Below are 138,395 nucleotides of genomic sequence, written 5' to 3' on the forward strand. Positions count from 1 at the left end.
ACTTGAGTCAAAACAGTATGTTCCTTATTTTTGAATCCATGTACCAGGAGACTGGATCATAGACCTATTAATGTACCCCACCATCATAAATAGAAGCAGTGTGACTTAATAAACTTTGGTCCCATGGCAAGGGACCAACATTTCTCCTCCAGTTCCCACGCTGGGACATTTTAGAGGACACTGATACAAACCAGGCTGACACTGACTGCTGTTTGTGTCAATTAAACTTAACTGATAATATGCACAATACAGCAACAAAAAAAAACCAACAAGCCTAAAACAAAACCCCCAAAAATGGCAGACACAAATCATGGAAAAGATATAGGTAATATTTTGGCTGGTATTTCTGTTATTTTTGAGACTAGTTGTTAAATCAGCTTTGTGTGCTGATACTGTGGTTCCCAAACTCAACCAGAAACACCCAGGGGTCCTCAAGGAGCGCTCAGGTTCACATGGTTCAGAATGATTTACATATCTTCCTCAGAATTTAGTTGTTTAAGTATGTGAGCGACTTGGGATTTAATAAATGTAACCAATCAACATAAAACCAAAATATGTACCTGCATGGGAAAGTCCTTAAGTGAATAAGGAACAACTTTTCACTTTGTGAGTCCCTAACATTAAATAGAGAAAGGATTGCCAAAACACATCTAGTGTCATGATGTGCAAATTAAATTATTGCTTGAGCTAGTTATCATTGTTGTTAATGTATTATTTTTCATTGATTTTTTATGCACAACTGTTATGATAACATGCAGACAGCAGATAATAAGGGGCTGTAATTAGCATCAGTATTACCCTAATCCTTATAGCCTTATTACTATCAAGGGCTATACTTATTTAGAATATATATGGGGTTTTTTGTCTCATTTTTTCAGCTATTTGTCCCCTTTTCTTTGTCTTGAATGAAACTCATAAAGGAGATAGTGTAGGGCGTGTCCAGTGAGTTTAATCAGGATTGCTCAAAGGCCTCGAGATATGAGCAAATATCTAATAGGCCACGCCTACCTGCACTAATCAATATTGCAGCATTTGGTTGATATTTACCCCCAAATCATGCAAACTAAACTGGTGAAATTCTATTTACCGCGTTTTGGGTTGGGGTTTCTGCCATTTGTAACATCCACCATGGATCTGGCTCAAAATGCTTTGGTAAACCTATTACAACATACTATGCATTCTGGGGATTATTACCAAGATGTATGGTGATTGGGACGATTTTGCTTTTATAATAGAATGTGTATCTAATGGGTATCTCCAAGACTGTACGCCAAATTGGGTGTTGACAATCCAAAAAGTTGATGTCACATTTTACTGTTTTTCAGGTTAGAAAAAAATCCACCACGGCAGAATTTTATGGTAGCTACATATTATAAAGCTTTTTTTGTAAAGCACATTGAGCTAGACTTATGTGTCAAATTTCAATTCAATCTGACTTATGATTAAGGCCTTTTTGTGCCTTAATCAGCGTCACCGTCTGGCTCACTTGGCTCATATTTCTTAGGAAGATGTACATCACTTCCAGTTATTGTGACAACTTAGTTTAGGTTTCAGCTCATTCCAGTTCATTGCAATTTGAGCACAAAAAATAACTGAAACATGGTTAGAGAAAAAGAATGTGGACAAGGTTTATAGCCTACTGTTTTATTATTAGTCTGTTTTTAATGGGAAAAAAGAATGGCACGTTGTCGAGCTTTTATTTTGAAAAAGGCCCTTTCTGACGTCACTACAACCCGGAAAAGCCGGGTTCACAACAAGGACAGAAGCAGTTACGTGGTATCCTGATTTCTTAAACCTGTAAGTTAAAACGCTGCAGGAATTTTTACATCGATATTAATGTGTGTCTGTGTGTATGTGTGTGTAAAAGTTAAAGTCTTCACGTGCATACCGACGGGTGCTAAACGCTGTCTGTTCTCCACGTGAGCAGGCAGGAGGTTCACATATTGCATTCATTTGCTCTTTGCTTGAAGGGCATGGCTGGGGTGGCGGTGCTGAGGGCTCTCCGACCCCTCTCCAGGAGGTTCCCGGCCCCGTTGGAGTGCGTCCTGCCACCAGCGTCCTGCATGTGGTTCCCGGCGTGGAGGGCCTCAGCCGTCCGGACGCTGCACCTGAGCTGCGCCTTGTGTGCGGGTCACAACAAGTGGTCTAAGGTGAAAAACATAAAAGGACCTAAAGATGAGGCGCGAGGAAAGATATTTATGAAATTTGGCTTGATGATAAAGATAGCTGTGAAAGGTGAGATAAAACAACTGTATTGACTGACTCATACTTTTGAATCACAAGTGAACTGTAGCTTCATTTCAATGGTGCTGTCAAATTGCAGAAGGTGGACCCAACCCAGACATGAACATAAACTTGGCCCACGTTTTGGAGCAGTGCAGGAACAAGAATATGCCGAAAGCTTCTATCGAGGCTGCCATCAAGAGTGCGGTGAGTTGACAATATACAGACACAAGACCTCAGAACAGCATTAACACTCCTTCACAAGTTGTGGATCTATCACTTGGGTTAACATCTGGTGACTGTGGTCTGAGTGATTTTCATCCTCGCCTATTTGTTATGTCCCTCTGTTCATTCAATGTTTCTATAATTTCACCACCCATCTGAACATGAATCAGGTTTATAGGTAATCATATGGAATCACTTACAGTATCCACTCATTACGTTTTATCTACCCCTTTAAAATAAATGAGTGGGGCAAATTATTAGGAACACTTTTCAATATTATTCACTCCAGTACACCACCACCCATTACAATCTCAATGATAATGATACATTTAGAGATTGTGCAGGTGTTTGTGACACTGTTGGAAATGTATCCCCACAGGAAAAGGCTAAACCAGCGTCCCAGCACATGTTTGAAGCTCGTGGGCCCGGTGGGTGCATGATGCTCATCGAGGTCCTGACTGACAACAACTCCCGCACCCACCAGGAAATCAAACGCCTGCTCACCAAAAATGGGTCAGTACTGGCTCTCTATAATCTCATGCTGCTGTGATTGTGCAGCTGAAATACTCCACAGATATTTCACATGCTTTCAATCATCTTTGTTAACCTGCTGGATATTTAAGATTAACAGATGTGCATAACAAGTGCATAAAAAGGAAAATAGTTGCGGTATATAAGTATATTACCTATTATGGCAAGCCCCAAACATCTAGTACTCAAATCATGGTAAAACACAAATTATATTTAACTCGAACATCTAAAAAGTCTTTTAGCAATAATTCATCATAAACATTATGAGGTAAATAATTCTAAAGTGTGAATTTAAACAGGAGGACTGTAGTTTTTAAAGAAGTATTACGGTACAGATGTCAGTCATTTTGGGTGATTTTGATGAAGAATACACAAGTTATGTACAACATTAGATACATGGTGTATACAAGTAACAATGTATGATAGTAACCACTAGATGTCCCTATATGTACAATGGATAAAGACTGTGGATAAACTGTACACATTATTGTCCTTAGGTTAATGTATCTTGGACAGGATCACAGGTGTTTTAATGTACTTGCTATATACTTGCTATAACGATTTAACTTTACTACTTAAGCTTTCGTGTCCTATCCATATCCACCTCCAATGACTGAAATTCTGGGTGAAGTATGTGAAACAAGTCATCTGTGGTTATAAAGTAAAGGCTACCTTCAATACTGCTGGTTTGTTCTGTTTATTTGCCAAAACAGACTCCAGTGTCCAAAGGATCTGGTCCAGCAGCATCTGCAGGATCTTTGACCTTGGATAAAGGGGCATTTCGTCCTACTGAGCAATCGTTCTGTACTTTACTGAAATACAGCAAACAATGCAGTCGGATTCATAATGGAGGATGCCTTCCAGAAAACATTAGAATTGTTTGTCTCATATGAATTAATCAAATGAATTGGCTTATTTTATCATAATACACAGGTAAAAGGCCACATTAGAGCTGCTCACAAAGGGAAAGGACATTTTTACAATCATTTATATGTTGCTTAGTCTTTTAGAATAAAAAAACAAATCTATTTAGTTTGGCCTCATAGTAAAATTCCATGTATGATTTATGCCTAAACAATTTGTCCACAGAGGGATGCTGGCAGACGGAGTCCGTCATAACTTCAGCAGGAGGGGGGTGGTGTCAGTGTCAGGACAGAACGTAACAACAGAGAAAGCTCTGGAGCTGGCCATCGAAGCAGGAGCAGAAGATGTCCAAGAGATTGAAGATGAGGAGGAGCAGCCTCTCCTGCAGGTCAGGCAGCCACAGCGAGGCTCATGTGAACCCATATTTGAATACAAAAAAATATGGGTTCACAAACAAAAAATATTTCTCTCATACGGACCATTAAAAAGACTCTTACAGTATATCTCCTAATAGAATTAATCATTGTAATAAAACCTTCCCATAATTCAGAGCAAAAATGCTGAAGAATTGAAATGAATTGATTTATTGATATACAAATAGTTTATCTTAGTAGTTTTTTTAAATTGTTAAAGTAATTTATGAATTATAAATGCCAAAAATGTTACTTTTTAAAAATATTATTTTAAATGAAACATCTTTATCTTAAATATCTTTAATCTCTAGTTTTAGACAGTCAGTTGGACAAAAGCAGTGATGCATAGATGTCGCTTTGGGAAACTGTGATATGCATGTTTCACTATTTTATGACTTTTTCTAGATTAAACAATTACTCAAAAAAAAACAAACATACATTTCAGAAATGAAATAATGAAAATAATTCTCACCACTTTTCAACCTTTTCTTTCTCTTCAGTTTATTTGTGACATGTCTGACGTGAAGAAGGTGCGGACCTCACTAGAGGAGCTGGGAATGGAGATCACGTCCGCTGGGTTGGAGTTTATCGCCCGAAACATCTCAACTCTGGAACAGGAACAGCTGGACGCTGCTTCAACGCTAATAGAAGCCCTCAATGACTATACAGACGTAGTGCGAGTCTGGGACAACATCCAGGCCCACAGCTGAGAATGTCCCTGGACACTTTGTGGACACTGAAGATCTCACATGTGGAATATTTCATTTCAGAAAGGAGAAGGAATCTGCCAACAAATACCTTGATGTTTAAGTGGGTGATACTGCGGCCTGTCAGTGCTTGTCATGTCAACATAAACAACAGACAATAACAGAATGAAAATATGAGTTTGTAAGAGGAAAAATAGAAATTATGGTCCTTGTTGAGAAATAAAGTGATATTTTAACTGAAATCTTTTCAGACTGCACCAATCTACAGAAATTCATTAGCAGTCAGCCTTGAGCACACAGAAACCATCCCTGGGATGCACTGCCATCAGTGCTCTTCAGAATATTTCTTTACATTTTTGATTTTTAAAATGTCTTATTTGGTGAAGCACATGAAATAACACCTATCTGCTCATTTGGTGGTAGAAACCTAATTCGCTCAGTAGGTCTTTGAATGTTATAAGTTAGAATATATATGGGCAATATAGTTTAAATCTTTATCACAGCATTAATGAGGATATTTTCCGATCTAGATAAATATCACCCAGGAACATCACTTAAAGAATAATCCGACTGACTTTCATTGGAATTACCTGTTTCATTGTTGTGTGTGGAAAACAAAAACTTCAGTGACTAGTTTTGTTCATTTTAATTACAGTTTGTCTGGAATAATCATGAATAACAATAAGCTTGTGCTGAAAACGATGATATGGAATTGTGGCCCAACTTTAAGTAAGACCTGTTGGTACTCTCGGAGGTTCACTGGCTAATCATTTATGAAATCTAAAAGTAAGTATCAAGCATCAAAGTGAAATTGAACTTTTAGAGGAAGACAGTAATGTAGTAGTATTAAAGATCTACTCCAGGATTTAGTGCCGTACTTCAATAAAGTTTTGGGACTCACAAAAAAACAGAATGGTAAAAATTGAAGTGGCAGAGATCGATATAAACTGACTATTAGCCTCTCTAGCATAGGTCAAACTCCAAAAATGCTTAATGCTTTACATGCATATTCTCCCACTTCATAAGAAGTTTTTATGTGATGCTTTAAGATGACACATATATGTTATGTTAAAAAAAAGAAACTATATGGATGGCTGAAGGTTACATCTGAAGGACATTTTGAACCAGTGTCATCACAGGTCATTACCCCCTCATATTACTGTAGTGTCAACATTGCAGTCAATAAGATCCTGCATTAACAGTATGTATCCAACATATTGAGCGGATAGAATAGCTTTAGCCAGCTGATTTAGTTTTTTTTTTTGAACATCACCATGTCAAATGCAGTATGTGACAGCCCAAAATATATTCTGAACCTATACCACCAAACTCAGCCAAATTGAAGAACACTGAAATGGTAATTTTACATTAACAGGAAAGTCCAGTGTAATGGCTATGAGCCCATTTGCTCTGTTTATCAATGCTCGTCATTGATTTTCCTGTCAGGTATTTGATTTTTCCTCTCAGCTATAGCATAGCATTGATTAGTTTCCAGTGTTGACCAATGTTGAGCAGCAACATGCGAGCTGCAGGCCAGTCCTCTGCCCTGTGCCAGAGTGGTGGGTTCAACATCGATGTCTGCATCCACTCACTGAAAACTTAAAGTCCATTTGTTTTGCCTAAATATGAACATGATAGAGGAGAGTGAATATTTTTGAGTTCATTCATACAAAACATGTTTTGAAGACTGGATGTTTGAGTCATGGCTTCCTAGTGGTAAAGGATAAACGGATCTGATATTCTGATTTCAACTCAGGTATGTTGCATTTATTTTCTTTCCTTAAAACAATGTAAATGCCACCTTCTCTGTGCAGTAACACTCTGCACTCTGTCAGGTATTGGGACAGTATTCCAGTTTTGAGGGCAGAGTAATTTTGGGAGGGGCACAGCTGGATGAGCATTGTGGCAAATCAGAGTGGAGAGGAATTTGTTAAGGGGGGGCAGACTATTAAATGTCACTGACAAGGTCCATTTTTGCATTTTGAATGATATTTTGTAAGGTATATTTTGAATTTGGTATAAATTTAAGCTATGCATGTATTCAAATAATCTACATTATAACTCCAGCATAATAAGAAAAGCACATCATGATTACAATAATCTAGCCAAGAGAATTATTGAGAGGTGTTATAGTAATAGCATTAATAAGCTAGACTGCTTTCCATAAAAAAAATGAAAAAAGTACAAGTTAAGAACAACACAGTCGAAATAGAGAGTGCTTAGGATCTCTTTGGCCTACAAGTAGATATAAATGAGTTTTTCCATTCACCTGTAGGCCAGCAGAGCTCAATGTCTGACTCAGACCTCATGAAGTGTACGGGACCAGCCAGCAGGGGCCCCGAATGCCGTTCACCCCCAACTCCCAGGATGGAAATGCTCAGCCCCTCCAAGGTGAAGGACCGCTCTCAGAACGTCACAGAGAAGGTCACGCAGGTACGGGGCCAGAGAACCTCTGGGCTCACTGTCTGGCTGTGTGTGTTTCAGTTTATAGACCTGAGAGTCAGTCTGAACTTGGTCATTCACTCAATGCCCCATGTTGCATTCAGTACTTGTCCGGTTCAGACCATCATTAAAGTACTCACAGTAATCATGTTTTGCTTTCTAAGAAATGAAGAGCCTTTCAGAAGGTTACTGTGATGAAAGACTGCCATTAATTTGCCCGATAGTGGAAAAATCAGTAGGTGGTTTGGTGGCTACATGTTTTCCTTCTGGGTGTGAAGAGCAAAGTTACATTGAGCCACATTTCAATTTGGACCAACTGTTTTCCCAGTTGCAGCCCTGGGGCCCGGCATTCTACATCACTGCCTCTGTGTGTGTGTGCGGTGGATATGAAACATATATAAGGGAAGTGTTTTCAGCAATACATAACCTTACAGTGAAAGGTCACTTTTCATTCCTGTCTCTCTGTGTGTCTAGCTATATAAATATATATCCATTTAGGTAGATCTATCAGTAAGGTCAGTGAGAATCGTCAGGGCAGCAAATATTAATCTGATATTGAACTAAAGAGAACACAAGGACTGTGGCAGCGCATGAACTCAGCTGGGTGATTGTGACGCCCAGTTCATCATTACTGCCCCAAGCTCTCCAGCATCCCATACACAGTTAGCTATTGCGCAGTTGATAAAAGTGGACTATTGCTTTAGCTTCATCCTCAAGATTTTTTGAACTATCTGGAAATAATTGCGCTAGCTGGATGTAGTCTTTACTCTACTTTACTCAAGTCTCGCATCTGCTGAGAGTCACCAATGACAGGATGGTTAAGGATTTATTGGACCTACAAGGTTGCAAAACCAGAGGATGCAGTCTTCAACAAGAACTTGGCCACAACAGTACATCTTCTAGAAAGGTGTGTTGGTTAGTATGAGCTCTGAGAACTAGTTGAGAATGTTTTAGTGTTTTTCTTTAGAGTTGTGGTTTTAAGATATGTTAATTAAAAAATATATTATTTTGCCTTTTAAAAGTTAGAATCCAAAGTTGAGATTTTACTATGGAAAATATATGATTGAAAGAACATGAAGGATAAATGTTTATATGTGAGTATCATTTCATACTGGTGCATTCTTTATGCTTAGGTACTTTCTTTGGAGTCTGATGTACTGCCTGAATACAAACTTCAAATGCCAGAGACAACGTGGTGGATCTTGCTTCACTACAGCCCCTTCAAGGCGTTTTGGGACTGGATTATTCTCCTCCTGGTCCTCTACACTGCTGTGTTCACTCCTTACTCAGCTGCCTTCCTTTTGGATGAACACAGGGACATGCGTCAAAGGAGCTGTGGCTACACATGTAACCCTCTGAACGTGGCAGACCTTATGGTGGATGTGCTGTTTATTGTGGACATAGTCATCAACCTTCGCACCACCTATGTGGACCAAAATGACGAAGTGATCACACAGCCAAGCCGGATAGCCAAGCATTATATCAAAGGCTGGTTCCCGATTGACCTGTTTGCTGCAATACCTTTTGATCTTCTCATTTTCAGATCGGGCTCTGATGAGGTAAGAATTCTGCCTTTCTTAAAATAATATTGTATGATCATAAAGTTTGATTGACTTAACTGCAGAAGTTTATCTGCTTGATAACAACTATCTTCAGAACTGCAAGCTTCATGCTTGTATACATTCAAAATGTTTTTGTAGATATTTATGCTGTCCTCATGTCGATAAAATTCTCATTTTTTCTACTTCAATTCTCTGAACCTACTTTACTGCATTTAAATTTTTTTTGTCTGTAACATCCTCTTTTTTGTTGCTATTGGAAACTAAAGATGGCAACCTTAACAAGCTTGCTGAAAACAGCTCGTCTGCTGCGATTGGTCCGTGTGGCAAGAAAGCTGGACAGGTATTCTGAATATGGGGCTGCTGTCCTCTTCTTGCTTATGTGCACCTTTGTGCTCATCGCCCATTGGCTGGCCTGCATTTGGTATGCTATTGGGTTTGTCGAGAGGCCGTACACAGAGACCGGCTGGCTGGATAACCTGGCAGAACAACTAGGCAAGTCATACAACGACAGCGACTCCTACTCTGGTCCGTCAGTCAAAGACAAATATGTCACTGCTCTGTACTTCACTTTGAGCAGTTTGACAAGTGTCGGCTTTGGAAATGTCTCTCCAAACACCAACTCTGAGAAGATCTTCTCCATCTGTGTCATGGTCATTGGCTGTGAGTTGAAAAACACTGTTTTCATAACCCCTTTACAGCATTTTTAGCAAGTACTACAACTGAAATGAGAGAATCACCAGGATGTTATTGTTATCTCATTGTCCTCATTGATTCCTCTCTTTCAGCCCTCATGTATGCCAGCATATTTGGGAATGTGTCTGCCATCATTCAGCGGTTGTATTCTGGTACAACACGCTACCACACCCAAATGCTGCGAGTCAAAGAGTTTATCCGATTCCACCAAATCCCAGGGGGCCTGCGCCAAAGACTGGAGGAGTACTTTCAACATGCCTGGTCCTACACAAATGGCATTGACATGAATGCAGTAAGACAACAATAATATTACTTACTGCTGAAACTACAACCAAGTTTGTTCAATGTGCATGTTTTGCATCTACTCATTGACATGTTGATGGTTTTGTCTTCCCATACTTAGGTGTTGAAGGGATTCCCAGAGTCTTTCCAGGCAGACATCTGTTTGCACTTGAACCGATCTCTGCTAGACAACTGTAAAGCTTTCCGTGGAGGCAGTCAAGCCTGTCTGCGTGCCTTGGCTGTGAGGTTCAAGACAGTCCATGCCCCTCCAGGAGATACGCTGATCCACTATGGAGACATCCTGGACTCTCTCTACTTCATCTCTCGTGGTTCCATCCAGGTCATCAGGGATGATGTGGTGGTTGCCATATTAGGTGAGGCATTGAATCTTAGACACATTAAATGTGATATCTCAAAAATGCTGCATAGCTAATACTTGATCCGTTAAAACGTAATAATGCTCTTTCAGAAAAGAATGACATCTTTGGCGAGTCTATCCACTTGTATGATGAGCCAGGGAAGTCCAATTCAGATGTACTCACCATCACCTACTGTGACCTGCACCGCATCCTGAGGGACGATCTGCTGGAGGTCTTAGATGTTTACCCCAGCTTTGCGGACAATTTCTGGAGGAACCTAGAGATAACGCTTGACCTAAGAGATGTATGTTGCCTGTTATTTATAAAGTGTATTATAGAGAAACAACACCAAACATCTACAGTTGTGCTAGTAGTGCTAAAAGACTGTACTTACAACAGTGATTTTTGCTAAATGTTAATGTCAGCATGTTAACACAGTGACAACGCTTGTGTGCTTATGTTTAGCAGGTATGATGTTTACTATATTCAACTTCTAACTTGAGTGTGTTAGTATGCCAAGATTTGCTAATAAGCAATAAACACAAAGTACAGCTGAGGATGTTGTGAATGTTGTTACTTTTGCAGGTATTAGGTCATAAACCAAAGTATTGAACAAATTCAAATGTTAAGCTGATGATGGGAGTCAATGAAAAGTCAAGGGATCACCAAAGTCATTACAATTCATCCTGAGGCGGACATTATTGATCATACCAAATTTCACAGCAATCCATCCTGTAATGGTGCCAAAACATTTTGATTAAAAGATTCCAAATAACAACCTCATGGTGGCTCTGGAGGAAAGGATCACCAAAGTCATTAGAATAGGTTGTCTGGGATCAATTCAGTTCTGTACAAAATATCCTGGCAATCCATCCAGTAGATGCTGAGATATTACAATTTGGACCCAAGTGATGGACCGATCATCAGACAGACAGACATTGCCATCCTTAGAGCCATATTGCTAGCATGGCTAAAGATTGTACTTTTTTTTAGAAGTTAAAAATTTCTCATCTGCTGGTTGCCCATTAGAAGGGTTGAAAATATAGTTCATGCCAATACATGAACTTTCAAGTATGGTTTAGGTATTTTTGTTAAGTTTTGCTAAGTTTCTTGGCAAGTTTTTTTCATCATCTGTTGTAGTGGGCCAATTGTACCATTTTAATATGATTGACTTCTGTATGGGTTTACCATTTTTGTTCATCAGGCTGATCAAGCACCAGTAATAACAACTGATGACTCTGGTGATGACTGTGGATATCGCCACAAGCCTAGACACAGAGTCCAAAACCTGGACTGCCGAATCAGGCCAGGTATCTTGTGTTTTTTGTTTGTTTGTGCCAAGTTCAAATCAACCTGAATCTTGATTTTCCACTTACAACCATACCCTGCTAATCAGAAAGAAAACTGCACAAAATATAGAGACTGAACCATGATTGATCTAACTGGACCATGGTGAAAGTACAAAATCAACACGATATTAGTAGAAGCTATTAAGCAAAATACTGTACAGTGAGTAACAGTAACAGAAGTTGAGAAAATCAATGAATTGAACTGCTTTCCTGTGAACAGATGGAATGGATCATGAAGACTCATACCCGCTTCAGTCCTTCCGGCATCGTCACTCACCTACGCAGCCACACTGGGATGACCGCTGTAGCTGTGGTTCTCCATGCTCCCAGTCTAGTGAAGACCAGCCTCTTGCTCACGGTGCCAAAGTAGAGCTTTACTCCCCAGAAGATGCCAGACGGGAATACTCCCCCTCTGTAGTGCAGCTGCTACCCCCAAGTGGCACCTCAGTGGGGAGGGAAGCAGTGTTAGACATGGGCCACCAAGGTAGATAAATATAAGTGTTTTACCTCATTTGTGGGACAAATACAAAAGAAAAAGCATAGAGTATATTTCAAAGTTTTAAACATGCCATGATTGACTACAGCTGTTGATGTTGGACTGTAGACTGAGGCTTGGAAGTTAAACATATTTCCAACAGGGACGGCTGGCGGTTCAATTCCGGGCTCCTCCAGTTTGCATGTCGAAAGGCCCTTGGCCAAGATACTGAACCCCAAACTCCCAATGGCTGCGCCAACAGTGTGTGAATGTGCAAATGAATGTTAGTCCCCTTGATGAGCAGGTCAACACCCTGCATGGCAGCCCCTGCCATCAGTGTATGAATATGTGTGAATGGGTGAGTGCTTTGAGTAGTGGTGGTGGTGAGACTAGAATAGAATTATATAAGTACAGTCCATTTTCCATTCACCATTTGACATACTGTGTAGATAGAGAGTTTGTTGTCAAAAAAACAAAACAAAAACATTTTATAATGTTCCAAAACATTTGCAGATGTTTTATGCTTTATGCCAAATTTTTAAAGAAGTCTTGAGGTCATCAAACCATTGCTCTACAGTACCACTACTGGTCAAAAACTTCATATGGTGCCTTTAATGTATTGTATCTCTACTGTGTGCCTCTACATCTCTACATTTTCAATATTACCATAATCTGAACAAGAATGAATCAAAAAACATGTTCACCCTTTTCTTGTCTTTACATTTTCTTCAGCTTCTTCTTTGAATGTGCCGGGAATGTACCGCTACTGGCCAGACCGACAGTCACAACAGTTTTCCAGTCGAGCCTGGCGATCTTCCTCTGTCCGCAACTCATACCACCCCCCACCATTCACAGAAGACAGGCCCAGTGAGCTAGAGTCTCGACTTGAGATTTTACATTCACAACTCAACAGGTGAATTTAATGATGTCCTAAAAAAATACTGAAAATACAAATGACAGTATATAAATGCATGAGTATTCATTAAATATCAATTAGAACTACCAGAGGAAATGGTGGACTTTTAGATTAAACAGTTCATTACCACCATTGTGTTTGCCTTGTTGGAGTTCTGTTTCATTAAGGTAGTCATAAGCCTTCTGTTTCATTAAGGTAGTCATAAGCCTTCTAGCCATTCTTCCATCTGCCCTTATTACATCCTTGTGTCTGAACCCAAGACAGTGTGTAAAGTAGTTGGAAATAGTGATGTAATTGGACATATTCAAGTACTGAAAACCCTACTAACCCTACTAATCTTACAGGATAACTGTATCTCAAATAAAACAAAGAGATACAAATACATTGATGGAAAGGTCTGCAAAGACTGTCTGTTAGCAAAGCATGATCAGTTGGTAATTGTGTTGAGATGAAGAAACTTGTGTTGAGCCATATGCTTTTTGTTATGGTCGTTGTTACAGAACAACAGATGTTTTCTCTGGCTTCTCTTAAGTAATCCCCAAGCAGCTTTATACTTCCTTGGAGGTCTGTCCTGTGGTCTGCTTCTATGTGGCCATGCTCAGCACAAATCTAAAGGGGTCCAGCTAGTCTAACCACCCAACCTGACTCTTTCCAATGTAGAGGAGCAACTTGATATTAAGCCCATCCTGAATGCTCACTATCACATACAGTAGAATGGAGCCAATCAACCTGCTTAGAAATATGTTATAAATGTGATTACATTCCTCCATCTTTAATCAAAGCCTGGTGAAGGTTGGAATGAATATTATTGGACAATGATATGCCAAATCACTTCACTTAACAGCCTCATTCTCTTATCCTTTATTTCCCCAGACTGGAGACTCGCATGACAGCTGACATCAATGTTATTCTCCAGCTTCTACAGAGGCAGATCGCTCCTGTTCCTCCAGCTTACAGCACTGTATCGTCTAGTACCCTCCCTACAGATTCAACTGGCTTGTATGGAACTGGGACAGCAGTCCTGCATACTATGTACCCCATGTCCCCCATACCCCCCATACAGATGGACAGCCGTGCACCCACGCAGGTATAGAATAATACCAAATAGTAGTGAAATATAAGAGAATCTCTGAAGCAAGAAACATGAAACTCCGAAAAAACCCACTTCGGTTGAGTAAAGTATATGTGTTTGTTGTCCTACAGAGCTCTACCCAGACCGATATTCAATTCACCAAGAAGTCCCAGGAGTCACTATCCAGTGGTATCCATGTGACTGTGGCATCGGACGACACTATGTTCATGACTGTCACCCCTGAAACTGAAACCCATACAGGCTTGACCTCCCAGCTGCCCCAGCCATCAGTCAAATCCTCCCTCATGGAGAACCCTGGGCTCTGTGGCAGCCTCCGCTACCCCTCACTGCCGGGGAACCTGGACATCACCTCAGGACTGGCTGAGATCCAGAAGCACCTCTCAGATCCTGTGCTGCCTGTCGTCTGACTGTGACTTTCAAAGTAGTCATTTTCTGCTGCTTACAGACTTTTGGAGAGGGAAAAGTGACTAGTCCAGCTCTTTGTCTCCCAAAATTCAGCTATCAGTAAATATTTTGGAAGTAATCTCCTTTTAATGAATGATTCACACAACACAGTAACTCATTTAGGTGTTTGATAAAGAGTGCACAGGAGTCACATTTTCCATACATCTCATTGGCCTGTTCCATGCCTACCTGTTCCATCCTGAGTAATAACTTCCTTTACTGACTAGTTCAAAGTTTCTGCCTAAGTGTTATTTCAGAGTTTAAGGAACTGTTATAATTTTTAAAAATATGCATAATCCTTTTTTGCCACCAGTTAAATGAGTATCACTCTCACATCTGTATGTGAAATATGACATTACAGTCAGCCTAGCTTAGCTCAGCACAGAGACCGGAAACAAGGGGGCCATAGCTATCCTTGCCCTGTCGAACGATAACAAAATCCACCTACCAGCACTTTGTAATACTGACTAATTATATATTGTTTGTGTTATTTTGACAGAAACTAAAGTATAAAAACAAGAAGTTGTGGTTTCATGGAAGGTTATGTGCCAGTCGACTGCTCCAGGTGAAATAGTCTGGCGCATAACCTCTGTTTCCAGTATTTATGCTAAACTAAGCTAACCCGGTGCTGGCTGTAGCTTCATATTTATTGAGTGGAATTGATCTAATTTACCAATGATGAACCAATGATCTTGCTCCAATTTGTGAAAATAGATCTATGAACAAGTGGTTTACTAAATTTATGTTCAGCAAATATTCCCACATTACCTTGAACTGAAAGCTGCTGCAGGTATATGAAATACCCTTTGTCTGCTCCTACATCTTGTATTTCCCAACCAATTTCAATCCCATCACAAAAGAATTAATAGCATTCATGAACATCTGTTTCTTGACTGTTTGACAAAGTAAATTCTCTATATTATAATGATCTTGGATGTACTTCAGACAGTGTTCTCAATATTATACAGTAACTGTATAATTCACTTTTTTCAACCTATCATTTATAACTGTCAATCATTCTGTACTATAAATTCTTATCATGTCTTAATGAGTCACCTCACTGTGAGATCATTTTGTTGTCTAAATATAAAACTTCTGTATAGTGGTTTTAAGTGTGAGGGAGTGTTTATTTATGTATAAAATTCAAATGATGTTGCTATGAATTAAATTATTGATGCAGAAATTTAAAAAAATATGTATTATATTTAGTTAATACTGGTAAACCACAGTGTATTATGCACAAATAATATTTGAAATAAATATAGCCTAGTTTTAAGTTTTAAAAAATGAATTAGCTTATTCGTCTATTTTGTTTTGATGCTCCTTTTTTGGTTTTCTGATGCAGAACATACATCACAAAGTCTAGTAGTGAGATGTTATTTTTAAAATGCCATCTTTACACTCCAGCTCTCACTCAGTTGAACCCCATCATATGTGTTAACATGAAACCAATATTAGCATGAACTCAATATTGCTCTGTCCTTAGAAAACAAATAGATTTCCTTCAACTATGTCATGTCAGCTCGTAAATCTGACAGACAATGTGTTCAAGTTGTTTTGGGGCTCTTTTTTTTTCTTTTTAGTTCTAGGAATATCATGACTGCAGGTCAGACTGAGGATTTCCAGGCTGTTGTTGTAGCGGACAGTGATCTAATCGGGCTGGGCGGAGGTCCACTGGACGGTATTGATAATTCCCGCAGCTGTATGGGCCAATATAGGGTCCTTGATGGCCCACGGCATCTGCTGGATGTCCCAGATTAAAGCATGGTGATCGTCCACTCCACTAGACAGAAATGAGGGGAGGAAGTTTGATTTGAATCAATCTCATTTAAACAGGAAAAATGTTCAGTTTTTCACACGATTTTCTTATTCACCAAATATAAGAACATAAAAGGGCAATCAGGGCAAATACAAAGTAAGTAAGGGACAAAATACTCACTAAAAAGAACAAAACCTGTAATGTATGTAATGTTGCTGTTACTGCACCACAGGATTAGCAATGTGCATTTTCCAAGGTAACTGGCAAGCAAATGTGGTAAGCTCTGCTGCTCTACTTGTTTTTTTCCTAAACATTGCACATTCTGCTCTGACTGATGACCTTGAAGCCAACATCAAATGTGATCGATCAATTACAGCCATCGCAAGCTAAATCAGGTCCTGGCGCCTCTTATGATGAACTTATTTCCTAGAGGATTGTTTGAAGAGTTTAAATGCCCTTAAATGTATGGCCTTTGTTGTTTTAGAAAATGATTCTGCTCTCTCTCTCTCTGTATATTAATATCATAAGTGAGATCACTTTTTCTGCTGTTGGCAGGAGTGGTCTTCATTATAGGTGAGACTGTGTGCCTCTACTCCATGAGACATTGACCTTGACAATGAACTTAAAAAGTATTTAAGGCTCCTAGCTCATGGATTTTACATTTTTGACTTAAGTAACTCTTTGTTGTAGTGTCCCCCTGCCATTTGTTCCTCCATCTTTCACAATAACTGTGTTTTCCATCAAGCTGCTGAGTTCACGTTGCATAAGAACAGCTCCCTCTTGTGCTCATTGTCAGTGACTGCAATAATGTTGTACTGAGATAATGTTCTCCTCTCATTCTGTGACAAATACTAATTCATTTTAAACTTGTCCCCCAATAGTGCCAACATCCATCTGTGTGAATACAGATAACTGTGTTTTCCATAAAACCTGCTTACCTGCTGTGGAGATGTGAGGCCTACTGATACAGACCCTGTGGTTGTTGTGTCTGGGTGCAGGGGCACGTGGCACACCCCCATATGTAATACACACCTCAGGCTGCAAAACAAGAAATGTAGAGGTTTAAACTTGCAGCATAGAAATTTCATTTCATTTCTAAGTCCATCTAAAAACAGCCTTCATTTTGTAGGTTTCAAAATTGAGTTATATTTTTCATTTTAAATACAAAAGCACAAAATAACCTCCAGCTGTCCATCATTAAGGTCGCCAAGTGGTTGGGGTCCTGTTTGGTCCAGCAGAGTCTGAGCAGTGGGTGGTGTAGCACTATCATAGATGATAGAGGGAATACAGTATATCGAAAATATTCCCAATAGTCAGTGACTGACTGTTGCCTACTATTAACTATATTAACTATTACTATTAACAATTAATCAGTTATGATTAATTGTTTTGAGTCATTTTTTAAGAAAAGGAAAGTCACATTTCTCTGATTCCACCTTCCCAATGTGAATACTTTCTGATTTCCTTAGTCTTCCATGACAGTTAAATTAATATCTTTGGGTTGTGGACTAGCGTCACATTGGGCTTTGGGAAACAATGATTTTTCACCATTTTCAACATTCTGTGGACCAAACAGGTTAATAACATATCAATACAATAAATATCAATGCATTCATTTTGTTCTTTTCCTTCTCCTTTAATCCACCACAAACATGTTTTGTTATAATTTGTCTGTTTTTTTTTCATCACAGTTTGAATGCGTGGGCCTTTACTTGACCTCAGAAGGGGAAGTTTACAAGAAGCACAGTAAAGGCAGCACTTCAGATGATGTGCTTAATACCTGAAAGGCTGTACGGAAAGCTCAACCAAGAGCATACAGCATATCTTTTGCCTGACACTGGCCTTCTTTTCAGACCACCACTTTTGACTGTGATTGCTCTTTTAACCGTGTGGCCGCTGATGAATGTGAGCTCTGCTTAAAGTATTATCCATCAGTAATGACAGCACGTTATTAGTGACAAACCTGAGCTTTAACATGTAATTTGCCTTGACTTATGTTTGCACATGCTTTGTTTTTTCCACTGTCCACAATGTCAACAGCATTTGCTTGTCTAGTCATCCCACGGCTTGATTGCACGTTCAAAATATCATATTTCACATCATATTTGCATCACTTATTATAGTCATTAGTATTTGAGCATTTACTTAGTTTAAAGTTGGAGTTTGTAGTAGATGTATGCAGACCTGCAATTTAAATGTGTACTCTCCTGTGGAAACCATCATGGTATATTGTATTATCGGAAACTATCATGGTATACATTATTAAAACAGTTTTTTGTTATTATCATTATCTTTTCTGATAAAGATTATGGCATTATGTCTCACAATGAGGCAATTAATATAAAGTCCCATCTGGGCAGTTTAAACATCGAGTAGAAATATAACCAGTGAGTCTCCATTGGCGTACAGTAAAAATAAATGCTCAAGTAATTAGAAGGTGATAAGGAAATCACTTTAAAAATAAAAAACAAAACAAAATTTGAATTGACCACCTGAGATTATGGCGTTTCTCTTGTCATTAATGCAACAAAGATTTGACAGACAAAGGCAGAAAGATCCTTTAGTCATAGAGTGGAAAAACATTAATCCACATGTGACCATGTCAACTTTGGCTCTTTGTCTCATTGATTTAGTTGTTCTGTCTGTGCTACAGTTACTCCATTACGTCTGCACGATATTACAAAACTGAACTGAAATTGCACATTCAGTTGCTCCTGATATGCTTCTGAAAGCTCAGTATCAACACACCAAGGTTATGGTATGTTGATATTGAATATTTATCATCATCTCTTTGTGGAGCTCCTGTGCTGTGCGGCTCTGCTCTTTTCCATAAATATGTGATTTGCAAAACTGGTCTTGACATTGATTGATGCCTCAGCACTAACTATATGTGCAGCAGCTTGAACAGAAGTTTGCCACTTTCATCACAGCTGCGAAATTCAGCATAAGCACAAACATCCCTACGAGTGCCAATAAAAAGGTACAGTATGTGTCTGTATTTATTAATTTACCAATGTTTATGTGTATGTGTAATATATATATATGTACAAAACATATTCATTATTAATTAATATGTGCTGTTCTGATGATCTTTTGTGTTTATTGTTATCAGTTCAGCTCAGTAATGCTGCTTCATTACAAGCTCTTGACCAACCATTCTGGCTCCAATGGGTTTGGCTGGCATGGATTTGACTTTCACACCTGTGACAATTATAAAGAGGGCATTTATGTTTGGGCTGTTAGTTCAATTGTATGCTTTGTTTTTGGTTTCCCTGCATCCATTGCCATCCTGTGGGAGCTCTTGAAGGCACACAGGAGAGGAATTCCCTTAAAACCAAATGATTTCTTCATGCTGAACCTCTCTGTCATGGATATGACCTTCTTTGTCTTTATGGTACCTGGAGTATGCAATCATCTCATTTGGCACATTGGGGTATTTGAAGCAATTTGGAATGGTTTTTATGCCTTGAACGGATGCGGGAGACCCTTCATGATGGCTTGTATCTGTCTGGACTGCTATATGGCGGTGGTTCATCCAATCATCTACCACAAGAAGAAAAGTCTGACTCCCAGGATCATGATGGCTGGCATTGTTTGGACTTTGACTGTCGCCGCTGGAATTGCATACAGTCTTAATCGCGATTTATATTTCACCATTTTTCCCTCTGTGCCGTTTATTGTTGCTATTGCAATAATTGTAGTCTGTGACTCCTTCATACTCCACACATTGATTAGGTCTGACCCATGCGGAAAAAATATCCATGCACAGAAGCAAAGAGCCATTCAGACCCTTATCAACAGCTTAGTGATTGCGGCCATTTCCTACGTTCCTCCAGTAATTCTGTCTTTATTTAGGGAGTATCTGTTTGCTAATGTCACTATGTACATGTGCATTGCTGCTGTTCCAATAACCGTTACTTCCACTTTGGGATCTGCTGTCATGCCTTTACTCTACCTAAATAATGTAGGGAAATTGGATCGTTTTAAACTCTGCAAGTTTTAATCTATGTTCAAGGTACTCATTTCTCCTTCTCCTTTTGAAGAAATCAGGTGCTGTAGATGATTTAAATTCCCCCTCCACTCAAAAAATAAAAAATAAATTTGAGTTTCACTTTGCAGTTTGACACTAGAAACTGTTACATTTCATGATTCTTTAACTTTTCAGAAGTTTCATGACCCAAAAATTCTCAAATAAGCAATATCCCCAACTCAAGGTGTTATCATGCAATTATTTTTTGTAAATGTTTGATGTACTGTTGTTCTTCTCTTATGTTGATTATTTATTGCCATACAATATATGCGAGATGTATGTTTTACAGTAATGATTTGTGCCAAAAAGGAAGTTAAATTGAAGTAACTGTATGCAGTACTAGTAATTAGTAGCTATACAAAATCTATTTTTGGACCTTGTATACTTGATTGAATATTAATATTAAAATTAGGAATGAATCCCTGTAATCGGTTTTACAAACTGAAATTTACAATAAAGCTTTTGATATGGAGTGAACACTTGTTATATCAGATGTAGACTTAGGCTATACTATATACTCATATTTCTGTTGTTCTTCTCTCATTATGTTTATTTATTGTCATAAGGATATATGCTTGTTATATGTTTTACAGTAATGATTTGTTTTGTACGAAAAAAAGTTAAATTGAAATAACTAGTAATTAATAAGTTGCTCTATTGTATGCTAAAATCTGTTTTTAGGTGTTGTATTTGATTGAATATTAATATCTGAAACCTGAAATAAAACTGTTGAAACACTTCTGTGAATGCTTATTATTTTAGATGCATTTATACTATATACTCATACTTATACCCACTTACATATGTGCTACTACTTATGATGCTGAGGTTGACTTCATCTCCCAGCATGCCAGCTTCAGGCTCCAGGTATTATACATAACAGCTCATTCTCACACTGCTGTGGCTTATTGGGCAGAGTCACTGTTAATGTTTAGTAACACCTGTTCTTTTCTGGGTCAAAATTGTGTTGAGTGGTGTCAGTGGACAACATAAAAATAAAAATAAAAACATGATGAATAACTTGTTTTTATTGATTATAATACACACATTTTCTTGCTTACTTTGAAAATTATTTTCAGTGATAGATTCGGTAAATGAGGCTTTCTCACTCATAATGATCACATTTCAAATGTAAATGATGAAAACAGGCAGATCACCTTTCATGACAGTCCAGGTACAATGCAGGTGTGCAGGTATGAACAAATACCTTGGTAGGCCTACTGAACATATATATTTACAAAAATGTGTGTATTGAAAAAATATATTATTTTCCAACATATAACAAGTGACTGTGAGAAATCTCAATCACAGTAGAAAAAAACACTCATTTGTTTATCCTGTTTCAATGTTTTAATCTTGCCCATTCCAGTAGCTTAATTTTCTGTCCTAACTTGTTACTGCACTCCATTGATTTACATCTGTTTTTTATTGTCACTGCACACTGAGTAGTGCAAAGGTTAACTAAACTAACATATTCTTATGATCATTATTTTCAACCATGGATCATATATCATAAATATATGTGAAATTGAAGCTCACATCAAGTGAGACTCTTACCACTATATGCAATTGAGTTATTTGGTTTGCAAAGATTCAAACTTATGTTATATTATTTCCATTATCAACTAAGTATTTCCATTAAAGCACCAACAAGGAACATTTTGCTACAATACAATACAATCTACAGAAAACGTAACCACTATCGTTCCAGCTTCAGGACTGTTGTAAGTGACACAAACTGAACCACCACACCCTGCTTGTAAATCATCTGAACTGTTACATGGAACAGCACAGGCCCTTCAGACTCCCCAGATTGCCAAAATAAAGCAAAGGCATGATTAAAGATAGAGATGAGATAAATAACAGGATGGACCACAGTCAGGTAGCAGTCCAGACAGATACATGCTGTTAATAGTGGTTGTCCAGCCAGGTTTAATGCATACAGAAAATTGCTTACCATTGCAATGGACCTGAGGTTCCAGAGAAGGACATTACACAGCCCAAATGGGACAAAAGACAAGAACATCAGGTCCATGATGGTGAGGTTGAGCATGAAGACGTTGTTGGGGGTAAAGGGGGTTCCTGCTTTTCTCTGAAACAGCTCCCAGAGAACAGCGACACATGCAGGACATCCGACCACAGAGCAGAGAGCGCTGAGAGCAGCCCAGACCAAAATCCCAGTCATCACGTCACCACAGTGTTTAGTAGTGTCCCCAAGTTCACTGAAATTCACAATTTGATTCTGAGAGCGAGGATGTACATGTAGAAACATTTCTTAGCAGTTGTTACACCTTGATAAGACTGATCTGTGATGACCTAAACCTGAAATAAAAAAAGAAATACACCAAATACTAGTGAGGCAAATACAAAGTGTTTTCCTAGCTTCCAATTTCACAGATATTGTTGACCAGTTTGATTTTCAACTTACCTTGAGGATCTGACTGTATTTGGGGAATTTGGAGACTTTGTAATGAAGCAGTCAGTTTGTTTCTACTATGAAAGTATTGATGTGAATATGCAAATGACACTGAGGATCATCTTTCAATCTTGGCCTATACTAGTGTTTTTATAAAAAAAGAATCAAGTGGACTCTAACTGTTGTAGCTACATTAGTTAATGTGCTTTTAGAAATGCCGTTCTTGATGCTAGTAACAATCATCCAAACTTTTGATAAGTGAGTGCAACAGCTGTCTGCTGTAATGAATAAATGGAACTGTGGTGGACAGGGTACAGGTTTAAAGGAGGTGGCTGCAGCATGGGCATCTCCATAATCCAAGAGGGACAGTACATGTGACTGTATGATGTGTTTTTGTGCTTTGAAAAAACAAACAAGCTCTGATCCAGCTAAACAAAGTTGTAAGTCTTTAAAATGCTAAATGTGCCAATTAGCTCTTCATTTAGAGCATGGATAGTTGTGGGAACATTAAGGATTTGTGCTATTGTGAAATGAATAGATTTAGTCTTTTTTTTTTCTTTTAGCTCAGAACAAGTTTTAAAACAAACTGAGACTTCTATAGGTCAAAGGCAGACTGTAACCTGAAGGCTGGGTCTGCTGAAGGGTCAATGGGGCGTTGTATGTCCCTTTGGAGAATGTTGCAATTTTATTTACTACCGCTGGGTGGCAGTAGCAGTTTGTTGTGCACAGTAACCTGCAGTAACATAGTGCAAGCAGAACCCACTGACCTTTTTGACCAAACTCTAAGGATAGGCTCACAATTTTGCCAAGTCTAAAACAATGGCCAGGTGCTCAAATTACCATTGAAGCATTTTTGCTTGCTGTAATCATTCCTCCTGTCCATACTGACCATTAAGAAATCCCTTCATCATGGCTTTCAATGTAAGTAATGTGGGCCAATATCCACAGTCCTTCCATATGTATTTATTTGAAGCTGATATTATACATTCAACAATCCCAAGAAGTCAAATCAAGACAGAATCTTTCAAAGTTAATGTTTTTTTTTACTGCCAAATCCCCTCTTTTTGTTATGATCCTTACACTGCCCCAGCCAATTCTTTACGAAGGGCGCTTTCACACCAATTCTTTACTAAGAAGAATGTGGAAAACTATTCACTTTAGTAGACCAACAGTCTGCTCCATCACCACTTTACAATTAAAGTCTGTTTTCAATCATGTTGGTTAAGACAGGAACTGATCACCAAGTAATGGACTGAATTTTCATATCATAACTGATCAGTGGTTTTATTTAATCCAGTTTTGACAAACTCAAGAGAAAGAACTGATTTCTGTTTATGTTAAGGAATAATCAGAGCACAGGTTGGAGGTTTAATTGTTTTTTATGCTTTGAACAACACACAGCGTATGCACACAATTCCATATAAAAATGACCATTTCTTCATCAAATATTCTCTTTTGCATTTACTCGTACCCCCTCTCTTCTCTCTCTCTCTCTCTCTACAGTAGAGCAACCGGTCACAATGCATCCACATTAGCTACCAAAATGTGCTATATATATCTATATATAGATATATATCTATATCTATATCTATCTCTAGATATAGATATCTATCTATATCTATATCGAGAGAGAGAGAGAAAAAGAGAAAGAGAGAAAGAGAGAGAGAGAGAGAGTGAGTGAGTGAGAGAGAGAGAGAGAGAGAGAGAGAGAGAGAGAGAGACAGAGAGAGAGAGAGATTTATAGATAGATATATATATACATCCACACACACACACACACACACACAAACACACACACACAAGACATTTACATTATGGGACTTGACCAAAAAGGTAGGAAAGGATGCATTAAAAAACATTCACATGAAAAGTACAAAACATACATTTTCTTCAAATTGTAAATTACAGATATTTAAATTTATAAAACCTTCAGCACACTCCCATAAGTTAACTGTTCTTATCTTAATTCCTCTTGGTCACATCCGACTTTTAAATAACCACAGGCCCCATTTTTATTTAGGTTACGCCTCCTCTGCTCAATCTCATTGCAATACGGTTCAATTTACCAAATAACCGTGAACAGTTTTGACATGTAGCAGATTTCAATCATAAAGTCCTGTACTTAGTGCACTGCCATGGTTTTATATCTACATATTTGTAAAACAGCAAGGCTGATGAGAGTAAAAACACAGATGTTTCAGTCACTGCACAGATGAGGACGGCAAATAGATGTTTGCTTTCTCTTGTGTGTCAGATTCCAATAAGACGTCTAAAATAAACAATTTACACAAAAAAAGACACCACAGTGTAAACACCAGTACATTAATAGTGATTGTATTTACAGGTGTACGTCACATTCTTTAAAAAGGGAGAGGGAACATCTGTGAGCTGTGCTATAACATAGTACATTGTTATGATCTTGGAAAAACCTATCTCAGGCAGCGGTGACGTCCATGTTTGAAGTTACACACTGACTTGTCAAATCAAAAGTTTCCTGCACCTTATGTGATAGTTTAAAACTCAACTTTTGGAAATTTAGAGGGATGAATGGCATCTATAGGTGCTGTCGCAAAGTCAAAGGGCGGGGGGGGGGGGGGGGGGGGGGGGTCATTTAAAAATCATAATCAATGCAAAAAAAGCGTTTTGGTCAATCTTAAAAGCATAGATTCACATTTCAACTGTCTTAAAACACTAATCAGCTGTATATATGAACATTGATAAAATGAATATCTTTGCTGGCTGTTATCAGTCCTCCCGTTCAGACTGACCAGAATAGCTGTTCTTTCAATGTAAGTGATGACGAAAAAACCCATCACCCATCGGTTGTGCAAAAACATATTTAGAAGTTTATCAGAAGCTAATATGAAGCTTTTGCTGTTCAAATTAATAAAACCAAGAGGTTAAGTTACCAACAACTCCAAATTTCTCTGGATTTGTTAATATCCTCTCAATGCCACTCACAGAAAAGACACTGCCCAGGGATAAACAATTTTGTATTGAAAACATACTAACTTGGAACAATTCCATTTAATTTGAAAAATGTGGCCGACTATGGCTGCACGTTAGCTTCAGATGAACTTGAGGACTGTGGATTTTATCTCCCATGGCTTATAATTAAAACATTTCTGGAGAGGATCTTCTAATGGTCAGTATGAACAGGAGAAATGATTATAGCCCAAAAAAGCAGTTGCACTGTTCATATGAGCGCCTGACTGTAGTTTTAATACAGACTTGAAAAATGTGAACCTGTCCTTTAAAGCTGCTCGTCTCTTAAAAAGTTGACGTGGAGCTATGAGGTATTCACCTGACAGCAACAATACATATGAAGGGTTCATTCCAAAACACTTAAATCCACTTTATATATAAAAATATTACAAAACTGTTATGTTACTCTTATCACTCAAAAAATATATTTAATTCTGAACAATGTTAGTATATAATGGCAGAAGGTATTACAATATGTTTTGATTAAAAAAAACATATTACTAGTATGTAAGAAATTATTATATGAAATCAGGTATCATTTTTAAAGATGTAATTGTGGAACAAAACTCTTCAAACTTTTCTTTAAACCCGTATGAGAACATCAAGATGAAAAGATCATTTCCCACACACTTCAGTGTAAAACTGACAAAATGATGGGGGGGCTTGTACACATTTTCAAAATAACTCTCACCCTTGCCACTCTTCCCTGGGCACATTTAAGTTGTGGAGTGGAGAATCACTGAGAAATTATCTGTCTCAGAGAGGTTCATGTTTAAAACATTTTTAACGTTTATCTTACTCAGTAGTAGCTGCATGACAAGTTGCAGTTTTAGTATGCAACAGGAGAGAAGGGAAAAAATCACCAAATATCCTGTTTCAAGCCTTAAAAATGTTCCTCACTACGAGCCTCAAACACTGACCCACATTCTGCAGCAGAGTCCCAAAAATCTTTTTCCCTTTTCAATGCTGCGAAAACATCAGTTGCTGGTCGAGCGAGTTGGGAGAGTGCTGACTTTTCAACAAGAACATGGGGGTCAGACAATGGCTCCATTGACGCTGTTTGACCTCCCCCAGCCCAACACCAGTTAACATGAAAAAAAGAGAGAGAAAATCACTCTTCAAAAAAATGCTGTTGATCATTAACTGGGATGCCAGTGGGTTCTCAGTGAGTGGAATTTGAGCCATGCATTGATTATCCAAACCGAGCACAGCAGTGTTTGCATCATCATAAATCACATTCAGCTCCAGTGTCTAGTGCGTTGCTCACTTTTACACAAAAATACAAACAGCAAACCTGCTTTTTGTTCCATAAAGGGTTACAAGTACATGTATATACACATGCAAATTCTTCACTTTTCTTGGAATATATTCACGAATAGCTTGTAGTGCTTTCTTGCACAACGTCCACTGAAACCAAAAGGCTAATTGTGATAACACAAGCCTGATGGGAAATATGCAGTATCCTAACATGCAGTGCATTGTGCATAATTTAAATGCAAATACTCATCTTTGAAAAATAATACATTCCTGAAAACTTAACTTAATTACCAGTACAGAGTTTATGAGATTTGCATCCTAAAAAAAGTCTGCTGCTACCTCATACCTCATCTGTTGTACCACAAAGTAGCTGCAGCCACCAACGACACTAACAACCACATACATCAGTGCAGCACAATGCCTCTGTCTTCTACATACAGGATGCCTTTCTTTCAGGGAGCACGTCTACTGGCCAGATGGGCTGCAGGGCCTCCTCTGGCCAAAACAAAATGGCTTTTGAGTGTATTGAAGACCCCCATCAGGTCAGGAGAAAGTGACCAGAATACTAAACATCGTCTTCAATGCATATTATGGCTCACTTTGTCAAAGTACTTTATGTTTTTCTGTTTAGCTGGGCTGACTAGCATATCAGGATGCACCGGAGAAGTGAAGGAATTATAAAAAATGCTTCACATGTAGTAGAAACAACACCAACATTTTTTTTTTAAAAACCTTGAAAGAAAATGAACATTTAAAAAAAAAGAAAAATCAGCATTCATTGATCCAGTCAAATGTTGGATTCTGAGATTAAAAACTTCCCCAGTTCTCCTTCGAGTACCATGATGGGTTTTGACAGATTTGAACTCCTTTGCTTATCAAGTACTGAATTATTTACAGTGGCTGAGTCTTTTTTTTGGCACCGATACCAGTCACATAGAGAGCACAGATTGCTCAGAGAGGACAGGAATATAGATTATGCCGTGGACACCAGATTAATGCTACACTGTGCTGAGTCATGTTGTGTCACTGATTTGGTGATTTCTGCTGTGCACCCTCAACTGTTTTTTTTCTATTTGAGCACTTCTCTTCTCTCCAGAGAAGTATCAGTTCCTTATGTGCACAATTTTCCCAAATTCAAACAAGCCTAAGCTCATTTCTGCCATTCTCACTCTGAGAACACAACCTGCGACTCCACTTAAGTTCCTCACATCACTTCCATTCCCCATCTCAAGTATATCCACTCCAGGTGTCCGCTAGTCCCAGATACTCTGGATTCTCTGCCGTAGAGGTCACAAACCCGTTCACTTGCCTGGGCATTCCTTCGTCTTGCTCCAGTTGCCCAGGGCCATCAACCGCTGCAGCCCCCGCTACAGCATTGGCTTTAGCCACAAGATCCAGGTAGTATGGGTTGTCAAAGGCTGGCGAGGTGGATGCCCTGGAGTTCATGGGGACCAAGTAGCCTGGGTTCTCCACACTGTGACCAGAGCTCAGGCCATTGGGAAGACGTCGCTCCACTTTGGCGCCTTTACGAGGCAGCGTGCTGGGCCGCTCAGGGATCCCTGGCCTGAGATCTTGGACTTCCTGGTTGACGTACTCTGGAGGAAGGAAGAAACCAAATTTAATATTATAAACTTCTATCTGTTTTAGAGAGCCTACAAAAGAAGGAATCTCCTGCTCACCTGGCAAGGCATGATTATGATTATACCCGTGACTTCGTCTGGGCAGTGAGTGATGAAAGTGATGAGGATGAACCCCATTTGGCCCGTCTGTCTCCAGGTCGTCCTGGCTGTCGTTGGGGTAGGTGGGGTCTTTGCAGTAACGTCCGGGGCTAGACGGGGGCAGCCCGTGTTCCTCTGGAGGCCCATCCAGGAAGACAGAGTCAGACTGGCCACTGGCGGAGGGACTGCGAGCTAGTGTGGGGTACTGGGGAGTCCACATGCCATTGGAGGTGCTGCCTCCTAATGGTAAGGTGGGGTACTGGCTGCGGCCAAGAGTGCTCAGGGAGGAGTACATGCTGCGAGGTCCACCGACAATGGAGGGCTCAACATCTAAGCTCTGATCTCTACTCTGCTGGAGAGAAAGGAGACATAAATAATGAATGAAAAACAGACAAGAAGGTGAATCCAGACACTCAAAAGTTCCCAGGACTCCAGGGCTAATATACAATCAACAAGTTAAAGTAAGTGCACATTTTCTATCCTGGACAATCATAAATTGTTCTTGCAAATGAAACTACAGCTAGCAAATTTAATTTCTAGAATTGTGTCTCACTGAAATTTCACATAGCTTAATTACATCGTCCATGACAACTACCGGTATATTGCCTAAAATTTATACAGCATTAAAAGTGATGAAATTAGGATGCATCATCTGATGATGGTGAATGTCTAATTAATTCATTCATTTTTGACTTATTTTAGTCTGGAGCAAAGTGATGGCCTGCCATCCCTAAAAATATATGCTTGGAAAGTGTGTACAGATTATTTCACAGCACTTAATGCTGGTAGGTTAATGATGCCTAAACACAAAGTTCAATCTAATAACCAAGTTATGACATTACAGAACAATATCTATTGCTTGGACAATGGTAGGCTTTTCAGAAAAAATCAGTAGTAATAAAAAGGCAAGAACACATACCAATCACACATATTTCAGTTCCTAGGTATAGGACATGATAAGAAAAATGTTCAAAAACATATTGTCCTGACCCTGTATGATTGGTGTCTGGATGGCCCGTTAGCTTGAGCCCCGTCTCCCGGAGTCCTGGGGAAGAGGTTTGGTTGTGGCACCAGATACTCCTCAGCATCCAGCAGTTCTCTCATATTGTTCCCCTCCTCCTCCAGAAGCATCCGGAAGAACTGGCTGTCCACTGGACTGGACATGCTCATCTGCTCATCATTCTGCAAACCGTGAAGGAGAAACAAGGCTTCAGTGGAATATGATGACATAATGTTGACGTATAAGATTTTTTTTTCACATGAACGTTTTAGACAAACATATGTGCACTGTATGCTATAATGTATAAGAGAATTATATCAGAGTGGAGGCTTTACACATACCTGAATAACTACGTAGCGAGGTGGATCTCTAGCCATGGCAGTAAAATCATTCACAAGATCTTTGAACCTTGGTCTGCTATCTGGGTCAATCATCCAACCTGCCATTCAAACAGAAAGTCAAGAACTCTATAAATCATCTTGTACCACTTGGTAACTGTTTAATGAGGAATACACTACCGGTCAAAAGTTTTAGAACATCCCAATTTTTCCAGTTTTTTATTGAAAAATTGTTTTCAAGCTTACCATCTTGGTCTTTTTTCCTAAGGTAGTTCTGGCATAGCTTGGACTTATGTTTTGGGTCATTATCTTACTGTAGGATGAACCCCTGACCAACTACGTGTATATCAGAAAGTACTCCATAGCGGCAGAATGCTGTGGTAGCTGACCCTGGATCCAGAAAAACAGCCCTAAACCATCATGCTTCCTCCTTCATATGTGACACTAAATGTCACACACTGAGGAACCATCCTTTCGCCTACTTGGCGGCATACAAAACTCCTGCGTGATGAACAGAATATTTTAAATTTTGATTCATCAGTCCATAACACTTTCTTCCAGTCTTCAGTAGTCCATTGGTGGTGTTTCATGGCCCAGGCAAGCCTCTTCTTCTTATTCTGACGTCTTAGCAACAGCTTTCTTGCTGCGACTCAACCTGTCAAACCTGCAACTCCAAGTCTTCTCTTCACAGTTGAAACTGAGACTTGCTTACTACGACCACTATGAAGCTGTTGTCCTGTGAGCCGCAAGCTGTTGACTCTCAGAAACTTGTCTTCTGTTGTGGCTTTGAGTCTGCCAGACCTCTTCCTTTCAGAGTTTCCCCCAGTTTCTGAATGCTTTTTGATGGTGAAGGAAACTGTACTCACTGACACCTTGACTTTCTTCGCAATTTCTATGTAGGAAAGACCTACATTTTTAAGTGTTTTTGTATAATTTTCAGTTTTGGGTAACCTTATCTTTAGTTTTTTACCTCTGGTAGTTCACCACTTACCTTTGTACCATTTCAAGCTATTCATTGGACTTGAACTGCTTGAATTTCAATAAAACACTGGAAACATTGGGGTGTTGTAAAACTTTTGACCGGTAGTGTAGATAATAGTGAAATACATCCAAGCTATTTCAGAAATCCTGACTTTTTTGATTGAACTTCAGATATACAGTACACTACACTTTAAATAAAGTCCTTGTTCATATAAAGTTTGCGTTTTTACCATCCCATTGAATTAGCTAATTGTTTAAAATACATGCAGTATGTAAAATTCAAATGTGCAGTAATAACTATTACCACTGACATTTGACCATAATCATGTAGACATCGATGGTGCAGATGAGGGGCTGCGGCAGCCGTTCTCCTCCCTCCAAAACATCTGGGATTTCCCTCGCTGGGATCATGTCGTAGGGTTTAGCACCAAACGTCATCAGCTCCCACACCGTCACCCCTGAGAGGGAAATGCACCGTTACAACAGCACAACATTTAATCTAAAGTAAGAAATCTACTAAAATCTTCTTCTTCTTCAACAGATTTGCAGAAGTTTGGAACCACTTTCATGGCCGATGCATTTATTGATTACTTTTGAAACTGAAACTACTTTACTGAAGCATACAGATTTGTATTAGAAAGCAGAATTTAGATTTGCAAAAAACAAACAAGCAAAAAGAACAATGCACAAGTTACAAAATTAAATATTATTGGATATATTAAAATCCAGATATCTCTATCATAACAAATATGATTCTGAAAAAACACATAAATCTCTTATTAGCATCATGCTACATCATAAAAATGTATTTAACGATCTAGCTTCTAAACATGCCTCTTCATTTATTTAACATTATCTATATCTATCTATAAATGACAGGAACGTCTGTCTGTCTGTTATTTGCATATCTCTCAACCGTTCATCCGATTGATATCAAACGTGACAGGTGTTTTGCTACGGGAACGAGTAAGTGCAGTGCCAAGTTTGACGTTGTTTGGATAGGGAATGTAAAAGATATATACATATATCGGTAAAAGAAGCACACATTTGCTGTTGCCGCTCTAGCCGCTGGCCACTCCCCCTCTCACACAGCACACTGAGTACAGCGCAGGACCAGAGTTAGAGAGGGTATAAGGCAGCGGTGCTTTGGTGGCTAAAATGGGAAATACACTTCAGACCCTCAAAAAAATGGATGCTTGCACGCTCCAGATTCCGGGAGATTGAATCTCATTTGCAGGCATCAAGGAGCCGCTATTAATGTGTGGGAGAGTTTGAATGTCTGACTTTGTAGTAAAAACACACGCAAAAACAGATTTTGCACGGGCACTGCACTAGTATTGTTAATGTTAGTGACACTGACCGTAGCTCCAAACGTCACTCTGATGAGTGAACTTTCTGTGCAGAATTGACTCCAGAGCCATCCATTTAATAGGTACCTAGAAACACAGATTAATAAATTAATAATTAATAAAAACAATTAATTATTAAAAAAAAAAAAAAATCAGAAAAGCAGGTGCTCCTACAATCACAGCGCTACTGTACCTTCCCTCCATCTGCATGATATTCAGTCTCATCTATATCGAGCAAGCGGGCCAGACCAAAGTCAGTGATCTTTACGTGATTTGGGTTCTTCACCAAAACATTGCGGGCAGCCAAATCTCTGTGGACCAGCCGGACCTCCTCTAGATAGCTCATCCCCTACACCAACACACACGCACATATCCATCACACACAGATCCACCAATGTACAAACTGATACCACATCAAAGTTGAAAGGAAAAAATACAGTATCAGAGAGGGAAATCAACAGTAACATTCAGACAAATATGTTTCACATGATATTTGTGTCCTGTTTATGTACCTTTGCAATCTGGACACACCAGTTGAGGAGGAACTGGGAGCCGATGCGGTCCTTGTTCTCCCTGACATAGTCGAGGAGGCAGCCGTACGGCATCAGCTGAGTAACCAGCTGCACTGTGGAGGTCAGACAAATCCCCAGCAGACGACACACATAGGGGCTGGCCACCCCCGCCATCACATAGGCCTCCTAGGAAAGAAAGATGTTGCAGGTTAAAAATTGTATTTACCTGTATTGTTAAGATCCATGTGTGTGTATCATGCTTCTACTTACATCAAGGATTTCTTTATTGGCTTTTGGTGAGGTGTTCTCTCTTAAAACCTTAATGGCCACTGGTATCTTCACATTTTCCCCATCAGGAGCCCACACTCCCTGAAACAGTGATCAAAAGCATTCAAAAACTCACCAGAGATCTAAATATAAATATGAAATAACAACATATGCTTCAGTTTTGGTGTTTTCTTGTTTTTTTTAAAAGACTGGCTCACATACCTTGTAAACAGTACCAAAAGCCCCTGCACCCAGCACCCTGAGCTTTTTCAGTTCGGTCTCTTTGAGGATACGCATTTGGGCCTGATTGGGTGAGGCTCCACTGGGTGTTAGAGGCTCCACAAGCTGCACATATGAAGAAAGAAAAAGATTGTTTGATTGTTGCTCACAGGTGTTATGCTTACATCCATTTTTGCTCACATTTGTTCTTGTTTATGTCTGCTACTGTCAAGCTGTTCTGTAACTGTTTGTTTGTCGCTTTGTTGTTGTTTGCCTTGCTTTTACTGTGAGCTGCTTATGTCACTGTGTTTTATACTTATTTTAACTAACTTGTCTTATAATGTTTTAAAGCGGTTTCTTGATTTTTAGGCTGCCAACTCACACCTGGCCTTTGGGCTAATTCTGGCATAATTACAGATATGTTTATTAATATACTATCCCTGACAAATAAACACATTTAAAAAAAAATCCTTCATTACTTAACTTCTGACCCAAGTATAACTTAAGTAGCGCAACATCAATATTTGCTCGGTGCCCACCTCGTGCTCCTGCAGGATCCTCCTCATGGTCTCCTTCCTCTTCAGCTTCTTCTGTCTCCTCAGGTAGAAGACCAGCAGAGCCAGCAGGATGAAGAAGAGCACTACACCACCCACTGCAGCCGCGATAGTTGTAACCGGTCTAAACAGAGACACCATTGCTTTACCGTGATAGAAAAGACTGTTATGATGTGAGAAACCCAACTAGGCCGAATTTCAGTTCCAGTTTAATTGGGTCAAAATTGGACCAAAATTATTTGCAAACAAAACAAGTTGCACGTACAGACACCTTTATAGTGTCTGAACAGTAAGAGGATCTCACCCAGTCTTGGTATGAATGGGGCAGCCTCTCTCATCCATCTGAGTGCAGCTGAAACAGAAACAGAGACACTTTGGTGTGAAATAATTCTCACTGTGTGTACAGAGTGTGCTTAGATGTGTGCGTGCGTGTGTGTGTGTGTGTGTGTGTGTGTGTGTCCACTTACGACAGTGTGCAGTTGGTGTTGCAAGGCAGACAGTGCCCTGTAGCATTGCTGTACTTCCACACAGTATGCTGATCCTCCTTCACACCACTTGGACAATGATCCACACAAGACTCACCGTCCTGGAAGTTCTGACACTCTGTGCACTGGTTGGGTCCCTGGAGACAGACAGAAGGCAAGATTAGACATATTCACACAGGTACAACATGGTGAATGTAAAATCTTTTGATTACTTTGGGGCAATTTTGAATTTTGAATTTATTTATTATTTTACAGTTCAGAACAGGACATTAGTGTCACACACTGTGGCTACATGTGTGTACTTTTTTATTCAGATGATGACGTTTCAGTCCTCTGGCCTTCATCATGATTGCTGATCTTGAAGAAGGACCCTTGGTGTGCTATATCATTGTTACAGTTAAAACAGGAAGAAAACCTGATGAAAGAGTAAGTAAAATTTAAATGTAAATACCCCTGCTGCAATTGATCCTGGGATACTGTGCTAAGATATTTGTGTGATTTTTCTTTCTCAGATTGTTTCATTTGAGGCATTTTTATAAATGATATCCTTTTATGAGGGTAGTGAGCCCCAGGTTGGGAAACACTGCCCTAGACTTAGACTGATAAATATATACTGAATTTATGAATCATGTTTCAATCTATATTAAATAAATAAAATAAATCTACAGAGTAATTATTATTATCATTTAGGGCTCAAACTAATAGGTCTATACGTTTGTTGATTAATTGAGTTATTACTGCTTGTTTTGTCACACCAAAGGTTCAAACCCAAAAAGTAATCAAACTGCAAATACATAAAATTGCAGATAAATTGTTTAATTGTACTTTTTAAAATTTGATAAATCATTTTGTTATACTGTTTAAATTTAATGTATCAATTATTGTAGAGTTTTTGTTCTCAAGTCAAATAAATTACATAATTATTTAATTAATTAATTAAGATTTCTGCTTTCCAAGGACTCAAGTTGCATCCTGAAACTTTTTTGAATGAAACCCACTACGTAATCCCACTCAGCACTGTATGCTCAGAAACATCTTACCGCGCCATGACAGGAGGCAGAGCCATTGAGAGGCCGACACTCTCCGTGACAGGCGACACACAATGATCCATCTTTGTATTCACGCACAGACCTGTAACACAAGCACAGAGGGAATGTCACATAACATCCCATAACATAGTCTGGCATTTGTTGGGTGCTTTTATCTGAAGCACCTGACAGAGTCATAAGGACATACATTTTTAGAAAGGGGGGCCCGAGCTGCAAATAACCACCAACACTGATACTGTCAGGCTTTACCTGCTGAGTGGCAGGATCACATGTTCTCTGACTCAAGGAGGGCAAACCAATACATATACAGTACTATGTATTAAATATTCTGTAACTTTCAGTGTAATTGTACTTTGTTATGAGTTATGAGTGTTTTTCTAAAAATGTGTAGTCTAATGTATGATTCTAAGCAATGTGCACATTATAATGTACATGCATAATAACACCTATATAATGTTCAGTCACTGTTATGCTTTTTTGTGGTATGACTTCATCTGTAATTTCTTACTTCCTTGAACTGTAAATCAACTACAGATCAGCCGAAAGATAATAATAAAATAAACATGCACAGATAGCGATTAGTTCACCATTTCTGGAGATTACAAATTAATAACTTCAAAATGGATCTCTATGGAGTATTTGTTTCTATTACAATATCTTGTAATAATTACGTCACTGTTCAGTCCAGTTACTGTGCAAAGACCAGGTCGAGTCCTGTGTGTTATCAACTCTATTTGCTTTGTTCATGATCTTTATTTGCTTAAGGGCACAATTTAAGTTAAAAGCTTTCAGATTGATTTACTGTTACTGCTTTGGCATTTGGTATTGACTGTCGATCCAGTCAACCCCACATACATCCACCAGTTCACGTTTTACTTCAGGCAGATACAAGACTTTTGCTTATTTTGCTTTATTTACTTGTTTGGAGATTACCACTTCCAGTATACAGTATTATTTGGAATATTATCATTTGACTTTTTATTAGTTTTGTGCAGCCACTCCTAAACAAACATGCACACAAACGTTCTTACCCCTGATAGATGTCACACTGGTCTACACACTCAGTGCCTCGTTGGAAAGCCTTGCAGGACACACACTGGCTCGGCCCTGGGCCCCAACATCCCCCGTCACACAGCGGATGGCAAACACGGCCTTCTGTCTCTGAAAACACATGCAGAGACAGAAGCAGCAGAGCATGATGAGGCTTCTTCTCATTAGATATCAGGCCGCACTATCACTGTTTTATGAGCTTGTATTCCGCTGTATTACACATGTGGGAGGTAAAACTGCAACATTTCCTTCTGTTGCTCAATGAGAAATGTTTGAATATCACAAAAATGTACACAGAAACTCTTAAAAGGGACTGTGCAAACAAGCTGCCATTTTGTCATCAATTTAAAAATGATAACATGCAATAACAAGCATGAATTGTTTTAACTGCATTACAACATAGTTTCTGCACCGTCCTTGCAGTTGCATTTCTGTTGGAACAATAAGCTCAATCTTGTATCTGGGCGAGATATTTTATCCAGATAAAGATAGCTTCCTAGTGACAAGTCCTCGATCAAAGTGCAACCACAATAACATCAACACGCCTTGGCATCGCTCTGTGTAAAAGACATATGTTCACCTACCACAGACTTTGGCGTCTTGGTTGTGGTTGACGATGTAGTGAGGTCCCTGGGTGGGATGGAGGAGACTCCCCCAGGGCAGGGAATTGGTGTAGCACAACTGGGAATTATTGTGGAACAGAACTAAACCTCCACTGACACTGCGTAGTGAACGCAACCCAAGAGACTGGATGTGTAAGTTCTGAATGGCCAGTGAAAACACACCCCTAAACAAAGAGAAAGACTACATGTGAGCAAGTGTGATAATAAGGTATCAACATGTTTCAGTTTAAGAGCAGAAGAGAAAGAATAATGGGGGAAAAATGGAACAATGACAGGGATTGTTCAGTTGAAAGATTTTGAAAAAAAACCTGATGATCAACAATGATGAAAAAGAAACTGAAAAGAAAGTAAAACTGAGTCATGATTGAAGGAAAAACATTGTACATAAAAAGTAGCTGAAAACGATTCACAGGGAGACTTAAGTATTCATGAGAACAACAGCCCATAAAGTCAGACTGTATTGTAAAATAGTAAAACACTGCCAGACAAGCAGATCTCACACTTGTCACTATGACCTATTGACCTATTGAGCATGCTGCACTAGTTTACCGTCACTCTTATTGTTATCTTAGCTGGCATGTGCTGCAGGTTAATGTAGCTGTGCTGGCTAATAATTTGCATTTATAACCCTGAAAGTGAACAAACTGTCTCAACTGAACCAGAGACATACAGTCAAGTAAAAAAGCAGTGTACAAACAAGCACATAATGTAGGTGGACGGACATCAACACAGTGACATGTTGTGAGGCACCAGGCATAAAGAAACTAATACTGTACATTAACTTTAACTATGAGATAACATTTTGTAATATTTTTTTTTTGCATTTCATATAATACTGGACATGAAGGCAGCTAAAATCAGTACAATGATTGAGTGGTTTCAGTTTTGAAACCAGGACAAAATATTATAATGATTATGTGACAGTCTTACTTGTAGAGCATCCTGCCTCTGATCACCTTCAGGTTCTCAAACACACTTAAGTTAGCCCAGTTCTCTGGCCAGGCATCAATGTACAAATAACCTGCAAAAGCAAAACCAGACAAATATGCAACAACACTAACAAAAGAGCAATAACATGCTCTATATTCAAGACTTACTGAGAATTTAAAGCTTAAAAAGGGGTTCAACAAACTGTGTTCAGTACCTGTAATCTCTTCCAGGTTCTTGAAGGCACTCAGCTGCTCGAAAGTCAGGCCTGAAGTGTTTGTCACATGGTCCCTGAATGAACAGGACATTAGATTACACATTTTATATGCAAAAAAAAAAAAAACAATATAGAAATTAAACTATGTATATTTCATATCTTGTACGATCTATATTCACTGATGCATGTTATCTCAGGTGTGTGTTTACCTTTCCCTAAACAAAAAGAAAATATTCACTCTCATTGTGAATAGTTGGCACACACGGAAGATAATCTGTTCTTGACAACTCAGATATGAGATCTCAGATAGGTGTGACGTTGGTCGATCTAAAAACCTTTTACAACACCTCCACAGAGCAACTGGTGACTCTGCAGGCTATTTGATGTATTGTATATGTTATTGCTGAAATTATGTATTCACTTCAATTAGATTTCCTTAAAACATGAAAGCCTCATTTTGTGTCTCCCTCCCTGACATAGTTGTCACTGTAAAAATGAAAAATGCCTACGACAACAAATCCAAGTTTGGGTTTGAAGTACATTGGAGTACAGTAATCTGTTTGGCATGGGTGGTGACCTTCTGCTTAACTCGCACAAATAATCTTCAAACGCTGCTGCAAACTTAAATATTTGAAGGGATCCTGAAAAGATCCTGAAAACGCCACCAAGGCTTAAGTGTCCCACGGGTGGGACATTGTCACTTAATAGGTTCAACCTCAACTGAGTTAATTACTTAATTTATTTAGGGTTAGGTTTTTATAAAAATGCATGCATTTTTGTGCGCTAAGAATTTACATAATTTCTACAGTATATTTGGCATTTTTATATCTTACCTCTCAAAACTCTGGGGAAGGAAGGCCAGACTGCCAAAAATCTTTTTACAAGTGTTGAAATGTTCCACATTAGAGGAGGTTACCATGGTGACAGCATGGTTGTCCATGACACCAAGGTTGTCCATACCAAGACCATAACACACTGCAGAAAAATAATAGATTTTAACTAGTTTATCATAAATCCAGAGATGATTAAATTTATTATATTTATTTACTAAACATGTTCAATATAACAACAGGTAGGGGAGGATCAACAGCATCCCAAATAAACAAACATGTCATCAGCATAGAATGAAACACAGTATGGTGTATTGTGTATAACAGTAAATGTACGACGTGGTTGACAAATTGCTAATGTTTCGAGAGCTAGAGCGAAAAGGAATGCTGAGAGAGGGCAGCCCTGCCCAGTGCCTCCAGCAATATTGATATGTGGAGGATATAACTTACCTGTAAAAACTATTCTTGTTTATGTAATAGAGAAACAATAGCTGTATTTGTGTTTGTTGTGAATGCACTTTTTAAAATGTCTGTGTTGACTTAAATGAAAACTCTGGGGTTAGGCAATCATAATAGACAGTCTCAGTAGCATAATTTGTGTTTATGTGAATTTTTGGGGTCTGCGTCTAGTCTAGACCCTCTGAGATCTGAAGGGGGAAAAAATCAATGATACAGATTGGCAATTAATTAATTATCCTAGTTATCTAAATTTACCAATCTTGACTCATGAGACAAGCCCCAGAAGCTACAAGAAAAACAACGTACTGCAGAAACAGGTTGGTTTACTTTGCACTATTGTCAGTATGCAATACATCAGAACATCAGTACACGCAGTGCAAGTCACCTGTGGAGCAGCACCATGTCACACAAATACACGAAAACAAACCCCCACCTTTGGGACAGTCTCCTTCACACTTTTCACATTTCTGCATTTCATTCCCATCAGGATTGGTGGTGATAACTTCCTGGTTGGCTTTAGGACAAACCAAAGTGCAGGCCACATCCATAGCTAGGTAGTTATCTAAAGACAGGGAGACAAAGTGTTCAAAGGGCAACTTTGCAGCAGTAAAAAAAAAGAAAATGAAATGGTTATGAGGAAATGGGAAGCTGGTAGCCTAAAATCTTAGAGAAGCAGGTGTGTGTATGTAGCATTGCCAGGTTTTGAATCACTGCGGTTTATGTGGAAATCATTACAAGGAAACCAACAAAATAATCTTATCTCCTCCACCCTCTGCATCTACCATCATACCCTCTGCATCTACCATCATAAAGCAAGGCACAGCTGAGCACTGTGTTACTGCCTTCTTAGGTTTATTAAAATAAGTTCTCACAAGGACATGTTTTGACGCAGGTGGCTCCAAAGCTGAACTTCTTGTTTGGGTTGGGTTTGGTCTGAAAGGTGACGGGGTCGTAAATAGTGGGTGGGGGACAGTTGTCCTTACACACACCACTGTCGTTGAAGTGACGACATGCCTGGAGAGGAGGAAGGAGGAAAAGTATTACTGCATAAATGATAGAACTGCCAGGCACCATAACAAGATTGCACAGAAGGTACAGAGAGAAAACAAAAACAAAGTGAGCGTGTGTATGTCTTTCTATCTTTTCTATCTTTTGAGAGAGTCAGTTTAAAACCAGTGCTGTGAGGAGATTTCTATGCTGTGAAGACATTTTGACTGGTCCTCACAACTGCAAAGGGTAATTTGAGGATTAAGATTTGGTTTTAAGGTTATGGTTAGAATTGGGTTTTGGGTTGTGTGTGTGTGTGTGTGTGTGTGTGTGTGTGTGTGTGTGTGTGTGTGTGTGTGTGTGTGTGTGTGTGTGTGTGCATGTGTGTGTATGTGTGTGTCATTTACCAGACAGTCTGAGTCTTTGGGTCCTGTGCATCCTGCAGCACACTGCATATGACAGCAGTCATTGGGCAGGATGCCCTTACACCGCTGACAGCCAGACGCACAGTTAGTACGGGTCACTTTGAACAAAAATGAAAAAAGTTTTATTTTATGCTTCACTTCACAGCCTCTGGACTTTTCCCATAAAAAAACAAATATTGTCACTGTCATACTGTACACATGATGTCAACTCACAAATTTGGCAGTCTTGTGCAGTTTCACCCCAGCAGCCGTTCTTACATGTAGGGGAACAACTCGGACCTGTAGAAGAAAAAAATCTGACTGTTTCAACACATTATGTCAATTTGCATTTGTATCTATGAACACTAAACTATCCTTTTCATACACATGCTGATGTGCTTTTGCTTGCCGTTATGTTAGAAATATGCCTCTGAGATGTTGAATATTTAAAAGTCAATCAGGTGCTCACAGTTAGAGGCCCGAGCCTGCAGTTGGTACTTCCCAGCGTGGATGTTCTGCTCATCCAAGGTGTCCTTCCACATTATGTTATTGGGTTCTGGGAAGCACAGCTGGGGGTTCCCCCAGATATACACCCCACCCAACAGGATCTCTGCAGGGGAGACAATACATAAGAGGAGCATGAACTTACTGTAACAGTGGATATCAAATGAAAGGAGAGCATAATTCTTGTTCAGGCCATACTGGGTTTGGGTATTAACGCTCTGCTGTTTTCTGACCTGTGAGGCTACGAAGCCGAAGCGTACTGAGTCCCTGTCCATTCAGAGTATTATCCAGCACAGCCAGGGCATAGCTGGAGTTGTACAGCTGGCTGCCTCGGATGATCCGAAGGTTGTCCAAAGGCAGCAAACTCACTGAAACATGGGCTACAAGAACATAGCCCTGCACTTCCACAATCCCCTGTAAGCAGGAGCAAAACAGAAAACCACCCTGATGAACTCTTTTGTTTTTACTCATTTCCCTCTCGTTCATTTTTCATTTGTATACCTGTTTTCAGTGTATACCTGTAGGAAGGAGAGGTCAGGCTGTCCGTGAAGGTGTGTAATCTCCAGGTTGCCATGGACGACCTGGCAGCCGGTGTAGAGTAGCCGCAGGGTCTCAGAGTGGTTTTCGAGGCTAGAGGGCAGGGCTAGCTTCATGTCTGTACCCAGGCACACTGCAACATACAGAAAAACACATGAACATGACTTCATGCTGCACTTCATTCTTTATTTGATTACTTTAAAGAACTTGAAACCTTTCTTATCTTACTGAATAGTCACTGCTGTATTTCTGTGGCAGTATGGCAAAATGTTCTCAAAGTTACCTGGAGCATGAGGTATTTAGTATTATCGTGCAGCATCTGAACAATCTAGTTTAGATAATATTACAATTCATATAAAACAATTAACTGATATAAAATCTTTAAAAAACATTTTTTTACAGTTTATCTAACACCAGACATAACTTTAAACATCACATTCATGTAAAAGTGCTGTTAGTTGATCAACAGAAAAGTCATCACTAACAACTTTGATAATTGATTATTGAATTAATTTATTAAGCAAAAGTGTCAAACATTTACTGACTTTACTTTCTAAAATGTGATGATTTGGTGCTTTTACCAATGTTATATCATTAGAAATGGAACATCTTTGGGTTTGGGACTGATGGCCAGACACAAGAAGGAATTTACGATGGATCCTTTTTTTTTCTTACATTTTATGAATTGCTACATTTATTTACTTTAAGTTACAGGCCCACAATCTTTTGTAAGATATTCAAAGTCCAAATGACTGTAAGGATTTAGACTTATACATATTTTGACGGTGTCAGTGTTTATGAGCGGCCTTGAATGCATACTTTGAAATACAAACCGCATGCACCGCCTCCGTCTGTCTCTTAATGTGTATGATATATTTTCCACTGGTCACAGAGAGCAGAGATTCCCCACAGCGGGTCATACTGCATTACAATTCATGGCAGGGGGGACTCGCAGACACATAGCTCCCATGCTTTAGCAGGCAGTCACACAGTGGACAGTCCCTCCTTCTGAGGTTATAAATGACTTCCTCTGGCTTCCTTCCAACAGCCCTTCAATAGTCAACCCACTTTTCCTGATTGAGCCCCCCATGCTATCTCCGTCCCTCCTTTTGGAGACATGGCTGGATGGACTCCGATGCATCATCGGGGGGACAGGAGGAGGGTGATTTTCATGATAGACTGGGGCTCATCAAGGTTCAGGAGATACTGTATGTGCTAAAGTTGTGTTCTTATCAAGTATGTGCATCTGCCACGTGTAAAGTCCCTTGGTGATGGTTGGGTGCTCAGAACTTGACTCATATTACAGCTGCTGCAGCTCACCAAACACAGCAACAAAGTATTGGGTCATAAAGAGTAAATAAAGTCTCCATTAAAAATCTGACAGTAGGCTACTGTTGCTCTCAATGCAGCAAATGGGTCTATGATTAATAGTGTGGCTGCCGAAAATACACATCCAGTCGTTGCAGCTTGTGTCAGATATCAAATCAAATGCCTAATCACTGCCTCCTTCAATGATGTCATCATGGAAAATAGCTTTACACGTCGAGCCAAAAGGGGAGTCATGCTTTTTATTGTCCAGAATTTAAAATCCTTTTTTAATAAGACAGAATATCCAAACAGAAAGACAGTCTGTGACACACAAACAACACAGAGAGCTCCAGCTCTGGGGATTAGGTAAATGTGCCGTAACAGAAAGCACAACAGAGCAGATTTTCCATTTCTAAAAAGTGTGTGTAAAGCCAGTTCTCAGCTTCCTCTCCTTTTATTCCTTCATTGTTTGCTCTCCAAAAAGTCTCTCAGCAACGCCTGTGTGTGTATGTGGGGCCTTGTAAGGAGCTACCCACTTTTCCATCTCCATGGCTTGAAATATTCTCTCACAATTTTGTTCTTTTATCCCTTCCTTTGCTCTATCCGTGCACTGTCATGTTACTAGCCATGCCTTCCTTATCTAATTTTAGTGTCTTTAGTCATTTTCATTGTCTGAAAATTCCCCCTTTGTATCCCCATTCATTTCTTCCTGTCAGTTCCTCTCAGTGTCCACTGGCCGTTGCCGACCTCTTTTTGGACTCTGGAAAGTGTCATTTCAAAGGAATGTGTGTCTTTGCATATCTTGAAGATGACACACTTGCATGTATTTCATCAGCGGGTGGGGGAACCAAGAGAGACCAGGCTGCAGTTCAGTGCCATATTCCGAGACACGTCAGTGACCTGTGACCCTCCAAGTCACACAATGATGCCAGTGCCTGACAGGTCACCCCAACACACACACACACACACTAACACACACACACACACACACACACACACACACACTAATGCCACTGCCACAGACACACACACACGGGGTCGAACGTGTTCATGCTGGCTGGGAAATGGCTGCTGCACAGAGTTATCATGGCAACTAGTCTTTGGAAACTTCCACCTGTCAGGTGGTTTTGTGGTAAGATCCTTCTGAGTCCAGTGAGATGTTCGACTTTAGACGTGCATGCTTTTAACACACTTCTGTTCATTTCAGTCAGTGTCAGTGTGCACTTCCTTGCATGCTGAACAAGCAACCATTAATTGTGATCACAAAACACACGGCAGGTTTAATCCATCAAAGGAACTTGATACAACTTGATTCGATTTATTGCTGTGCGATATGGACAAAATTTTATATCCCGATAACGATATATGTCCCGATATATATTTCCACTGGGTTGTCCGCCAAGCTCTCCGCCTCTGCCATGTGGTTTACATCTATGCTCCCATAGACATATACAGATAGACGCCACATTGACTGTGGAGAGGCGTGCCTAAAACGCCGCCATCTTGGCACAGGGCTAGCAGAGGCAGTACTGCAAGTATATCTATGGAGGTAAGAGGTACTCCACAATCTCAAAGTAGAATTGTTCACTGAAATCCCGACCGATTTCCAAACGGTTTGACTTGTTAAAAACGAGTCTGTCTATCTGTCTGTCTGTCTGACATTTGTAACAAACAATCCGTGTGAATATATGTTGACAATTGAGCAATTTTATTTATCTATTCATTTATTTTTATTACAATTGAGCGATGTATGATCACTTTTTAATAGTGCAAACACGTCATTCCTCTACAGACGTAATGCGCTGCAGGAGCGATTGGCCCTGTACCAAGATGGCCGCCGTGTAGGCACGTCGCTCCAATTGGCAGCAGCAGTCAACGTGGCGTCTACGTATATATGTCTATGTATGCTCCCCTAGCAGTGCTGTAAACAAGTCTTTGCAGGTGACGTCAAAATGATACCGCAAAGTAGTAGTAGCGTTGCTGCAGTTACATTAGCCTTCATTCATTATTCATACAACATGATACATTTGGATTATCCAACGTTCATTTCTACGTTGAGTTGTACTTTACACTGCGTACCTAAACCACAACCATAGTAACGTTAACGGTGTTAGCCACAAACAGAGCTAACCCAGTAACCCACACGTTAAAATGATGATATAAACGATAGAGGATTATATCGTATGGATCTGATGCATCATGAAGGTATCAGTATGCTCCAACCAAAGTGTTTGTTGGAGGATTTGATTTATCTGACATCAGAATTGGTGGAGGCTGCGTGTGAGAACTTTGGCTGCTCGAAATAACCAACTTCATACAACATGTTGTGGCAAAGTGAAAAGTTGTCTGTCAGACATGCTTACATTACAATACAGGTAACACAGTGCATTTTTTTTTGACAATCTATACTGGAAGGCATTCTTAGTGACAGAAATACAAATGGAGAGAAGTACAAACCATGATTACTCACCTCCACATACCTGACCAACTGTTGCGTTAAATGGGTGTGTTTGTTGCATTGTTGCTTACAACCCACCCCCACCACCAATTCAGGTGTTGAAAAGGTGTGGGGACAGGATTTCAATTGCTGTTCAGTCTTCTGTAACTTTACAAAACGGACAATCTGGCAATCTTGCCTGCTTCATCTGGTGATTGGCCAGGTGTGTGAGGAAGTAAGCAGTGTTTAAACAGCTCATTCAAACATTAAATTCTTTACACAACTTTTTCTGTCACTTTTTGTAAACGACTGAGTTCAGCCCTATGAATGCTATATAATGGCTGGCTTTTCATTCTTTTGATAGGAGCGTGACCGTTTGGAACAGCTATCAACACTTTTCCTATATATTATTATATATTTCCCATCAGCCGAAGCCTCATATTAACTAACCTTAACCCTCGGATAACTGCCAAATATATAGATTGAGGATTTCTTACCCCCATCATTTACATTAAAAGCACATCTTTATTGATTGGTATGGACAGGAGGAATGATTACAGCAAAGAAAAAAAACTCCTGAACTCCTCGAAACACCTGACTGTAGTTTTAAGACAGACTTCAAAAATAAATTGTGAACCTATCCTTTAATCTGTTTCCTGCAAGGAAGGATTTGACAAATCTAATCTGACTGTGTCTTGAACCATTGTACCACTGCCTGAAAACTGAAAGCCAGCTTGAAGCCACACCTGTGTGTGGCAGCACGCCAGTTAACACAGGGAGTGTGCGTGTGTGTTTACTAGAGTGTGTACATTACGTGACATAAACACGATGGCATCAACGCTACCAGCAGGAGAGTGAGTCTGAATCGAGGTGGAAAAGCTTGCAGGGTGAAGTGCCAGAACAGTCAACATGATCATCTGGACTCGATTCTCCAGATGAGCTCAACACAAACAGAACGAGCTGAACCAGCAGGACTTTCTCTGACTGTCTATTAGCTCTAAGATTTAACATTCAAGATTCAAAACTATTTCATGTGTCCGAGGGGCAATTTGCTTTACAGGCAGAAGTCCAACACAAATACATACAAATAAACCAGATCCATGTCTTCTACATTGTTACCAAGAATCATGGGAAAAATAAAGAAACATGTCAGTCCTGCTTCCAGTGTCATGCTAATCCCAGCGACGTGTCTTGCATAAACTTCAAATTTCTCCCAACCTCCCTGAACACATTCTTTCTTCCCCTTCACCCTACAACCAAGGAAGAAAAAACAGGTATTGCTCAACAGACAAGCAGAACAGGATCTGTTATGTACTGGAGCTAGAGACATGTACTCCTCGCTCATGCCCTCTGTCATCCACACACTACAATCACAAACATACTACTGCGTCAGAAAACCGGCTACATACTTTCTTAGATGTTTACTACAGAAAAACCACCAACAGCTGTTTTCAAATGCAGATCTGACTTCAAAAAGGGAAGACTGTATATGCAAAGTGCAGACAAAGAACAGATTCATATTTTAAACATACTGAAACTAAAACTGGATTAAGGACTATGACATGATGGGAAATACTGGGAAAAGAATATAAATCTGTCTTCTGATACCAAGTATTAATGGGATTAACTGATTAATCATCAATCAGAACCCAAAGATGTTTCACTGACTATCACGTATGACAAAAAAGCTGCAAAAGATCACATTTGAGAAGCTACTAACAACCAATATCAAGCTTTTTTTTCTTGACAAATGACTGAAATGATAAACTGATTGTCAAAACAGTTGTCCCTTCATTTTCTTTTAACGAACCGCTGCAGCTCTGATATCATGGTGCAGAAATCATCGGGGGGGGGGGGGGGGGGGGGATCTGACTGTGTTATTGTTCTGTAGAGTTAACTTGGATGACCAAATTTGGTTTTGCAACCCATCAAATAGAGAATAATATCATTACAGTGATGGACCATAAACAATAAATACTGATATACTGCCCATAGCTTGGTTGGACAACATCACCTATCACAGAATTAATAAGAAAGTTTTTTTTTTTATCAGTTGACTTATTATCTGCTATATATATGCATATGTAGATTAACTGATGTTAACTGTACTGAAAGGTTATTTTCAAATAATTTGTCCAAATTTGTCTAAGATTTAACTTTATGTAGCTCTCATGTGTTTCATTAAACATGGGAAACTTTGAATGGCAAAATATTTCATCAAGATGTAATACTACTGGACAAATATAGAAAATAGTACTGAAGTTACATTTCTATCTCCTTTTTAGGGTACTTTTTAAACCATCAATGCCTTATTTTTGGAAAACTACAGCAGAGAGGTGACAGGAAAGGAGGGAAGAGACATGACATGCAACAAAAGTCTCCTGCCAAACTCAAACCAAAGATGCTGCCAACCAAAGACCAATAATAACCAACGAAAAAAATATAGATGTTGAGTAAAAGATTGGTAAATGCAGAAGGTGTGTGTTGAAAATCAATTGCAATCATCAAACATTTTTTATGACATAATAGTTCATTCCTAAGAAGGTTGCTGAAAGATTCATGTTTAAACTGTGGCTTCATTGTGTGGATTCATCTCACTATAAATGCAAGCTGAAGGTGTGTAACTCAAAACCAAGAAAAGCACACCAGAAGGTGTCGAAAGTTGCCTCCGAGGCTGGTAATGAAGCCCAGCGATGGCCGTCTTCCTCAGCTCAGGGTGAGTTAGATCACTAACACGCAGTCTAGACCAGTGAGTCACGGCTGGCTGAGTTAACCTGCCACTGAGGCCAATTCAGTAGAACTTAATCACTTCCCAGTGAGTTTCGCTCAATGGGTGCACTGGAGTGTGACAAGGACATGAACCCTGTGGATACTGAGGCTACTGAACAGGGGCAGGTTGCTGAAGAAGTTTGGTTTTGAAAGGATTTCTTCCCACCACTAAAAGGAAAAAACCCTAACACAGCTGCAATTGCAACCACTGACCTTTGGAGTCATGTTGGCCACAGGACGTGTGTGTGTGTGTGTGTGTGTGTGTGTGTGTGTGTGTGTGAGAGAGAGGACAGAAATACTGACGACTTCATAACTGAAAGTAAACAAAATTCAGATTTGGCCTATTGTGCATCATGGGTTGCTAACCCCAGGGGCTACGAGCCAATCACAGCGCTCACAGTGAGCAGATGCTACAGAGATCGACACTGTGCAGTAAAGTGCACCAACCTGTTCCCACCAACAATGTGGTTTTATGGAAGCCACCTCATCTGCGACCATCGGCTTTGTTAGGGAGCATGTGTAGTAGTGCTGCTGCTGGTTGTGCCAGCAACAGCTAATAAAACAGAGGAGCTTCACCACAGAGTTTAATACTACTTAATAAATCCTATAGTAAAGTTTAGCTATAATGATTATTAGTTCTTTATGTATTATTTCTATTCAGAGATTTAACCCACAAGTACAAAATATATTTCATGTTATTACTCTGTTTAAAAAGTCATGCACTGACCTACTTCCTCTGCAGGATTTTGTTTTTCAACAAGTGAATGTCAATAAAAACTGCCACATGCACGTCAATAAAGACTGTATTATAAAAGGAATTCTCAGAGTTACTAACATCAATATTTTTACCATTAAGCTCGAAGCTATTAAAAAGCTGACCGGGCTAAAGTTGAATATAAGGTTGCAACTAACTTATTTTCATGATAAATTATTAAACTAAAGCTCATGAAATGTCAGAAAAGAGTAAGAATTTATCTACAGCCGAAAGTAACTTAACTTGAATTTGCTTTTTTCCCCTTTTATATTCATATGGTCTGAGAGTCTTGAGTTATTTGAACAATTACTCAATCAATCATTTTTTCTTCTTTTTTTAAATAACATAAAGTGATTAAATGTGTGGTTAAAATGGTTTAATCGAATCAAATGATTAATCGACTAATGGCTGCAGGTCTAAATCATTTCAGCTCTGATAAATTGAAGAAAAGATTAAGTCATGAGACTCCAAATATGAGGGCATTATAAAATGCTCCTTTATAATAAAAAACAAACAAACAAACAAAAACAGGCAGAAATAGTATTTGTGAGACTATCTTGTAAATGTGGTGTTCTTGTTTGCTCTTTCAGTTTAGCTCTTGTTTTACTGGCATGCACTCAAGCACCAAGTGTGACAAGTGGCCCTCTATCAGACAATGTCCTCTTTGGAGCCAGAAGTGAATAATTGACATCGTCATGATCCTTGGCACACAATGTACGGCCTGTTATTGTTGTTGGTTTGTTTTTGTTTACGGCCAGAGCAAACCAGCCTTGCGCGCAAGTCACTAAGTCACCTCCTGTTTGTCCACCAACAGCAAAGCAGGTTTCTCACATTTCTTTACCTGCTACACTGCTATTGATGCCGGTGTTTATATGTGCAACAAAACCTGCCAAAAGTTGCAATGAGTGAGTTTCGTCCAAACAGTAAATCTCGTTTGAAGCTGAGCTACTTTGTGACAGGTGGGATTTTTTTTCCTCCTAATCAGCGCTTCATAAATCCCGCGAGCCACAACTGCGACTGGCTGCAGGGAGAGGGTTGCAGACTCACGGAGGAATGTGCTCTCCTCGGCAGAGATATAAACCTCTTTGTGCCGAGTTGAACCTCGAATATTTACTGGAATATATCCTAAACGCTATATGCTATCATTCTAAACAGGCCCAGTGTCTATTTTAGTGACAGCCAGGCCATTAAAAAACGGTAAAGGCTGCGAAAGTTACCCACCTTCTCTTCCCAAGGCGGCCGTCACTCCGAGCAGCACGGCCCCGACAAACAGCAAACTTCTCGCCGCCTCCATCTGCTGCGACCGAGCGTCTCTAGTCCATATTAAAGTTAGATGTTTTTACTGTTCCCACTGAGGGAAATGCTGCGTTCACACTTCCTCCCGTCCCTTGGTAAGGTTTTTCCCTTCTCTTCTTTTTTTTTTTTTATTTGGCACGTTTGGAGTCCCTGCTCGTTTCCCAATCTCTGTGACTTCCTCCCTGGAGTTAAGTGCCTGTTGGTAGTAAAGCGTGACTGCGCGCAAGAGTAGAGGCGCGCTCCCGTGGAGGCCTGAGCGGGGAGTGGCAGGTTGAGTCAGCCCGCCCTCACTTCAAAATCACTGTCAGGGGCAGCAGTGACTTAAGGCAAGGTAGCTAACTGCCTGGGACCCCCAACTAAAAGGGCCCCAAACAGCAATAGACTCATTATGATGTTTAGATAAGAAAAATATTGGATTATGTTACTATTCTACCTCATTATACCTCGAAATAACTCATAGAAGGCTGCCAAAACACTTACAAAACCTGCATAGCCAACATTTACTTAAGAGGAAAACATACTGCTACATTTTCATGACAGATAAATGTTACATTGCATATTCAGATTTTACACACAACACATAGACATAGAACCAGACTCAAGTAGTCCATGATAGTATGCCTAGTTTGTTCTGTTGGTGCGTAAACACAATTTTAAAAAGAGGTGAACATTATGTAAGCATGGGACAGACTTCAACACAACCTTTTGACATTTTTGACATTTTTCTACCATCACCTCGGGCATCTTGGTGCCTTTTTAAATGGGACATTTTTACCACATTTTACTGTTTTAACTCAAACCATGATCTTTCCCTAACCTGAACCAAGTGTTTTTTGTGCCCAAACCTAACAATTTTAACCCAAACCATGAGAAAGATTGGTATATCACCTGCAAGCAAAAACAGTGAAAAGTTTAACTGCTAGACACAAGATGTCTCCATTTGTTTCTTTAAAAATCAACTAATCATTGCAGCATGTCCACTGTTGAAACTCAGATTTTTATTGAACACAGAGAAACCTGTGCAGCAGATGAATGTGAAAACAGCTCTCCAATGTCAAACTCTGCACATACATCATTCTGCACAGTGAAGCTCAAACTTCCAACTGAGGAGGACTTATGTTATATCTAAATGTTATAAGATGATCACATGTATGTATATAAAATGTTAACTACAGGTGTCTATAGTAGTCTATAGTGATGTAAAAAGTACTACATTTCCCTCTGAAATCCTAGTGGAGTAGAATTATTAGAAGTATTATAAAATAGAAATATTTAAGTTAATCAGTAGTAGCCTACCTCAAATTTAAGTGTTTCAGTAAATGCACTTAGTTACATTCAAGGTACTCAGATCCTTTACTTCATTAAAAGTGCCAATACAACAATGTAAACAATAAATCCATTACAAGCATTACTCCTGCATTCAAAATCATACTCATAAGTAAAAGAATACAAGTATTATCAGAAAAATATTCTTAAATGATCAAAAATGAAAGAAAGTACTTGTTTTGCAGTTATTGTATATGACATTATTAATTTGTTACTGATGCAGGTGTACTGTCAGAGATAGCTGAGATTGTGTTAGTTTGACCTGCTTTATATAGCTTAGTTTAGTCCAGTGGTTCTCAACTGAGGGGTTAAACCCCTTTCAGTAGGTTACAAGATAAATCTCACAGATCATGAGATGATTAATGTGGTGGGGAAAAAGTCAAAAGTTCTAATACACACATTAGTATTCATGTTTTAGACTTTGAACTGAATCTTTTCTTTTTTGTTAAAAAAATATTGGCGAGTTTCACCTCTTTGGCCATCAAACAATTATAAAATGAAACCATCTGAGAAGTTTACAGCTGCTAACAACTCATAAACATATGAAATGTGACAGTGGGCCACATCCAGAGAAAATCCAAGAAAATACTTAAGTAAAGTATAAATCAATGAAAATGATATGACCCTGATACTTTCTGGGAAAATTCTTGAGTCTCCAGGCCAACTTGTTTTTTTACAGAAAGCCATCAAACTTTCACATACATTGCCTCACCCACAATTCATCTGACCTCCCTTCAGCCCTCACTTAAGAACCCCACTGTCTGTGTTACATTATTTGTGCTTCTAACCTCAAATATAATCACTCATACACCAAATCAACTTTTTATTCCCATTAATTTCTGTGAGCCACTGAATTTATAAAGAAAAGTTTTGCAATTCACCAACTGGGAGCATCCTCATATTTATTCCACTTTTCTCATGGCCTTCACTTTATGTTCACAAATCAGGAGATGAAGGAGGAAGAATAAACTCTATTCATCCCAATCTATCCAGTCTCCCCACCCACAGCAGCCAGGGTCAGAGTCCAACCTACTGCACAGAGCTATCAGGAAACAACAAAAAGCTACCCACTAAGCCAAAGAGAACTCATGTCCCGGACATTTCACAAGGTTTACTGGTCCTAGCCAAACTTAAATGTTTGGTTCCCACCAAAAAAGAGCCACTCTCCTGCCACAGGGTGCCATATAAATGTAATTTCTAGGAGCCAGAGCTCCACTGAGGCCTTCAAGGGATGGAGCCAATTCAGCGCTCTGGTTATACGATTTTCTCAGTTGTAAACTTCTGTGAAATGAATAAACCAAATTTTATTAGGGATTTCTCAAGCATCAAGTTTTGGATAGTTTGCTGGCCCTGTAGAGACATGCACAACCTCACAGTATCTATACAAGTATGCATTTGGAGGTCAGCATCAAAACCGACAATTAAACCGATGAAGTATAGAGGAAGGGGTTGCAACAAACGAGGCTCATAAAACATAAGTATTTGTTGGGGGTTGCATGGGCTGGGGATTCCCACAAATGGCAAAAGAAAAGAACCACAGACTCACTTATTTTTAATTCACCTTCTGTGTTATGGAGGCCCGAAGTTCTGTTTGCACCTTGGTCTAGTATACTGTTGAATAAATGGATAAGTACGAAGTTTGAGGATACATTTGAAATCATGAAATTAATTACAAGCAGCATGAGGTAGGATATTTCACACAGGCTGAAAGATGTCCAGAGTACAAATAACTATACAATGTAAAAAGCAAAAGGCAATAAAGAATAGACCAATGATCAAATGTATTTATCATAAACAGAAGCAGTACAATTTCGGTAGTTTGTTTAGATGATGTGAGCCAAAGATTGTGGTAGTTTGATGAGGAAGAAGTGCAGGTCTATGGAGGTTGTGGTTCTAATGAAGCTCAAACGAATTTATGGAGCTACTAAAATTGCATTTTAAACATAAACTCACAAAAATGGTTTAAGATATCTTAGATGTCTGCAGTGAACCAGAGGCCAGCACCTTCTGTTTTGAAGTGACTGTACAAAGCTACTTTAAAGCAATATGTATAATTAAGTATAATATTCATAATGAAATACTTTTTACTTTTGATAGTGTTTACCTGTTTTTCTTCCTTTTTTGCATTTATCAGTGATTCAACCATCAAAAATAGACCTCATACTGTTGTTGGCTAGTCGCTTACAGCACCACGCCACGCATCTTCTTCATCCGCACTCATAAATGTGGTACTTACTTCTAATCATATCATTTCTGATGTATGTCTTTCCTGCTTTTTTTGTTTTATTTTTGTTTATTTCAGCCAACATCCTATTGTAAGTCCCCATGTATTATAAACATCTTTATAAATTATATATATAAAGTGAACTAAAACTAAAATCACAAGTTTTTGAGAGTGAAATTCAAGATTTTCCTATTTAAGAAGTCAGATGTAGGGTAAATATATTATTCATCATGTAATCACTTGAGAGCTGCTCTTAAAGTAGGAGTGAGTCGCTTAATATATGTTTCTGTTATTCTTTTAAGTCCACAACAATTTTTTTTTTTTTTACTTGTTATTATATCATTCTTGGAAGTTTGAAAAAAACAGGTCAAGGTCCCAGAGTTGAGGGACTCTGTAATGAAAGAAAGTTGTCTATCCCCTTTTTTCCTAATCTTCTCTTCCTCTTGTCTTCCCACATATTTCCACAAAATGGCTTTTGGTCAAACGGTGACAAAGATCATATTACAACATCAGATCATTGAGAAAGGACCAAAAACCAAGTGTTATGTAGGAAAAACACAAAACCAAGTCCCCATCCCTTATCAACAAAGAACACTTTATTTATTCCACTTCTTTTTAAAGATTTTTTTTGGTCAAATATTAGATGTGAGGTGGAGGAAAGGGCACTCAGTGAGAGAGGTGATGGTGCACAGGGCAGCAGATGAGTAAGAGAAGAGGACGGACGCGGTTATTAATAAGGAAGGAGATAAAGTAGGCAGTGGAGTTTGTTTCATGAAAATTCCTCAAAAAATCCTCAATTTATCAAAATAGGTACCAATTAACTTTGGAATTGCTGTCAGTTTTGATATATCATATCATATATTGTGATAAATTGAAACTAACAGCTCTTTTTTTAAATTTTGCCCCAGAGACTTGATTTCATGATTACATCATCTAATATAAACAATTCTGGCCAATAACAGTTAGCATATGTGCTATATATTGTTTTCTTATCTCATACGGTCGGTATCTCTGCCACAATTTCAGGAATCTTTTTGCCACCCAAACCTCTCCGTGTCTTTCGTCCTCTGTCTTCCCCCACCCCCATCACAGGCTGGCTGTCAGCAAAGCTAAATTTACCCATCGTCTGCCACACATTCACGCAGCAATCCTCGAACATACATATATATTCACACACACACACACACACACAGTCACACATACGTCAGTAGTTTTACAAAAAGGAATGAGCTCAATCTAACTCTCCTGTACGTACACACACACACAAACACACACACTGATTTAGTTTGTGATGACAAAAACAACACAATGTTGAGTCAAGGCAGTGTAAACACACACGCACACGTGCTGGTCATTGTTCACATTCTCAGACAGAAATACAAAAGCACGGACAGAATTTCAAACAAAACAAAAAACGCACGTAAATGTACACACACCAGTAAAGTGCACATATGGAAGGGGAAACTCTGAGGGATGAACATATGCATGGTCTCAACTCTGAGAAGGGGGGGTTTGATACAAAATAAGAAATGGTATATATAAGAAGAAACTTATGGTTATGATACAGTATGTAAGGCAGGCATGGAGCAAGATGGAGTATCTTACATCAGGGTTTGGGGGGGGGGGGGGGTTCTGTAGAGCAGCTGGTTGAATGTGTGTGTGTCATTCTGGGGGATATTGCAGCAAGAAATCTAAACCAAATCCAAATAATGGGCGTCAATCAAACATCCAAACACTCGTTCACACACACACACACACACACACACACCACCATAACCCCAAAATTTATTAGAATCTCTTGATTTGCCCCTCATTTTTGTAAAAATAATAAAGGCTCTACTGATTGCAGTTTCCTGTTGCTTATTTCTTTCTAGCTTAATCACTTTCTCCCTTTACTCACACTACAAGGCAATCCAGGTGAATACAAATAATTTCATTTCCTGATCGTCCACCCAATTCAAAAATCAAGTCATTAAAAGTTAAAAAAAAAGGTAATTAACAGAATAAAGCACAAACTGGTCAAAAAAAACAAAAACAGAATCAAAACAACTAAGGCAGCTGATGAAAATGAAAAATAAAAACCTGAAATGATCCTGAAGAGTGTAAGAAACAAAAGCAGCAGTGGAAACAACAGAGGCACAAATATAAAAAAAGGTGCGATGGTGAGAAAAGAAGAAAAAAAAACACAGTCAGCTAGAATAGCCTCCAAACATAAACCCTCCCACTCTCTGGAACAATCTGCTGGCAGTCCCCCTTCACAAGGGGCACCTCTCTGTGTCTGCCAGTCCACTTTTGGCACAGATAGACCCTGATACACGCTGTAGGTTAAGATGGCCAGGCAAGGGATTTGGTGCCATCTAAAGTCAGCCATGGCAAACTGCATTTGAGTAAAGTAAAGCGAGGTTACTTCAGAGGGGCTTGAAGCTTGTGAGGATAAGCTTCTGTCAAATTGTGGGCTCAAGGAATGAAGGAGGGAGAAACAGGATATGTAGCCCAGTCACAGCTGGAAATGAAAAACTGGGTCTTGCTGGGGTAGAAAACAACACTTTTGCTTTCCTTCATCCTGTTTTGCAGTTTTGATAGACGGCGAAAAAAGAACAGTAGTTCACATTTTAACAAGGCAAAGTTAAGAGCAAGCATCAATTGTGATAATTATCATTTGGAAAAAAAGAGAAACAACACCAAATAAATACAAGATAATAAAAAATTAAAAAAAACAAGAGAAAATGTAAACAAAGTCTACTTTGATGGAACTCAAAGTCGCAAAAAGGTCATGCATGTCATCTGGGAGGCTGAGCTACTGCCGTGTTCGGGTGTGCGGCTGCCCTGATTGGAGTGGTGCGAGGGTGTAGGTGCCGTGAGGAGGCGATGAGTTCCTCCTACTCGACTTTGACACCCATCTTCTCTGTGTTTAGCAAGTAGAGACTGTCGTCTATCAGGAAACTGGAGGGAGAGCGAAGAAAGGAAAACGATTAAAATGTGCTTGAAAGAGCAAATTTCAAAATTGTGAATGTTCTTAAGTTTCATTTTGGAGATGGTAAAATGTTCCTTTTAATTCCATAGTAGCAGACATTTCCTCTAAGAAACTTTTCTTTTTCTCCCTCAGATGATGTCTGAAGTACTTCTCTTCAGGCAGGTGAGTGGACTAACCTATAGAAAAGAAAGTGCACAGGGATGGTGCTCAGGTGCCATACAGCGTGAGCGTCCAAGACCCAGAGCAGTGGAGGGAAGTCCAGCAGCTCCAGCAGGGCTAAACCGTGAAGCAGCAGCACCACCAGGCCACACTTCCACCAGTAGGGCAGGGTCCTCCGGTTCTGCCAGCACCAACACAGCCACCACAGAAGGTTCACCATGCCTACAAGAGTATTACAGAGCACAACAGTTGATATTAGATATTAATTATAAAGTACAACAATAGGAAAGTATTAAAAATAACACAACTGAAAATAACACAACTGAAAAATATGCTATTATGACCAAGCAAATATGAGCTTTCGGATGGCTTTTGAGCACTTTGTTGTACCAATGGTGACGTTAGCAGCCATGTTGTAGCCGTAGTCGAAACTGACAAACGTCAAGTAGGACACATGCGTGGTAAAGGCCAAGATGAGCAAAACTCCCACCATGCTTGACACCCCCGGACGCCTCAGACCCAAAGTTCTGTCAACAACAAAGAAAGAATCGGTGTGAACAGATGTAATCCAATAACAGTGTCATAACATTTTACTTTCTCAGTCAAAGCAGATTTTTCTCAAAGTCAGATGACTTTTTAGCATCTTTTTTCAGACATATCACATCTTCATTCAGGAAACATTGAGCAGGAATGTTAACCAAGGTCAATGATTACTCGAGATGAATATCATTTTAGTTTGCAGTGGTTGTGAAATAAATGTTTTAGAGCTTACCTGACACAGCATAGATAGATGGAGTAAAGAATCACGGCTGTTGCACAGAAATAGTCCATTTTCTGAAAGAGAAAAGCACATACAGACCAAACCATTCACCAACAACAGAAACTCATTTCAAGATCAAGAAAAAAAAAAGACCTGTGTTTTTTTACAAAAAGTATACTGCACACTGCTGAGAGGCTTGGAAAGACATTTTAGCAGTTCACCACATAATAAAGCTACATTTATATCTGTGTTTTACTCAACACTGAATCACAGACTAACTGTGAAGTGTAAGGGCGCACTCACATTAGGGCCAGTGGTTCCGTACCATGCCTTAATAATGATAAAATAATACACAAAAAATGGTCTGATTGGGATCCCATACATGCATAGTGTCTCCTCATTGCATTTGGTGTTGCTTGAAATGACCAGGGCTCCGCTAATGTTGCCTTTTAAAAAACGTTGATTTTCCGGGATTCCCGGGAAAATTGGCATCCTTTCCCGGGATTTAAAATGTCTTATTTTCGGGAAAAATATTAATCCCTAGTGCGCAAGCGTGACCAAGTGTACCGTGCTCAAGCACACCTCTTCCAACCGTACTGGGCCAGGGAAGTGTACCGTACTCAAGCACGGTACACTCACACTAGCCAAATAATCTGGACTTCAGGGGGCAAACGTGCTTGGGCACGGTACGATTACCTACTGTGAGTGCACCCTAAATGTTGTTTCTAGCTGCTCTCGGCTCGTTGACACATATTGATTCCCGACGGCTCTCGTCTTATAAGCAGCCATCAGCTGCTGCCAGTTCACAAAAGCTCCCTGAATAGATCTCAATACTAAGTGGATGAAACTGAGACTGAAATGTGAGAGATGACTCATTTCACATGAGTTAGGTGAAAGCAAACAAAACTCTATAAAAGGATGCTGATAATGCTCTGTTTCTGCTGAAGATAAAACTTGGAAACTCTTTAACAGGTTAGTCACACAAACTAAATCAAACACATATTTTCTTTTTTATTCCAGCTTTCCATTGACAAAGACTCTAGACACAATCATTACCTCAGTGAGATAGGTGTCCCTGGTGTGAAACACTGTGGACCAGAACCAGGCGTTAAGCGATACCTGGAGAAACACATGCAGGCTCTTGTCAGATATTCTGGCTCACTCAAGAACACATGAACATCAAAGAAAGCATTAAATATTGTTACTGGTTGAAGCAGTTGTAGAGGCTGTACAATCCATTATACAATCAGTAACAATTTTACATATGTCCAAAGACAAACATACATAATAAAAATACAATTATCTTATATTTCTAAAGAGAAAGCACATTGTTCAGCAGGCCCTTTCTCTGTAGATTCAAACACAAATCAGACTCTATAACTCTCTGGAAGCAAAGTTAAAAAAGAGGCAGATTGTGTTAGTCTTTCCTACAAGGTAGGTATGATCATACGGTGATCATAAGGTCAATGACAAGGACGTCCTTCAAGTTTAACTTATAATCCAAAGTTTCTAAAACGATAGGCTTAAAGCAAAGAGATCTCTAGTTAACCCCAGAGGTCAGCAAACAACCCTCAGATAGGAACAAGCTCAACAGTTCAATTAGCCTTTTAACAGAGTGTCACAGTGACAGTATCACATTGAATGGAGTACAAACACTGACCCCTTAGTTGGAAAACATTGGTAACATATACAGTAATACAAGAAGTACATCAAATGATAACTACTATTTAAATCTCTCTTACAATATGCACATTACATTCTGTCATGACACTAATGGAAAGGCCTACTTGTGTATTTTAGTGTTGTAAGTCATTTTACATCCTCTGTCTGACTCAACAACCACAGTATTGGACTGACCAGAGAGAAGGCGTTGATGGTGTGGTACATGGGGCTCTGGCGCGGCACCGTGCTCCGATATCGCATCAGCATGAGAAGGCAAGCCAGGCCATTAAGCAGAGAGGCCAGGGCCGACGCCGGCTCCTCAAAACACAGGAAGCGTGCAAATGGCCACTAGGAGAAGTCAAATATATCACTCATCATTTCACAACATTTGATTCAAATATGTTAAATGAAATCAACACTAGAGAACTTGGAAAATACACCAGAAGACAGAATCCAGCATCCTCTCCAATACTGAATAAATTGAGGTCAAATTTTGTGATGAAACCTGTATAACTTTGATGTGATATGCAAGTTGGCCTCTGTATGATTAAGAAGCACAAACCTTGCCGTGGAACTGTGGGACCCTGTACCCCTCGGCCTGGTAAAGGCCCACTGTGGTCCACATGCACTGATAGCGACAGTCGTCACGACATGTCCAGCCTTAACGACAGGAACAGAGAGAAGAGAGCATGTAAAGACAAACAAAGGCACTGAAACTAAAGCCAGATTGATACCAGATTTCTGATGTAGACAGATACCAGTATTGAGAGTTTGAATATAAACACATAAGTTGGACAAACATTTTTAATTACAATCCTTTAAATGTTATTACTAATGAATTGTGACCAAGGTGTGTACAGAATGTGATATTATACAGTTGAAAAATAAACTTAGCGGTGTTCAATGTATATTATGTAGAGCAACATTACCTAAAACAAACTGTTACTTATTGTAAGTATTAAGTCTATTAATTAAAATTAAATAATAACTAATTGTCAATCATCCTTTTTTAAGAAAAAATGCAAAAATCCTCTGCTTTCAGCTTCTCAAATATGAATATTTTCTGGTTTCGTAAGTTCACTTTTATAGTAAAATGAATGTCTTAGAGTTGTGGACTGTTAGTTGGGTCAGTATAAGACATTTAGGGTTACACGTTGGGCTTTAGTGACATTATCACTGTTTTCTGTTTTATGGCCCAAATAACTTATTGGTGAATCTTGAAAATAATCAACCGATTAATCAATAATGAAAATAATCATTAGTTGCAACCCTAGACATGATAAGTTATTAAGGACTGATGGCATCTTCAAATGTCTTGTTTTGTTCACAACACTTCACAACCAAAAGATATTCAGTTTACTGTCAGAAAAAAATAAAAACACCAGAAAATATTCATATTTGAGAAGCTGGAATCAAAGAATTTAGACTTTTTCTACTTAAATAATTACTCAAAACATTTATTAATTAAATAGTTGGCGACTCTGTAAATTAAACCATACCACCTTAACCTGCTTTATATGAAAAGTGGCCTGAAATTACTTCTGTTGTGATTTATATAAATAAAACTGTCTTGATTAATAGTTGGCAATTAATCTATTAATCAACTAATTGTTGCAGCTCTGAAGTTATTACTGGCCCAGCCTCTATTTGACAAAACCTCAGACTACTTTAACTACAGACTATCAATAATAAAATACATATATAAAAACCTTTTCATTGTTAAACCACTTCTAATTATTGCAGCAGGAGAGGAGAAAAGACAACTTTTCACTCTTTATTTATTGCTTACTCTCTTTAACATTTTATGCTAAATTTAGTTTTTCAATCTCGCACAGACACGCCATACAACTGTTAATGGTAAGGACATTGAATGGAGTTTCAATGGGCCTTTTGTAACACCTTGTTCAGCCAGAAAAACTGGCTTTCAGCTTTCAAGGCTGTTTTCAGGTTTATGAAAGAGAGTAAGATGAGAAAATGTGTGATATTAAAAGTCACACAGCAGCCAGCAGAGAGCAGCTAACTTACACAGAGACTGACTGATAATACTGCCAGATGTAATGCTAAGTGTATCAAGTATAATGTTTATATTACAGACTGCTAGTAGGCTAAGTTAGCTTCATTCACCTGCCACCAACAACAACAACAACTCACCTGTCAGCATCATGTACTGCGGCTGGGCGGACTGAAAGCCCCGTAGCCGGGCTCCGGTGCAGTTGGTACGAACACATTGCTTCACACAGTCTCGGTAGACCGGTTCCTTGTCGCCTTGAGAGGACTGTACAGTAGACACCGACACCAGCAGCAGGACGGCGACGGCCAAGGCGGGGAGTCTGACAGCTGTGCAGCGGGGTAACGGTGAGGCCATGGTGGGTCTCTCGGCCCGTCAGCACTCACAAAGGCACGACGGGGCGACAGCAGCGTCGATGGCTTTCGAGGCCGATGGTCCACATTACCACATTACCATTCTGAGTTATGGCGACAAAGCGAGCCTGGAATGATTTACAGTGTCAGTTCAGTCTGTGCAGGTCCTCTGCACTCTGATCAGTGGCCTTATTTTTCCCCCATCCGCATTCCGTGAAGCCCCGCCTCACTCTGCCGCTGATTGGCTAGTACTCGTTGCCTTCGTTGGTTGGATTGATTAGGTTCAGGTTTAAGGAGGGACTTCATTGGGTCAGAATCAGAATATCAGCTTCACAGTCAATCAGAGGCAGAGAAAGGCGGGTCTTCAAAAAATGCAAGTAGGAAAATAGAGCATAGAGTTCAGAGTTAAACGTCACACTAAACGTCATCTGCAGCCGATATCTCCAAAGTTAAACATTTATTAGGAAGATGCTTTCTGGACGCTTTTGTTTTGTGAGCTAAATCAAGTCCAACTAAAAGTCTGAAAATCCTGCTTCGAGAAATGGTTCTTGCTGTTCTGTAGTTCAAAATACTTATTAGAGTATTGTATCACACGTTTTGTATCGTTAGTTATTTTAACTTCCTATTTTGAATGTGTACGTCACGTAGTCACATGATTAATCGATATATTGATTTTTATAGAGCTGTACTTTGTGTAAATATAAGCTTATATGGATTTTAAAGGTAGCTACATGAAATAACATCGAGGAGAAACCGACAGATGCCAAACAAACACCTAGAGACATACATTATTTCCTATATTGTTTGCAGACTGCAGATTAATCCAGAAAACACCTGGTCAATGGGTGATTATATGCCTATATTATGATGTTCTCAAAACTGTATACATGGAAACAAAATGACTGAAGAAATAAATAAATAAAGAATTGAAAATTCTAACCAACCTTACACACCCTCTGGTGTTACGTTAGTAAACTAATTTAAGATGAAAGACTATTAAAAAGACAGGAGAGAGGAATATAACATGGATTTCCTTTATTTTTAACTCATTCAGTTACAATACTAGGAGCAAAGTCACAATTAACATATTTGTCATCTTATTAACCTCAGAGACGTAGCCTATATCTCTATGGCGCTATGCATATATGTAGCTAAATTAAATATGGTAGTTGTTTTTTTTAAAACATTATTTAGCAGTATAACATTCACTGAATCTATCAAATATATAAAGATAAAAGAGCAAATATTCACCTTTTTCACCCATTTGATCCTTTTCAGGATTATAGGTGGAAAAAAATCTTAATAAACTTGTTCATATTCATACCATGAGTAATTAGTTTCCAGCCAAATGGACTAGAACGTTATATAAAAGTAATGCCACACAAACGGAAATTTGGGACACACATCTGTTAATAGAAATTGAACTGACAAAAAACAGAAGTATTTCTGATTCTAACATTTTAGCCAGTCCAGTTACCCTAGATTCTTCAAATGCAGGATGGGAGAGGCTGAATTTCCTATTGCAATGATAACAACATTACTGTAATCACAAGGCAGCCGATGGTAATGTCATCCAAGCTCAGAAACTGGGACTCAAACACTGTATTTCTTGGAAGAAGATAGGACATAGAGGTAATGACAAGGCTGTTGATGATGATCTGTATAGCCTTCTTTTTCTGGGGGTGGACCTCTTCTCCTCTGGGGTTTGATCTCTTCAGAGTCCAGAGGATGGAAAAGTCATAAAATCCATTAGCAAGTTTGGTTTGAGGTCAACCGGAACATCAAAATTTCTGGTAGCAAAATAGCATTTATGAACAGTTATAGTCCAAACCACTACAGCCATGCAAGACCCTGAAAGTTAGACTCTTTCTCACTAATATGTAACTCAGTGAACCATAGCCATATAACAGTACAGACAGATAACACATTACAAAAAGACTGTCATCAGCCAGTATCTACCATATTTATGTTGAAACATACATATTAATGGTTCAGTGAAGGTCAGGGACTTTTATGACAATAATGTCCTCACTAATATGGTTAATCGTCTACATTTATATAGCGCCTTTAAAGGCTTCAACCACTCAAAGTGCTTTTATAATACATACACACATTCATCCATTCACATACACACATTCATACAGTGATTGCAAAAGCTGCCATGCAAGGCGCCAACCTGCTCATCAGGATCTTATCTGATACACATTCACACATACACTCACACAATGCTGGGTCAGCCCTCAGGAGCAATCTTGCCCAAAGACTTTGACATGTGGACTGGGGGAGCCCAGCATCGAACTACTGATCTTAGAGGATGGCTCAGTCGACGTCTTAAGCCACAGATGATATGATTTGTTTTTTGAAGATTTATTTTTATAGATTACCTTATTTGTACTGATGATTGACATAATTTAATTTATGGTAATTAGATATAATTGATACTTTAAAATGTGCTTATTTTTTGTAGATGGGGACTATATAATCTTGTGCTAATAATTGTTTTGGTTGGCGGAGTGACACACTGCAAGTAAGACAGTGAAATGATGTGTTGGTTATGTTGTTAAATTGCTTATAATGAACCCATGTTCAACCAGTGTTACACTAAATGTGTTATTCTTATGTTATTGGGTATTTCCATTATTTTGTCCAGTGGTATTTGACCAGATTTCCCTGTAATTTAAAGGAGTCGACCAATTCCTATGCACAATTTCAATCACAATTTCATCTAAATCTGGATAATGCTTCACCATATGCATATTACAGTCAGTGTGCAGTCAGTGCTCTACAGGGCTGTTCACTGTCAACCAGCAGCGCTGTCACCCATGCCCCCACTTAAACCAGCAGACACAGTGTCATACGAAAGATAGTGGATTTTATTTGTACTTCTTTATTCGTTACAGTGGAGACATAGACACAGTCACAACAACAGGAGAGAAACAGTAGCGAGCAGGAGGGGATAAGAGTCAAAACAAAGATGTTTTACTTTTGCTTGTCTCTTTCCTTCCTCCTGCTCACCATCTTTCGCCATCTCTTTCACTACTTACAAGATTCTAATAAAAATCAGGCTTTCCTCTTTTCACTGCAACTTTTCCTTTAATACCTGTGCATAATAGAGGAGGAGACATTAAAAAGAGAGGGGTAGGCAAACTATTATAGTACAGTACTCCCAGTCTTTTACTGTGCTCTCCTCTGCAATATAAAGCAAAAGCACAAATCCATTAAACACTCTGTGTCAGGTTGAGACTAATAGACCATTTGGGTCAGACTGCTTACTTGTTTCAAATAAGTCACTGTGCATACACCACAGCACCCAAGAGACATTTTGACTGAACTATACACACTGGATTGCATATGCATACAGAATGTTGACGTAAGTATGATGCATGCACTATTGGTCTTAACACAGGAGGACAGAATGAGTAATGGGGGGGAAAGGAGAAGGAACAAGAGGCAGGGACAGAGATAGAGAGAGTGTTTCAGTATCACAAGATTATTTTTATTGAAAATAATCCCATGTTCCCCCGTTGGTACTCACACACAAACACCCCCACGGCTTTCAGTCCTCTCACTGAGTGTCTCAATAAAGGAGACAAGTCTTTTCGTAGTGATTTGGCAAGTGGGAAGAGCAGGCCAGGGCGCGAGAGTGTGCAAGGAAGCACGGCTTTGGACAAGATGGAGTGGATAGGTGGCGGGGCGTGTATAGGTTAGAGAGTGGTGGTTTTTATTCCTCCTTGTCCTCTCCGTGTGTGATGACGTAGCAGATGTTCTTGTAGTCTACATTGCCAGCCACATCGGGGGGGAAAGCAGCCCACAGGTTGGTCATCTACAGAGGAAGAGTAAAGAAATGTCTCAAAACCAGTAACAACAGAATGTGGATTACAGAGTGGGGACAAAAACTGATCAGCTCACCTCCTCAGGGGTGAACCTGTCGCACTGGGTGGTCAGGAGCTCCTCAAGGCTGGAGGGAGAAAATGGGAGAAAAATATATATGAGCTATCTTAATTCAGGAAAAAGTGGTGTGATGGAAGGTAAGCTGAAGATAAAAAGCTCTTACAATTCCTTCTTGATTGAGCCAGTGGCTTCGGGGTCCAGGACCTTGAAAGCGCTCACGATGACGTCCTCGGGATCAGCACCTAAAGGGGAAAACCAGGACACTTAACTGAATTGCCCTCAAGACAAAACTTAAAAGGAAAGCTTTAATTAACCTCAGCAGGTAATGTGATCTGCTTAAGGTAAATGAGAAGATGAAGACGTTGTCAAATTATCTTTTGGAAGGGAGAAGTGAACTGTCAACGCACCCTTCAGCTTCTCGCCGAACATGGTCAGGAAGACAGTGAAGTTGATTGGGCCGCTGGCCTCCTTCACCATGGCCTCAAGCTCCTCATTCTTCACATTCAGTTGGCCCATAGTGGCCAGCACGTCCCTGAGGTCGTCCTTGCTGATGATGCCATCTCTGTTCTGGTCAATGATTGTGAAAGCCTGCCAGGGACAGTTAAGTAAGAGGGTGAGGGTTGCTAGAAATTATACAAACTCATTAATCCTTGTTTCGGTGGGTGCCGTATAGCAAAGATTCACCTCCACAGGTTACATTGAGAATAATAATCTAAAATACAGAGAAATCAAATTGTGAAAATTGAGATCCTCATATTTCTCACAAGTCCTTGTCACAAGATTTACTCATGATAATCATTTGCTCAAGCTGTGCCAATGGAAACGTGTAAATGCGGAGCTGTTCTCCACCTCTCTTTGCACATCGCTAGGAGTAGCATCTAGTGAAACCGAAGATGGCATTGCAAACCTTTTGGGGCTTGGCAGCTGGTCGGCCACTTGTCTTTCTAAGGTGTTAAAATGGTCTCGGAATGCAAGACAAGCCCCTTGCGACATTTAGGGAGAAGGTATATATTACAGCTGTCACCCCCCCCCCCCCCCACTCCTCCTCTTTCTTGCCTTGTGACTCATTTTTTTCTGTCATCAATGTTATTTCACCTCTGAGAACTTTAATGCATCAGCTGAGCTACTGTAGCTATTGTATTTTCTTTCCTTTGAGAAAAATCTGCACAATGATGCCTGATCTGATTTTTGCAATCTACATCAAAGAATGTATTTCCAACTTGAGAAAAGTGCTACATCCTCAAATATCACAAAAAACAACATTTTCTCCTCCTTTCTCTTCTCATGTACACTCAAGATCAGGTATACTGAACTCAAATAAGCTCTAGATCTTTTTACATTGAGTTGCTCTTTCCCACTTTGGTTAATATAAGTTTCCACCAGCTGTTGGGCAGCATTCCAGTGGGGTCACAGAAGGAGGATTACTGAGCTACTTCAGGGGAGAGGTAACTGCTATCACTGGAGAAGCTAAGATTTACTGTGCTGTCATGCTGAGGATGACATTTTTTGCTGTCATTCAGGCAAACCGAAAAGGTCTATCTTTCAGGGTCAAGTTACCTCTATGGTCAGATGATGCACAGTCATCAGTTATACGAGCACCATATGCATGACTTTTAAGAATCTCAGTTTTAAACTACTGGAAAAGCTTAAGAATACAAGATGAGATCAAGAAAATCTTACCTCCTTGTACTCCTGGATCTGGCTCTGCTCAAACATGGAGAACACATTGGAGGATCCACCCTCACCCTGCTGCTGCCTCCTCTTGGCCTTCTTGGGTGCCTGGGAAAAGGTGAAAGGTAACATACATGTCAAACACAACTCTGTTAATCAAACAGACAAAAAAAATACTGGCTAACAAAAAGGACACATCTCTGCATCTGTATTCTGTTTAAAATGAATGTTTAAATAAAAATGTGTAAATCAAATAACTAAATCTTGTTGCTTTTGCCAAATTGCCAACAGAGTCACACATTGTTGTGCAGAGATGATTTTTCTTTCTGTCCATTTTGAATGCATTGCTGAATTTAGTGTAAAGTTTTTTTGCAATGGCTCTGGGGACTAGAATCCCCAAACATAGTATATCTCAGTATTTTCTCTTGGTTATGATGTTGGCCAGACTTTAACTCAAGCCAGCAGACAAAGGTTAAGACTGGGTCCAAATCCAAAGTTTGTTTGGACAATTTTGTTTCACTTGTTGGTAATCCAGATAGCAAGTGTATCAGTGATGCTTTCAGCTCATCACTTTAGTGCAGAGAAGTTCCTACATCCTAGAGACTTTTCTTCCAAGGAACACGGCCACACTCACCATCTCTAAAGATTTGTGGGGTTGTTGTTGGTCAAGAAGAGAAGCCTACGCCAAGCCGATGTGACTGACATGTCTTCTTGGGACCCTTGGGGCCTTATATACTAGCCCCCAGGGGACTAACTTTAGCCACACGATCAGCTTTGGAAGGAAAACCGAGCTGAGGGAAAGTAAGAGAAAGAGGGAGGAGCGAGGAGGTGACAGGACGTATCGGCTTGCAGATGCTCCAAAATAGGCCCCAGGAGTCTTGGAATGAGGTGAATTCAATGCCAACACACAGGCCTGACTTTGGTGTCATCTGTGGACTAATATGGCCAAACTGACAGACAGATCGGGCTGACGGACAACTGAACAACCTCCGTAGCCTTCTTCTTCTTCTTGACATACCGAGAGTCTTTGTTGTGGCTATTTCTGTTTCTATTATATCCACTGTGAGAGAACAAACACCCGGTGTGTGACGGCAGGCTGTTGCCTCTTTATTCCCCTTGATATACACGAGTCTGGGACACTAAACTCATGCTTTCTATTAATTAACTGCCACGAGTTGCCCAGGGTGCCAATGTGTAATTGCAGTTAAAATATCTGGAAGTCATCACCTATCTTAATGACAGGTTTGGTCCGTCGTTTGTACCCAGATCCATGTTAGTGGCCAGCAGGGTTTATAAACAGTCATGAAACTTGAAAACGGTTGGCTGATGGACACTGGTTCAGATCCAGTAATGACACACGACTACCAGGCCTGGAAACGGTAACCTTGCATCAATTATAAATCTAAACAGTTTTATGAGTGACTTGTAAAATGTGTTTTAAGAAAGAGATGTTAAACGTAGATCAGATTTTACACAGAAACAAAAGCAGACGTTTAAAATTGGTTTGGGCTGCTGTTATTATCATTCAGTGCACTACTAGAGGAAAAAACACATAACCATTTGTATTTACCACATGTTATGTTTCATATTTTTATTACTGAGCAGTTGATTTCTGATGGTAGGATCTCTTAATATCTATGATAAGAAATCACATCTGTGATGGGAAACTGCAAATGATGATGGGACTAAATGAGCAGCTTTCCCACCTCGGATGCACTAATTTGGGTTGCTCCTGGACGTGCCCAGTATAGTTTCTGTAGAACAGCAGGACAGTGACCCACCCACCAAACTCCATATATGAGCTCCATTAGCTGCCATCAATCACACAAATGTACAGCTAAGGTATGTATTGGGAAGGAACCCCAGTGTGAACTGATACCGCGTCTTTGCGAAGGAGTTGTAGGCCTAATGTTTCACATAGCAAAATATGACCTAAATATAAATATAAATATTTCTAAAGTGGGGCGATGTTTCTATGGTTCTTCTCTGACTATTTTAATCTGTGAAAGTTATTTTTCTTTTAAAGTCAAACAGAAGTTAAATCCTATGCAAAGAAGGTTGCTGGCAGGAGAGCAGTCACTTCAAGTATGGGCTTGAAGGTGAAGAGAGAGGGACAGACAGAGAGAGAAAGAGACCAAGCTCTGTCTACGACCATAAAAACAAGACAGCTGGACAGACTGAAATAGCTCTGCCTCCCCCCGCCATTCTCTTTCTCAGCCATTTTGTCTCTCTTCTAAAATTCAACATACTTCACCCTTCTTGGCCTGCTTTGCCCCCCATACACCTGCCAGTCCTTTTTTACCCAAACACTCACCGACTAGCTTTTAAGAGAAGGTGATTTTTTACTTTAGGGCAGCTGTATATTGAATAATCGGGCAACTGAGTGATAAACAAGATTTGATTACTAATTAACAGGTATGAGTGTCAAACAAGACATTTCAGTAATGATAAAAATGTGTCTATTGTAAGTAGTACAGGTAGGTTTGCAGCCAACTTCACCATTGACACTTTTGATACATAAAATATCAGAAATTAATGAAAAATAGTCTTGCTTTGTACCAAGAGGCTAAAATGCAGATATTCAGTTTACTGTCACATAAGACAAAGAAAGGCAGTAAATACTCACAACTAAGGAGCTAGAAACCATGACTGTTCTGCAGTTTTACTAGAAGAAAATTACTAATATTATGATTTATCAATTATGAAAATGGTTGCTCCTTTATTTTCTCTCCATTGACTAATGGATTAGTTGTTGACAGAAAATGGTCAAGATTTGAAAGTCAGATTTGTGATCTTATTCAATTTATATTTAATCAGATTTACGTTAAGTTAGGGTTTAACTATTTTATGATAGATGTATCATTACTCTTTTACTTTGACATGTAGAAAAACATGTTATATATCTCAAATTATATAAGAATTGCTTTAGTAACAGCACTAGTATAATGCCAAATATCAAATGATACCAGGCAGTTCTGTTGATTAATCATGCCCGTCAACTGTGGTAATGATCAAAGTCTAATGAACCGTTTTCAAAGCTTCATATGGAAAATCACTGGTACTGTAATAAGGAACAAAGGTAAACAGAGCGGGAGATAATAGATCATTTATTAACTCTATGACATGATAAGTAAAAATGGAAACAACATGTTCTTGAAATTATTATCTTAAATATACACAAATATAGACCTTAACAAAAACTGGTACTGTACTGTGGTTCTAATTCTTATTTACATTACAGCTTTACATTACAACTGTGGATAATCAATAACAGGTTTAGACACTGAACTCAAATCATTCATAATCCAAAATCGATCAAGTCTTCCTGAACAGCTAAACCCTCCCATCCCTTTTTTGACCAATCAGCAATCAGTTCCTTTATTTCCTTTCCGAAGTCCTCATGCAATTTACTGAATTCCTCCTTGATACCCACACACACCCCTGACCACTCCCCCATGGGTGGAGCAGGAGTGTTAACCGGCACTACATTTGCATTCCTCTTGGACCACAGTTTGGGTGATCTCTTGCTGGCTGATTTGGATGAAATGGTTGGAGCTAGGAGAGTTGGACTGGATCCCGCTACCACAGCCGGTGCTGTGTATGGAGTTAATGCTTGTGTGGTCAGATTGGCTGCAGGATATCTTGATGCGGGTGTGTGGAAATTTGGCATGGTGAATGTGTTGGTTGGGTTACCAGAGAACTCGCCTAATGCATCTGAGGGAAAAAAGCAAAAAAAAGAGAAATTAGGAAATAACTGAACAGCTGAAGGTACATGAACAGAAACAGAACAGAAAGACTAGAAAATCCATTTGGCAGATTATTTTTACAAACACATCGCACACACATCAGGAGAAATTTGGGTTTAGAGTCTAGGTCTGGGGAACTTTTTCACATGGAAAGGAGTAACCAGTCAAACCACTAACTCTCTGATGAATCGCCAGCCCAATCGACATCTATCGTACCTTCTTTAATTTTGCATAGGATTCATAATGATGTACAGCCACCACATAACAGGTGTCTGGGGGTCAACAGTCTGGTATGATCCCATTCTTTTTATTTAAGTAACTAGTTACTATTCTACTGAAAGTTGGAGGAGAAAAATATTGTCTTTTTTATGTCACGTTTAACATTTAGTGAGCTGTGTCTAATTGCACCACTTGTTGACCTACAGCACTCCGATTTAACACGGCACAACTGACACCAATCTGTGTCTTTCTAAACCTAAAAGAAAGGTTTACAAAGGAAACAGACAGTTTTAAAAGAGGTGGACAACTGTTTTTTGGGGGGGAGGGGCTTAATATGACCGCTACATGACCTCCAGGTACTTTGAGTTTGAGCCACTGTTCTCGAGAAAATGGCTTCAATAGACAAAAGACAATATCCCCATTAAATGTTTGGCATGACACAAAAATAAAACATAACCTAAGACGACATTTAATTATTTTGATTACACATGAATTACTGATTAATATGTGTGGATATGAGGAGATGAATAAAAACAAATACATGTTTAATGTATAAATACTTAAATACTCTTGCTTTGTTGAGTCATTATTAGAGAGGTGCTGAATCAACTGTTTTATTCTATTTTGAGGCTGCACTGTAGTTTGTGTTTTTAAAGTGCATTTTGATACTTTCAAATGTTAAGAGGATAAAATACCTTAAAAGTCTTACACCTTACAATCTAACACAACAGAACCTCAAACCACACATTCAAACACAACAGTATGAATTGGATGAATTAACACCTCTTATATACAGTCTAAAAATGGACTGTCATCAATTTAAGTTATGTACATACTGACAGAGCGCTATGGTGAGATCATATGTGTCATACTATGTACCATGATGTACGTGGTGGATGGCGTGGAGACTGTAAACACTGATGCAATGCAGCTGCTCTCCAGAACAAAGGCAGCTCTCTTTCAGCGACAGATTTAAAAAGCCTCTCCACCTTTCAGCCTCTCACCTCTGTACTTCTTCTCCAGGTCCATCACCAGCAGAGCCAGGTAGTTGTGGTTGGCTGACAGCAGCGCTTTGATCCAGCTCTCCTGATTGGCCTGGTCCTCAGCAGCAAACTTGTACGTTCGCAGTCCTGGATCGCTCCACACCACCGAGAAGGCAAACTGCTCCTCGGACTCGCAGAGCTGGACGGTACAGCCCTCCAGAACAATCACTCCTATGACGTCCCGGTCAGCCGGCCGGTCCTTGTAGAAGAGGAGGTTGCCCTTCAGCACGCACCAGCGCTTCTGATAGGAAGTCTTTATCTCACCCTGTGTGACAATTGTGTCATCTGTGGTTTAGTGACTCGTTTACAAATGGCTCTTTCATTACATTTCTTACACATCTGGTTTGGTGAAATGAGCAGTTTACTGGAAGGCAAAACTGTTACTGAGTGTGGAACTGCCACGATTAGTCAGTAGGGTGAAACTTAATAGACAACTATTTTGATAATAAACTAATTATTTGGATAATTTTTTAAGAAACCATTTCCAAATTCTCTCTCAAATGCCAATATTTTAGTTTATTTCATTAAGTCTGTGATGGTAAACTGAATATATTTGGGTTGTGGACTATTGATAAGGACAATTTGAGGACATTACCTTGGGGTTTGTGAAATCACCATTTTCAAATATTTTAATGACCAAGCAACTAATCAACTGATCGATAATGAAGATAATCATTAGTTGCTGCCCTAGTGTTTCATCAAATTAAAATGCAAAACTTTCAATTACATACAAATATATACAGACCTGGTCATTTACATGTATTATGTTAATTGTTCAAAAGGCAAACACATATTTTCCAATTCCTCTAAAATGTGAATATTGCTTTAATTACAGTGTCTTACCTTTTTGTAGAGGTAACCTTCTTTGTCCACAGGTGAGTCACAGGATTCAAAGTAGGAGACAAGCTTTTCATGAATCTTCATTTCAACATCACAGGCTTCAGCACTAAACCTGCCCAAACCAACACACACACACACACACACACACACACACACACACACACACACACAATGGTGAGCACACAAACAGAAATGTGTCCTACTTCCCCTTTAGTGTCATTAATATGTATGAATGAGAGAGAAGTAACACAGTAACACCAACACTTTACAATAAGCTATGCAAAATTTTGAGTAGTTACCAGAGAACAAATGGGGGAGGAGGCACTAACAAATATCTGTGCATATATCTATGACCACTTCCTTCATGAGTCATTGTCGATTAACTCTGAACAAACTGAGTAGCACAAAATTACTGACTGACAACTCATTTGTTACTAATTACTTAAACATTGGTTACTGTTGTTGTGTACACCCAAATGGTACAAAATAATGAGCAATTGCTAAATAGTCCCTCATTACTTCATTGTTGTGTTATGATTACTTCTCCTTTTTGTGTCACTTTAAATACATAATACTGGGTAAACCATGTGGTCCCTCATTGGCCTACTTCATCTAATGAGAATGTGCCCAGTATGATCGATTAATGGATATACATCATAACCTAATGGATCATTAACGTAGGATCTCCCAATGTGACCCATATCACCATGTCAATAATGATAAGAGTGGGTACAAATACTGTGATAACGATATACCAGCCAGTTTTATTAAATATTTTACAGAAAATATATAGATTTTTTTTTTTTGCAATGACCCCTAAATGTGATTATCAAACACATAAATAAGTAATAGAGGCATAGTCATTAGTCATTTACAGATTATACTAGGTATATAATATACTAGAATCATGATGAAACCCGTCAGTATTAACTAGGCTATCACTCCATTAGGAATTATTACGGAAGTACTTGTTGGCCATTCATCAATTAGGTCGCTCCTGATTAGTTCGAGGTATCATTACCGTAGTTTTCATTTAGTTATGATGTTATTGAAGAACTAGTCCTTAACTAATGGTTTACAAGCAACTTTTAGTTCCTCATTTGTTTCCTGGTAACTACTGAACATACTGTGTCGCTAGTAGTGTCAGCAGTGATATTTAGCGGGCTGAATATTAAACCCACTTCATGTTGTGCCCGTGGGCTAAACCAGCGCGTTTCCGTGTTGCAACAAGGAAATACTCCATATGGCGCATTTAAAAATGTCAAACAGTCCTTTCTACAACTGAAGATAACTCATTTAGTGTCACTTTCTGTTTTTTAGCTGGACACCTTCCAAACTGACGGCCATTAATAACTCGACAGCTGGTTATAAATGCGGTGACAAACATATCTGTCTGTGATGACTGACTGACTCATTATTACATTTCGGTCTTCACGAATAACACGCTTTACTTTAGCACGACTACATCTGAAAGCAGACAATTTAAAAGGATCTCGCATCCACATGGTTATTGTTTACTTACCTTTCCGAAGTGTGCCAATGTGTTCGCGCTTCCTCCCTGTCTGTGTGCTTTAATCACTTCCTGGTAGTTAAGGTGAGGGCAGCTCCACGTCAACAGCACGCTGAACCAGCTTCAACCAACTTCAGCTGCACAATAATGCACCTGAAACCAAAACAGTATGCACACCTTTAACTAGAGTAAAGCAGCAATAACACTGGTGCGGGAAAGTAACTATTTACTAAAGTACTGTGCTTAAGTACAATTTTGAGGTATTTGCACTTTACATGAAAGGAAATATAACTTTCAGATAAATATAGTGGAGAAGAAAGTACAGTATTTTCCTCTGAAATGTAGTAGAGCAGAAATAGTCAAATGGAAATACTCAAATAAGTAACAGTACCTCAAAACTGTACTTAAATACAGTACTTGAGTAAATGTAGCCTACTTGGTTACATGCTTATCAATGTTAAGTTTTCTGTTTTTCATTGGCGGACTGAACAGTTTCAATTCACTAAATAATAACATCTAAAAATAATATATAAATTATGCTTCTCTTTCTTTTTAAAGTGACTTTGCTCAAAAGGACATTTTGGTCATGTGCATTAGAGGTTATGTCACACAGTTAAATAACTATGTAATTGTCATTAACAGCCTATAGATCTGATATATCCTTTCTTTATCTTATATTTTAAAATGAACCAATATAATCAAGGTAGGTTTGGTTTGAGAAGCCGCAAGACACTCTGAAGTTAGGATCTACAGCAGAAAACACAAAACAACCTATTTCCTATATTTATTTATTTCAATCTAGAAAAAAATACATTGTAATGAAAATAGGATATCATGCTTTTTTCCAACCCCATCTCAGTGAAAACAGAGCTCTAGCACAGCAGACATCTCAACATGTTATCGCAATAAAAACACAGGTGTCACTAATGCGGCTAACAGAGGCTCTGTTTGTATTCAAGTGTCCCAGCATGCACAGAGCCAGGACCCTGAAACTGAAGCAGTCGTCACTCATTCCAGTTTTTGCACCTGTGTTTTTCCCACTGTGACATGTCAAAATGTCTTCCATGTATTACTCCCTTGATGCTACCATGTGAACTACGGCTTTAGTTAAAATACTGTTGACAAGCAGTTTTTGGGCTGTAGATGTGTTAAAATCTTCTGCAGTCAGTGGTTGTGTGTTGGCCACTCTGTGAAAATCCATAGCATGTTGTGCGTTAAGTCAGGGGTCTCTTGAGTGCATGTGTTAATTACTTACACATTCTAGCTGTATAATATTACTAAACCCCAAGTAACTCAAGGAGGTAAAGATCACACACACAGCTATAGGAGATGTTTCACTGATTCTCACTTTTGATTCCTTTGTAATTAATTAAGGCATGAGATAAAACACCTGCGACAACTTTAACAAGTCTTTACGGGATGTTGACGAGACTGCTGGAGAACAGTTTGCTTGAATAGTTACTCAATCAAGTCATCTGTATTGATAATAAATTAATTTATTTCTCTTGAGCCACAAAATATCGTAAAATGTTGCAATAAATACATCTGGCAGAAAGCAAGTTTCAGTCATTCAGGAAAATCAGGCAATTTTAATCACAATCATGCTAGTGATATTTAAGAAATATTAATGAGTTTCAATCACTGTCTTTAGCATTCACTTATTAAACACGAGTCATTCTGTACATGGCAAAAGGAAGTGTTACAAGAGGTGAAACACAGTCACAGTACACCAGCTACTGTAAAGTAGAGATGCACCAATATGGCTTTTTATGGCATTTGTCTGTAACCAGTATTTTCCTATTCCATATTATTGATATATAACTGATAATGATCATTTTTTATAGAGTATTTCCATCATTTAGTACTGTACTGTTTCAGGTACTTAAAAAAACAATAATAAAAAAAGGCAATATCCGAAGCAGAGGCTGAGATATTCTAAATTTCAAAAATGCTTTTACTCAATTCAACTCAGCTGCTTATTCTCATAGATCCTCTGTGAGGGATGAAGCTCTATAAGCCTAAAGGTGTGCTAACATGACGTTTCCACACACTCCAAAAAAAGGATGTGATGTGAGTAATAATTAATGAGAGTGATGCAACAGTTTACAGTCTGGCAGTGATCATCTACTAAAACTGGTGATGGAAAAAAATAATACTTAACAATAGTGTTTCTATTGGCTGAAAGAGCACATCCGACAGGATCAAAGTTGAACAAAGGTGAACTCTGACCTGCAAATCCTCTACAGCCTGCTGGACACGGCACCAAATCATGGCAAGGGTGCTTGAATTTGTCCATCAGGTGACTTTCAATAGAAGTGAATGAAGAACGGAGCAAAAACTCATGGATGAAACGTCATGTGACTGCACCTGAAGCTGAGATATCTGACTCTTTGGCTCTTTTCTTAGTGAAATCACACATCTTTCCACAATAAGACACAATCGTGTCAGCAAAACTAATACTGACAGTATGCCTTTGTATTAGTGCATTTCTATCTGTACAGTGCTAGCCTATTTGGTAAGTGATAATCTACTACAGTTTTATTATGGTTGCAAGGACAAAAGGACAAGCATAATTAGCACACAACTGTATACAAACCCGAACCATAAAAAACTCCTCGTAACAATTCTTGATGAGTTACAAGAGACTAGCTTCTTAATATATTCAGTAGCTTATAACTTAAATACCCTGCAACTACTTCTTAAACTTCACAGCGTCATCACAACCTCAGTGAGTCCAGTATAGTGATCTCTACTGCTGCTCGCTCCAAACCTGCTGCAACTGTAACGTCTCTCCGATGTGGACCTTTTGGTGTCTTTTCAGATTCTCCCCCCGACTGAAGCTTTTTCCACACTGGCTGCAGTAGTACGGTTTCTCCCCTGTGTGGACCCTCTTATGTTTTTTCAGATCTCCAGCCTGACTGAAACGCCTCCCGCACTGTACGCAGCCGTACGGCTTCTCGCCTGTGTGACATCGTTGGTGGATTCTCAAGTTACCGACCCTGCTGAACGTCTTTCCACAAACAAGACACACGTGTGAGTCGTCTGTCCTGAAGTGATCCATCCTGATTTTTCTCCCTTCAAAAGCAGTCCTGTTACTTTTGGCATATGAATGCCTCCTCGATATGGTGTGATTTGAGCGGACAAAGACAAGTCCGTAAGGTTCAGCACTAACTTGTGAATTATGGGTTCCATCAGAGTTGTGACGAGAGGAGTTACAGCTTAAATCCACGCAGTCATTGTAACGTTCTTGTAAAGATGGTGGTTCTGATGTCATGCAGTCTGTTGGCTCCACTTCCTTTTTGACAACAGCCAGGTTTATCCCAAGCGTGGAAGTGGAGTGAGAGGTGCACACATTATTTGTGTTGTGAGATGTGTGGACAGTCATTGCTTCCTCAGTAATTTGTTCCTCCTCTTTTGGTTGCTCTTTGCAATGTTCTACTGATGTTTGTGCCAAGTTGCACTCAGCTTGTGATTCAGTGTTACTTTCCAGTTCAGATTTCTGCTTCACATCATGCTCAGGACTGTGGTTGCTTATATGTTTTTGCTCTGTGAGAGCGAGTTCGGAGTTCTGCTGCAGAGAGAGCCCATAATCCTGTTCTTGATTCTCTGGATTCTCTTCAGGAAATTGACCACTTGCAGGTAGAACAGCTGTGAAATTAAGACCAAAAGCAATGAGTGATTTAATCACTTCAACCAGTATGGGATAGTCACCTCATCTGTCATGATAAATACCCCAAGGTAATAACACTTGTACCCACGTGCACTCTCTTTTGATATCTTTTCTTGGAGCTCCTGCAGTCTCCTCTTCAGACTCTCGTTTTCTCTCTGTGTTCTGGCAGTTTTCTCTTGGTACTCTGACACCGTCTCCTTCACCATCTCCAGAACCTCCTGCACTGCCTCAGTTAGCAACTTGGCCACACGGGCATTCAGACGTTCAAGTTTAGACATCCTGAAATAAAACTCATGGTAAGAAATGACTGTGGAAAAGCAGCTGTAGTGATTACATGTGCTAATATGTATATACAAATGTCTGTGAAGACTCTCAGTCGATCAGGTCATGGTTATCCAAGGAGGGTTGAATTGAGGGCAAGTCCAGTTGCCCTCAAATCAACTGTCCAAGGATACACAGATCACAGTTAATCAATAACAGGAATTGCCTGGTACTGTTGTATGGTATTTCTGTGTGGTTACATTACTAGTAAACTAGTAAATCATTCACCCAAAGAATAAAGGCATATTTGAAAGCATGAAAAAAACTAAAAATGAGATAATCTGTAATATTAAGCAAGTGTTTGCTTGTTCTGTTCGTTATTAGACTGAATGGAAAACTGGTTCTGTATATTCATCTCATCTTAGCCTGAACTTTTATAAATGATCTTGGATAATTTATTGGTTTCATAGTTTAGCGTTACAAGTAATCCCAGTGAAATATCACCTAACCCTGCTCACCATTTCTACTGTAAAACAGTGTCATAGTCAACATTAGGCTATATGGTTATAATGAATTCCAAATAAACATATTTCAAAATCAACTTGTGTTAAACTTTCACTTAAGTTTCTTAACCCCAACAGTTAAACCAGTATCAGTAATAAGCATGTTTTGTACCTGCAGACAGCTCGTGAAGCTGTAGCGTGGAGAGCTAATGTTAGCTTACGTTAGCTAACAGCTACGTTAACTATCTGCGTACGTAATCGTTTCTCTTCCTTTAAACATCTCAGACACGCGGTCACCGAGTTAACAAAACGTTTGCCTTCTGTAAATTTTGAGCATCTTAACTTGTATATACAACCAAAAAAAGCTGAAAAAACGTTTCAAAGAGCAAGTGATAACGCAACAAAACAATTGAAAACCTCCGGAAGTGGAAGCTGATGTACGTCCGGTGTCAAATGTTTTTCACAATAAGACATTATATTTTAATAATGAATTAATAAATACTTTTCCAGTCTTTGTTTATAATACATTAGAATATCATATAAATCATCAAATAAACTAAACTAAAATAAGAAAAGCTAAAATAAAAAACCTACAGCTTATAAAACCAATATTTAAATTGTTTTCTTTCTCTACTAAATTGGATAGGTATTAAACATTTAAATGATTGTTTGTAACACCGCTTTTGTGTGCACCTGCTGAGCTCTACATGTTTTATTTTGACAAATGCCAGCTCTGAATTTTTATTGGCTAAAATATATAGCAATACCAATAAAATGTTATGAGAACAAAATGCTTTATTAATTTTGCCAAGTCACAACAATAGAGCACAAAAACATAGTGATGAGCAAACTAAAATGGCCTACTAAACATGTTAGTAAAAATATATCACAAATGCGACTGTAAAATGGTGAGGTCTGTTACATATTAATATAAAGTGGGATACTTCTGTGGCATTCACTTGTAAGTAACCTAAAGCACAAACATAGTCACTCACTTGTACACATGCACATGCAGAATCACAGATGTACAGAAATGCACATGCAAAGATTATGTTAATTCCCTTAAATCTAAACCTAAAAACATTAACTCACAACAGTGCACATGGTTTCTTGGTGGTGGTTGAATGACTGATAGAAGCACGCACTGCCTCATCAAACACCTCATCCAGTCTATCCTGGTTGATTGAAGCACACTCAAGGTATTTAACAGCCTTTATCTGTCTGGCCATGGTTGTTCCCTGCTGCTGGTCGACAGTGGTTAGATTCTGCTCTCTCAGTTTTTCCATGACCTCCTGATCATCACGTAGGTCACTCTTAGTTCCCACAAGGAGAATAGGCACATTAGGGCAATAGTGTTTAACCTCTGGGAGCCACTTGAGCTTGACATTCTCAAAGGATGATGGGCTAGCAATGGAGAAGCAGATGATGATGACAGTGACTTGGTTATAGCAGAGGGGGCGTATACGGTCATATTCCTCTCTGCCAGCGGTGTCCGAAAGGTCTAGGCTGACAGTCTGGCCATCTACATTGATCTGGGTACTGTATGTGTCATGGAAACCTGATATGTAGTCCTTAGGGAAGCTCTTCTTGATGTAGGTGTAGAGTAGATAGGTCTTTCCTACTGCACTGTCACCCACCACCACACACCTTACATGCCGCATTTCCATAATATCCTCTTTCCGGAAATTCCTGAAACAAGCAAAAAACTTAATGAATAACCATAACACTGATGTTTTGGATGCAGTGACTTTTGTTCTTGCTTTTGAATATATGAACCAATTCCAAAGTACAAACTTAAATTGTTCTGCGTATCCATTGCAAATGATGGTTTGACCCTTCCCAATTATTTCACACTCAATAATAATAATAAATAGAATGAAACTTACCTTTTAGATATGGTATATGTAGTGTTCGTGCTGGTATGTCATCAGTGGCATACTGTGTAAATGAGATACCTTCTAAAACCCTTCTATGTATGTAGGTGGTCCTTTGAAGTCTGCATCAAGTTTCAACATATCATATCCGGTCGGGGAGGAAAGGGAAGTTGGAAAATTTGGAATTGAGAAACACAGTACTGTCAAAGTGTTGCAAAAGATGTTTTGCGATCCTGACGGTAATGCTGCAATATTCTTCACCTTGTCTGACGAGGCTGGGAACAGTTATTGCTCAAAGATGGTGGAGTATTGATCTCACATCTCTGTTTTTTTTTCATTCAAATGTGATATCTATATTCTAGTGATGCAACCAAATATGGAGGGATGGTGGTAGTTTTTAAAACATACATTGACTGCCCACAGGGAGGCACTGTGATAGCAGGTCAAAAATAGAAAGCTGATAACTACTTGTGCACACTGCTGCTGAAATTTGGTGCTCCAAAGGCCAGTCTAATCTTGGGAGTGAGAGATCTTGTAAAGCTACATACTATACTTAGACCTGCATTTTTGTACAGGGTGTGTTTTTTTATATATCCACTGTAAAAACAAAAACATTAAAAAGTACAGTCTAGACCTGCTCTATGTGAAAAGTGCCTTGAGATAACTTTTGTTGTGATTTGGCACTGTATAAATTAAATTCAATTGAATTGTTTCTTCCTGACTTCAGCTGGCCTTGTCAACAAGATGCAGAATCTATCCTCTCCATTGACACTACATGTTTCATTAACATCTGTGAACCCATCACATCTAATATGGTGAGTTACATTAACACAATTCTGTATTAATTACTATTTGCACTATTTTATATTTATTATATTTATATTTAACCTCTACTAGCGCCTTTCAGTTCAGAATATTTTTTTATTTTATATTCATGATTACTTGATTTGTGGTTCTTGTACTTTCTCTTAACTTATATTAATATACTTATGTTTGTATACGCTGATTGTTAAGCACCACAACACCAAGGCAAATTTCTTCTGTGTAAACCTTTATGACAATAAAAGGCGTTTCTGATTTTTAAATTGTAAATTTTCTTTTATAATTTTTATACATTCTTTGCAGATCCCTGCTACTCTCAAGTCACTCAATCCACACTCACACCAAACACTACAGAGGCTTCTTAAAAGGACCAGAGACACATTTTGGGTCATTTCATCAGTCACAACAAATTGATGCACTTTTAATGATTCATGCCCTGAAGTTCTACCCAGCAACTTTTTGATGATACAATCATTGATTTTGGTTTGAGGAATCAGTTTATACATGATCGATGTATAGTAATCTTGCAGGCAAAGCAGAACAATTTACCATACAGAAGTACCAAACACATTTATTCAATCTGTAAATTTTCATGTGCATATCCACAGTAGATGCGCACCACAGCAAACACAATCTCTGAAAGACTGACAGGCAATAGTAAGAATGGGAAATTTCAAATTGTGCTCAAGACTTTGAAAGCTGACATGTGCTCTAAGTTTCCTGTTTTGATAAAAAAGGCACATTTAGTTTTCCATGTGACACTCTGCAGCTGCATCATTTTTTAAATAGGGTTGCAATATGGACTGTACTTATATAGCACCTTTCTAGTCTTTACAACCACTCAAAGCGTTATACATTACATGTCATTCACTCATTCACACACATTCATACACTGATGGCAGGAGCTACCACGCAGGGTGCCAACCTGCTCATCAGGAGGAAGTTAATCATTCACAGTTACAATCATACACAGTTAATCATTCATACACCATTGGCACAACAACGGGAGCAATTTGGGGTTAAGTGTCTTGCCCAAGGACACATCGACATGTGGACTGGAAGAGCCGGGAATCGAACCGCCAATCGTCCAATTGGAGGACAACCGCTCTACCTCCTGAGCCACAGCTGCCCTAAAACAATACGCCCCACTGACACTGAGGATAAAATTGACTTTACTTGAGACTCCAAATACTTCAATTTGTAGCTCATAGCCATTTTCAGTGTTCATTCCTAAATACAAATAACAACAATTGAAAAATGATGGATACATCAGCTACTGAAAACACAGCTGACTCACAGATGAGTCTGCTGGTGTTTTTTCATGTTACTTGAGTGACTGAAACTTTTGCCACAATGACTGCAGCCGAATGGCTTCTCTCCTGTATGGTAGCGCAGGTGCACCGTCAGGTAGCCCGACTGGCTGAAGCGCTTCCCGCACACGGAGCAGCAGTAAGGCTTCTCTCCCGTGTGGACCCGGTTATGTTTCTTGTAGTCGCCTGCGTGCCTGAAGGTGCGACCACACAGAGAGCAGCAGTAGTGTTTTCTTGCGTTCTTCTCAAATGTATTTGAGTCTGAACCACACGCTTTCATGTTTGTTGGAGTGGTGTGTTGTTTTACTGCTCCAGCACTGTTTGCTTTGTTGTATCTTTGAGACAGTGGCTCTGTGCCATTTTGGTCCAGACAGAAACCATCTGGCTCAATATGGAGCCCTGTATTGGCTTCAGGAGGTTCTGGGTTTATCCTGCTGAAGGATGTAATGCCTCTAGTAGCATCATCATGAAAGTAATTTGTGGTGTGCATGGCGACTTCATTTGATGTAGATTCTACTTTAATTTTATCATGTTCAGTTATTGTAACCGCAATTATGGGGTCTTCTTGGTTTGAAATGGGTGTTGACAGTCTATGATCAGCCTCAGTTTTAAGAGTCTTTGAGTTGTGTAAATAATCCTCATCCACTAGTAGTCCTGTTGTACACTTAGGAGAGAGACAAGGGGTAGCTAATGGTATGATGGATGTCTCACAGTCCAGGTCTTCATATGGATTTGAGGGACAAATTACTGGAATATCCTTATCAGAGGGGGCGAGTTCAATAACCTCTTCCAGCTCCTCGCTCTGTTTCTGCTTTGTGGGATGCAATTCCTCCTTGACTGGCTGGGATGAAGAGGGAATTTGTGGCACAATTCCTGAAAGACAACAAAGAGACAAATAGAATCAACTGTTGCATCAATCTGCTAGAAAACAAGACTTGTCTTGTCTTGGTAAGTACAAGTGGTATTATTATCTTACCATTGCTATCCAGTTGTATCTTCTCTTGGAGTTCAAGCAGTCTCCTCTTCAAACTCTGGTTCTCCCTCTGGGTTCGGGCAGTTTTCTCCTGGTACTCCGACACTGTCTCCTTCACCACCTCCAGAACCTCCTGCACTGCTTTAAACAGCAGTTTTTCCACTCGGACATTCAGACGATCAATTTTGGTCATTTTTATGGACTGAAAAGACTAAACAGAGCCTTGGTTTAGATCAGGTATGGCTACAACAGGCAATTATTTTCACTTTCGATTTTCTCAATTAATCATGTAGTCTATGAAATGTTAAAAATGTGAAAACATTGCGTTAAACAATTCTCAATGGTCATGATGTCTTCAATTTGCCTGAACTAACATTTCTAGACCTTCAGATATGGAATTTGGAATGGAAACAAATTGTCACATTTAAGAAAATGGAATCATTGTTTAAAGAAATTACTGAAACGATTGATCATTGTAGAAATAGCAGATTAATCAATTTTATAATTCATAGATTTTTGTGCAGAGGCATCATGCTTTCCAATAGCCTATTATTAACATCTACACCATTCGATCATTTGTATTATAGCATATAGTTACTATCAACATACTACTGCAATAATAAACCATTTAGAAAGTAAAGATCACCATCTCAGTTTTAACCAGACAAACAGGCTCGACCAGATTATTGTAAATACATTTCACTTCTCAATAAAAGGAAAAACAGCATACCTTAAACTTGTTAGGTGTCGCATTATTCGATGAATCCCAGATTATGTAATGGTGTTCCCAACAGAAACGCTCATTGTCACTTTGTTTCTGCAGATAATCGCAATTATGTAGCAGAATCGTTTCTCATGACACGGATACGATAAACCAGATGTTCATTTGGCAGTTGTGGTAAAGCGGTTTTCTGTGATCCACGGGTTCCGAGTTCAGAAACGGTTAAAAGGAGTAATTGACACCCTAATAGATGTGGTTACTATTGTGTGCAAGACATAGACTTTACCCCCATCGCACCATAATCCCCTTCCTGTGTCTTCAAGGCGGCTGCCATCCAGCGTTATATACGTTGTTGCCATCTAGTGGTGCATATGAAAACAGCACCTGAAATAAGACTAATCTCTTTACAAATAAGGATAGATTTACTCATCCACTGCTTATCAGGTGTACATCTTTCAGTTTTGTATTCCTTACAGTTGTATTTATATATCCTGAAGTGAAAACATTTCTAAATGATTCCTTTCTCTTTCGATGGGTTTCAATTGTCAAGTCAGTCACATGAGCCTTCACATTAGGCAACAGTATTTTTTTGATAATAAAAAATATTGGACAAATTTAAATTCTCTCTGGTTCCCTCCTCTGTTTATTTTTATTTTTGAAGCTGGTGGGATACATGACTCAAGCGTGCACCAAGCTATTTATAACTTACTGTAACAATACATCATGACTTGTCCTTTTCAGCAACTGATTGCATTTACACAAGCATAAAAAAAGTGCTTTAAGCTTTTGATTACATATTCAACCTTTCCCCAAATGCATTTTTTTTTTGTTCAAATACATGTTTAAAGAAGCTGTTACTGACTTTTACTGTACAAAATGGCAAAAACAGTTCATGCAAATTAAGTAATAAACATTCATATAAGTAGGTCCTCTTCACCTGAAAAAAAAACTCCCTGAATGTAGACTGGCAGCATTGTACTATGTACTATGGCTCTCCCTCTATATTGGTGTCCTCGAACAGACTGAGCAGGTTCTTTGGTTCAAAGTTGGGTCGGGGTACAGCCTCTTCTGTTCGGACCCAGGAACGATCACGCCGCTGTGAGGATTTGGCAGACAAAGGACGTCGGCTCTGCGTTAAGTTTTCATTCATGCTGTCAGTGTGGAGCTCTGCATGTATGGGGCTTGCACTGGGTGTCAGCATGCGGCAGGAACCATTTGAGTGGATGCTGGAGGGAGTTGGCGCTAAGTTACAGGAGGACCAATCACACAGATTTGAATGAGAGGGCGTGTGGGCAGGACTGCGATAATTGTTCACCGGTGAGCCTGGGAGAGGAGTGGACGTGCTTTCCAAAGATAGTCTGGATTTGACCCTGTTGAATGGAGAAAATATAGAGGTTTAAGTGGGGAAATGAAAGGAAAACAATTATTAATTATAACTGAAAGCAGAAATAAAGAAGTGGTTCAGTAGCCATTTCTTTTCTTCACTGTTTTGCTGTACATTTTTCTTAATATATTTTTTTAATGCTAAAGTAATCCAGCGGGGGACATCATCTTTTTTGCTGTTAAGGAGCAAGCTTGTCAGAACCATTTCCACACAACACCTCTCATCATCATACACATAGGGATTTTCTACCTGTGTGAGAAGGTAGGGGAAAGCTCTGGGTCCAAGGGATCCAGCAGAAACACTGTGTCATCCTCTGGGCTGCCCGAATCAGCCTGCATGGCACTAAGAGGCAGAGTTAACTCCTTGTCCCAGCTGTCTTTAGGAGGAGTGCAGGGCACCGGCTTGGTCCACCGAGGGAGAAACGACAAGTGAAGAGGAGCCAGGAGTCTACATCCAAAGCACACTATCAACTATGAGAAAGAAAAACAGAATTAAGATATTTAATGTTGAGAAAAAAATACAAACTTTTATGTTTAAGTTCTTCTGACAAAAGGTTTATTAGACAAATTACCTGGCAGAGGGAGGCAAATGTCAGCATGGTTTCAGCGAGCATAAGGCAGATGCGCCTTTTCCACCTGTGTTTCCTAACAGAAGGGAGGGCGAGAAGTTCAGAAACCGTCGGTCTGTCTGACGGTTCCGGGGCCAACATCATCCGCAGTACTGACTGAAGCTCAGCTGACAGGCCTGAAAATACAGAAATATTATTAAGTCACCTTGAATACGGACTGTGGGACAATTTCACAAGATTTAGATCTTACCACTGGTAAACTGTGAGGGGAGGCAGCCTTGTCTGAGCTGTTGCCAGCCCTCACCACCATTGGGAACCTCAATATTACAAGCAAGCTCCAGAATGGAAACCCCCAAACTAAATGAAAATGATTCAGCATTAATTAATCAGATCAATTAGTTACAAGTTCAGAATATAACTGATTTTTCATGTATGGTATTTGTACCTGAAAACATCTGCAGCAGGTCCATATTCCCCATACAGCAGCTCGGGGGCCATGTATCTAGGATCTCCTTCCTGGGCATCCTCTTTCACTTTCCCCTCTACAGGATCTGTGCTCTTCTGTTTGAGCTCGAGCAGCAGCCCAAAGTCCCCCAGCTTGAGACGTCCAGAGTCAGTGATGAGGACGTTGGCAGGCTTGAGGTCCAGATGCACAAAACCGTGAGAGTGTAAGTGTTGCAGTGCTGAAAGAAGGTCGCACAGGTACGCCCAAGCTGCACGCTCATCTGGATTGGAAAGTGTCAAAAAGACATGATGTCTGGTGATTTGAGATTACAATAGGGCAAGAGGCACAGTATCACAATATCACAGCGGAAGCAATATCAGGATATATTATTGTCCCTTTAAGACAGACCTGGGCCAGGAGGCTTGTTTTCAGCATGTAGCAGCAAGCTGGTGCTACACAGCTCTGTCTGAATGTACAGTCGACCACACTCTTCCCAAGCCGCCACAAAGTCCAAGATGTGAGGATGGGGACAGAGACGCTCATGGTTTCTGGCCTCCCTCACACACCGGTTCCTCTCACTGTTGCCCCTGAAGCGATGAGTGGAGCGCTTCACTGCATACTGGCAGCCATCCTTGCTGCTTTGGACCTAGAAAAACATAGAACATGCTGAGGTCTGGTCTAGGGTTTGGGGATCTCCCAGTTATGAGTTTGGTTAGGGTGAGAAAATAGACTTACGAAGAGATCTAAATTCATGTTGTGAGTTTCCCCATCATAAAACCACAGCACAGATGTTCAAACAGGTTTTTATCTAAATATGGTTAGGTAAACGTTTTTAACATCAACATGTAAAAGCAGAAATACAGTAGAAAAGGAAACATACAAAGAGATACATTCATATACTCCAGGTTTCGTCCCTTCGGATACTTTGTTCTAAAATCTCAACTTCCTCTTAATATCACAAATTGGCTTTAAGACCATTAGTGTCTCACTCTAGAAAACTGAGAGTTTGTTTTATATGTCTTAATATTCAGAAATTTCTGATTAATCAAGGTAACATTGCACGCTTTGCCTTGACCAAACCCATTATCATAATGAACTCTGAACTGAAAGCAAACCCCTGAAACACATCACAACTTAATGTGCAATAATTTATTATTATGTGCAATAATATCTATGAGCACTTTTTATCCCATTTTAACTGCATATTTAACTGAAACATTATATTGCTTTCATACATATATTTTTGTCTCACTCACCTTGTAGACCTCTCCAAATGAGCCTCTTCCAAGCAGGCCCAAATTCGTGAAGCACTGACTGAAATAGGTCTGCTGCTTGCTGGGATCATATACCGAATTGGGAGGAGACTTAGTAAGAGAACGAGATAGGGGTGTCCAGGGGGATGGATGCTGGGGGAACATCCGGCTCAAAGGGAGACATCCTTTGGACGGTGGCAGGGGGGGCAGAGAGTATGAGAGCCGAGCTGGGGAAGAGCAGGACGAGTTGGACGTAGAAGACGAGGAGAAAGGGAGACGACGCTTTTTGAGGGAGAAGGACTGCTCTGCATGGGAGAAGTGAGTTGGAAGAGGGAGGGGCACCCTGGACACTGTAGTTTCCACTGCCACAGACATCGTTGTAGGAACTTTTTCAGTTCCTTTCAGTGAAGACACCAAGCTGTTAAAGTGAAGAGAAACCTGTTAAATACAAACAGTCTTGGCTGACAGTTAATATGAATACACTAATGCCATTGTTTTACTGTTTGTGTCCATTCAATGCACTGACCAGAAAGCACAGTCTTCATATTTAAATATTCCCATAAAACATATTAATTTAAACTCAGGTAGAGGTGCTACAAAACATGATCTGCACATATGGACTAAAATCTGTTCAGCCACATTACCAAAAACTGGTCGAGCTTCTCCTTTACCTGTTTCTGTGCAGACAAAGATACAGTATGTTCCCTCATTTGACTCAAAAACATAGATCTGGCATCCTAAACATCCTGCTTAGCCCGGTTGTCAGCTCATTCCCTGATCTCAGTATCACTCTGATCCTTTGATATTCAAATCATTTGTAGACCAGCAGGTCTCTGTGGCCTGAATATGGGTGCTGGCGTTAAGAGGCAGGAAAGACCTGCTTAACCGAGCAAACACTTCACAAGTTTGACAGCCTCAGTTTTCAACTATAAAATGAATTTATGTCTGTTGTGTTAGAATTTCAATTATACTTCAGTTGCTGAATTAGCTTTGACTAAGCTGTGCCTCGTTGTTTACACGGGCTGACTCACCTAAAAACAAATGTTCGCTAACATTAATTTAAGACGTAACCTGTTAACAGCAAAAAATAACACAACCTAACGTTAGCTAAAGCTGACTAACTAACCGTCAACCACCGTAGTGTAAGTGACATTTCAGCGTTAAGTAGGTAGAAGTAACTATCACACTCACCATAACCCAGTATCAACAGCAGACAGTCTCGACCAAACTGCGACTACAGCCTTCAAGCATGAAACTAGCTGGCGCCAAATTCTGAAAACGTTACGCTTTCCTGCGCAGCTGTCCTTCGTGAATACAACATGCTTATCTGAATCTGCGCAAGAGCCGCAAGCGGTGCAGTGTGGACAACACAGGGCTGGCGCTACTGACGAGCTAGCTGACTACTTGAAATGGTAACTTTATTTTATTTCTATTACTGTTATTTTTATTACTAGTGATGTTGTGGGTTTTGTGTCTAGATACAGACGCTGGTTTACCGTTCAACGCCTTGTATTAACGCGATAATAACACACGGTGCTGTCGTTAATAGGACTGTTAGTGTCAGTTTCTGTTTGCTATGTTAGCTTCGCCTCAGCAGCTATAACGACACACTGCAGCGAGCTAACTTATCTTAGCTCGGCTAACCTTGGAGTTAGCTTAGTCAGGTCGGCTTGAACGTACTCAGCCATTGTCTGTTTATTTAACTGTCTAATTTATACTCTCAGAAATCTTCAGGCTGTCTTTTATTGGCTAATGTAGCGTTAGCTGGCAGAGCTAACAACGTTCAATGAATTGCCAGTAATGTTAATTTTGCTGTGTCCGGACTCATTAATCGGACTCACTAAGTAGCTAAACAGCCATTTAAAATCCTAAGATCCCATGAAATGTCTTTGCGTAGAAGACACATTAAGTGTAGTGGGGGAGGAGTTGTAAACAGTTGTAAAAGGGACACTTATCATAAACTTGGCCTTCTGAGTGTTTGGGCTGATAAACAGGAGTGACTGCCCCAACCTGGTTGTGAGTTATTGCTCTTAGATGTACAGTCAGCCATCCTGTTTAACCCCATTTTGAATTTGCTAGTAACACTTTTTAAGTTATGGCCTTCAGGATCAAATTCAGTTGCCTTTTTGACATGTAAATCTATGAATCTTCATTTCTTTCAGGACGTGTTCTTAATGATCCGGCGTCACAAGACCACAATCTTCACAGATGCCAAGGAGTCCACCACCGTCTATGAGCTAAAGCGTATTGTCGAAGGTATCCTGAAGAGACCACCTGAAGACCAGCGGCTTTACAAAGTGAGTATTGGGGCCAGTGATGCCAGTGACACCTATTTAAGTCCTGTCACACACTGGACAGCATGACAATACTTACTAAAATATTTGCTTGAAATGTCTGACGCCATGTGTCCATGTTCACTGAAGCAATTTCATACCTTTTTTAGAGCATATGGGGATTTTGTGACATTTTCACCTATTGTTCCACAGGATGACCAGCTGCTAGAGGACAGCAAAACTCTCGGTGACAGCGGATTCACCAACCAGACTGCCAGACCTCAGGCCCCAGCTACAGTTGGTCTGGCTTTCCGCATCAATGGTATGTTAAGTCCATGTTGCGTTGTATGTCTGTTAGGATCAGGGCTGTTGTTGCTTATTTCCTCCTCTATTATCAAATTTTACTCATATTAGGAAGCTCACTATATGTTATGTCTTTTCAAGTATTTGCATGTTTTCTAGATTGGTAATTTTGCCTTTTAGTCTAGTGACTGAACTTACTTGTTTGATTAAGTCTTTGTATGTCATAATTGATGGCAACATGTGTATATTTTGGCCTGCAAATCAAATCCAGATTGATCTTATTTAGGCCCTTATGGGTTGCCAGGTGATTCAGTGATAATATACTGCTATCATGTATTGGTAGACAAAATCTTATTTAACTAACTCGGGTCTGAAGAGGATGCCTCTCCTTGTCAGTCTGCCCTTTTCTACTCTAGGCAGTGAGTTTCAAATGTCTTCCAACTGTGCAACATCTCAGTAGAATGCTATAGTGATAGATCCCAAGATAGTAGTTGTAAAGGCAGCTGAATTAATTTTTCCACCTTACAGAAATTGGCATTGTGCCTCTTGCTCTCACTTGCTGCCTCTTCCACAGCAAAATCATCCCTGTACATATTTTGAATATTGGTGTCGAATGTTGAATTTGGCCTGAAGTTCTGGCTTTATGATAGCAAAACTATTTCAGCTGCTATGCTCAATGTGCACAAATGTACAAAACTGACACAGAAGTTGAATGTGTCCTGCCAACCTTTACCTCTGTACGTTTGTAAAGGTTGGTTAACCATGAATGAGTTGTATTGTGAGAGATAAAAAGGTTCATTTTAAATGTGATCGCATGGAGGAGATTGCAAAATAATTGTGATGATAGTTTAAATATGATTCACTCTAAATGGATCACATGTAGATTTTCTTTTTGTTCTCCTGACCTTTTTTAAAAATAAAATAAATCTCATACATCCTGATACATCATATTTGAGATGCCACTCTGAACATGCCCAGAAGGTCCCAGCTGGTTCCAGTAAAGATATAAACTAATAGTTAATTTCCCTGTGAGTCATTGCTGTAGCTTATATTGGTCAACTCTAAAGATTTATTTCCCTTTTTTACTTTTTTAAGAATACCAGAACAACAGTAGATTTTTTTTTTTTCATATTTGAGTCGATGCGTGTGTCCACCCAGAAAGACACACCCCTATCAATGTTCACAGCAGCGACTTTGAGACTGATTTAGCCACGTGCAACCTCGCTGTCATGATTCAGCTAACGTTTCCGCTCTCCTCTGCCCTCCAGATGAGATGTTTGAGCAGCTGCACGTCGAGGCCTTCTCCAGCCCCCCAGAACTCCCTGATGTGATGAAGCCTCAGGACTCCGGTAGCACCGCCAACGAACAGGCAGTGCAGTGATAGCAGGGAGAGAGGAAATGGAGCAGTGGAGGGAAGGATGGAAGTGGGTGTGTGTGGATTAACTGCAGTGAAGAAGTAGCGGGGTGGAGGATATGTAATATAATTTCAGTTGATGGATGGGGACATTATAGGTAACCAAACCTATCCATGTGACCTTCATGCTGTCATCCCAGCATCCCCACAATTTGCTTCACAAGTCTTTTTTTTAATGGTAACTCTCTATGATTTCCACATCACATGCGGTTCTGCTCCTTGACTTTTGCTCTTAAGCACCAACTGGCTCAAATTTCTTGAGTGAAGAAGTTGGTTTGGAAAGTATGAGTGTGTGTGCGTGTATGTGTGTGACTTATTATAATTATTATCATTAATATTTTGGAAAAGGTGAAGGTGTAGTCATGTGTCACAGTGCTCTAGAAGTAACATGCATGGGTAAGGAGTCCGGTATCTGAATCGGCAAACTGCATGAACAAATCAAAGCAAAGGCTTTATTTTCACACAAATAGATAAACCTTTAACTGATAGTTTCCTCGGTCCGATTCTCCCAGTTTTGTTGTACATTTCTGATTTAAATTTCATACCAGGAAAAAAAACGTCTTTATAATAATTATGTTCAAGTTATTGTTGTTGTCATTTTTGTTTCTTCAGTATGTTTTACTTGTCAGTTCTTTGTATGTTTCATGCACTGAGACCAAAGGCAGGTACCTCTTGGACACCAGAGGAATATTTGGTCAGATGACATTTTTGTCTGTGTCATACTTTAGTTTTGAAAAAAAAAAATTCATATGTCACCACATGTCATCAACATCAATGTGGCACCTTCCCCTAACCACACAAACATAGCCTGTAACTGTGAGCTTGCTTAATTAAAAAGTTTTTCCTGTTTTGTTTTTTACACTGCTGATTGTGCTGGATTTTTATTTTAAACAGAAGTTTGTGTCAACTTCTTCAATGAAGACACAATTTAAGGAGTGAGTGTTTTAAAAAAAAGTTAGTCTACACTTAGCAAAATGCAAGGCAGGGCTGAGCTACCATAATATGTTTTTCAGAGTGAGGATTTAGACTTAATTATAGGAAAAGCACAATTGTTATTAATGACTCACTCTATTTCATTGTTGCTATAAGCTGTGACAATGAGTCAGCGTGCACAAAACCCTTATATGGAAGCAACAATAGAAATTCAGCTGTTACGGTTATTATTTACACCTGTGCTTCTCCCACTGTGACATGAATGAATGAACTTGATTCTGTCGTGTGTACAAAAGCCTGCCCAGCACGCATGGATTTACAAGACACCATAAAATCAAACAAGCCAGGACCCAGTACAATGTAAAGAGAACGAAATTAAAGAAACAACTGAAGCAACTTTGACCGTCAGATCTTCAGACTATCATTGAGTGGGCAAAACTGCTAAGTTCTGTTTATTTTAAAATATCTTAAGTGGAATATGTTGAGAACGATTGGTATTTTTCTCTGGGACTTTGGGACTATGGTTCTCATAGTGGAGTTTTAAGATAATGTATTTTTAGCACCATTAATTTAATGTTTTCAGAAAAGAAAAATGAAGGAATTTTGGATTGAATTTCCAACTCTAAAAAGTGAGCGCCTGCCTCGGGGACCCAGACCTCCAAAGCCCCTAAAAGTGATTCACTATGTTTAGGCCATATTACATCTTTTTTTTTAGCAAGTTTGGTTAGGAATTTGCACCACTAATATCAAAGTAGTAATTGTACAGTTTCATTATCATAGAATATTGTGGCCCTGTGTTTTAAATCTATTTCTTATATCTTTATTGTGTTAGTTCTTTTCCTAAATGAAGTTGTATTGCATCAAATTACCATAAACTAACAAAACAAGTATCCCAGTACATTATTATCAGTTGGTTTCTGACACTGCAAAAATGCAATAAAGCTGCCAGAGTGTTTGTGTGCACTATTGAGATAAAGTATAAAGTCAGAGGCAATGGTGTAAAAAAGGAACAGATAAAAAGTCTGTTGGACAATCATGTTGACACATTTGACTTTTAAATAAACCTTTTAATTAGAAATTATAACAAATTCCACATATTGTACACATTTCTTCATGGGAAACTTTTCTGGCACACATATCTTGTCTTACTTTGATCCCAGAGAACAGGTGGATTTAACAACAACAATAATAAATGATTTGTCTAGCACCTTTCATACAATAAATGCAGCTCAAAATACTTTACAACAAAAAGAAATGACATACACCAAGTGCTTCACATAAAAGGAGCATAAAGCAATGTTAAAAAAGAAAGGAAGAAATAAAATACTAATGGAATATATAATAATATAATATAATAATACAAATAAAAATACTACATAGTAAAAGTAGTTTAAAAATATAAAAAAAAATATAAACCAAAATAAACTTTACTAAAAATTTCTTAAATGTACTAATTATGGAAAAAATACATAATTGATGGAAAATGTGACGTTTTTCAGAGATGATTTCATCCATCACTGCATGGAGGTAGGTTTTATTTTATTTTATTCTAATGAGCTCTATGTCATTTTTATTATCACATCCAGTTAGTTCTCTTTACAAGCGTCTTTTATCTAAAGGGGTGTCGGCCAGCCTGTCAGTGTTTATGTTACACATGCACTGTAGTTCCTGTCAATGAAACGCCAACAAATAAAAACGTTGTAATATTTTCTCTCATCAGTTTCAATTAAGTTTCGTCGCAGCAGCTGCAGTTGAATGTGCGCCTCTTAAATCTTTAATTTTCTCTCCCAAATATGGACTAGGAATGTCTGGGATGACGTAGTGTGTCCGGGGAATGCGGGGTTTGTAACCACATATATTTAACTACGCCTTCTCCGGTCTGAGGTCCTGGTAGGCATTACACAGGAAGAGAGTCGTGTAGGAAAAAAGAGAAGAAACGGGACGCCCTCCTCTTCTTCTTTTTCCTCCTCCTCCTCTTCCCTCTCCTCCTCCTCCTCCCTCTCCTCCTCCTCCTCCTCCTCTCTTGGCGGATAACGGTGTCCAAGAAGTCGTTCAGGACGGACGCAGACAATAAGCAGCAGCAGCACCGATACTGCCCGGCACAACTTATTAATGCTGTCCCCTCTGTTTGCGCACAAAGAGGAAAGCTGAAATTATACCATGGAGGATTTGGGTGAGTATTATTCCAGTGTTTTTTTCGTTTGGAGCGTTCATGTTCAAGATATCTGGAGGGGATCTTTGGGAAAGGGGTGGTGTGCCTAAACAAGAGGAAATAAGGTCTCTGCTGATTGTGTTAATCATAGTGGAGTATACAGTTTGCTTTCCGTTTCCATGAGGACAAGTATGGCTGTAGTGTAAAAGGGAGTTTTACTGGCTCAAGCTGGTAATAACATGTGAAGGCAGAGAAAAGCAGTGGTAAATGCTTCAATATGACTGTTACAACTTCTCTGTGTGAGAAATTGGGGCTTTCTCTGTATGACATCATCCTGGTCACAGTAGTAACTCTGGATGTAATGCTGCTCTTGAGATGTTGAATGTCTTTTATTCTTTCTTTTTCTTTTTGCTGTGTTTTCTTTTACCTTTCACACATGCACACACACACACACACACGTACAGGTAACACAAGATCTCCACTTCTGTAGACCTATATATCTGCCCAGGGTGGTGTTTTCAAGCACACCCTGCAAATTCAATAAATTCTTTGCTAATTTGATTTTAAGGGGATCCACAGTGGGTCTTCTCATCCATCAATATCAACAAGTCAGGAGAGAGTGAGAGTGAAAGAAAGCCACATAATGTTTAACAGAGTGTCTTCCATTTTGAAGGCTGGACGACATGAAATAAAAGAGTAGAGCATCAAGGAGCATGACTGGTTCTGTCCCTTTTTTTTCTGGTGGTAAAAGATGTTTAAGGGTGATTTTTTTCTCTTTCTCAGAACATTATGAGAAGCTGAGTCTTCGTGTTTGGGGGATTTTGAGAGTAACTGTGTCGGAAAGGCCCTGAAATAGCCCAGGGCCACACTGCTATTTCCAAAAGCCACAATGAAAATATAGAAAGGCCTTTTGCTTCAGCTGCCCAGGAACTTTTTTTTTTCTTTCTTGAAGTCCACTTCAGATTTGGGGGGGTGGGGTGGGGGGTTATACTTTTCGAGCGATACAAGGAGGAATGGCAAGATGTAGCCAAGCACATCTGGGCACATCTGGATCGGATTGCGCACCGTGAGACCGAGTTACTGGGCGACTGGATGAGTGTTAGTCAGCCAGTGGCCATGTTTGGGACCCTCAGTTTATGCAGTTGTCCGACAGTGTTGTAAGTTTATGTATTGGATCTGGCGAGGCTTTTCGGTGAGACAGGCCACTCGTTAGAGAGGCCTTTAGCCAAGACAAACAAGTCGACAGGCAGCTCTAAATATGGTCATAATTCCCATTGAGAGAAGTTCAGCTCCTTATATGAGCAGTTGAGTCTGTAAGGGTATGTGTGTGTGTGTGTGTGTGTGTGTGTGTATGTGTATGTGTGTGTGTGTGTGTGTGTGTTTGTGTGTGTGAGGCAGAGACACAGCAGGGAGGAGGAGAGCAAGTTGTAAAGGCACAAAGTTCTCACTGCATGGTCGTAGCTGAAGTGTGAATCATCTGGGGCAGAAGTGACCACAGGGATGAGCTAAGGCAAGATGAACTGGTTATGTTTAGATTCAACATGTCCCCACAGATGTTTAAACCAATACTTTACCAGGAGGGAGAAGTCTAATCATTAGGTTCAAACATTCATCAAACACCCATGACATCAGTCCTTAAAGGGTATCACTCAGAATCTGCTAATTTTTCAGTCTTACCCCCCATGGATGTATTTTAAGAGTTGTGTACTGAACAAGAAATGGTGCCTGTTCAGTCTAGTAAGAATTACTTGACTGGTGTATATGGCAAAAAGTTTCTAGCTTCCAGGTTTACTTCTGGGGGTTTGTGGACCACTGAGTATATGCAGCGGTATTTCTCCCGCTGGCCCCGCCCGTGAGTTCCTGCTTGGCCTATAGACTTTACATTATCATGACATAACAGATTTTTAAATAGCTTTTCTCGGCTCAAGTCAAGTTTTACAAATATAAAAGAGTCATAATTGCTAGCAGTTTATGATGTCCTGTTAACAATTTTACATATATCTCTTTTACAGTGGTAGCCTAGGGGGAAAATGCTTTTTGGGCTGCAGGGGGATTTTTCTCTGCAATACAATGAGTGGCCACTTGGAGGCAAGGCAAAGTAATCAAGAAAGTAATCAGGAGATCAATACATAATGAAAATAATTGTTTGATGTAAAGTTACCTTGCAAGGCAGCTGGATTTGCGAGGTCACGAGAATCTATCTTGTCAGGCTTCAAGTGTGTCCGAGCCTAGCAGTTCGGACCGTCAGCGTCGCTAATCCAGCTACCTCACAAGGCTAGATGGTGATAGACGGCGATAGACAGTTGGTTCATACAATGACCTGCCAAGTGTTTTTTGAAAATGCCATTTTCCAAACAGTTTCAGATGGTTCTGTGTAACGAACCATCTGCCACATCAGCTTAGCACATCATTGAAAAGCTCTAACTATAACCTTATCAACACAACTTACAGCTGAGGCTTATGGGAAAGTTATTTGTTTTGCAATTATCAGTACTGGACAAAAAAAACTGGACCCTAAGACGGTGCCAGATGAAACATTGAGGGGAATGTTAGTACAATTAATCCTGCGCCTGACAATGGCAAGAGTCAGAGCAATTCATGAACAGTTGTTGAGATATTTCACTGGATAAGGGAACATTTGACAGATTGATGGCGTTAGTTTTAAAGTTATGGGATCGCCAAAGTTGTTAGGATTATCCTCAATGAATGGCTGTACAAAATTTCACGCCAGTCCATCCAGCAGTTGGATGGATCGGTCTGGGCCAAAGTGTTGAATTGACCAGTTAACAGACTTTTGGCCATGCCACTAGCACAGCTAAAAAGTGATGACTTTATGGTTGAAACATCCAGCTTTTGCCACTCCAAGTGAGGTGGCATTATGAATGCAAACAGGACCAAACCTACTAAGACCAAACCTAAACATCAGTAATGCCATATTTATCATGTCTTGTTTAAAAAAAAAAAATAGTGCATCATTATCCACTTTTATCTAATTACTAGTGTTCAGTAACATCCAGTTTGATATCAGTTCAAATAAACAAAACATGAAACATTATGGGTGGTGTCGTTGAAGGGTACTTCAGCTCATCTGAGACGGCTGTGGGGAACCACTAATCTCTAAAGGAGAGAGGCTGATTATTTATGTCACTGATATTTTTATATAATGATTTGAAAACTAATGGTTAATACCGTACTGGGAATGTGAAGAGCAAAGTGAATATTTTCTCTGGTAAAAATAGTGAAGAGCAAAGTGAATATTTTCCCTGGTAAAAATAGTGAAATTCGACCACAGTAGCAGCAGTCTGCTACAACTTAGAGTTTGTAATTACTCATGTTGAACTCACTTTTCACAAGCTCTGGCTTCGGCCTTTAGTTGTACATACAGAGACTTGTCAGCACTAAATGATGTCATACGGCTGTAAAGCCTACAAAGCTTGAGCGAGCTCAGTTTCTGGACAGCTTCCACTTCAGTATGAAGTGAGTTGGCAAGGGTGGTGGTGGGGGGGGGGGGGGGGGGGGGGGGGGTTGTTGCGATGTTGAAGTGGACCTAGATATCAGTTGCCAAACACTCTTCCTCCTCTGCTTCCTTTCCATACTGGCATGCCTTGAATATAAATGTTGAAATGTTTGTGTGCTCTAATAACTTAACCATGTCGATGGGTTATCTCTGACTGTCCTGTCCTCTGACTGATTAGTGTCTGAGGACGCTCATTGTCCTCCATGTCTTGTCTGACGTGTGGGCTGATTTTGCAGCTACTTTATTGGTCATGCAGGCTGTCTGTCTCTCTTTAGGAGTGCCTGAGCCACCTAACTACCCTCTCAGTCCTCGTATTGTTGTGTTTGGTACGTAACTGTCTGTGCATGTGTTTGTATGTGTTTCATCTCGTCTGCTGTTACGTCACGTACTTGTCTGACCTTGACTTAACCTCATGTGTTCTGTTTGTCATCCACTATGTTTAATTGCATGCTTTTAAAATCCATTCCAACTTTTATCTCATTTGATCTCTTCGTAAACACACTGATACCACCATCAGCAACATCATAAATATATAGAGATACATTATGGGTTACTAAGCTTTCATTGCACATATCATTTTTCTTTTTCTTTCTTTCATTTGGTTTCTTTCACCTCCACAGATGCTCTCCTTGCTGATTTGGAGAACACTGGCTCTCCTCTAGCTCGGTGTCCTGTCCTTCTCACCTCTGACCCCCCACAGAATGCTGATTCTCCCGCCCAGGACTCCTCCCAGGCCCGGCCGCCGCCACCCGCCTACACTCCACAGCAGGTAAACAATCAGCTGCTGGGGATGCTTTCAGAAAATTGTGTTTTTGATTGCACTCTGCTTTGGATCATGATAACTCTGACCTTTCTCTCCACAAGTATGTATTCTCTGTACTGTTTAGCTTGATTGATCCATTGTTTTGTCTCTCAGACTGTTTCTTCAGCAATGAAGACCTCTCAGAACTCCAACCCAGACAAATTATACAGGTAACACCCCCCTGCACCCTTCTCTGCCCATGTTTAACCTTTTAAGCATGTTGTAGTACACAGATTTCACAGAGCACAGGCTAGAGTACGAATCTATATGGAGTACATTTCTGCCAATATGAAAGTTTTCTTTTGGTTTTAGATTAGAGAGAAATTTATCTCAAGACAAAGTCTCTTATTGTGTTTCCACGGAGATTAATGCATTTAAATCCAGTTATTGTAGAAACCACTTAGACCTGATATCAGATTAGAACCAGAAGAAATAATAAGTTGCTTTTTTTTGTTTGTATTTTTTTCAATTATTGTCAATTGAGAGCTTTTACGTTTTAAATTATACTTTACAAAGCCCAGTAAAAAAGTGGTTTTAGAATTGAAAACCAATGTTATGGATAAGTAAAAGTATGCTACCACTGACTGAATAATAAACAGGCTCTAACAAAGAAGGATTGATGACCAAAGATTCAAAACAAACCATTTTAGTGACAGAAAATCTAAATAATTGTTATTAATACCACTTTGGCTGACCTGACTGAGCAAATGTTTCTTAATCTGTGTGAGTTTTGGACCCACCATTACTTGGCCACCATGCTGCACATTACTACAGGTCTCTGTCTTGCTTACAGCACAGTGTGCAAACCGCGCTCTCCCCGCACAGCAGATCCTCCTCCGGCCTTCTCCTCCTCCTCGCTGCTGGGAGGAGGTCTGAGTGAACTGGACCATCTGTTACAGGAGCTGAATGCTACCCAGTTCAACATCACAGGTTAGTGTGTATGCGTGTTTATGTGTCATACCTCTGTGTCTAACTCTGAAGTGAATATTTTCATACTTCCGACTTTGTTTTTGTTGTCAGATGAGATCCTGGCCCAGTTCCCCTCTTCTAAGAAAGATGAGAGAGACAAGATCAAGGATAAGGCCACAACATCCTCTTCCAAGTAATAAAACTAATCAGTTTAACCATATCTCAAGAATCTACAAAGTGCAGTGCAAATGAACTTCCTGCACTGCAAGCGCTACACTAGGTTTTAGACTAAGGCTACGTTCACACCGCAGGCTTTAATGCTCAATTCCAATTTATTGTTCAAATCAGATTTTTTTGTTTGGCTGTTCATATTACACTTTTAAATGTGGCCTCCTGAAGTGACCCGCATGCTCAGTTGATCATTAATGATGTCAGCGGTGAGCGGGTGATGTTAAAAAGGAGGAAGAGGAGAAAGAAAATTAATACTTTATGTGTGTTTTTTTGTTGTTGTTGTTTTGGGTTTTGTTTTTTTTGTTTGTTTTTTTTAGCATTAGCTGTGTGTTGCTGTTTGTTGCTCCAGAATAACGTCAAAGTTGCATTAAATGTGACTTGACTGTTCAGATTGCGGTCGCATTCAAAAAAATCCGATATGTATCCGATTCAGTACCACATTTGAAAGTGGCCTGAATCGGATTTGGAAATGTCAGATTCAATGCGACTTGTGCTGTTCACATTGTCAGAAACAAATCAGATATAAGCCACATCTGAGCGAAGAAATCAGATTCAGGTCACTTTTAACTGCGGTGTGAACGTAGCCTTAGTTGTAGATTTACTGTCTAGTGTCTCAAAACTAATAATGCAGTCTTTATGAGGGAGAAAATGATCTGATTAACTTTACATGTGCTCTGTTTTGTGCAGATCTTACTTTTTCAAAGATAGATGGCTTGCTGAAATAGTTGCACATTAAGAGACATCAACATACATTTTATTAAAGGGGACATCACATGCTTTTTGTGACTTTCTGTCAATCATATACTGTTATAATGCCAGATGATGTTAAACGTTGTCAAAGTTCCAAAACATATGGTAAATGCATATAAAATGCTCCCTGCAAGTTAAAAGCCAGGGCTACCTTTACTTCTCTATCAGACTAACATCAGTTTGTTCCCTCACAAATGGTTGTCCGTTCTTGTAGCTTTTCTTTCTAATGTTGTTCCATGGGTTGTTGTCCATTCTCAGATTTCGGCACAAACACATAGATATGTTTGAGAAGTATATTTGAGAACATTTTGTGAAAAATCCATGCTATAATTTGTTTACGTAGCCTTGAAAAAATGAGCTTCTGGGTACTGGCCAGTCAGAACAGAGCAGGAGGGGGACCTTAAAGACACAGGGGCTGAACTGAGAAGCTGCATAAAGGGCCAGTAAAATATAAATAAGGAGTTTTGTTGTTTTTTTTTCTTTTAGTCATGCAGAAGTATTAGAGTAGTAAAGCCCCAGAATATAAGTATAGACCTCGAAATGTGCATGAATGTCCCCTTTAATAATATGCAAAATCCACTGGCTAGGTTCCATTAAGTTTTATTTTGGACTGTGTTTTTAGCTAAATCAAATGAAAATGTGTAATTTGTGGCTTTGTTAAACAAAGAACTGTCTTTCATATTCTAGCTCTGCGAAGCCTTCAGCAACATCAGCCACACTGGAATTAGACAAACTGATGGCCTCTCTGTCTGACTTCAGAGTTCAGAGCACAGTAAGTCCACAAAACAGCATGAAAAATGACACAAAGAGCCATTACCTTTCTACCTTTATCTTTTATAATCCAAAACTGTGATGATGTGACTGCAATAGAGCAGTGTGTTTTTTTCCACCATTCACTCCCAGTTGTTCCAGACTTGAGCTAAGCCTGATTCACGGTGGATTCATGAAGACATTCACTTGACCTCATGATGACTACACTGTTGCTGTGTGGCCTGGCCACAGCAGCACATGCTTCCTGGTATAAATCAGTCACCAGATATGCCCTGAAGATAGAAATTAGTCTTGGTGGAGATATTTTCCTACTACACAAATAGCTTCAGATCGTTAGAAGTGGGAGTTATAGATCGGTATTTGGTGTATAGATGTCCTTTTCAGTGAGTCAGCAACTAGCATGTGAGCAAAGGAAGTGGCTCTGTTATTGTAAGTATGTTTGGTTCCAGTGTGCAGTCCAGCTGTGGATTATAAACAAGTCTGAGCAGTTATGGGAACAGAGTTTTAAAAGTGACATTGCACCATAGGATTCTTTTCACCACTATCACAGAGTTTTAATGTTGAGCACACTCCACAGTGGTATTTACACACTTTCATTAAAGCTGTCTTGTCAGATTTTACTTGAGTGAGTAATTTCCTACATTTCCCAGAATTACTTCAGAGGGCCAGCAGAGAACTGCATTAGTAGCTCATAGAAAGCCAGCTCTCTAGTTTCTGATGGTTGGTACTTGTGTGTAATATCCAAGTGATGTCTTTCACAAAATGAATAAGTTCAAGTTGTGGTTGCAATATATTCCATTATACAGTGTATCATCTCCTCTCAGGGGACGAATAAGTATTTCAGCCATTTGTACAATGGAGTCTTTCCATTGCAGACTGACTCTTAACTGCTGTAATGTTTTGGAACGACAAACATTTTTCTTCCGTCAAACTCTATCCTAGCTGTGCTGGAAATTTCTCAATTACAACCTGACATTTCCTATTTTTGGCCAGTTATGCACTGGAATCTAAACACTGCCAGACAACAGAAGCCCAGAAATACACAATTTGTCATTTTAGCCTTTGTTGAGAGCAGATAGAAGAGAAATATAGGACATATGAGCAGAGATGAAGGTGCCTGAGCAGAATGTAGTTGAGGAGATGTAGTAATTATATGGGATTTGTCTTAAGTACAAGGTTACAGGGACACCCATTTTACTTTTTCATATGAAATAATGTTGCCTTTCTGGTCTCTCAACTTCATCTCCCTTATATTATTATACACTACATTATATACACTACACTCTCTACAAATAATCACTTAATAATTGGTCGCTTTACCTTATCCCACAGATAATCTGCACAGTCAGACTGCCTGGATGTCAAAAGCTTTACAGCCACTGTGTTTCTTTGCAGTTGGTGTCAAATGAATATCCCACCGACAGATGTACAATGCATCATTTTTCTTTGTCTTCTCCCAGCCAGCTGCACCTGTCAATCCAGTGGTAACAGCACCACAGCAGCCACAGCAGCAGCAGCAGCAACAGCCACAGCAGCCACAGCAGCAGCAGCAGCCGCAGCCGCAGCCCATCCCCCCCCCACAACCTTCATCCGGTGGCTCATTGGACAGCATGCTTGGGCTCCTCCAATCAGACCTGACCAGACAAGGAGTTCAGACATCCTCTAAGGGAAACTGTTCAGCCTGTCAGAAGCCAGTTGTAGGACAGGTGAGTTATCAGAATCAGTTATACCTTTTATACTAATACTAATATTGATATTAATAACCAGACGAATAGGACCGATAAGTAATGTTTATGTGATAAAAGTTTGAAATGGACCATCTCAGTTACACGAGTTGCAATCACAACTGTAGTTGAAAATACTCCCCAACGGTGAAACTTACTAAAAATTGCTGTAAAAGCAAATTATTTGATCTAAAAGTGTATATTAGTGACCTGTTCATGACCATTTGTTAAAGATTTACAACTTTAGAAGTCATAAGTGTGGAGAAACAGACTAAAGTTTCCTATTGCAGCTTTTAGTTTATTCAGCAGTAAATTGGCAAGAAGTGTAACATATGTCCATTATCTATACTGTTCCGTCTACCAGGTGGTGACGGCTCTGGGGAAGGTGTGGCACCCAGAGCACTTTGTGTGCACTGAGTGTGAGACAGAGTTGGGCAGTCGCAACTTCTTTGAGAAGGATGGACGGCCATACTGCGAGTCAGACTACTTCACTCTTTTCTCGCCTCACTGTGCACACTGCAACAAACCCATATTAAACGTAAGAGACTTGGACGTTCATGAGTGTCTGTTTTACAACATTGTGCTCATTGTCTTCAGATGAGCAGCTCAATGAAATATCTCATCCCTCTTGAAGACATTTGACTCTTTAATTCTCTTTTCATTCAGAAAATGGTCACTGCTCTGGATAAGAACTGGCACCCAGAGTGTTTCTGCTGCGTTAAGTGCAGCCGGGCATTTGGAGAGGAAGGTAATGGGCGGCACATATCCTGTCTGGCTCCAACACACAACAGTGACAGGCAACAGGAGACTGTAGAGGAGTCTCTTAACATACAGCCCTGATAAATACACCACCTTATAATCAAACATACATACACATTCAATCACTAACATTCCATTTAATCATTTAGTGAACCATTAAATAACTAACAATCCATTTAATCATTGAGTTAACAATTAAATAATATCGATTTTTTGTTTCTTTATTAACCTCACATGATTTTTTTGTTTTAAGGTTATAGTCCCAATAGATTTCTTTACCAGTAACATTGCTATAAATAGCTGCTAACCCCCTAATAATGTTTGATTTGTATCGTTTTCAAAGGAAAGTCTAATGTTTGGCCTAAGATCTGTTGTAAAGACGGTTCCACATTGCTAAGAAATTGGGGGGGAACACTGAACCTTTGTATTTTCTTGGAAAATGTCCAAATTTAAACAAGCTCCAGGATAAAAAGATACCATAAGCCTTTAAAAGTTCAGATCAGTGAAACTTAAACCATTCTAAACTGATTAAATTTGTTTGAGTCACATGGAAATGCTTCAAACAGTTTTTCCCTCCGGTTGCATCATCCAGTCAAATGAATTGTGCAAATCTGTGACAATATCTTCTACAGGTTTCCACGACCGTGAGGGCCAGCAATACTGCCAGCAGTGCTTCTTGACTCTGTTCGCCTCCCGCTGTCAAGGCTGCAGCCAGCCCATTCTGGAAAACTACATCTCAGCTCTCAACTCTCTCTGGCACCCGCAGTGCTTCGTATGTAGGGTGAGTGTTTCACTGGCGTCCATAAATAATGTTTGTTATATTTGGCAAATGTTTGCTTCGTGCACTGGGAAACATTCCTGAGTTTAAATCCTAGTGTGTTATATTTGCAGCTCTCGTAGCTTTTCTCTAAGTGGAATGTGGGTAGGTTGGAGACATTACAGGATATATGTTCTACATGTTTCTTATTGTCAACAAATCCCATAAACAGAGACCAAAACCACAGAGAACTGAATTCACTCTGTAGTCAAAGCTGAATATAGATTATTTGTTTGTCCCACAAACCTCCATTGTTGTCCAAAAACGTAAAAAATGAATGCATCATTACACTGGGTGACATGTTTCATCATTACAATGAACTGAACATGGGCATTGCGTTGAAAATATTTCCAATATAGTGCACTAGATATGTATTAATCTGCAACTGAAAATAGACCATTTAATTCTGTATTTCTGTCTGAGTAATGTGCCCTGCTGTTTTAGAAACTACTGAGCCTTTTTTGAAAATAGGATTTGTGAAACCATATTTGTGATCAGTTTTTTTCTTCAGTTGGAAATGATGGGCTGAGTCCCATGGATAAGGTAGGAAAGTAGGAAATTATCAAGAGACAGACTCATTCTTTGTTTTTTCATGTTATTTGCAACAATAAGGAAAACATAGACACCACCAGTATATTAGTCATGACCCAGTATTTGTTTCATATTATCCCAAGACTGGCAGGATACATTTAGGTGGGGAAAGTTACTACAGAGGAGCTGCTCGGTAGCCAACAGATCAGACTGTGGTTGCACTGGCCAGCTTCCATGTGTGAGCAGGGTGTTCCTGAAAAAAATGCACTGCTGTCAGTAAAACTACCATGTGAACAAGTTTTTCCAAAGATTCCAGTTTCTAGAAGTACGCTGAAACCTTATGATGAGAAAGTTGCCATTTTACATGACAGCTTTTTAATTACAATTATCTCCGCTGGGACTGAATCTCCCTGCTTCTCTCTCCAGGAGTGCTACAGTCCCTTTGTCAACGGCAGCTTCTTCGAACACGAGGGTCAGCCGCTGTGTGAGGCCCATTACCACCAGTCCCGCGGCAGCGTGTGTCAGGCCTGCCAACAACCGATCCTGGGCCGCTGCGTCACGGCCATGGGGGCCAAATTCCACCCACACCACCTTGTGTGTCACTTCTGTCTGAAGCCTCTGAGCAAAGGTTGCTTCAAGGAGCAAGAGAACAAGCCGTACTGCCACCCCTGCTTCATTAAACTGTTCGGTTGAGGACATAGTAGGACTTTACCACGCCCTTTCCCATCCTCCTTTGGGTCACCAAATGAAGAAGCTGTATGACTCTGAGTTCTCAATTTGTGATTTTTTATGCTGGGAATGAGGGTGGAGCTGGTCTCTTTCTTGGTTTTAAGAATTTTAGAGGGAGGGGAACAATTAGAGAATCATCCAACACAATTCATTTATCTTTATTTTACAAAAAAATGGACTGCACTTAGACTGGCAGTGTGAAATATGACTCTAGTATTAGTTAGACTCAAAAATGATGCCAAATGATTGTGTCATGTATGTAAGTCTTTTACATACTGTGTTGATTCAAATTGAATATTGAAAATTGAATTCTTTTGCCAAAGGTAGAAAAGAAACAGTATACTGAGAGCATTTATTGTTTCAGTGAAGGAAGGAAATCCCCTTTAATATATTTGCTTCATTTTGCAAAATGTATAAGTGTCACTGCAATTGCCTTTATATATTGTATACTGCCTGCTATATATGATTTGTGTAACAAACTGGTATCATATGTTTAATATCAGACATTTTGTATTATTCTTTCACTATTGCTCTATGCAATATGCCAAAAACTGTTCCAAAGAATAAAATAAAATTAAACACAAATTATTTCACTCTTTCATGGCTGATTAAATCTGTGGATTACCTGTCAATTTTGACAAAACAGGGAAAAGAATGTGGTCTAGGAAAATGTGTTTGTTCTATGTCCAAAAACAATGATATGAAGCACTTGCTAAGTTTACATGTACTTACAAATTCAGCAGGAGAAGAACAGTAACTTTGTGGGAAGAGCAACCAGGAATAATAACATTTTTAATTTCTTTGTTAACACACAAACAGTTTTGCATTTTACAGGCTCAGTTAAGCAAATTTAAACATCTGAACAAAGTGTATAAAGAACATGTCATACCAATTTTCTTACTTGAATGAATTTAAAAAACTTAAATAACTTCTCAGGTCTCTCAAACAAAGAGAAATTCACTGAAGTGAACACTGAACATTTTTGTCTATGTGTTTAACACTGACTGTATATAGCTGTATTTACACACAGTCAGTGTTCTGGGATTCTGTGCATTATGGATACATTTGGAGCAGAAGTCTTCATGTCATCCATTATTCATTTATTATCCAAGATATGTGGAGTGGTGGAAAGTTATGGTTGTAAATAAGCTTCATAACCCCTATGGTTGCTTCTGCAGAAAGTGTTTTAAATACACTTGAACCACTAGATGTCACCACTAGCTCACAGCTTTTCTCAGAGGACCCATTAAAGGCTGCATCCTGGCCATATAGGTGATGAGTAGAACAGAAAGTGTAGATAAAACACTTTTAACGAGCTTATACCTCAATTAAACATCCTTAAAGTTGCACACTGTAGAAACGAGGTGACAGCTGCGTGCAGCGTGATGACGTGTGCTCGCCCCAGAGTCACACAGGTGGGTTCATTTAAAAGTTAATGAGCCTCCCTCTCGGCCTGACAACAGAAAACAGGTAACATTTGGTAGAGAGTCACCGTGAGCCGAAAAAACAAGTCCAAAATACACAATGAGTGATTCAGAACAGCAACAAGTAAGTCAGCATCATTCAGGCTACTGTTTTACATCTTTCAGTGTGAAATGTGAATATTGCTACAGTCTCACTGTGGGACCTACAGCGTGCCAGCTGGTTCCCCTATCTGCTGCTGTAAAGCTTTGCTGCAGTGGGAGAGAAAGACAAATTTCCTTTAAAAAAAAAAAAAAAAGAAAAAAAAGTAAATACTCCTGACGTGTCTCTGTGTTTCACGAAGCTTCTCTTGGGTTTATGTTGTGTTCTACTCATATTGATTTTAAAATAGTTGTATTGGTTTATAAGGCACTACATGGTCTTGTACCAGACTACTGGAATATTTATCGGTAATGAGCATGAAAGGCCTCTCAGATCCTTTTCAGAGTTTCCACTTTTGTTACACACACGGACTCGTGGACAATATTTATTTTTCTTTTTTGGGCATTCACATTAAGGAAATTTCACTCAATCTTTTATCATCATGCGTAACTTTACGCATCTGGTGCGCGAGGTTGCAGATGACTGTAAGCTGCAGCAACATCATGGCGAGCACACCTGCAGCTGCTGCGCTATATGTCATAACGTTAGGCTGTAATCATTTTACATAAGGCCCAAATTAAAAAATCGCGTGGTAGTAGTATGTATAATTTTATTTTAATTTTTTTTAATAATAAAAAAATAACTAATGTGCAAACAGCAGCAATGCTTGTGATAACAGTAGGCTATATGTAAACAAACTTGCAAAAAGAGTCTTGATTTGTAGTCCTCCAGTGAGATGAGGGGATCAGGCCATGTTCATTAGTTTAACAGCCCGGGGGAAGAAGCTTTTTTTTCATTTGGCAATAGCCTGTTTTAAAGTGATCACAGCCCAAAACCAATTAATCAATGCTGATACTGTGAAGGAATGATGATAATACAGTACATGCTTTGAATTCCTTAGATAAAGCTGTGCAGTGTTTGGAGCAGACAGAAAGAAGCAGATGATTAAACACGTCCATTTCAGACTTGACTTGAACTTGCAAAAACTCTCCCACAAAGCAGAAAGAAAAATAAATACATCGGTGATGCTGCTTTCAGCTATTATGCTATCATGGCTTCAGATGATCTGAGAGGAGCTAAAAATATAGAATTTTAAACTTACCTTAATCTTTAGTGTGTTTTTTACTTCATACATTTTATCAATTGCTTGAGATGAACTTTTGAATTGCATTTGATTTGTTTGAAAGGTGTGATATAAATATAGTTGGATAATCTTTACTGTTTTTAAATCTCTATTTGGCCTTTATCCACCCAGGAAGCAGAGATAGTGTCTCAGCCTCAGTGGCCTGAGAATGGAGAGGAGTGGAGCGATGGAGAGGATGGGACGAACATGGACTGTGGACTCCTGCAGGCTATGGCTGAGGAGGATGAGGAGATCAACGTCCACAATGAGGAGACGTTTGGGATGGGTTTGTAGACGATGCTTCAAATAGGGCTACAGAATCATCAACTTTTGTAGCAGTAGTACTGATGCCAAACTACAGTACACAGTTAAAAAAAAAAGATATGAAGCTACAGCTTGTTGTTGGTTAGCTTTGCATAACATGAAGACTGGGAAAAAGCAGCTGCTGGATCGCAGTTTCATATTTTCACATACATGAGTGGTATCCAGCTTGTCATCTAACACTGAGCAAGAAAGCAAAATGTTGAACTGTTTGCTTAAGGCAACAAAATCTAACACAATTTTTCAAGTTGATGAATTAACTTAACATTAAATTTTGGCTGCAACAGAAAGTTGCCAGTTCTCAGTCAAAAATGACACAAGGTTAATCGACCATCAAAATAGCCACATATTAATTCTCTGATTAATCGTTGCTGCAGCATCCATCACTCAATATTTATCAAGTTAGGAAAAGTAGGTTTTCTGGAGTTTTTAAACCAAAAAAAACATTGAATATGGGGACATATAATAATCAAATTGTTTCTATACAAATTAAAGTAAATGATCAATTGGATGTCAACTTGTTTTGCTTCAAGACTCGAGAAGAAATTCTGATAATTAAAACTAATTTTAAGTTGACCTGACTTAAAAACTGACAAATGTATATTGTTACTGTATGTTAATCATTTTAGTGTATTTAACTCATTGTAAAGTTTTACAGTGTAGAGCAGTCTAGTATGAGGTAAGTATGACTGGAACACTGAAAGAGTTTTTTTTCCCTCTAATTCACAACAAAAGAACACAAGCTTTCCCACTTTTCAATGAATAATATAAAATGATAATGAATCACTTTTGTTAAAGCAAGGTTTGTTGTCGTCTTGGTTTGTTGCCACAACTTTTTTTTTTTTAATCAAATGCTGATAAACTATATTTGTACAACCCAACAACTTGTAATCCCTATGTATGCCAAATAGGTTAAACTGGTCTTTTTTTGGTCTCCACACAGTTTATTTCTACATGTATCTGTATCATAGATCTAGATGCAAATGGGACCACAGAGGACCCCAGCAGCACTCTCCTTCAGTTTGGAGAGCTACCGCCTCCTCTACCAAAACCACAACCACCACCAGACCTTAAACCTCCTCCATCCCCTCACAGCTCCCCCTCCCCTCCCAGACACCGGCCGCAGTATCTGCCCCGGGCTTGCAGAGGGAGGGGACAGAGGGGACAGAGGGGAGGGCTGGGCAGGGGCCAGATGTTTGAAGACCCAGCTGTGATGAGGATCATAGAGGGGCGACCAAGCCTTAAGGTGACGCAGATTAATTTGTCTGAAAATTCATCTCCACAATCTCCACAACTCATCTCCACAGCAGCTCATCCTCATTTTGGTCTGTTCTACTTTAAGACTCTCGACAGTGCCATAGTGGACTGTGGGAATGCCATGTACCAGAATACCTTTGAAGAGGATGTAAGTGTAACTTCAGCAGGAATTTTATTTCTCAAACCTTTTGTTAGTGCCACTAATTTTCCTTTCTTTGTTTTTGTTTTTTTAATTTCTCTTTCCCAAAGTGGATGGTACCATCTTACAGAAAGGCCAGAAAAATCTCAGGATCTATACTTCAGGTTCAAATCACCAAAGAACACTGTATTGCTGTAATATGTATGTCAATGGGTCAGCTAAACAAATAGCTGTCTGACTTTATTCTGTTTCATAGGACAGTGCTGTAGTGTGTGTGATTGATGGTCACAGAGGCAGAGGTCAGCACCTGACCTCCAACTTCCTGGATTTGCCATATCCTGTCTCTTCCTTCAGGGGCAGGAGAGGGGAACCCAGAGGACCCTACTCCAGAAGACAGTTTGGCCAAAGAGGCTTCTCTCAGGTGGAGGATTCATTTTACCAAACAATCATTTCTCTTAAAGGAATAGTTTTGACTCTGTGGGAAATCATCATATTCACTTTCTTGCAGAGGATGAGAGGATTGATACAATTCTCCTGTGAGTTCAATGCGTGGCTGGAGCGCTAATTGCCTTAGCTTAGCACAAAAACTACATTTTGTTACCTGCAGAAAAAGCCAGGCTAATTGCGCTCCAGTGTTTATGCTAAGCAAAGGCCATCAGCTGTTGGCTTCAGCTTTTTATTTACAGTACAGACATTAGAATAGTATAATTTTGATTATACCAAATGTATTTTCTTATGTTAGTTAGCTCTATAAAATGATAAGGGTTTCCTCATTAGGGTTATGCAACCTCAATTGTTGTTTGTCCACAACCCAAAGATTGACTGGTTTATTATCACAGAAGATGAAAGTCTTAAACCAGATAATTTTATTTTAATACCCCCTTAAATAACTAATAATAATTGATGATCAAAATAGTTGGCAAAATATTTTCTTTCAATCTTTCTCTTGCAGGTACATTCACCCATGATGCCAGGATCACCCATTTTCTCACGTCAGCCGTTAACCCCACAGCATCAATACAATCAGGTTTATTCCATAATAATTCAGACCTGCTCTGATACATCAAAGAAAATATTAAATGTATTTACTTTGATTTTAGCTCTGTTTGTGCCGACTCATGACGTTTTTATTTTATTTTTATTTTTTTATTGAATCTATCCAATCAGACGAGAAGTTTTATGTATCCTACAAGCCGACCTTGCCCATCCACTCCTCGATCTCTGACTCCTAAGATGATGCAACTTCGTTTTGGTGCAAATTCACCAAGGCCATCCCCCTTTTACAGTCCCTCATCTAATCCAGTGCAGCATTTCAGGTGTGTAAGCACCTCCAAGGTGTGTGTGTGTGTGTGAGTGTGAGTGTGAGTGTGAGAGAGTGTGAGATCAAAGGAAATAAATACATCAGTTGCATCCAACTCTTTATCACACATTCCAGATATTTAGTAGCTAAAAAATGAAGCTGCTGAAAGTTAGCTATCAAATTAGAATGAATGATTAAAAACATACAGAGAAAATATGAAAACAAACTGAGGTAAAACAAAACAAAAAAAAACCTCATTATGGGACAATTATAATTTTATGTAGGTTTGAATATTCTGTGATGCAAAAAAACTTTCAAGCTGCATGCATTGAGATAAATGGCACTGTGGAACCATTAAGGGCATTTTGACTAGACTATGTACATATAACAGGCACACCATCTGCTCATCATGGAAACTGATGAGAGTTGGCGCTTTTGAATGTGAAGTCCTTGTCTGACCCACAGGTACCCGGGTCCAGTCACCCAGCTCCACCCACAACATAAACGGCTACTTAGTCAAAAACAGCGACTGTTCCAAAGGTCGGTGCTGCATCGTGCCAAAGTTTTAAAACCTGTTTTTTTCATATTCAGAATGTTAATAATCAACTAGGAATACATTTGTTAATGGAAAATCTGACTGTTTGTAGAAAACAGGAGGGCTGGGATTCTTACTTTAATCTGATGACAGCCAAAGAGAAGGAGTGGATCACCCGGCTGCAGATGATTCAGCTACAAAGTGAGAATCCATATCTCGAGGACTACTACTACCAGGTAGGAACAGGGGTGGAGCCAGACGTTATAAACATTCGAGGCTTAAAAATAACAGGTAGGGGAGGAATTTACCATAAACAGTGTTGGGTAGGAATACGATTTTGCTCTGTTTTCTTCATTATTCATTATCACCTTTTTAATCAAATAACCTGCCTTTAGCCCGTCTTCTGGTATTTTCTCTATAATCAGAGGAAATGAGATACAGGAATGGGATTTCATAACTGGTTTAACCATCGTCATAGGAGTACTATCGACGAATAGAAGCTAAGATGGCAGAGGAAGAGCTGGGCATCAGGAGCAAGAGAGAGCCACCCAAACTCACCACACCTTACATCACAAAAACTGACCACCAGTACACACCAGGTTCTTTTGATGCTATTTGATCAAATTTGTGGTGTCTTTTATTGTCTACAGTGATTATGGAGGGGTAATTCAGCCTCTTTTTAAAAAATGTATCATGATCATTATCTTTAACTGCTTAAAATTGCCTATTAGTCTTTTCTACAGTGGTGTTTTTGCTCTTTCAGTGGTGCACATTGAAGGCTCTTTGGGTCAAGTTGCTGTGTCCACATGTTACTCTCCTCGCCATGCCATCAGTGCTGTTCATGCTGTCCAAGCTCAGAGTCCGCTCGAGGTGACTATTTTTGAGACAACTTTTAGCATCTAAGGAGTGTTTTTATTTGCCATTCCTGATGCTGAAACGGTTTCCATATTACAGGAACAAAAAGACACAAGACAACAGCGGTTAGAGGTCCTCAGCAAAATAGAAAAGGTATGTAGTTGGTTTCTCTGACGCAGTGAGATGCTCCCCCCCGATCTACTTCCTTCAACACTCGGTCCCACCTGTTCTGCCCCGCAGTTGTTCATGGTTTTGTTGGAGGTGGAAGAGACGGAGAGGATGAAAACCCCTGTCTTGTCTGAAGCAGAAGAAAGAAGGTTGATGGAGAAGACCCAGAGGAAGGTGGAGCACATCTTCTCCCAGCTGCAACACCACGATCCCCTGTGCGTTTATATATATTATCCTTCCATTTGCACAAAATACTGTTTGTTGAAAAGTAAAATGTTTTTGTTTCTAGTTTTATATCATAATAGTTTACATTTTTTGGATACTAAAATCCCAAACTTTCTAATATAGATATTCAGGAGGGGAGTTTCTTCCTTTCCTGCTGGTCTCAAAAGGCAAAAAGCTACTCGCCCGTCTGCTCCCGTTTCTGAAACATGATTCTGCAGTTAAGATCCTGAGGATTGTGACCACTAACCTCCCTATTCTTATGAGCAGAGATGCAGATGAGGTAGGGCAGTTTGTTTCAATGATTTTCAGCATTGCTGTTACAATAAAAAGAAATTAAGGTGTTTTTAAAATATTAACAAAACTGTCACTGTTCATTTTTAGGCTCTTCCAGTGCTCTACCCATCTCTTCTGAAAGTGATTGGAAGCCTGACATTCAGTCAGCTAATTGGGGTCCTCAGAGATCTGACATCGTCTGAGTCTCTTACAGTGTATGAGTCGCTCTCACTGGCGTGTCAGAACAAGGTCTGTGCTTTCTGTTGCTGCATTATTGCTGGAAGGTTGTTTTTTTTTTAAATATTCTTTTTGTCTCCTTTTCAGTTTGGATTGTCCTTACTGTATGGTCTCCTGTCCAAAGGAGAGAAGTTGCTGTCCTCTGGTGTTCCTCTAGAGCCCAGCATTGGTGACTTTGAGACCTGGTTAGAATCTTGTCTTGTCTAGTCTAATATTCCACAAATGGAGGTACTTTTCGCATCCTTCTGCGACAGTAATGCAAGTGTTTCTATTGTCCTTTAGGACCGACACAATATTCCAGGTGGCAGGGCAGCTATCACAGTGTTCACTGGTGGAGCCGCTTCTTATGCCCTCAAACCTGCTCACGCTCTTCTGCCGTTACCTGGACAAGCGGACTGTGCATCAGCTGAAAAGCAACATGGAGTAAGTCATTTTTTGATATTGTGATTTGATGCAAGATGAAGAGATTTTGACACACTGAGGATGAGTACCTAGACCCAAATACGACTTGAATATCTCTATTTAGGTCTGCAACCGGATTCGTGGCTCTTCCATCTTAAGGCGGATGGTACCAAATGAGAAGTTCAGCTAATGACCCAGTTGTGGTGAGCACTAGAGTGAAAGGAGCAGAATCGTTGCCCTGACAAAAATTCCTCAGTGTTTATCATAACAGACGCTATGTAATATACCTGTGTTCAATATATTTTGATTCTTATTCCTTTTGCCCTTCTCCCCACATCCCTTCACACTTTGGTGCACCCAAAACCTGTTTCCCTTTTTTATTTCCTTTATCTGATCCTTTTACTTTCCTCTGTTTGGTCTCCAGTATGTTACGACAGTGTACTCTGAAATCACAAATCCATGTTAATTTGTCTTTTTTTTTCTTTAATTTTCCAAAACAAGTGTTTTCCATTACCTCAAACTGTAGTTGGTAACATTGCATTATGTTGTGGATGGAGTCAGTTACTTAACTGTCTTCTATCCAGTTACTAATTACGTTTAGAAGAAATTTGAGTCATCACTTTGTAAGATAAATGTGTTGGATCAGATATTGGTGACCAGGTTGAGGATTGTATAGTAATTTATGAATGTACAACTGAACCTATGTTGTTTAAAATAACCACTATGGAAGTTGTCATGGCATGGCCCATCAACATAAGCCATGCAGTTTTGGGTTTTTTGTAAAAAGGCATGCATTGTGTGTGTGTATATACATGTGTAGCAATACAAATTAAGATGTATTTGATGTAATTTTCCATCTTATGCTTCAGTTGTAAAGAGATTTTTATTTATTGTATTCATTTGGAAACAGGAATAACTTAAATTGCACCCTTGTAGAGCACTTGCAACATAAATAAAAAAAATCTTTAAAAATGCTTAACAGTTTGATCTAGTTTTGCATTTTGGCTTCAGCCAAGGAGGACTTCACTACATCAGGTGCTCCTTTTTGCTTTTGTACAGCAGATTTTACTTGAGATCAGGTGGAGCTGTAGTTCTCCGCTGGACTCTTTGACTCGCATCATTACACTGAATCCCAGTGAGAAATCTGTTCTCCAGATTTCCTGTTTTCTGCTGAGGGGAGTATAGTTTTAACCAAACTAATATTGATGAGACACCAGAGTGTGACATTCCTTTTAAAGGGAGAAAATGACAGAATGATGTGGGTCTAGAGCCCCTTTTTTACAGTCCTTGTTTTTGTTTGTTTTACTGATACGTGAGTTGCATGTAAAGAATGAATGAAAAGGAGAAATGCAGAAGAGGAAACTGAAACTCGAGCATTTGTCTTCACTGTAAATCGGAGTGTTTGATGGTTATTTATTTCTGCTATAGAACAGAACCGCTCATTCACTGGTTTTGTTTTCACTACAGCCACTCTTCAATTAATTCTTAGCTCACACAAGTTGAAGTAACTGTGGCGTCTGTGTTTGAGCAATCAGCTGTGGTCAGCCTTAAAAACGCAGCCCCTAAATTCTAGTACACACACGAACAAGAATGGTCTTTGAGGGGGTAGTGCACTTATTTAGACCCTGGCTCTTCTGGTGGAAAAACAGCAAGGAGACCTTAGTAGCCAGGGAAAGTTCCTCAGGTGAATGGTATATGAGGGGAAAGAGTAGCAGAACACAAATGTATCGAGTGCTCAGAGATATGGGTTTCGCAAAATGCAAGTTATCTCCATAACAAAGTGCACTAATGAGAAGGAACAGGCTGCAGTGCGGAAGAGAGAAATAAATAGTGACAGATATGACGGTGGCAAAAAGAAAATACACCCAGCTCCAGCAGACAGACTCCTTTGTCATTAATGTGACTGGTGATTATAACCTGCTGCTGACTGTGTGAATAACTTCAGTGCTCTGCCAGCACTAAGAAGTCATTTAATGTGCCCTATTTCTCCTGACCTTTTTATAATGTGTTTTACTTTCTGACCAAACAGACTATATAAAGAATGGGTAGACATTTAAAGTATTTTCTTATTGCCTTGCAGTGAAGCTGGAATGTGGGACCAATGTGGGGGATGAAACAGTGGGTGTGTGTGTGTGTGTATACTGGTAGTAATGACATAAACCAGTGAAACCATGAACATAGTCTGCCCTGGAAGCAAACTCGTGTAACTCCAACACCAATCCTCCTCTAGTTCTTATTTTTTAGGTGGTTTTAAGTACTTATGAATATTATATTAAATTTCTGCCAAGTCTGTTCCACTAGATGCCACAAAATTCTACACACTGCACCTTTTTTAAGAAGACATTACAGTTTTAAGGAAGAGCGTTTACTGTGGCCTCCAGTTGTGCCTGAGACTGCTGCAGGGAGCACCCAGAGAAGAGAGATTACCTAAACCTTCCTTGCCATTGACAAGACACATGAATATTGTTTTTTAATACAAGGTTGAATATATAGGTTGAAATTCTAAATTTTAAAAATGTAAATAGTTGTATTTATTTCTTTGCATAACAAGAGTCTAGACATCGATATAAAGTAAATCATTAAAGCAACAAACGCTTTCAATACAGAAATAAAGTACTGTATGTTCCATGTCTCATTTTAGATTATAACTCTCCTTTGGCTGAACATATTCATGTGACAACATATCAAAAATATATTATGTATTCAAAGCAATTACACAGGCCCGGACATATCTCTTGAAGTCAAATGTAAGAATATTGCTTAGACATCTGCTATATTGTTGCACAATATACTGATCAATTTCATGTATCTTGAAGGTAATGATGATTTAATCACCTGCTGTATTTTTTTTCTATGATTCATTATTACTGAATGCATTGAAGTGATTTCTTGTTTTTCCTCTCACAGCTGTCAGTCTGGGTTAATTTGCAGCAGGTTTAAAGCAACATTGTCGAGTGAAGTTATTTTTCCAATGCCAACTAGTGATCAACACTCAACAGTTGGAGTCCACTGGATGTCAACCAAACATTGAGTCAGAGCCCTGTTGGCCAGCCTCCTAATAACAGCTGCACTCATCTGGGCAGGAATACAAATCGCAGACATGGCTCTGTGGAGTCCAGGAATCCTTAACAGTGGTCGCACTGTGGTCTTCAGCCCACATTTATTTTACGGTACACAGAGCGACACACTAACATCCTGACCACCAAACCCCTGACCACCAAACACCACCCTCATTTGTACCAATACATCCTCATATGGACTAGTGCCATTAAACCACTTCAGCATTAACAGCTGTCTGACACAATATGGCTTTGTATCAGTTTGTGTCATTTGTGTGTTTTAAAAGTATGTTTTGTTTTAGTGCTCAGTGTGAACAAGACAAGAGATGTCAATTGAGAGCAGGTATAGGAGAACCTGATTATTTGTCTTCAGTCTTCTTGAAAACCATCATGAAAATATGTCTGCACCTCTGTGTGGGAGGTCTATACAAGCTATCAATATGATTGAATGTGTTCTGTTAAGCTTTTAGAGTAAATTGACCTTTCCAATCTTCAACAGTTTAGTACAGATGTACATTTAACAGTCAGAATACGTGTTAGCCCCAGAGACTACTTACCTGTAAAAGCTCTTTCCAGGCAAGGAACTTTTAGACAGTGTTTACAACCATGCAAGCATATGTGTCAGGCTCTAAGACACCTGGATTATTATTATGTTTAAACTAAATGCCAATAACAGCATATTGCTGTCACTATGACAAAAAATATTCATTATAACAAGATGCAGAAGATTTTTCATATTATTGAGATATTTCCTCGTTATTACCAAGTATCAACTACTCAGTTTTTACAAGAAACATTTCTTGTAGTCACTTTATCATGTTAACCACAGTCAAAATTAATATCTCATTAAAAAAATTCTGTTAACATCAGTTGGTGATTGATTTATAACAATAAATTTCCATTTTTTTGTTAAAACAAGAAAACAGAGCCAATTATTGCCTAAAGAGACAACATTTTAGCCTATTTTTTTTACATGAGCTAAATAAAGTGAAAATGAGTGGTGGTATAACAAGATGCTAACATCAGCATGCAAATATGATCACAACAACATGCTAACATACTGAAGTTTAGCAGATGTAATGTTTACCGTGTTCAGCATCTTAGTTTGATATTTTAGCATGCTAACATTTGCTAATTAGCGCCAAACACAAAGTATTCATGCTGAATGTGATTAATTCATATTTAAAATTTACCCTGATAATGGCAGTTGAGTAAAGGTTAATAGCTCACCAAAGTTAAGTCATCCTGGGGCCAATGTGTCTACTAAATGTCATTGCCATTAGAGCAATGTCTGATTTAGGCATATACCCTATTTGGTAGACAGTAAATGTCACATTGTCTTCACAGGAACATAAAAGTAGAAAAGTCAACACCCCACTCAACACACGTAAGAGACTGTCTGCGTCATTTTCCCATGAGGATTTCTTTAATCTTTTAAGTATTAGATGCTAACTATGACTACTTAAATATTTCCAAGAAATCAGAAGCTGAAAGATCAGCGAGTAAGTGAAGAAAGATTTATTGCCATGTGGTGAAAAGTTAAACAGATGGTTTGTCAGAGGTGTTGACTGAGTTTGTTGAGAAGCCAAGTATGTGAGAGGTCTGGGTGGGCTGGGAGGTGAGACGTTAACCTCTCCTTGACCCTATAAGAAGAGGATTTGGACTTTAGGTGAGGAATCTATGTGAAAGGTGAGATATCTTTCTCTTTTTACTCGCTTTTTTCTTTAAATATACAAGGGGCCAGTCTCACCTGCAAGTACTGTGTGTATGTCGAGACCATGGAGACTAAAGAGTCCACTAACGGTTTCCATCATATCACTCATTGCATGGACGCTCTGTGTCTTCAGCTGATGTCATTTCAATCATAAATTGCATTTATAAAGTCAGGATGCATGTTGAGCTTTCTGTAAAACACAGATTTACACTTTACCAGACAGCTAATAGTGAGGGCTTTTTTAAATGTACAGAAACATTTGACCAAAGTGCCAGTAAAAATATTCCAAGTACTGTATATAATACTGACTTTGGCCTATTCAGATCTTTGCATGTATAATTTTAGTTTTGTTGTGTTCTGTCACTGAGGTAGAGATTTATTGGTGCAATTATTTATTTAACATATATTTTCTTTAACCTGTCTGCTGTATGTCTTTCCATGGTCTGGACTGTTTTGATTTTTTTTCCTGTTAAGGTTGTTTTTCTGGTTTACAGTATGTTTGATTTTTTTAATGTGAAAGTTACATATGTCATCTTCTCATCCTTTCATCCATTTCTCTGTTTTTTGAAGAACACATTTCATGCTTTGTGCTTCCAATACGATTTAAAATAATTAATCAGTTAAGTTTTATTAAATGTTTGAAGAATACACTGAAAATATACTTTTATTGTCTGTACAAACTATTTAAACTACATATATGAAGTATATGCGCAAACAACTATAAGGTCCTTTAATCCAGTTTGTGTGATAGTGCACCATCCAGACTTCATCAGTCAATGTCCAATCTGGTGAACTCCCTCTCTTTGCTTCTCCATCTCTCTCTCAAGTGCTAAAGTACTTTAAGTACCCAATTATTCAGTTAGTGTGTGTACACCTCGGGTATCTCCCCTAACAAGGGGGTGGGGGGTCTAGAGAACAGGAGCTTCTGCAGGACAAGATGAGGTGGTCAGAGGAGGGGCACCTCAGACCAGAGTGTATATTAGACCCTCACAATCAGGGTAGTTTGCCCACTCCAGAACATCTGCTTCACCCTCTTCATTCTCCTTCTGGGTCTAAGATATTCTGGTCTTTTTTTCTCCCCTTCAGGTTCACCATGTTGGGACAATTACTTCTTCGGAGTGTGGTGGTCCTTTGGCTGGCGCAGACAGCACACACAGGGGGTGAGTGTGAAGTGCAGAGGTGAAGGCCACAGCTGAGAGTCTGAGCTGAAAAATAATGTGATAATCATCAGATCAGTGGTCAAATTAAGTTGTCTTGATGTTTTAAATTAGATTTGGATTAATTTGTGAGGCCACATTGTGTGCAGGGCAATTACGTGTTTCATTAGAATTAATGCAAAAATATTGGGATAGAAAATAAGGAAAGCTGAAGTGGATTCAGTATTTTCCTGAAGAAATTCATGTCGGTAATGTGTCTTTGTGGTCTGCTGTTGAGGGGTGAAAAAAGGTGAAATGTGAAATAGTTATAAGCTGACATGTGACAAGTGTGATGGTGCTGTTGTCTGATAATGAACAGCTGCTTTCTTCAATGAAATAATAATAAATAATAATAATAACTTTATTTTGTATAGCGCCTTTCATAAAACCCAAGGTCGCTTGACAATAACAAGAACACAGACAAAAACACACATTTAGCCGGCAAAAGCCTGCAGGAACAAGTGCCTTTTCAACATTGATTTAAATTTGTCCAGAGTTGGTGCCTGGCGAATGTCCTGAGGGAGCGAATTCCAAAGTGTAGGAGCTACCACACTGAAAGCCCGGCTCCCAAAGGTTTGCCTTCTGGTGCGGGGGATGGACAGGAGGCCCAAGTCAGTGGAGCGCAGGTCTCGTGAAGGGTGGTAGATATGGAGAAGGTCTGTTAGGTACTGGGGTGCAACGGCATGAAGAGATTTGTAGGTGAGAAGAAGAAGTTTGAAAGTGATGCGGAACTTAATTGGAAGCCAGTGCAGCTGTTTGAGTGTGGGGGTGATGTGCTGCCAGGGTTTTGTTCGAGTGAGAACCCTGGCAGCTGAGTTTTGGACGTGTTGGAGCCTGTCCAGTGTTTTATTGGGGACCCCATACAGGATGGCATTGCAATAGTCCAGACGTGAGGTGATGAATGCATGTATGAGGGTCTCTGCAACTGAGTCAGTGAGTGATGGACGGAAATCTGTAGTTCAAAGTCTTAATGCCTATTGAGCAACATGATTCATGATTTGATTATCTCAACAGAAATAGTTTCTATTGTAGTGAGAAACTGCAAGACGAAATAGTAAAAATAGGCCAAAATACTGAATATTTAAACCTGAAACTGCTTCAATTTGATGTTTTCTTTTTTCAACTAGACGAGGTTATTACGTGCACTGATTTCTGCATGTTTATGAGGTCTAAGTATCTTAGTATGTGTAAAATATTTTGTCTTAAGTGATGGTTTACAACATATTGCTTTTGAATGCTTTGAAATTACACATGATCCATATATAACCCTATTCAAGGTGCAGCCAGAATTTGAATGATTTGGACAGAGAGATTAAAAAATCCTCATGGGAAAAAAACATCCCAATGAGTGAAACAAATGTTTTAAAATTTTAAAAAATGTACAGAGTACACATGTATTTGTATACTCTATATATTTTTTGCTTTCTTGCATTCATCTTGCAAGAATCCCAAAATTCAAGACAGCATGCTCCAGTCTTGCATTGAACAGTACAACCTGCTCCTCAAGATGAAGAGGAGATGAGACAAATGTCTTTCAGGTGCTCGGGTTTGCCTGTCAAATTTCAAACGATCATGTTAAACTGAAGTCTCGGCAACACTCCCAGTGTAGTTCTTAAGTGTGTTCGGCCCTCTACCAAGTTTTCTTGAGATGATGCGAAGCAGCTATATATTCTGTTTTCTCTTTAGCGGCTGCCTCAGTTTTGTGAAATCAAAGGCAGCTCAGCTTCGGTGGCATCAGCAGTCTAAATTTAACATCCCTCTGTGAGAAAGGAAGAGAATGGTTTTACTACTTGTACACAGTCACTCCATTGACTTCTTTAAAAATTTGGGCTCACCTTCTCCCAAAAATGTTTCTGACTCACCACAAGACTTAACTTAATAAAGCTCTATATAGCCCTAATTTAGGGACGGTATTAAAATGATTAGACTTGGGGAGGGACATGAATCTTACGTTTACATTTACATCTCTTTTGTTTGGCTGTGCCCTTGACTTAGAAAAAAAAGAAATAAAATATATCAAAAAATATAACTGACTTTTTACAAATAATTCCATAATAAATAATTATATGATGCAGCAGAACAACTTGTAATTGTAGGTCGTATACCCTAAATTAACGCTCACTTTGTGGATAGATAATAATAGTTTTCACTTTAGCCACTAGTGTACACATCTGAATTGGAAATATAAGTTGCCAGATTTTTGAAAAATAACACAATATTAAATTTTACTTTTCATTGTCCATGCATGAACAAACTGTCAATCGGCAGTGGTGTGCCTGCTTCAAAATATAAGAATAATCAAATATCATGATAATAACATACAAATCTGCTGTGAAAGAAATAATAAATCATAAGTAGAGGCTGATGTATAAATAGATTATGAATAAAATAAAATATGTCTAGAAAATAATAATTATAATTGATGACAAATACATCCATCCATTCATTTTCTTTATCGCTTTTGCTCTGGAGGGTTGTGGAGAGCTGGAGCCAATCTTAGCTTACATTGGGTGAAAGGCAGAACACATAGTATAGGGACAGACAACCATTCACACCTATTTAGATTCAGAGTCATAAATTAACCTTTCCAGAATCCACTTGCTGTGAGGTGAAAAGCTAACCACTTCTCCACTGTGCTGCCCATTTTCACACATGGCTGACAAATACTGTACATTAATAAACACTCAAAATATTCCTCTGTCCACTACTAACTACATTATAATGTGTTATGAACCGTTTACTTAATGTTTATTTACTGCGTATCAATGCTAAATAGGGGAATGTAAACTAAAATGTTATCAAAAAGATATATAAACCCACAATTCTGTCCCCTGCTCCACCTCTCAATGGTTTTCATGCAGTCACTTATAAGTTCATGATATTGCAAGTTTCTAAAATGAGATGAGTATTTTTGTGAATCAGATTTTAATAAAAGTTATTGTGGTGCCCTCTAGGTGGATTTGATATAAAAACTGATAAAACTACGAAAGAGTCGGTTCACTGATTCAGTATCATTTCACCTCTGAATCTTTTTGGTGTAGTCTCAAGTATTTGCATCTAAATAGGCAGCTGTATTGAGTTATGTGTAAGTGACTGTTATTACTGAGAATTGCTGAAATCAATAAAATATTACTTTACACTAAATGTGTTGTGTTCAAGGTTACGGTCCTGCACCTGGAGTATCCAATGGACATGGGCCATATCCTAACGGTGAATCCATCACATTCTCTACACTTTGTCTTAATGATAAATGTAAATGATTGAATGTATGATACTGTATTTTCACTGAAGCCAAAGCCTTTGTTCATAGTTATGTTCTTTTTTTCTAGGAAGGAAACCTCAGAATGGTGGAGGTATCGGGAGAATGCTCATGCCGTCAAAAGGTAAATGAACAAAAAATGTCTCCAGTCACAAATTTGTTTCTGAGAATTGCATTTTAGTCTTTACTATTATTATGTTTAAGGTGTTGGTCACACAATGGGTGCGCAGAATGGATACAATGGATACCCCACAAAAGGAGTAGGTCAGTGATTACAGGATGTGAACTTAAAAATAAATTTGCATGACTGGTTGACATGATTTTCAGTAATTTTCCTGATGTTTGCATTCAGGTAATGGGCCAGCAGCTGGTGTTCCAAGTGGAAATGGAGGAAAATCTAACGGTAGATGTCACATTTTACAGTTTGCCTCCATGGTAGAAATAACTCTAATGTGACTTACCTATTGATTGCTATAATATAATAACAATGTTGCAGGATATGGTGTTCAAGCCGGCCCAACCAATGGACAACAAATGAAAGGCAATGGTATGACACACTTTCTCAGTGAGGACAGATACATACTCTATCACACACATAACAAAACCATTTAGTTTCAAATGTCTTTTGTTGCAGGCTACAGTGCTCCAGCTGGTGCATATGGTGGACAAGGAACTAAAGGCAATGGTATTTCAGATGTGGTGATGTTATATTTGGGGTTGATATGTATTCAATTTAATCATATAATAATTTCTATGCTATATAAGCATCAAAGTATATATTTAACCTCTAGGTTATGGAGCTCCTGCTGCTGTGGCACCCAATGGAAACAAAGGATATTCGAATGGCAAGTTATTCTTTTTTTTACTAGTTTCTCTACATTTTGGTCCTCTAGGGAAATGCACAGTAAAATAAGAGTTAGTACTGAAGTAGAATCCTGCATGTCAAATGTATAGTTTTTTATGTAAAGCACAGAATGAATACAGTGCTTACTCCACAAAAGGAGTAGGTCAGTGATTACAAGATGTGAACTTAAAAATAAAATTGCATGACTGGTTGACATGATTTTCAGTCATTTTCCTGATGTTTGCATTCAGGTAATGGACCAGCAGCTGGTGTTCCAAGTGCAAACGGAGGAAAATCTAATGGTGAATCTCTTTTCATGTTATCTAGAACAAATTTAGAGCTTATCCTCTTTACATACAACATTTCTTACCATACACAATCTTTTTAAGGCTATGGTGCACCTGCTGGTGGGACTGCTGGAGTAGGGATGAAAGGTAAATTCACCTCATATCTTTGAGAAGTGTGTGTGTGTGTGTGTGTGTGTGTGTGTGTGTTTGTTTGTTTGTTTGTTTGTGTGTGTGTGGGTGTGTATTTTTTTGTTTTTTTAAGTTTTTCCATTTTGTCTTTTGTCATTTAAGGCTATGGAGCAGGTGCAGGTGTGACCAATGGACAAGGTGGGAAACCACAAGGTAGGTATTCCAAATGTGAACCATTCACAGCTAAAACACTTTCAGTATTTATTCTATCATCAGTTTTAGGTTAGAACATTGTTCTCAAGTGAGAGAAGGATGAAAATAGCCCACAATATTTCCTTTTTTTTTTTTAGAGCTTACATTCAGAATGGTTTTGAGTTGACATGATGATGGTCCTGAAAACTTCATACAACAGATGGCAGCAAAAGCTAGAGTTTCAGTCTCTGTTCTACCACTAAACTGATGCTCATCAAAATAGTCTTAAAATAGGATGTTAAAAGTTAGTTACTTCCTCATTCATTAAGAGAAGTGGATGTTATCAGGTTGGATTAAATTAGTCACAACTGGCTAAAATAAAGGCATCAAAATGTTCGTAAAGATTTCTCACTTCGACACAATCCCTAATCCTCAAAGAAACTAAGCTTATAGTAGAGCTTCAAAGGTTTGAGGAGAGGGACAATACACCAAAGAAACTGTGTATTTAGTCATATGTTGATAAAGCAGTGAGTGTTTGGAATATAGTATGCACACACATACAGACAGAGAGCAGTAATGCTGTATTTCGGAATTTCTTTGGACACCTGACTGCTGTTAAAACAGACTTGAAAAATGTAACCCTTTCCTTAAAACTTTGCCTTTGAGTCCTGTACTTTATTATAAAAAAACAGCAGGATTATGTTATATTTTTAAATAAACTATTGGTTGTCAGGATCACTGTTTTCCACTAATCATCTTCAAATCTCCATATGCATTGTTTTTTTCTGATCTAGGAGGAAATCCAGCAGTTGGACCCAGTGGAAATGGGGCTAAATCTAATGGTAGATGTCACATTTTACAGTTTGCCTCCATGGTAGAAATAACTCTAATGTGACTTACCTATTGATTGCTATAATATAATAACAATGTTGCAGGATATGGTGTTCAAGCCGGCCCAACCAATGGACAACAAATGAAAGGCAATGGTATGACACACTTTCTCAGTGAGGACAGATACATACTCTATCACGCACATAACAAAACCATTTAGTTTCAAATGTCTTTTGTTGCAGGCTACAGTGCTCCAGCTGGTGCATACGGTGGACAAGGAACTAAAGGCAATGGTATTTCAGATGTGGTGATGTTATATTTGGGGTTGATGTATTCAATTTAATCATATCATAATTTCTATGCTATATAAGCATCAAAGTATATATTTAACCTCTAGGTTATGGAGCTCCTGCTGCTGTGGCACCCAATGGAAACAAAGGATATTCAAATGGCAAGTTATTCTTTTTTTTACTAGTTTCTCTACATTTTGGTCCTCTAGCGAAAAAAGCCAAATGCACAGTAAAATAAGAGTTAGTACTGAAGTAGAATCCTGCATGTCAAATGTATAGTTTTTAATGTAAAGCACAGAATGAATACAGTGCATACCCCACAGAAGGATTAGGTCAGTAATTACAGGATGTGAATTTAAAAATAAAATTGCATGACTGGTTGACATGATTTTCAGTCATTTTCCTGATGTTTGCATTCAGGTAATGGACCAGCAGCTGGTGTTCCAAGTGCAAATGGAGGAAAATCTAATGGTGAATCTCTTTTCATGCTATCTAGAACAAATTTAGAGCTTATCCTCTTTACATACAACATTTCTTACCATACACCATCTATTTAAGGCTATGGTGCACCTGCTGGTGGGACAGCTGGAGTAGGGATGAAAGGTAAATTCACCTCATATCTTTGCTCATGATATTTAAACAAATTCTGTTGATTTGATTAATATGAGAAACATGCAAATGTTTTTTAAGTTTTTCCATTTTGTCATTTAAGGCTATGGAAAAAATACTAATGCAGAGTCTTCCATGTCAAATGTATAGTTTTTTATGTAAAGCTCTTTGAATTGCCTTGTTTTTTAAATGTGCTATACAGATAAACCTGCCTTGCCTTGCCTTGCCTTACATTAAAGTTTGCGGTACAATGAATCTCTTTGAGGTTTTATAGTACTGCTGCAATCTCAAACAGCAAAGCTAATGAGTCTCTTGTTCGATTCTTTTATCGGCTTTTAGGTTATGGTGCAGCGGCTGGCGGGAATGGAGCTAAACCTAATGGTGAGTGAAAACTGATAATGCTCTTTGTTCAATAACAAATGTTAGGGTTAGGGCTAGGGTTAGGTTGGGCTGCAATCAACAATTATTTTTCATTACAGATTATATTTTTTTTTCTGATTTAAAGATGAATCACTACAAAAATGTAAATGAACAAAATGTAAAAAATAGAAACAATAATTTTAGATACAGAAAAAAAAGTAATTTTACAACAATTTCTGAAGCTGTAAGCTGAAATTGTTAATTTTTTTTACATCTTGATAGCAAAAGCAGTTATGACAAACTAAAGTATGAGCATGCATTGAATGTTTTTCCATTTTAATGTTATTAAAAATGGATAAAGTTTTGTATCTGTTTGCAGGTGGTGCCACTGCACATAATGGATATGCAACAAAAGGCAACGGTAGGCAGTTCTTACAGCATCTTTATTAAATCTTCATGTTTAGTGACTGGATGCTCATTATGCAGTCTAGCTGTGTGTGATGAAAATGTTCTCACATGTTTACTGTAGGTTCATAATGGACTAAAGTCTCCTCAGTACAATAAACCCTCAGACCTTCACTGTCAAAATGCAACAAGTTACACTGACTAAATGTTGGCACACAGACATGTTCTTAGCTGAACTAGTACAGTCGTTTTCTATCGCAAACATACAATCAGTTTTCTCTGCTCAGATTCAAACACAGAGCAGAAACAACCAACCTCCCAGCTTTAATCACATAGTTACTGTGAGTCTGGGGTGGATCAGTCATTCCCACTGTGTACTTGAAGCATTTAAATAAAATTGATAATGATATCCAAGACTATACTAAACTCTAAAGAGGCTAACATTAAAAAATATCAACAGATTCTCATGTATACACGGGTTAAGGAAAAGTCTACCAAATGAGCAACAAGGAGCTTAAAGTAAACTTGTTACAGCACCAACATGTACATGTACAGGTACTACTTTATGTTAAATAAATGAAGTTTAATCCTTCTGTTTACTAGGATATGGTGCTACACCTGGTGTACCAAATGGAAATGGGGCTAAAACCAACGGTAATGTCTGCAAATACAAAACTTTTAATGTATTTAAAAGATTGTGTTACATGTGAATGTAAGTAAAAATGTTTTGCTCTTCAGGTCAAAAGGCCTCAGCAGGTCCTTCTGGTGGCAATGGGGCAAGGCCAAATGGTGAGAGATGTAAACTGGTCAAATAGGAATGGACGGCATGATACTTTCCTGTTTAATTGCTCTGTAACTTGAATACATCTCTGTGTTTAGCAGGCCAGGGTGGAGCTGGAAGTAAACCCATGAAAGGATATGGCCGACCACCTTATGGCGCAGGTAATTAATGTTCTGCCACCTTGTTGTTTAGATCATAACATTCACTTCCAAACAGCGTTGATTCATCTGTATTTCTTTGATAAAAGGTCCAGGTGTGGGGATGGGAGGCTCCAGAGGTCTTGGAGTACCTCAGCTTGCCAGGAACCAAGGGACAGGTGAGTTAAGGCCATTACACAGTATTGAAGTCACCACCTAAAACATCAGTAACAATGTCTCAATTTGTTCTTCCAGCATATGGCAGAAATGGTTATAATGGTTATGGAGCTCAACCAATGGGAGGTGAGTCATACACCAGTCCAGTCTTTACTGAATACTGTGATGAATAAAATATAAATTGTATTTTTAATATATGTATATACTGTATTTACAAGGCTACAATGGCGGTTATGGCCATGCAGGCTTTGGTCTGGGACCTCGTTTTGGAAACGGAGGAATGAAGGGACCGAAGCAAGGTGGGAATATCCTCACTTTTTCGTCATACAGTTAAGTCCATATATATTCGGACAGTGACACAGTTTTTGGCTCTGTACACCATCACAGTGGTTTGCTGAATTTGGGTGAATCTGAGCAGACAGTATATCCCCATAACAGAATTCATGCGGCTGTTCTCTGTCACATGTGGTATGCTTTGTATCATGAGCCATTCCAAGCTTTGTCTAAACTTTTCCTTCCCATCATTCTGATAGAAATTGATCAGAGTTACATCTGTCCAAAGAATGCTGTTCCTGAGATGTGCTGCTTTTTAGAGGTTTTTTTGGCAGGTGAACCCTCTGTATTTGCTCTCGTGAGGTTTTCTCTTTATGGAGAGTGTTCTTGACTTGGCTGGAAGTTGTGAAGGGTCCTTTTTTAACCAGGGAAAGGATCCTGCTATCATCCACCACTGCTGTCTTCCATGGACACCCAGGCCTTTTTGTGTTTAACCAGTGGATTTTTTCCTCCTCGGAATATATCAGACTGTTGATTTGGTCACTCCTAATGTTCTGAGATCTGTCTGATGGAATTGTTGTGTTTTTTGCAGCCTAGGCATGACCGGTTTCACTTGCATTGAGAGCACTTTTGATCGTATGTTGTAGCTTCACCGGAACAACTTCCAAATGCAAAGACCACACATGGAATCAACTCCAGACCTTTTAGCTGCTTCATTGATAATGAAATAACAGAGGAATTGTCCACACCTGTCCATGAAACAGCTTTTAAATCAGTTGTCCAATTATTTATGGTCCCTTCAAAAAGAGGGTGGTACATATTAAAGAGCTGTTATCCCTAAACCTTTGCGAATACTATCAAATTAAAGCTGAGAGCCTGCACTTTATACCCATATTCATTATATAGCTGTAAGTTGAATATGTTTTTGTAAACAAGTAAAATAACAAAACTTGTCTGATTACAACTTCAGGCTACGGTACTGTGGCTGGTGTGCCCAATGGACAAGGTGCAAAACCCAATGGTAAATCTCTAGATATTGTCCAATGCTGTGTATCACATTGAGTAAAAACAATTGTCACACATCTTTTAATCAAATGTTTTCAAATGAAAAGGTTATAATGGAGCCAGAGTACCTAATGGGAATGGAGCCATGCCAAATGGTGAGTCAACATTCATTATATCCATTATTCTTAATCATATTACATGTCTAGTATGAGGTTAATTACTGGCTATGTTTGATACTGTTTAGATACTGTAGGAAAAACATACAGAATGAACATCCTAGCACTTTGCCAGTTAAGGTCATTACTTTTGAAAATTATTTATAGCAGTTACCACTTTTTGAACCAGGAGGGAATGTGAGATGGAAAAACCTAAACAAAAAAAAAACAAAACATAATTTCATTAAATAAGTTATATTGCATGCTTGCCTGGAAATGTTGGAAAATGACTGTTGGGTTTAAGTATTTGTATTTAATGTGTTAACAGAATTGTATTGTATATTGTATACTGTAAACTACTTCTCTAACTATCAGTGGATCTCTTTATGTGTTGCCATAAATTCTGATTTCTCTGTACTCTAATTTATTAATTTTAGGGTATGGTGGTATTCCAAATGGATATGGTGCCAAACCCAATGGTAAGACTGTCACTTCTTTTAAAAATCTATTTGTAATTCAAAATGCTGTTTTCTTTTGATGACATCTCCATAAGATTATAAAGCAGTTTTCTTCCATGAATACTTCACAGGATATGGAGGCAACAGAGGAGGTTCTATGAAACCCCAACCAGGTACAACTTCTACTGTGAAAACATGTCACAAAATCAATTTTTACAAACAATGAAACATTCAGATATTAAACTTAATCTTTTTGTCATGATGTATTTGTAATCTGAAGGTTATGGAAATGGGGCTGTTCCCAATGGATATGGAGCTAAACCCAATGGTAAATCAATATTTAATGTTATCTATAGTGCTGCAAATGTTCCTCATACACAAGAAATTCTGTGTGTGATGGTGCATTCATGTGCTTTTATGTTTGACCCGAGGTTATGGAGCTGCAGCTGGAGCCGGAGCTCCCAATGGATATGCAGCCAAACCCAATGGTGACATCCTGTTAATATGCACTTTACACAGTAAAACATAGATTAATACCATTACTGCCATCTTCACTTATATTTTGATATGTTTTCTCATAAGGTCATGGAGTTAAAAATGGAGCTGCACCTGCTGGATATGGAAGTAAACCGAATGGTATGCTCCAGCTATTCAATGTCAAATTTATTTTTAATATTTGAGAAGAGAGATTCATGAGTTAGCTCTGAATCTAATTCATTGATCTTGTGAGGTTTTTTTTGGTTTTGTTTTGTTTTTTGTGATGTCTCAATATACTCACATTGCGAAATTTATAAACTATTGTTTGCAGGTTACGGAGGACCAAGCACAGGTTCAAAACCTCAAACTACCAAAGGAGTTGGAGCAGTTCCACCCGGTCAAGGTGCGAAAACACTCGGCAATGGTGAGAGTTCTTGCATTAAATACCATTCATTTAGTGTTTGTGGACCAAAGTGAGTCCTTTGGTTTTTGCACATTGTAGAGTTTTTAACTCTACAATGTGCAAAAACCAAAGTTACTGAATCATTTTTTAAGCAGCTTCCTTTTTTTGTATTAATTAGAATTCTGCAGTTATTGTGTGATTTTGAGTTAGTTTGAAAATGTATTTCACAGGCTATGGTGGTCCTGCTGGTGTACCAAATGGACAATTGGCTAAAGCAGCCAATACTGGTAAATACTTGTTTGCCCTGATCTAAATGATTGTACTGAAACATTTGTTCTTTGGTAAATGAATGTACATATGATGATTAATGATTTTTGAGGATGCTTTTGCTTCTGAATGCACATTTTATGTTATATGTTTGATTGTATGTTGTTGTTGTTTTTCTGTCTCCATATATTAATTGATGTCCTGAGTGGTTCTCCATTAAAAGATGTTTAGGTATGGTTTTTGACCTCATATTTCTATTTGGTTCTCAGGTTACGGCATGGTGCCAAATGGGAAGGGCATAAAGGGTGCAAGTGTGCCCAATGGAAAGGGCCCTAAAGGTGAAGTTCCTACTCCTGAGCAGCCGAGTGCAGCACCAGTGGAGGATGTCGTACCTCAGCAAGCAATTACTCCAGGAGTAGTACCTGCTGCCCCAGAGCCAACCAGTGGTATCCTTGTTATGGTAACACAAGAGAAATATCAAAAACTGCCTTCACCTGTGCCACAAGGAAAAAGCTACAAACCAGCGCCAGTAATCCCTCAAGCTACGCCAGAACCGTTGCCAGTGTTACCTCAAGGCCAAGACCCAACACCTGCACCTGAACCCGCACCTGAACCCACACCTGAACCAGCATTCATCAATACAAAGGGCAAGAGTCCGAAGGCAGTCACATCTGGACCTGCACCACTGGTTCCCCAGAGTAACCCAGCACCAGAGCCGGAAGTAGTCATTCCTGAAGGCAAGTACCCTGAATTAGAACCCTAAACCTGAGCTTTTGTAGAGGAAAAAAAGAACCAGTGGTTACATGTTTAGCGTATGCTAACAGCTATTAAAAGTATCTGTGGAGTTTTGATTTCATCTTGTTACTGGAAGTCATCCCATCAAAATCAAATAATTTTTAAATCATCTGTGATTTGACATGCCTCTCAAGTGATTCATATAGAAACATAGAAACATAATTGGCTTTGTTAGATAAAGTCATGTATTTAGTGTATATTAAACAAGAAATCTCTGTGAGTGCACCATAGTAACTATAATCGTATTTAATATAAGTAAATAAATAAATATGTAGGAAGTCCAAACTACAATGAAATCTTTGTTTCCAGAGGTGCAATTAATTATTGTCTTCACTGCAGGTGTAACCTCTCTTTTTCCAGCTTTGTATTCCCATGTATAAAAGCATGTTCCTAGTTGCTTGTGTTTACTCTCATAACAAACAAGTTGAAGTACAAATCCATTCAGGGCACTGTAGTTTTGCTGTTTGAACAAACTGTGATTGTTATTTTTAAGTTTGGAATTTTGATGGATTTCATAGTTCTCAGTGTTAGATGTCAACACTTTACGACATCTGAAGTCACTTGAATTTGTTTATTTATTTTAAATTGTAAAAACCAGTAACCAGTATTGATAGACTTTGTATTGAGGCTGCATTGCTACGCATGTTTTTGAAGAATGAATTGCCTTCTGTGTGCTCAGGTTTGTCAGTACAGTTACCACAGTGTCCTCACAAACCTGAGGCAGTGTTGGTACAAGCTGCTGCCGATGAAGTTTTTGGTCATTTGCATTGTGACTAAAAACTGTCATCAACAGCATATAGCTTTGTCTGTTTCCAGTGCAAGAATTTGAAGTAGCCTCTCAATGAATACAAGTCAATATGTCAATTTACTGTTTCTTAATATGTTGTTTTTGAATATGCACTTTATGGTTTCACTGTAGATGCATACTGTAAACGCACTTAAACTAAATTATTGAGTGAGAACAAAGATATTTCATTTGAAGGCTTTTAATGTTGTTTCTACATGGGGGTATTAGCAGTAATGATTTAGCAAAAAAAAAAACGATAATGTATGGCCTCTAGGTTATGTGACAGGAAGTGCTATGCCTGAGCAAAAAGGTGCAGAGACCGACGCTCTTTTGGAAGAAGGTGGCAACAGTGAAGGTGATGCTGCGCCTGAAAACACCAAATCCCTGAAAACCAAAGTTGTTCCTGAAACAGTGGCTGGTAAAAGTACTGGGAGCCTCATCCCTGAAGAAACACTGACAGTGGGTGTACCTGAGATTGCACCTAAGGAAGCAAACATCAGGAGTCAGCCTGAGGCAGGACTCGGGGTCAAAGGTCTTCCTACAGGGCAAAGTGGGGCAACTGGTAAACTAAATCTTGAATTGAGCGTGTGTGTTACTAGTGTCTTGCATTTTTAAATGTTTACTGACTCCTGTGTTTGTCCAAAGTCTGTTGATGATGATCACTCTAAGTGTCTAAAGGTGTGTCACCCAGCAAGATTTGTGTTGTTTTAATGACTAGGATTCAATCTAAACAGCACTCTAAGGGCGCTTTCATACCTACCTCATTTGGTCTGGACTTTTGGATTTTTCAGTTTAATCTGAGCCAAAGTTACAGAACATTCCTTGGACCACGGTCTGAACCTAATAGCCAATCCTTAGTCAAACCAAAATAAAGGTGCTCTCAGTCTGGATCAAATGGAACCGTGGTTTCTGGTATGAAAAATCTTTTGGATGGTTCAGATCAGATGTGATAAAGTTCCTTAGTGTGCTTGGATAGTTGCAATGCGAAACCAAAATGAACCAGATCAAATGTAACAAAAACATGAACCTTTGATTTGGAATTTAAGGTGTGAAAAGGCCCTAAATATGAATATTTACAGAATATCCAGAACCATATGGGTGATTTTTTTTTTAAATACTGCAAGTATAATGTCATGTACAGGTAGAGAAATGCCGCCCACTATTAACTTAACAGTGAATCCTAGCCATTGCTCATGGTTGTAACTGTTTTGTATTGTCTTGTATTTCTGTCGCATGAAATCTTCAAAGTCAGTTCATCACATTTCTAATAGTGTATGTGTTTATCTCTAATGTTTTACTTTTGAAACCTTACCCAAACATGTCATATGTAAATAATCATGTGTCACTGTTAAAACAATAGTTTGGCGGTGCGCAGGTGGTCGAGTGGTTAGAGTGCATGCCATATACGCAGCCGACCCTGGCTCAAATCCTGGTTGGAGGTCCTTTGCTGCATGTCACACCCCCCCTCTCTCTCTCCCATGTTTCCTGTCTGTCAACTGTTGAATATGCCAGAAAAAAACAATAGTTTGGCATTTTTGTAAAAAACGCAAATACAATGAGAAGATTGATACTGCTCTTGTAAAACTCCAATTTGTCATTCCTCTCATCTGACTCTTGGCAAGAAAGCGAACAAGTGTATTTCTCAAAATGTCCAAACTATGCCTTTAACATTTAGAGCAGGTTCAGAATTAACACTGTATGTTTATTAGTAGACTGAAAGTGTGAAGTGTTTCACTTTGATGTGTGCTCCTTGTAATTTTTTTGTTTCATTCTGTACATGTGCATTTGAATTTTAACACACTGATTGCCATCGTTGATTAATGATGTTGTAGTCATAACACTTAAAGACGAGATTGTAGAAAGATCATTTCCACCCACATGTATGCCCTGACCTGTCCGTCTGTCCCTGACTTTCAGAGAATGGAGGAGGAGCTTCAAACTCTAAGGGACAGGGAGCTAAACCAGCAAAACCCGGTAAACATTTGTTCACTTTCTTAATATGCTATAGAGTTGACATCCTGCGACCTTTCAATACCTCTAAACAATATATCTTTATTCATGTTTTTATGAAGAACAAAATACGGCAGTGTTTTACAATGTTACTTAATAGTAACATTCTGGCATCTTAACATACAAACACAATGTAAAACCTTGAAGTGTTGATAGTATGACTCATTTGAGCTTTCATTCAATAAACCAGAAGTCATTAGTGTTGTTTTAATCTTCCAGAAGATTTTGTTGGTTGTTTTACTTTGACCTAACCAAAAATTACAGGTTGGTGATTAATTGCTTGGGTATATGTACATATTTGTGTGCTTGTTTTGCCTTGAATTCTTGGATTGTGTTTTATTGTATTTAATTGTGTATTAATATGTGTTTGCATGGTTATTCTAGACTGTGGACCATCAGGAGTACCAAACGGACAATGGATGAAAATACCTAGACCTGGTAAACACATACGTATTACTTTTATACTGGTATATCTTAATACCGGTGATACTGTATGTATGGCTTTTTACAACCATGTTAAGTTATAACCATAGCAGTCTTATAGTGTTTTCATATTAATGTATGTTACTTTTACCATGTGTACAATGTCTTTTAAGTGAATTGGGATAGTTTTTATGTGGTCTAGTGAAATATTTGAGGAGTTACATTGACTGTATGCCAAGAGTAGCAGATATTTCAACTACAACTACACCATTTGCTTGGCCACTACCTTTTTATTTGAATATTAAACACTGAGAGTCAAATGATGTTGATGAACGATGATGAAAACTAAGTGTACACATTGTTTTCTCATTCTTGTTTAATTTAAGCTTATGCAGGTGCTGGAGCATCAGCTGGCACAAAAACCAAAGGTACTTGCTTGTTTTTCAGTCATAGACTATTTTTGATATTTTTTTTCATATATTGTAGTTATTCTTCTCACTCTAACACAATACTTTATTTCACTCTCAGGTTATGGAGCAGGAGCTGGTGTTCCCAACAGATTTGGTGCTAAAACCAATGGTAAATCAACTTTATTCCTCATTTCCCAATATTCACCTGTATAACATGTTCACAGTGGAGTATTTTGCTTAAAGCAAAGCCTGCTGAAGGTTTAATCAATATGTATATGTAGAAATGAAAATGAAAATAGTGATATTGTGTCTTTGTTCAGGATATGGTACTGGTGCAGCAGGATATTCTAATGGAGGAGGCGCTAAATCACCAGAAGCAAGTAAGGAGTCTGAACTAATATTTAATCTTCAATTATCAAAAACACATGCACACACACAAAACAAAAGTCACCTACTTCATGTTTTGTGTGTCTCAAAAACAACTTCAAAACATGCTATTCAGAGTCTTGATGAGGTCTTCTGTTATAGTAGGTGATGATCTTTTCTTTAGTCTTATCTTCACATTGTGGACTAGTCTATTCATGTACAAATTACAAATACTGCCCTAAATGGAGTTCAAATAAAAGCGATTACAGTTAAAGGAACAGTTTGACATTTTAGGAAATATACTTATTTGCTTTCCTGATTACAATTGGATGCGAGATTGACACCACTCGTGTGTATCTTAATAAAGTTTTGTTCATCCACAGGTCATGGAGCAGGAGCCTATACTGTACCTGGACACAGCAACGGATACGGAGCTGGTAATATTAACTGTCGATATACACATACAGTAAAGTATGTGCTCAGTGTGTTCAGCCTTACTTTATATGATCTGATT

The 138,395-nt window shown here is 39.0% G+C and overlaps 14 protein-coding genes and 1 long non-coding RNA gene across 18 annotated transcripts; 7 read left to right on the forward strand and 8 right to left on the reverse strand.

Moving 5' to 3' along the window:
* Positions 1-1,733: 1,733 nt before the first annotated feature.
* On the forward strand, positions 1,734-5,320 carry LOC128381373 (translational activator of cytochrome c oxidase 1). Its single transcript, XM_053341379.1, has 6 exons — positions 1,734-1,797; positions 1,971-2,235; positions 2,324-2,430; positions 2,828-2,961; positions 4,069-4,231; positions 4,757-5,320. The coding sequence occupies exons 2-6, from the start codon at positions 1,974-1,976 to the stop codon at positions 4,964-4,966; spliced, it is 876 nt and encodes a 291-aa protein (XP_053197354.1). The 5' UTR covers positions 1,734-1,797; positions 1,971-1,973; the 3' UTR covers positions 4,967-5,320.
* Positions 5,321-6,467: 1,147 nt separating this feature from the next.
* Positions 6,468-14,541, forward strand: kcnh6b (potassium voltage-gated channel, subfamily H (eag-related), member 6b). The gene is made up of 12 exons (XM_053341070.1): positions 6,468-6,522; positions 7,239-7,396; positions 8,539-8,964; positions 9,234-9,627; positions 9,753-9,952; positions 10,064-10,316; positions 10,412-10,609; positions 11,516-11,611; positions 11,871-12,134; positions 12,858-13,038; positions 13,915-14,128; positions 14,245-14,541. The coding sequence occupies exons 1-12, from the start codon at positions 6,468-6,470 to the stop codon at positions 14,539-14,541; spliced, it is 2,736 nt and encodes a 911-aa protein (XP_053197045.1).
* Positions 14,542-25,383: 10,842 nt separating this feature from the next.
* erbb2 (erb-b2 receptor tyrosine kinase 2) lies at positions 25,384-50,950 on the reverse strand. Of its 2 annotated transcripts, none has more exons than XM_053340858.1 (27): positions 50,525-50,950; positions 42,017-42,168; positions 41,732-41,912; positions 41,464-41,604; positions 41,229-41,294; positions 40,998-41,113; positions 40,476-40,617; positions 40,037-40,165; positions 39,148-39,289; positions 38,315-38,388; positions 38,101-38,191; positions 37,132-37,334; positions 36,529-36,658; positions 35,489-35,579; positions 34,431-34,585; positions 34,268-34,315; positions 33,949-34,087; positions 33,413-33,535; positions 33,194-33,292; positions 32,924-33,109; positions 32,605-32,760; positions 32,423-32,498; positions 31,374-31,520; positions 30,085-30,182; positions 29,734-29,925; positions 28,705-29,092; positions 25,384-28,620 (listed from the first exon to the last, which is right to left on the reverse strand). In XM_053340858.1, the coding sequence occupies exons 1-27, from the start codon at positions 50,595-50,597 to the stop codon at positions 28,253-28,255; spliced, it is 3,906 nt and encodes a 1,301-aa protein (XP_053196833.1). In that variant the 5' UTR covers positions 50,598-50,950; the 3' UTR covers positions 25,384-28,252. The 2 variants fall into 2 exon arrangements, with proteins under 2 accessions (XP_053196833.1, XP_053196832.1); XM_053340857.1 differs by having other exon boundaries at positions 28,705-29,095.
* Positions 50,951-54,891: 3,941 nt separating this feature from the next.
* pgap3 (post-GPI attachment to proteins phospholipase 3) lies at positions 54,892-62,257 on the reverse strand. The gene is made up of 8 exons (XM_053341257.1): positions 61,856-62,257; positions 60,267-60,364; positions 59,900-60,052; positions 59,099-59,161; positions 58,055-58,116; positions 57,673-57,809; positions 57,300-57,504; positions 54,892-57,092 (listed from the first exon to the last, which is right to left on the reverse strand). The coding sequence occupies exons 1-8, from the start codon at positions 62,067-62,069 to the stop codon at positions 57,029-57,031; spliced, it is 996 nt and encodes a 331-aa protein (XP_053197232.1). The 5' UTR covers positions 62,070-62,257; the 3' UTR covers positions 54,892-57,028.
* A 2,675-nt stretch (positions 62,258-64,932) lies between these two features.
* On the reverse strand, positions 64,933-67,731 carry LOC128381390 (myosin regulatory light chain 2, skeletal muscle). The gene is made up of 5 exons (XM_053341402.1): positions 67,637-67,731; positions 66,364-66,544; positions 66,120-66,198; positions 65,975-66,023; positions 64,933-65,888 (listed from the first exon to the last, which is right to left on the reverse strand). Exons 1-5 carry the CDS (start codon positions 67,670-67,672, stop codon positions 65,787-65,789), a joined length of 447 nt encoding a protein of 148 aa, XP_053197377.1. The 5' UTR covers positions 67,673-67,731; the 3' UTR covers positions 64,933-65,786.
* Positions 67,732-70,717: 2,986 nt separating this feature from the next.
* LOC128381388 (sesquipedalian-1-like) lies at positions 70,718-75,020 on the reverse strand. The gene is made up of 4 exons (XM_053341400.1): positions 74,998-75,020; positions 73,479-73,587; positions 72,597-72,900; positions 70,718-71,341 (listed from the first exon to the last, which is right to left on the reverse strand). Exons 2-4 carry the CDS (start codon positions 73,557-73,559, stop codon positions 70,926-70,928), a joined length of 801 nt encoding a protein of 266 aa, XP_053197375.1. The 5' UTR covers positions 73,560-73,587; positions 74,998-75,020; the 3' UTR covers positions 70,718-70,925.
* A 1,450-nt stretch (positions 75,021-76,470) lies between these two features.
* LOC128381384 (zinc finger and SCAN domain-containing protein 31-like) lies at positions 76,471-79,802 on the reverse strand. 2 transcript variants are annotated; one of them, XM_053341393.1, is made up of 3 exons: positions 79,592-79,802; positions 78,744-78,934; positions 76,471-78,633 (listed from the first exon to the last, which is right to left on the reverse strand). In XM_053341393.1, exons 2-3 carry the CDS (start codon positions 78,931-78,933, stop codon positions 77,735-77,737), a joined length of 1,089 nt encoding a protein of 362 aa, XP_053197368.1. In that variant the 5' UTR covers position 78,934; positions 79,592-79,802; the 3' UTR covers positions 76,471-77,734. The 2 variants fall into 2 exon arrangements, with proteins under 2 accessions (XP_053197368.1, XP_053197367.1); XM_053341392.1 differs by lacking the exon at positions 79,592-79,802 and having other exon boundaries at positions 78,744-79,163.
* A 684-nt stretch (positions 79,803-80,486) lies between these two features.
* Positions 80,487-81,083, reverse strand: LOC128381392 (ras-related protein ced-10-like). The gene has a single exon (XM_053341404.1). It carries the CDS (start codon positions 81,078-81,080, stop codon positions 80,508-80,510), a length of 573 nt encoding a protein of 190 aa, XP_053197379.1. The 5' UTR covers positions 81,081-81,083; the 3' UTR covers positions 80,487-80,507.
* Positions 81,084-82,496: 1,413 nt separating this feature from the next.
* On the reverse strand, positions 82,497-85,345 carry LOC128381385 (zinc finger protein 596-like). Its single transcript, XM_053341394.1, has 3 exons — positions 85,136-85,345; positions 84,402-84,600; positions 82,497-84,298 (listed from the first exon to the last, which is right to left on the reverse strand). The coding sequence occupies exons 2-3, from the start codon at positions 84,589-84,591 to the stop codon at positions 83,409-83,411; spliced, it is 1,080 nt and encodes a 359-aa protein (XP_053197369.1). The 5' UTR covers positions 84,592-84,600; positions 85,136-85,345; the 3' UTR covers positions 82,497-83,408.
* Positions 85,346-85,805: 460 nt separating this feature from the next.
* On the reverse strand, positions 85,806-89,996 carry pkmyt1 (protein kinase, membrane associated tyrosine/threonine 1). Its single transcript, XM_053341405.1, has 8 exons — positions 89,961-89,996; positions 88,773-89,187; positions 87,921-88,162; positions 87,517-87,828; positions 87,322-87,428; positions 87,075-87,247; positions 86,753-86,973; positions 85,806-86,489 (listed from the first exon to the last, which is right to left on the reverse strand). The coding sequence occupies exons 2-8, from the start codon at positions 89,142-89,144 to the stop codon at positions 86,105-86,107; spliced, it is 1,812 nt and encodes a 603-aa protein (XP_053197380.1). The 5' UTR covers positions 89,145-89,187; positions 89,961-89,996; the 3' UTR covers positions 85,806-86,104.
* Positions 89,997-90,106: 110 nt separating this feature from the next.
* LOC128381391 (elongin-B-like) lies at positions 90,107-93,625 on the forward strand. The gene is made up of 4 exons (XM_053341403.1): positions 90,107-90,181; positions 90,932-91,066; positions 91,256-91,364; positions 92,614-93,625. The coding sequence occupies exons 1-4, from the start codon at positions 90,179-90,181 to the stop codon at positions 92,724-92,726; spliced, it is 360 nt and encodes a 119-aa protein (XP_053197378.1). The 5' UTR covers positions 90,107-90,178; the 3' UTR covers positions 92,727-93,625.
* A 2,100-nt stretch (positions 93,626-95,725) lies between these two features.
* Positions 95,726-107,939, forward strand: LOC128381382 (transforming growth factor beta-1-induced transcript 1 protein-like). 2 transcript variants are annotated; one of them, XM_053341389.1, is made up of 12 exons: positions 95,726-95,865; positions 99,637-99,687; positions 99,982-100,130; positions 100,278-100,333; positions 100,957-101,093; positions 101,184-101,265; positions 102,741-102,825; positions 104,285-104,530; positions 104,913-105,086; positions 105,215-105,296; positions 105,940-106,088; positions 107,082-107,939. In XM_053341389.1, the coding sequence occupies exons 1-12, from the start codon at positions 95,853-95,855 to the stop codon at positions 107,346-107,348; spliced, it is 1,491 nt and encodes a 496-aa protein (XP_053197364.1). In that variant the 5' UTR covers positions 95,726-95,852; the 3' UTR covers positions 107,349-107,939. The 2 variants fall into 2 exon arrangements, with proteins under 2 accessions (XP_053197364.1, XP_053197365.1); XM_053341390.1 differs by lacking the exon at positions 99,637-99,687.
* Positions 107,940-108,908: 969 nt separating this feature from the next.
* On the forward strand, positions 108,909-115,940 carry patl2 (PAT1 homolog 2). Its single transcript, XM_053341388.1, has 19 exons — positions 108,909-108,932; positions 110,203-110,356; positions 111,363-111,637; positions 111,734-111,796; positions 111,898-111,951; positions 112,044-112,208; positions 112,740-112,814; positions 112,955-113,103; positions 113,553-113,627; positions 113,735-113,858; positions 114,101-114,221; positions 114,386-114,492; positions 114,577-114,630; positions 114,718-114,862; positions 115,005-115,150; positions 115,252-115,392; positions 115,468-115,565; positions 115,663-115,803; positions 115,907-115,940. Exons 1-19 carry the CDS (start codon positions 108,909-108,911, stop codon positions 115,938-115,940), a joined length of 2,145 nt encoding a protein of 714 aa, XP_053197363.1.
* Positions 115,941-129,702: 13,762 nt separating this feature from the next.
* On the forward strand, positions 129,703-130,052 carry LOC128381395 (uncharacterized). The gene is made up of 3 exons (XR_008323544.1): positions 129,703-129,746; positions 129,840-129,899; positions 129,986-130,052. It is a non-coding gene; the product is annotated as an uncharacterized LOC128381395 (long non-coding RNA).
* A 56-nt stretch (positions 130,053-130,108) lies between these two features.
* On the forward strand, positions 130,109-133,853 carry cmn (calymmin). The gene is made up of 10 exons (XM_053341071.1): positions 130,109-130,178; positions 130,271-130,351; positions 131,296-131,346; positions 131,923-131,964; positions 132,075-132,116; positions 132,224-132,271; positions 132,375-132,431; positions 132,526-132,579; positions 132,752-132,844; positions 133,360-133,853. Exons 1-10 carry the CDS (start codon positions 130,109-130,111, stop codon positions 133,851-133,853), a joined length of 1,032 nt encoding a protein of 343 aa, XP_053197046.1.
* The last annotated feature ends 4,542 nt before the right edge of the window (positions 133,854-138,395 follow it).

This window comes from Scomber japonicus, chromosome 20 (assembly GCF_027409825.1).
Source record: "Scomber japonicus isolate fScoJap1 chromosome 20, fScoJap1.pri, whole genome shotgun sequence".
Lineage (NCBI taxonomy): Eukaryota > Metazoa > Chordata > Actinopteri > Scombriformes > Scombridae > Scomber > Scomber japonicus.

Excerpts from the sequence above, each read along its gene's own strand:
- patl2 (XM_053341388.1), top strand. The coding sequence starts at position 108,909 with ATGAGTGATTCAGAACAGCAACAA. Across the intron at positions 111,797-111,897 it reads AGAATACCTTTGAAGAGGAT|TGGATGGTACCATCTTACAG; the intron begins GTAAGTGTAACT and ends TCTTTCCCAAAG. Across the intron at positions 113,628-113,734 it reads AAACAGCGACTGTTCCAAAG|AAAACAGGAGGGCTGGGATT; the intron begins GTCGGTGCTGCA and ends GACTGTTTGTAG.
- LOC128381382 (XM_053341389.1), top strand. Across the intron at positions 101,266-102,740 it reads GCCACAACATCCTCTTCCAA|CTCTGCGAAGCCTTCAGCAA; the intron begins GTAATAAAACTA and ends TTCATATTCTAG. Across the intron at positions 105,297-105,939 it reads CCGGGCATTTGGAGAGGAAG|GTTTCCACGACCGTGAGGGC; the intron begins GTAATGGGCGGC and ends TATCTTCTACAG.
- cmn (XM_053341071.1), top strand. The coding sequence starts at position 130,109 with ATGTCTCAATTTGTTCTTCCAGCATATGGCAGAAATGGTTATAATGGT. Across the intron at positions 131,965-132,074 it reads ATATGGTGCCAAACCCAATG|GATATGGAGGCAACAGAGGA; the intron begins GTAAGACTGTCA and ends AATACTTCACAG. Across the intron at positions 132,432-132,525 it reads ATATGCAGCCAAACCCAATG|GTCATGGAGTTAAAAATGGA; the intron begins GTGACATCCTGT and ends TTTTCTCATAAG.
- LOC128381385 (XM_053341394.1), bottom strand. The coding sequence starts at position 84,591 with ATGACCAAAATTGATCGTCTGAATGTCCGAGTGGAAAAACTGCTGTTT. Across the intron at positions 84,299-84,401 it reads GATACAACTGGATAGCAATG|GAATTGTGCCACAAATTCCC; the intron begins GTAAGATAATAA and ends GTTGTCTTTCAG.
- pgap3 (XM_053341257.1), bottom strand. The coding sequence starts at position 62,069 with ATGGCCTCACCGTTACCCCGCTGCACAGCTGTCAGACTCCCCGCCTTG. Across the intron at positions 57,810-58,054 it reads ATCTATCTATGCTGTGTCAG|AACTTTGGGTCTGAGGCGTC; the intron begins GTAAGCTCTAAA and ends TGTTGTTGACAG. Across the intron at positions 57,093-57,299 it reads GTGCACTTTCTTTTCTATAG|TTTCCTGATAGACGACAGTC; the intron begins GTTAGTCCACTC and ends CTCTCCCTCCAG.
- LOC128381388 (XM_053341400.1), bottom strand. The coding sequence starts at position 73,559 with ATGAAGATTCATGAAAAGCTTGTCTCCTACTTTGAATCCTGTGACTCA. Across the intron at positions 72,901-73,478 it reads AAGGTTACCTCTACAAAAAG|GGTGAGATAAAGACTTCCTA; the intron begins GTAAGACACTGT and ends ATTGTCACACAG. Across the intron at positions 71,342-72,596 it reads CCTGGAGAAGAAGTACAGAG|ATGCATTAGGCGAGTTCTCT; the intron begins GTGAGAGGCTGA and ends TTTTTCCCTCAG.
- kcnh6b (XM_053341070.1), top strand. The coding sequence starts at position 6,468 with ATGTTGAGCAGCAACATGCGAGCTGCAGGCCAGTCCTCTGCCCTGTGC. Across the intron at positions 12,135-12,857 it reads GTTAGACATGGGCCACCAAG|CTTCTTCTTTGAATGTGCCG; the intron begins GTAGATAAATAT and ends CATTTTCTTCAG. Across the intron at positions 14,129-14,244 it reads ACAGCCGTGCACCCACGCAG|AGCTCTACCCAGACCGATAT; the intron begins GTATAGAATAAT and ends GTTGTCCTACAG.
- LOC128381390 (XM_053341402.1), bottom strand. The coding sequence starts at position 67,672 with ATGTTTGAGCAGAGCCAGATCCAGGAGTACAAGGAG. Across the intron at positions 66,024-66,119 it reads GGCTCAATCAAGAAGGAATT|CCTTGAGGAGCTCCTGACCA; the intron begins GTAAGAGCTTTT and ends TTCTCCCTCCAG. Across the intron at positions 65,889-65,974 it reads ACAGGTTCACCCCTGAGGAG|ATGACCAACCTGTGGGCTGC; the intron begins GTGAGCTGATCA and ends CTTCCTCTGTAG.
- LOC128381373 (XM_053341379.1), top strand. The coding sequence starts at position 1,974 with ATGGCTGGGGTGGCGGTGCTGAGGGCTCTCCGACCCCTCTCCAGGAGG. Across the intron at positions 2,431-2,827 it reads AGGCTGCCATCAAGAGTGCG|GAAAAGGCTAAACCAGCGTC; the intron begins GTGAGTTGACAA and ends GTATCCCCACAG. Across the intron at positions 2,962-4,068 it reads CGCCTGCTCACCAAAAATGG|AGGGATGCTGGCAGACGGAG; the intron begins GTCAGTACTGGC and ends ATTTGTCCACAG.
- pkmyt1 (XM_053341405.1), bottom strand. The coding sequence starts at position 89,144 with ATGTCTGTGGCAGTGGAAACTACAGTGTCCAGGGTGCCCCTCCCTCTT. Across the intron at positions 88,163-88,772 it reads CATTTGGAGAGGTCTACAAG|GTCCAAAGCAGCAAGGATGG; the intron begins GTGAGTGAGACA and ends ATGTTTTTCTAG. Across the intron at positions 86,974-87,074 it reads CATTTGCCTCCCTCTGCCAG|TTGATAGTGTGCTTTGGATG; the intron begins GTAATTTGTCTA and ends TCTTTCTCATAG.
- LOC128381392 (XM_053341404.1), bottom strand. The coding sequence starts at position 81,080 with ATGCGGCATGTAAGGTGTGTGGTGGTGGGTGACAGTGCAGTAGGAAAG.
- LOC128381384 (XM_053341393.1), bottom strand. The coding sequence starts at position 78,933 with ATGTCTAAACTTGAACGTCTGAATGCCCGTGTGGCCAAGTTGCTAACT. Across the intron at positions 78,634-78,743 it reads GATATCAAAAGAGAGTGCAC|CTGTTCTACCTGCAAGTGGT; the intron begins GTGGGTACAAGT and ends TTAATTTCACAG.
- erbb2 (XM_053340857.1), bottom strand. The coding sequence starts at position 50,597 with ATGGAGGCGGCGAGAAGTTTGCTGTTTGTCGGGGCCGTGCTGCTCGGA. Across the intron at positions 38,192-38,314 it reads GAACCTGGAAGAGATTACAG|GTTATTTGTACATTGATGCC; the intron begins GTACTGAACACA and ends TTGCTTTTGCAG. Across the intron at positions 34,586-35,488 it reads CTGCCTCCTGTCATGGCGCG|GGACCCAACCAGTGCACAGA; the intron begins GTAAGATGTTTC and ends GTCTGTCTCCAG.
- LOC128381391 (XM_053341403.1), top strand. Across the intron at positions 91,067-91,255 it reads AAGACCAGCGGCTTTACAAA|GATGACCAGCTGCTAGAGGA; the intron begins GTGAGTATTGGG and ends ATTGTTCCACAG. Across the intron at positions 91,365-92,613 it reads TCTGGCTTTCCGCATCAATG|ATGAGATGTTTGAGCAGCTG; the intron begins GTATGTTAAGTC and ends TCTGCCCTCCAG.